This window comes from Pteropus medius, unplaced genomic scaffold (genome assembly GCF_902729225.1).
Source record: "Pteropus medius unplaced genomic scaffold, Ma_sr-lr_union100, whole genome shotgun sequence".
Lineage (NCBI taxonomy): Eukaryota > Metazoa > Chordata > Mammalia > Chiroptera > Pteropodidae > Pteropus > Pteropus medius.
Genome location: NW_024350924.1, coordinates 5,705,227 through 5,847,512, shown reverse-complemented (window position 1 = coordinate 5,847,512; position 142,286 = coordinate 5,705,227). Strand labels below are relative to the sequence as shown.

General features: G+C 50.8%; 1 protein-coding gene, 1 long non-coding RNA gene and 2 pseudogenes across 12 annotated transcripts; 3 read left to right on the top strand and 1 right to left on the bottom strand.

Annotated features, from left to right (window-relative positions):
- Positions 1-23,302: 23,302 nt before the first annotated feature.
- On the bottom strand, positions 23,303-23,418 carry LOC120585298 (uncharacterized; annotated as a pseudogene).
- Positions 23,419-51,028: 27,610 nt separating this feature from the next.
- Positions 51,029-51,147, top strand: LOC120585332 (uncharacterized; annotated as a pseudogene).
- A 12,814-nt stretch (positions 51,148-63,961) lies between these two features.
- Positions 63,962-66,805, top strand: LOC120585064 (uncharacterized). The gene is made up of 2 exons (XR_005648212.1): positions 63,962-64,132; positions 64,248-66,805. It is a non-coding gene; the product is annotated as an uncharacterized LOC120585064 (long non-coding RNA).
- A 5,717-nt stretch (positions 66,806-72,522) lies between these two features.
- On the top strand, positions 72,523-126,954 carry SYT6 (synaptotagmin 6). 11 transcript variants are annotated; one of them, XR_005648207.1, is made up of 8 exons: positions 72,523-72,897; positions 83,694-83,959; positions 85,691-86,249; positions 114,410-114,530; positions 118,914-119,085; positions 120,489-120,639; positions 123,752-123,819; positions 125,420-125,608. XR_005648207.1 is itself a non-coding variant. In XM_039841259.1 (7 exons), exons 2-7 carry the CDS (start codon positions 83,790-83,792, stop codon positions 126,743-126,745), a joined length of 1,239 nt encoding a protein of 412 aa, XP_039697193.1. In that variant the 5' UTR covers positions 73,612-73,715; positions 83,694-83,789; the 3' UTR covers positions 126,746-126,954. The 11 variants fall into 11 exon arrangements, 5 of the variants coding, with proteins under 5 accessions (XP_039697193.1, XP_039697192.1, XP_039697196.1 ...); XR_005648208.1 differs by lacking the exon at positions 72,523-72,897 and adding an exon at positions 73,565-73,715 and having other exon boundaries at positions 83,611-83,959; XR_005648211.1 differs by lacking the exon at positions 72,523-72,897 and adding an exon at positions 73,570-73,715 and having other exon boundaries at positions 83,611-83,959; positions 120,489-120,618.
- Positions 126,955-142,286: the final 15,332 nt, after the last annotated feature.

Sequence of the window (142,286 nt, the reverse complement as noted above, 5' to 3'; positions counted from 1 at the left end):
GTCCCCCGCTCTGGGCTCAGTGTGTGGCCCTTAGTCATTTCTGGGCCCAAGGAAAGCAGCAGATCAGGTTATCATATTGGCTGGCAAGTATCAGGAACTGGGCTGGGGACCACTGTGGCATTTGTAGGGTTCAGATCTTCGGTCCAAGGGTGTCATTTTTTTTGTGGCTTGAAGTGAGGTAGAGATTTGGAGAGAGGGAAAATGAATAGAGGCAAAAAGATAGGACACAGGAAAGATCGCAAGAGAGCCTCTCATTTATATCGAAGAAAAGAGGAGTGAGTCCCATCACTGGGCGGAAAGTCTTCACCTGTTCTCCTTCAAGGTTGAGCGGCCCTCCGCCTGTCGAGGAAGAAGAAGGACGACTGGGAGGAGCTAATAAGCTCCCTGTTATCGGCTGTAAACTAGAAATGCTGGATTCGCTTCTATAAATATTTGGTGCATGAGCGGAAAGCAGGGACTAATGATCGGGTCCGAATTACTCATTTGTTACTCTATAAGTGGCACATTTAGTGTCAGCTGACGCAGCCGGCTTTCTGGAATCAACTCCGATACAATCAGCGGGGACAAACCTTCCCCCATTTGAGGTGAGAAGAGTCCGCCTGAGGTTGCCCTCTCGCCCTTCAGCTGTCCTGGCTGTACTCAACCCTCAGGCCAGCGCCAGGTGCTGCCACCTGCAGCTCTTGAAGCCACTCCGTCCTCCTCCGTGGGACTTCACAGCTACTTGTCTTCGCACTGGCAGGGGCCACCGGCCGGGGTGTGCCAGAGCCTTTACCAGAGTAAAGGCTGGACGACCCCGCTTCCTTTTCCTCCAGTGTTCCGACCTGCCTTGTGAGTGCACTAACTAGTTCCATTCTCCAGACAAACCTGGATTTGTATTTGTTGGAAAAGTTGGAGAAGGCAACTAACGTCTTTGAGACTAGGCATCCTCACCTCAAAAATGTAGAATGACCAACTGTCCTGGGTTCGCCTGGGATGCAGGACCTTCAGTGTCCCAAGCAAACCAAGATGAGTTGGTCACCTCACCGAAACAGGAACGACAGCTCGTTTCTCGTGCAGATGAAAGGTAATGTTGTTTGCAGAGTATCTGATGGGGAGTAAATATTCAGTAAACACTAGCTCCATCCTTCTTAATGGCTTAAAAGTATTTTTGAAATAAGGATTCGTGCAACACCTGCCAGGTACCCCCTCTACGTGCTGGGGATCATGATCAAATGAAGTCTAAACACAAGTCCTATCTTCAAGGTGCTTCCAATCCATTTGGGGAGGTAACATGAATACATATTAAATGGATATTTACTTATACTTTTATACTCCACCCCCCAAAACAGATCGGAAGAAGCTCAGAATAAATGATACAAACACACAAAAATAAGAGTTGAAGGACAACAGCCACGTAATTAGGGAGACGGTGGTGGAATAATTATACTAGAAACCCAAAGCTAAGGAAAGCTATTCCAACTGAACACAAAACAGCCAAGAACAAAACAAGAATAACACAGGCAGACTCAAGGAACAGGAAATTATATAGTGTCAGTTTTAGAAGTTCAAGGTAGTGCTCTAGAAGTTCAAGGTGGAGTTCAGTGATGGTTTCCCTCAAACCAGCTGCATGATCATGGGCAAGCTACCCGCTGCATGCCTCGGTTCCTTTGTCTAGAGAACAGGGAGACTACTTCTTGTGCCAAGACATTAACTACTAATGCATGTGTGTTTCCAAACTCTCCCCTAGCCTGTCTATCAAGGAGGCTGGGCGGCCCAAGTCCCACCCGGGGTACAGGACGAAGAGCAAGGGCCTGCCCTGGAGGAGGCATCCAGCCTCCGATGAGAATTCTGTCCGTGCCATCTTCGCCTTGCCTTTCCCTCCTCCTAGAGGGGAAGGGCTTTTCTTGTCTTCCATGCTATGCCGAGTCTGGGCAAAGGGGCAAGAGAAAAACAGAAAGAAGTCAGAGTAGCTGAGTGGATCTGCATAATAAGGGCTGTACGGATGAGGAGAAGGAAGATGGAAGAGTTTGCCGGAGCCGCGGAGCCAGAGCCGGAGCTGGAGCTGGAGCCGGGCAGACAGAGCCTGGGCAGAGCCCAGGAGCCAGAGCCCGGGCTAATTGCTAGTTTCTATAGTACTGCAGGGAATTATAGGGGTGGGGTGAGGTGGAGGTTTAAAACTGTGAAAGCGCTCATTTTACAGTGGACTGGAACCAAGTGTATGTGTAGTATTGTGTGTTTTTTCAAGATATGGATTCTCCCAAGATCCTAAATTGGTTGCACATTCAGGTTTGAGAAGCACACAAAATTAACTAAAAAATGAATCGTATTAGGCATAAATGCTTGAAAATCCAAGACTACCAAGGAGAAAATATCTTACCTGAAGCCTTAGGTTAGAAAAGTTCTTGAATATCACACACACACACACACACACACACACACACACAGCACTACCCATAAATAAAAAAATAGATAAATTGGACTTCACTGATATTAAAAACATTTACACTTCAAAAAACATGATTAAGAAAATGAAAAGACAAGCCACAGATTGGGGAAAAATACTTGCAAATAACATATCTGCTAAAGGACTTGTATATAGAATATATAAAGAACTCTCAAAACTCAATAAGAAAAAGATAAACAATCCAATTTAAAATGGGCAAAAGATTTGAATGGAATATACATTTCATTAAGGAAGATTTGTAAATAGATAATAAGTATGTGAAAACATGTTTGACATCATTAGTCATCGGGAAAGGCAATGAGATATTTAAATTAAATTAAAGATAATTAAACCGCAGTAAGATACCACTACACACTGTCTACAATAGTTTTAACTAAAACAATATCAATATCAATATCAATATTGATATCAAGTTTGATACTGGTGAGAATATAAAATGGTATAGCCACTTCAGAAAGCATTTTGACAGTTTCTTAAAAAGTTAAACATAAAGTTATCATAGAACCCAGAAATTACACTCCTGGGATTCTACCCAAGAGACATAAAAACATATATCCACACAAAGATATGTATGTGATTGTTTATAGTGGCATTATTCGTAATAGCCAAAACATTGACAACAACTTAATTGTTTATCAAGGCAGAAATGAATAAGCAGCTATTACTCTAGGGGTCATCGTAGCTAGTGGGCAGTTAGGACAGGTGCACGGGTGCCCAGCAGGTTCCAGCACACCCTGTTCTCCGCCTCTCCACATCCAGCTCCTCTCCCCAGCTGCTAACCCCACCGACCAGTGGTGCCCTGGTTCACCAGCACACACTCAATGGTATCCGAGGCCAAGGCCAGAGTTTCCCACAGACACGTGCACTAGTCTCCCTTCCCGGGCGGCTGGACGCGTCTGCCTTCTCAGGTGGACTGAGCGGCTCCTCCCCTGGTCATCCAATGCCGCTTCCGGACATTTACTTTCCCAGCTCCTTCCACAACTGTGAAAGGTCTTATTCCCAAAATAAGTCCCTCAGCCCATAACGTCCATAGTAACCCTGCCCCCCTGACTGATACAGTTACTGATACCAAAAGCAGTTCCAGGAGAACAGAACCTTAAGAATGGGGATGTGGAATTTGTTCACTGATCCGACTAGATTTAAAGACTCTGTCACTCATAGTAAAGCAGACACTGGTAGTCCATGGCATTTAGGCAAAGTGGCAAACTTTACTTAAATGACCACCTTTAGTCACCTGCAAATTCCTAGAGAAAGCGAGGCACTGAGTACCGCATAAGATTTTAGTGCAAATAAAAACTGTAAAGAATTTGGTTGCTGGAGTGCTTGGGAAAAGAAAATGATGAGCTCGATGCTCTACATGTACCAAGCAAGGTCCGAGGGATAAACTAGAAGCTTCTGCGACTGCCCCGAACGAAACCCTTATCTCCGGTAGGTGCAGAGTCAAGACATCTGAAATCCAGACCCAAGGTCTAATCTCAAAGGTGGCTGAATTACAGTGCAAAAAGAAATCACATCTCAAGTGTACTAAAAGCCATCGAATTGTACCCTTTAAATGGATGAAGTGTACAGTATGTGAATTGTACCTTTAAGAAGCCATTCCTCCTCTCCTGCAAATCATAACCTTGAAGGGTTTTATGTTAAAGTCAGGGCATTGACTAGGAAGAAGAGGGAAACAGAAAATTGGGATGGAGATGTATGGGCAGCTCCTGATGAAGAGAAGGACTTCAAACGAACTTCCACTAAGCCTCCTTTGTGAGTAGAACTTCCTTCCTCCCGTTTCTGAGGTGAGTCTCCCCTTGTCTCAGAACCCGCAACGACCTCTCCTAAAGTGGGTGGCTTGCAAGAGACGGTTGATTTCTCTCGGGACCGACCCCTGCCAGAGACCCTTTTCCCGTCCCATCCACAGTCACCGATGATCTCATCCGAGCTCATGGCTTTAAATGCCATCTCGACGCCGATGACTCAAATTTATAGCTCCAGTTCAAACCTCTCTCCTGAACTCCAGACTCATCAATTCAATTACTTTCTTTAAATCTCTGCCTGGATGCCTAATAATCATCTCAAAATTAACTTGTCACAAATGAGTTCTCTTAGTTTCTCACCCCCGACGTGCTCCTCCATAGCCGAAATTCTTGGTGTCATGAATGTCTTCTCTTTCTCTTATACCCGCATCTAAAACATTAGTCAACCCTTCAAAAATACATCCGGAATTTACTGCTTCTTTCCGCAGCCACTGCCAGCATCCTGGTCTGAGACCGTATTGTCTCTTATCTGTGTCGTTGGCGTGGCCTCCTTTCTTGCTTCTAGCTTTGCCCCTCTAAAGTCCATTTTCAACACAGGAGCCACCTTAATCCTGTTTAAATGCAAGTCAGGTCACATTACTACTTTGGAGCCAATATAATGGCCTGTATGACCTTGGTGATTTGCACCCCCCTCCACCTCTCTGAGCTCATCTCCTTCTGCTCAGCCCCTCATCACTCCACCCGGCCACACTGGCTGTTTCAGCGTCCTTGGCTGTCTTGAGTTTACTCTGCCTCAGGCCTCTGCTCAGAATGCTCACTCCCCGGACAGCCACATGCCTCACTCCTCAGTGCTCCTCAGTCACTGTCCCTGTGAAGCCTTCCCTGGCCACCCTGTTTAAAATTGCAGACTCCCTCCACTCCTGCTATTCCTACTGGCTTTCCCTGCTTCACGTTTCCTCCCTGTTACTTATCACTCTCACATGTACTGTATCTAGGCAGGAAATTTTGTCTTTTTTTCTCCTCCTCACTGCTGTATTCCCAGTGTCTAAACTGTGCCTGGCACATAGTAGGCTCTTGATAAAAATTGTAGAATGAAACAATGGCTGTATTCCCAGTGTCTAAACTGTGCCTGGCACATAGTAGGCTCTTGATAAAAATTGTAGAATGAAACAATGGAAGTATGCAAAACACATCCTGGTAGGTATAGAGTAGGCACTCGATGAAGTCAGCTGTTACTATTTAGCTAATTGTTTCAGCCACGAAATTGGGAGGTATTCTAGACTTTTCCTTCTTTTTCTTCCTCCCACTCCTAGATCTAAACAGCCACAGAATTCTATAGCATCTCCCTGAACTTAACCCTTCATCATTCCTTACCTGGATTACTGTTCCAGGCCTCAGGATGAATCCCATCCTTTTTCCTTCCCTCTTTTTTTCTTTTTCTAAATGTCACTGCTAGAGTTTCAAAAACACCAATCTGATCATGTCAAATTCCTGTTTAAAATTCTACAGTGGCTCCCCGGACTTGTCAGGATAAAGTTGACACCCTTTCACTCAGTACACAAATCCTTTCCTGACCTGACCCTCTGACCCACTTCCTGGCTTCTCCTGAGGTTCTTCTTCACACCCTTTGCTCCAACCAATCCGAGCCCCCGGTTCCCCAGGGAATGATGCTCTTTGACAGCCCCTTGCCTCCATATATGCAGCCCCTGCTGCCTGCAATGACTTCTTTTTCCTTCTTCTTGTTTCCAAATCTAGCGAATCATACTCCTTTCACATCTCGTCTCAAGCATGACAGACTCCAGGAATTCTTCCTGGATCTCTCAGTCTGATTTAGATGGCGTTTTTCTGTGCCTGTCCCCATCAGTCCTGCAGTGGAAGTGGATGTGTGCTGGCCTGCCACCCCCACTAGTGAACAAAGACCTGGAGGTTACGAGTGGTGTCACACTGTTCTTACACCTCCATGCTTAGCACAGCAGTGGAGGGGCCAGAAGTGTCTGCTGAATTTGGGATGCTTATAAGATTAAGATTGTACTAGCGTCTCGAGGCTGCCTTGTCTAGAAGTAGACAGGCAGGCTGGAAGCCAGGAAGCAAGACATTGGTACAGGGGACATTTAGACTTCTCTTGGGGTTAGAGAGTAACCACTTCAGAGAGAACAGGGAATGGGCCAGGCTCTATAGAACAGCAACAATAGGATAAACAGGCTGCACGCTTGGTCTGAAAAATGTTTCTGATATTTTCTTTGTGCGTTTCCTTTTTGTTATCCCTTAGTATCAGACAAAGGCTAATGGAAAATTCCAGCCTGCTTTTGCTGTTCTAAAAAAACCCACGAGGAAGAGCTGGGATCCATGATGGAGCCACAGTAGTAAAGGGGTCCCCCTCCTCGTGATGGCGGTGAGAATCTTTTCCAAACAGAGAAGAATTTTAAGTGCTCTGTCATTTTGGAGGGCTTAAGATGTCCCTCTATGTTTTCACAAAAAAGAAGGTAAAGTTGACAATACGCAGTCCTCCCCACCAACAGATTCTCTTTCCTTAGCTGAAACCTTGAAGCTTCTGTGTTTTCTTTCAGGCGAGAAGATCCTAGGCCCCCAGCCACAGAGGCTTAATAAACGCTGGAATGAGGATGTTTTCTGATTGGCTGTCCAGACATAAAGAGGCATTCTGATTGGTCGGTTCCCAGGCGGATGGTGAAGCGAGGACGGGTGACAAAGCAAAAGGGATGGAAAGGCTTGGAAAGCTCTGCTGCTCAGAGCGTAACACAAAGGCACAACCCATGGCGGGCAAATGAACACGTGACTCGACTGTGAGAATTTCATTCTTTTGAAATAAACTGTTGCAGGAAAAGGGACAAATATTTAAGCAACAGTTGGAGTGTTTGCAATTCCAGCTCCCACTGATGAATTTAAGATGGTAAGCGGGTGACAGAGGCCATCGGCTCAGAACAGAGTGGTTATAGAAAGCGATCTGTTCAAGACGAGGTCTTGGAGGGCATGGAAAACAAAAATAAAACCAAACAAGTGAAATGGATAAATAATGGAGAGAGGCAATAACGATCATTTTATAGTCGCCGAGAAAGTACCAACATTAACGAACCTTGAAAGACAGCTACGGGATGCTGACGACAGATGAGGGGACAGGGACGATGGGAAAAGTGACGATGATAGAGGAGGAGTACAAGTAGCAAAAATAAACCGTGATAGAAAAACTAACAGCTACAAACCTGCTATTTCTTTTGTGTGGTTAGAGAGCACATCTATACAGTTCCCTTCTTTCGAGTACGTCAGTCATTCATATAAATATTCATCTTCATGTAGTTGGAGAGAGTGATTTTAAACTCGTAGGATTTTGGTGCTGGAGCTCAGAGGCCCATCTCCTCCAGCCCCCATCATGGTCCGCACCCCCACCACGGACCTGACTGCTCTGCCAGCGTGCCTTTCACAACGCCGGGAGTTTCCAGTTTTTTAAAGTAAAAAGATCCCCTTTTTAATGTCAGATATGTCGAACACGCTCGTATGATCAAAGCTGTGCTTTTAATAACTACCGGTAACAAAATTTATATGCAGTAATGGTAAAAGGTACCAGTGGATTCAGTGAAGCTTATGAAGTACCTTGTATTAATTGCAATAGCATCCACATACGTTTGAAAATGCATAGTAACTTGAGATAATCATGCTAAGCGAAATAAACCAGACAGAAAAAGTTGAAAATCACATGATATCACTTATATGTGGGATAACCTAAAAGCAACAAATGAGCAGGACAAAGAAACAGAGACTCATGGACATGGTCTACAGACTGTGTTTACCAGGGGGGGTGGGGGAGGAGAGGGTAGATGGGGTAAAAGGGGGTCAAATATAGGGGTTAAAGGAGGAGGGTGAAGTGGGTAAAGGGGACCAAATATATGGTAGCTGAAGGAAACTGGACTTTGGGTGGTGAACCCACAATAGAACATACAGATGTCAAATGATAATGTATACCTGAAAATTATATGATTGTATTAACCAATGTTACCCTGATAAACTTAATTTTAAAAAAAGGGGGGGAGGGGGAAGAAAATGCATAGTATATCTATAGTTCATTTCCAGGTTGCCTGGGGCTCATGCGGACCATCACCCCGAGGCCTCCCAGGGCTGGCAGCTCTCAAGCTGAGAACAGGACCCTGCACCAGGGTGAGCTGGCTCTTTCCAAACAATGAATAACAGGAAGCAAGTCCATTCCCTTGAGAACAAAGAAAGTATCAGGTGAAATTGAGAACCTTAATTTGAAAAGAATTTCTTAAGGACCTTGGGTACTTTCAGACCACAGTAGATCTTATTCTGTGAGCCTGGTCCAGGGCTTTGGGCTTGGCAGAGTATTGCCGGGGGCTCTGTCAGCCAGTGAGCTGTGACTAAGTCAGAGCAGAGGGCCAGGGGCTGCCCTTCGATCTTCACAGGTAGGGAGGAAATTCATTCTGAAGTGGGACAGACTCATAGTGTTTCAGTGGAGTCCTGGGAATCGGAGGAGGGCTGGACTGGGGGAAAGACAGGGCTGCAGTGGTCCCCACTGGACCAGGACACTGCCGAGTCTAGGGAACCTGGGGGTCACGTGGCTGGGGAGACTCCCAGGTGAGACCTGGGTCCGTTCCCATTACTGAACCCTTACTGTGTGCTGGGCACTCTGCTAGGTGTTTCCCATACACGATTTTGTTTAATAATAGCACTTTGAGGTGGAGGCTATTATCATCCTCATTTTAGAATTGAGGAAAGAAAGGCTTAGAGAGGCTTTGTAACTTTCCTAAGATCTCGGAGCTGGAATTAGAACCCACACAGCCTGATTCCAAAGTTCCTAGCCACAACCTTAGCAAGCAAGAATGCTGTAAGCTGTCATCAGGCTCGACCGAGATAATCCATGAAAAGGGCTTAGAAGAGGTGATGATGCTTATCAATATTTTCAACATTATTGTAGTGGAAGGTGCAAATCACATAGAAAGAATGAACATACTGGGGTATTGTAAGAAAATTACAGTGTGAAATCTCCCAAGATGGGGGTCTTTAAAAAAAAAAAAAACAAACAGTACTGTGCCCCTGGGTCAGAGAGAGAAACTCTGACACCTCAGTGTGGTGACTGTAAGCCCAGAAGCACAGCCAGGGCACGGAGGATGGATGTGAACATTGATACCTGCTAGGGGTGACCAGTCTCAGGCGGGCCCTGAGACTGGCAGGAGGCCCTGGGACACTGCTTGGAGAAAGGTGAGCCCTGGGGGAGGGGACCTTCTGAGATTTGGTTGGTGGAGTTCAGAGACAAGACCATTTTCCACCGTTTCTCTTATTTATTATTACCCATTTCCTTGTGTCCAGGTGGGTGTGAAGGGGACATTTACCAGCACATGACATCATAATGGAACTAGATATGGCCAGGATCCAGAAAAGTTGAGCTTCAAGGTAGAAAGAATTTGAATAAGCGTTAAATTTAGTTAATCTACTTACTAAATCAGGAGTGGCCTTTAGAATATTTATTCAAAATCTGTTTTGAAAAACATGGAGCTCTTCACAGAGAGTTCTCCCGTGGTGTGTAAGAAAGAGGCATGGTTTGATAGCTTGAATTTTTAAAAATTACAAGTTTCATTTTAGAGAATCAAAATTGTATCTATGTAGCAAAAATAACTTTCTTTAAAATTTCAAGCAGAGATTTAAAAACCTCGCGCCAGTTGAGTTTATTCATTCTCCGGGGAGAAAAGTTCTTTTTCAGAGAACGGTTTAATCCGTGAAACTGGCTGTTACAGTCTCAGTTAGAGGATGAGATTTTCTACTCAAGTTGCCCAAATGATTGAGCAAGTTTTGTGGAGTTTGACAAATTTCTCTGAAAGTTGTCATTTTTTTTTCTTTTTGTTAACTGAAAACAGGGAGGTAGGCATGACACTATCCACCAAAGAAAATGCATTGTTTGCAGTACTTGGTTAATCCGAGGAGGCTCAGACAGTATGTTCTCCCAGAAATTGCTCAAAATTAACTGGTCTCCTGAAAGCCTGAGGAGGAGGGGAGCACAGCATTTTGAAGATCTTTCACTGTGTCCCGGAGGAAATATGTTAACATGTCAGTATTTTCAGATGACATCGTTGTCCAGAGAATGACAATCAGCATATCATACAGAAAGGTTGGTCCAATGGCAAGACTCAAGAAATGTAAATCGGGACTGAGTGTTAATAATGTAAATAGTCTGGGACAGGCGCGCCACGATAAATAGGGTTATTACAAAGCCTGATCAGATGTCAGACCGACAGAAAATGTTTCTAATCCTTCGAAATCATACCGTGGAAGGGAAGCGGACCCAAGGAGGAGTTTGTGCATTTCTTCCATAAAACAGATTCTCAAATTTTGTCAGTTTGGGGTCTATTTTGCAGAATAATAACTTTCTGCCATGACTCAGCTTGTCCTTAGCCATGAAGCCACCGCAGGCTCCATGTTGCTTGGGAGGCCTGGTTGCAGAGCCAACCAAAGGTCACCCAAACTCAAAAATGCTTATCGCTTAGGTCACAGAGTTTGGGAGCAGTTTGTTATACAGCGACAACTAACAGATATGGATGGAAGTGTTTACATATCAGTACATTAAATGAATAAACACATATAAAGCACTTAGAACAGTGCCTGGACCGTAGTAAGCTTTAAAAAATGCAAGCTATAATTGTGACTACATACAAATAATGCCTACAGAGTATCGCATTGTACAGAGGACCGTTATTTACTGAACGAGTCTTCATTTGTTAAACATTTATACAGTTTGTAATGTATTTCTACTACGAAGCATGCTGTAGCCATCCTAGTATATATACGTTTTTGTCTATTAATGGGAAAGAATTTCTAACATTTTAATTGCTGGGTCAAAGTATCTGCACATTTTAAATGATGATGGATCATAAAAAATAGTCACTCAATTTATTTCCACTCACAGTATCTGAAGTGACTTTCTCCACACCATCACCAGACCCGATATTATTGCAATGACTATATAAAAGCCCATCATGATATCTGCCCTAATCTATTTAACGGTCTTCATCGTTGAACATTTACTTTATTTCCGTTTTCTCCCGATGATAAACAGGACTGTAAGGAACATTCCGACGAATAAATCTTTTCACACATTCATGATTACTTCCTAAGCCTAAATTCCTAGAAGTAGACTTTCTGAGTCACAGGATTTACACATTTTAAAGGATTTTGAATATTTAAAACCAAATTACTCCTCAGAAAACTTATACCAGATTATCCTCCAATGCGGCATTTACAAAAACCTTTATTATGGAAAATTTTAAAAATATACAAAAGAGCAGAGACTATTATCATGGTTCCCCCCATAGAGCCATCACTCAGATTCAATAATGATCAATTCACGACCAACCTGTTTCATCTACAGCTTCCTAATTTGGCTAGATTATTTGAATCAGATCCAAAGGGGGTTTTTTCAGTGTGCTTTCATTGGAGCAGTTGAGGGTTCAGAAGACAGAAAGGCTCCCTTTTCAGGGGGTGTCCTGCTGGGAATCTCATGCGATCACAGCCCAAGGCTGCGGGAAGCCTGCATGCACCGTGCTTGTTCCATGTCACGGAGGAGCCAATGATCCTGCAGGAAAGGACTAATCCAGCCCACTTCCAAGGGTTTCCAGGGCTTCTGCCAAGTCTCTGTATCCCCCAGCTGCATGCCATTCTTCATTCGAATAAAGCAGAGGTAGATAATGTAATCCATCCCTGACTCACAGAAATGCAAACATTGGGATTTGTGTTTACAATGACTGCTGCTGAGAAAGAGGCTGGCTCCTGTTTGGCCTCTGCTGAAATTTTCCAGGCTGATTGAATTTTTGTAACACTAGTTGGTCGTGCTGTATCAACAACAGGTCAGCACAATTTCGGGACAGGAAGACAAGCAATTTCCTTTAATAGGAAAGCACAGTAATAGCCTATTTTCCTCCCGGCTCTTGGGCATATTACACAGGACTGGACCATTGCCGAAGCATGGCTATGAGGGGAGAGGAAGAGGCGATTTGGAGATGGAAGTCAGTCAATTGTAGATAAAGAGCAGGACGAGACCTGTCTTCTAGACTGGAATAGTAAGTGGACGGATGATGAATACTCAAAGTTGATTTCCAAATGTCAGATTCAAAGCACCCTCAAGAGTTCACTGCAGTTATTCCCAAGATATCGTATTAACTTTAGAGGTCATCTAGGCTTGCTTTAAATAATCTGCATGATGACGCTTGTGTCATCAGAGTGCAAAGGAAAGGCCGTAGGCTTTGAGGCAAACAGGACAGGGTTTGAATCCCAACTCCACCGTCTACTTGCTGAGCAACTTTGGGCAAGTTACTGGTTCATTTCTTCATTCACTCACTCAACGAAAAATGTTTCGAGCACCTACTATGTGTCAGATGCTGTGCCTGGCACTCAGGACTCCTTGGTGAGCAAGAAAGACATCGTTCCCATTTTCAAGGGGTTTACGGTCCAGTGGGGGGACAACGCCATGTTGTGATGAGGGTAAGGACAGAGTGACAAGAGAGCACAGAAGAAAGGGCACAGAGAGGTCTTCCTAGAGGACGTGGCATCTCAGCTGGAGTCGGAGAACCAGGGGGAGTCAGCCGACCGGTGTGAAGGTGGGGAGATCAGGGGCTGAGAATAGTGGGTAAGCGGATTCCAGACAGAGGGAATGGCTTCTGAAGGTTTGGAGAAAGAATAAGAAACAAAGCCTGGGAACTGAAGTTGTCACGCGAGCTGGAGCACGGTGGGCCGGGGCTGGAGTGGGAGGGCGATACCGAAGCAGCAGCAGGAACCGGGTCTGGAAGGGACATCCCAGGCAGGTTCACGGCAATTCAGGAAACGCGTGGCCTTTCGAGCTAGCGGCAACGGTTAGATGGCTGAGAACCATCTCTGGCTGCGTTGCAGACGGGCTGGAGGGGGCGGGGGTGGCCGTCGGCGGTCTGAACCAGTGCCGTAGCAGGGGATGGTGAGCCATGGCTGGTGCCAAGAGCCATTCCACAGGAAAACAACTGGGTCTGGTGATTGCAGGATGTGGTCAGTAAAGGAAGGAGGGACCAGGTGACTCCCGGCTCCTGTCTCGGCCTCTGATGAGTGGTGGTGCCATTCGCAGAGATCGGGATGGTCACAGGGGGTGGTGCAGGGGAAGACGGGGAGTTCGTGCTGAGTGTGAGGCTGAAGAGGTTCCACGGGCGATCGTGTAAATGTACTAGGGATTCAGAAGGACGATGAAGCTTGATCGTGAGTCGCCAACACGTAGCGGATCATTAAAGCCACATGAGCAGAGGTAATCGCCGGGAAGGGCATTATTCAGTTATAGAAAAGAAAAATGTCCTTATCCATGAAATGGCTAAGGTCAGAGACACAGGAATAAACCAGCTCTCCTATGCAAGGTGCCTGGCACGAGGTGGGGGGTGGTCGAAGGCAGAGCCCTTCCCTTCATCTTCCTGTGGTGCGAGGGGGCAGCCTCGTCCCACCCCAGGGCCACGTTCTCGCTCTCCTTGGCTGCCTCTCTCTGATTTAATACCAGCTGCGACAATCCAGCTGCCCTCCTCTCTCTCCCTTTGTCCCAGAAAATGAAAATGGGCTGTTTAACACAGAAGCCCTGACCTAAATCCCATGGTATTCCGACTTTTCCCACCTGAGTGGCATTTGACTCAGAGACCGTGGCTGCCCGCCCCTCCAGAGATGAACCTTAAAGCCACGGTTTGTGTCATGATACAGAGGAGAAAAATCTGGTTAGGAAACTCCAGGAAATCATTTCTCGGCCATCTGTCTCCCTCTGAACAGCAGCCAGAGATTGCTCACCAAGTCGTGTATGGCAGCTCGGCAGCTCGGCAGGAAAGGAACTGAAGCCAAGGTGCCAGGGTGCTCAGGCTCCGCGTTTGGTGACGGCAGCTGGCTGGCAGGCTACTCCCAGGGTCAGCAGGACCAGATGATCCAAGGACTGGAAAATTAGCTCCCTGAGCCCTCCCGGATAGCTCGTCATTGAAAGGAATTCTCCATCTGACGGAATGTAGCTGTGCTGCATTGAGAGCTAAGGCCCGACTCCAGGTGATGGCAGACTCCGCTGATGCCATCTTTTCAACTTAGTCCTGGTCTGGGAGGAAGTGGTGAATTGAATAGACTCGCCCCACCCCCACCCCGCCCAGTGCTGGAGCAGCCTGGTGGGGGGGCGGGATTCTCATTTGCCCAGTTGCCCCGAGGGCTTCGAAGCAGGAGATCACTACTTTTCCTCGGAGCCCGAATCAATGAAATGTGCATTCAGATGAATAAAAAAGGAAGAAAAGGACAAACAGGTGGTACCCTCCAGGAGAGGCGAAATGTTTGTATTTGCGAGAGGAAAGCTTTCTGACTTCCTGCGGACCACTCTCCCCGCCCCCCAGGCTGAGGCTTCTTCGCTGACTCTTTCCTTCTTGGCCTCTTGATGGCTGCCATTTAGAACCACAGGGAGGAGGCGGGAATCCAAGGTTTATCCAATCGGATCGTTTTTCAGTACATGTATCAGGGAGCGATTTTAGCTGAGCTAGAACCCAGTTATTCCAAGTGTTCTATCCTCCTCCGTCTGTTCGTAGCCGTTCACACACATGGTGCTTCTATTTTGTACTTGGAGGAGGAAGAAGAAAGCAGGGTTTATGGACATGTCTTTCACCCGGCCCCTTAGTTTGGGTTTGATCTCTAGAGGGATAAAGATCTGAAAATGATGGGATTATTTTCATTTCTAACACATCTGCTCTGTGAGATTCTGGGTACAGGCTGGGATGCTTAGGATCAAGTGACAAACTGAGGCCTGGGAGTGGGAAGGAGGCTCCCTCTGCATGGAATTCGGTGCCCTGCGGAGAGCTGGTGGCCTTGGAAGACTTCTTCGAGTAGCGTGACTGGCGAGTAGAAGCCAGAGGAAGAGGCCAAGTAGGACAGGGCAGCGCCAAGTGGCTGCCGCAGCTGGAAGCCTGGCTTACAGCCCAACACAAAGCTCTTCTGGGGCACTTTCTAGAATTTACCAAGAGCCCCTGACTTGGGCAAGTGAAGGGCTTGCTCAGGATCAATGCATTTGGGGCCTAAGTACAAATGTGACCCTCTTTTATATTCCTAAGCTGGGAGGCTGCAGGTCACTGGAGAGAATTTATGCAGGCCCGGTGTTCGTTAGCATCAATCACTCTTTCTTGCCACCTGTCTGAACTTGGCAGCTGAACTTGGTGATGACCGTCCAGGACCTACTCGGGAAGAGCTGGAGGCGTTTCCTCAAACCCCTCAGAGGACGGATTTCTTCACCCAGGAGAGGACTCAGAGCCGCCACCTCTGTTGAAGGGCTCAGGATGTGAGGAGGGGCAGGAGCAGAGAGGCCGGTGCGGGGTGAGGTCAGTCTGGGGCGGGAGGAAAGGAAGTGGGAAGAAAAGTGGTCTCATGTGCTTATTTGAGGAAGAGCTGTCGCCACCAACAGAATCTTATTTTCTTTATAGCAGAGCCAATGGACGTGGACAGATCTCTGAGCTTCCCAGGAGAAATCCGCAAAGCCAGAGAATCCGCCACCAGGAAGAGCAGCCTTTATTCTGGAATTCCAATAGCATGAGAGTTAACATGGCAAGTTCTAGCTTAGGGGTCAAGATATTCTACATCAAAAAACGGCCTGTGATAGACAACATCAAGGTATCCCAACACCCATTTAATAGTAACTCTCTAAAAGGTCCAGATGCCAACCTGTACAAGAAGCTCTGGTCAACAACGAAAGTTTCTTGGCTGCACCAAACTCACTGAATCAGATTCCCTCGGGGACAGCCTGGGGATCTATTTTTACAACAAGCACCTGGATGATTGCTATGCACACTAGAATTTAAGAGCGCATTGTCTACACGTGCACCGTCCAATACAGTAGCTACTAACCACTGTGACTATTCAAATTAGATAAAATTGAAAATGTACTCATAGGTGGGTGGGGTGGGAGGGGTAACTGCAGGCACAGCACGGGCCACCTCAGGGACCTCAGAGGACCTCAGAGGACAGAAAGGAGGTAGTTGGTTCTCAGGGGGATCAGAAGTCAAGACCTTCCACTCACCCCCAGTTTCCTCTGTTTAGTTATCTTTCACAGGGCCCCCAAATGGCCACCTCAACCCCTGAGTCAGCCTGAGCTTCCAGCTCCAGGACACTCCATCCAACTGACCACACCCTCTGTGTCTCTCAGATCAAATTCCTGAAGGAGGTGAGCCAATGGGCAAGGAGCATCTGTGGATGGTCTCTGCTTCTAGGTCAAGCAACCACTCCCAGTCCCTCAGTCACAGGCAGTCATTACGGGATCATGTGGTATACAGGGCTGCATGCAGGCTGAGGGTAGAGCTGCTATGGTTTATTACAGAGTGTTCAAAGTGGAAAAAGAACTTCAGTTTCTTTGCACATGAGACCAAATCGGGAGGACAATCGGAGAGACAGGGCTCAAGGTCCATTTTGGGCACAGCAGTAAGGTGCTGGGGGCAGAAAGGGGTCTGGGCTTGCAGTTAGAGGACCTGGATTCCATTCCTGACTGGTCTCCCTGGTAGCTGGGCCTGGGACCAGGTATTACACAGTCTCAGTCTCTTATCTGGGAAAGGCAGGTCAAGGGTCGAGAATAAAATGATATATACACAAAAGTGAATTTTAAATTGCAAACCATAACCTCTGCTATAGAGTAGAGGTTAGTGCCTCTTAGTGGCTGTGATCTTTCTGGGCTCCCCAGAGAAGCAGAGTAAGACAGGTATGATTTGTTTTCGATCAAGGTGGTTGTCCAAATTCGGTGTCACTTGACACTTGTACACTCTTAAACATTGAAGACCCCAAAGAACGAATTTCTGTGGGTCATGGTTATTTACTATGTTCAGAGTTAAAACTAAGGATTAAAAAAAACATGTATACTTTAGTAATTCAGTGTAAGAAAACCATAAGCCCATTAAATGTTAATATAAATTCATATTTTTATTTAAAAATAGCTATATTTTCCAGAACAAAAAAGTATCAAACGAGAAGAATGGCAATGGTTAACATTTTTGCAGCTCTCTTCAATGTCTACATTCAGTCTGTTGGGGTATGTTTTTTTTTCTTTTTCTTTTAGTACATGAAGAAAATCTGATCTCCATACATGTATAGCTGGCAAAGAGAGAAGTATTGTAATAGACTTTCCAGATAATTGTGAATGTTCTTTGATACCACACCCACTCGGCAAGCAGTAGTTTCTTAAAGAGGAGTTGCGATGTGGAATCTGAAATCATATCAATGAGTTTTTCCTTCTCTTTTACATTAAAATCCCCTGCTCTGTCTTGCACTTTGAATGGATCTCATACCCATGCATGATTCACGCATTGGCCGTTTGGAAAATATTGGTCTGATGACCAAGCAGATCTTCTCTAAATGTTGACACAATTTCTTATACACTATTTTAAAAATCCCATTCATTAATTTTTACCACCAGCCTCATCATAAAAATCTTAGAGTATTGGGAAGCTTTCAAGCTTACAGTTTTCCAAAAATTAACAACTTTTTGTTTAAAAGCTCAAATTCTATCATTGGCAACAAATACTGTCAGTCGATTTTCTTGATGTGACAGGCTCACTTCGTTCATTTTAGAAAATTTCTGTCAAATACCCAAGTCTGAACAATCACATTTTGTCTATCAGTGATTCTTTTGGGTAAAAATAGTGTTCTATTAAAAAAAAAAAAAAAAAAAGAAAGAAAGAAAGAAAAGCTAATTCAGCTCACAACGCAGATCTATCCCATAGTGCTTCTCTTCGGCCGTACCTTGGCCTATGGCAGAACTGCTTCTTGCGTAATTCCCAGAGTGTCACACAGAATCCTGAAACGCACATACTCAAGACTGATAAAGTTAATAATGTTTACTGCTGCATCGAGAACATTCCTAAGTGATCCTTGACATCGTTTTCCTGTGTGCACGTGACGACAATGGCTGCTAGTGTAGTGAGGTGACTTGAATCACCGTAAAAGGCCAGCAGTTTCATTCTCTGTTGCTTTTTGCCATCAGTGAAACCGTGAGCAGATAAATGACATCTTATCAGGAAGATAGTTTTGACCTCGAGGGCCTCCTGAAAGGGTCTCAGGGACCTTCAGGGGCTCATAACTTACGTTTTAATAACCACCGTTCTAGGTCTTTGGGGTTGAAAAAAATGACACTTTTTTTTTATTTCCTAAATAAAGTTAACTCTGGCTCGAGGAAGCCCGGCGTACTTAATTTTCTGGGGTTCGTTCTTCCTCTCTTGGGGTGGGCTACAGCCCCAGCACAGAAAACAGGCGAGGGCCTTGGTCCCTCCTGGTTGATGCTGATGCTGCTCCTTGCCCGGGCTCTTTGGGTCTGTGCAGAGCAGGTGGCTCTGATGGCACCTCCACCGTCCCAGAGTCATGCCAGCAGCGGGATCCTCCCCCGATTTCTCCAGCTCTGGCATCTGGTACCCTGTCCTCATAGACCCTTGTCCCAAGATCCTGCCTCCTCAAGGTGCTGTGCTTTGTGCCGGCTCGGGTCCTTGTCACTCGGGGACCTATAACTCTCTCTTCTTAGTTCCTACTTTTCCAGACACCCCTGAATCAGGCCTCCCCCTTTTCAATCCTTGAAGTCCAAAGCCTTTGAAACCTTTCTCTTCTCAAACATTCTAGTTCAATTTCTGAATGGACCTAAACCAGAAGCTCACGACCCCCAGACCAAGCATGAGTTTGACGACAAACGGTTTTGTTTCTTTAAATTTTGAGTTAATTGCCAGTCTTTTAAAATCAGGATACGCACAGACAGTTGTCCTATCTGTCTTCTCTTGAGAGTCTCCCATCCTTAGGCCTGCATTTTCCCATGGCAGCAATTGGCCGGCGGTGAGAAGAACGCAAATTCCATTTCGTCAGAGACCCTCCCACTCCCCAGTCTGTCTCACAGGCTTCTCAGCTCACTCACTCGCCCGCCTGACTTCCTGAAGGTTTCAGTTTGTTGTCCCCATTCAGCCTTTTGAAGAATACAGGCTTTAAGATTATAAATAAATTAGTTTTTGATCACCTGCTATGGCCAAGAAGACAGAGATAAGCCTACCTGATAAAATTATATGGGAGGATCACTATATTGTCTTAAGTCCAGCAGAATATTGCTTTCTCGGGGGCTCTTGGGTGCCCCTCCAGGCATTCCATGGGGTTCCATAGAACACAGATCAAGCTTATGCAAAGCTCATAAGAGCAAAAGCAGAAGTCCTCAAATGAGCCCAGCCAAAGTGAAGACGGTTAGGTAGCTGACAATGCACCGTTGAGGAAGACCACAGCTTGAAGAATGTAGAACAAGCGTTGGAAATAATCGTTGACTTCCGGGCTCTGCCTCACCCATTGGATGCTCAGAGTCAATCGCTCCAATCTTGCTTGAGCGTGTCCTGTATCATTAACCCTTCTCAATACCAGTCACCACTCACAGGGCAAGTCATTCTTCTTATTCAGATGGGGGTGGAGGGAACGGTTTGGCCAGCTTCTCCCTGGGTGGAGACCTGCCCTGTTCGCAGAGTGTGCTGTGTTTAAGGTCTTGGTGGAACCACAGGGTGTCTCTGGCCACCAGCCCCTGCTGTGGTCTGTCCCTGACCCAAGGACACAGAGCACAGGCCTGACTTAAACCGTCAGATGAGGCGTTTTAGGGAAATGGGGAACGGGGAGGAGGGAGTAGTTCAAACTCTGTATCACTGTTGCTTTCCTCTCTTCTTTTGTATAGAAAGATCAATCTCATGTCTAATTCATTTGAAAATTCCCCACTTCTCTGTGTGTGTTTCTGGTAAAAATAGAAGTCTCTGAGGATTACAGGTTCCTGCTGAATTTTATGAGCAACTTTTCAAAGCTCGGTAACCAGGTTCTTCTAATCTTCCCTTGAGTGAATTAAGCACCAGTGGGAGGCTAGCTTTCCGGGTGACTGGTTTGAATAAAAGACTTTCAGGGTGGGAGGTAGGAGGCTTTTAAGGTCATTTAATCTATTTGCAGATCACAGAAAGTACGAAGGAGCGAATAAGTTGGGAAAAAGTTGGCCTCATGACCCCCTGCTCCCATCCCTCTTCCTGCATCCCTCCCTCCATCTCTTCCTTTCTCCCTCCCTCCCTCCCTTCCTCCCTCCTTTCCTCCTTCCCTCCTTCTCTGCCCCTTTTCTGGCCCCAGCCATCGCTGCGTCTGTGACAGACCCTCTTCTAAGCCAGGGGTTGCTTTCCTAAGGACAGATAGGATTGTCTTTCCTCCCCTCTTTAAACCTTCAGTGCTTCTCAGGTTCAAAAACTTCCTCAGTGTTAGAGATCGGGATCAACATTAGCTTTGGGGAGGAGGGCGGGGTTGGTGACAGAGGAGGGCATGAAAGATGCTTCCGAAGGGCGAGCTATGCTATGCTGCTTCCCTTGGGTGGTGTTTACGTGGAGAGTCATATTGCGTTAATTTTTTGAGCTGTGCCATTCTGACGTGTGCACGTTTCTGTACACGTGTTATACAACGATATTTTTAAAAAGTTGGTTCAGTGTTTAATATCACCCTCCTATGCCTTCCGAGATGGGAGTGAGGAATGTCTTTGAATGCTGGGCAAGGGGACTATCGGAATTCCTGAAGAGGGTCACTGGATCTTGTGTGGGTTCGAAGCTGGAGGGTCAGAATGATGAGCTAATTTCAATGACCGCTGGTGTGATGGACTTGTAGACTTGATGAACGGTGCCATGTCACTGCACAGTTCTGGGATAATGACGATTCAAAGGGGCCTCTAGAATCCTTTATGAAGGGTTATGGTTTTGGAGCTCATGGTTTGGAGTTTTCCCAGGCAGGAAAGAGTTGGTTTCAGATGAAGCCTGAGCAGGCACGGGCTTGGCGTAGCTCTCAGCAGGGCTTTGGGGGGTCCCTCCACGGGAAAGCTTTCCTGAAGTTGAGGGCTCCAAGGAAACAGGACACCACAGGACTTGGGAGCGATGCCAGGCTTTCCTCAGAGGCAGGCTGCACAACAGTCCCTAAGAGGTGGCCCTACACCTCTGGTTCCATCTCTAGCCACATGGCATCCTGAACTTTATGCATCAATTGTACCGAAATACACAGAGTCGCTTGCATATATCATGCTTCCTTAGTGGGCTCTTCTTTCTAGAAGAATACATTCCCATATCTATTGGGCTGGGTAATTATAAATAGATATAGAGAAATACTATGACACTCTTGACTGCCGGCAGCAGGCGGCAGAAAACCCACCCCCAGATGGTGTAAGCAACAGGAGGGTTTATCACCTCACACAGTAAGAGAGCCTGAGCGGGGTGGGGAGGCTGCCGGGCAGGGCGTCATGCTTCCCTCTGCTCTGCCCTCTCTGCACTGGCTTCATCCTCATGCTGGTGGGCAAGAGGGCTGGGGTGGCTCCATCCAGACACATCAACATCCTGCACAAGAGAAGATGGATCCTAAAAAGTCCCTCTCCCCCTTCTCTGTTATCGTCATTTGTGCAAACCCTTTGCACGGTCCTGGCCCAGCATAAGGGAGTTCATTACCCACCTGTCTACCTCTCTTTCTGCTGGTGTGGGTGCGCTGTTAAGCCAAACCCCTGTTTTTTTTCTGTATCTTTAGGTCCTCCGAAGACAGATCCATGCCTGTCAGGTAATAATAAACAAATCCCCATTGAATGAAGTTAAATCAATTCTTGTTTAGAACAGCAGAAAGCAAGATTCTCCAAAGGCGAACCTGGAACTTAATAAATACGATGACTCTTAAATATCTATTCGTCTCCTTTATTATGGCTCATAGATGGAGAAGGAATGAGAAAAGGGGGAAAGAGATAAAACTAGGCATCGATAAGGCCCCTCTCTTTCTCTAGATGGGCATAAGAGCAGGAACCATTTTATATCTACTGGACTGGCCCAGCGCCTGAAATACAGATGATCTGTAAATACTGGTTGATGAGTAAATGGAAGACGGGTCCAGCCGTGTTTCGGGGTGGATTCTGAGCACTCACTGGGGTAGGGCAGGAGGAACTGGAATCTCGGGTGAGGGGACGCCCCCAGGAGGGAAGAATTGGCTGTGCCTGTTTTGCTGGGGGCCCATTTATGCCTCAGACATGCGGTTGATGAACCACCCTTCTCTCTCTCTGCAGCCCCTTCCAGCCCTGCTCTCTACCCCCGGCTCTGGCAGCTGCACCGTCCCCTTTCAGCTCTGAACTGAGGCCTCGGGTCAGGGAGATGAGATTAGACGGCTTCTACTGGGTGCCAGACCCTCAGGCCAGAGGATAAGTGGAGGCCCAAGGGCCAGGTGTTTAAATAGCTTAAAGCTCTAAACCAGGTGGATAAACTGTTCAGAAAAGTATAGTCTTGCCTCCTACTTTGACAACTATATCTTCAAAACAATAAATAAAAAGTATGTATAAGGCTATAGTTTTTATACGACTGAAGTTTAGCCAAATATCAAAGATGACTGACTTGTTATTATGCATATCTTGGTTGATGGGCCAGTGACATTGGGGTGAGCAATAAAACGAAATGAGACATAATAAATAATTCCAAACTTATTCCATTAATTTTATTTTCCATGATTTTGTTTTAGCAAAATCACTAATTATGTTGTTAAAATACAATCGAGATATTCATGTGTGCTCCATTGATGGAAATGATCTGGATTTGAAAAACAAAATGTTATTGTATTCTAAGAGCCCAAAATCTCAGCATATTTTCATCGTAGAGCACAGATTAAACTAAATGTAGACTATTTAAACATATCTTTCATATATTTTTTCAAAAAAGTAATATTTCTTTTAATATATTGACATTAAGCGTAAAATACAAAGTATAATTAATGAATATAAAAGTGTTTCATGACAGTGATTTAAATCAAGCTAAATAAAACTACATCTAGATTTCTAGTATACAATATACATTTAGTTGCCAGTGTAAGAAAAAATAATATTGCTCTTTATGCATATTATGTCTACACCAGTGGCTCTCAACCAGGGGTGACTGTATCCCCCCTCCCCCGGGAGCACTTGGGAATGCGTGGAGACATCTTTGGGTGGTACAACTTGCTACCAGTATCTAGAGGTGGCCAGCGTTGAGAAACCCTGGTGATACATGTATCCACACACACGAGAGGAATGTGAACTATTTAATATTGCGGAATGTTTCTTTTTCTTTGTTGTTATTTATGCCTACAGCACCGGGTCTTCCTAGGTGGTCTCCCATCCAAGTACTAACCACGCCTGACCCTGCTTAGCTTCGGAGATCAGACATCAGGCTTGTTCAGGGTGGCATGGCCGTAGACCATGGACCATGGCTCCGCTGGGGCACGAACCCAGGACCTTCTGTGTGTAAAGCGGACGTGCTAACCACTACACTATAGAGCCACGTCCTGGAAAGTTTAACTGCTATGTGCAATTGGTTTGAATGATGCACCAATTATGGGGAACTCCAGAATTGTAAATTGGAACATGAAGAGAAAGAAGAAAACGGACCTGTGACACAGATTGCATTACGCAAGAATCTATCGCATTCTTGCTGTCAGAGGAAAGTTTGGCATTTTAATTAATTTGTCTTTTCTTTCATCGGCTTCGGCCGATTGATTCCCTGCCTTCCCCAGTTAACACACATTCTGAAATAATGTCCATCTCCAACATCAGAAGCAACAAAACCCACAGATCTTGACATTCGCATGCGGTCACCTTTAGCTTCAAGGACATGAGACAAGAGATGTGGAGAAGGGCCGTCCCGGGCCCAAATGGTGTCATTTCAAGAGGAGGTGTTCAAAGTATGTGTCGTGCTGTGCCAGAGAGTAGGGCAGCAGGTCCCGAGGGACAGGGGCACCCATGTTTTCCTCCGGAAGTATGGTTTCTGCGTGTTTGGGGGTGGGGCTCTAAATCACGAGGCCCGGGGCAGGGCCAAGGAGATGCCACGTCCTGTCGTCAGCCTTGGGTTCTGAGCAGGAGCCCGAGAGAGCTGAGAGGCTGCTGATATCGGATCATTAACAGTTTCTCAACTCTTTTACGGAGCAGCATGCTGCTTGGCTGCCAAAATATTAGGACTGAAAGCAGCTGGCAAAAATGTTCAGCGAGGAAGTGAGTCTGCTTGGAGAAGCCAGAGGAAAAATTCCTCTTAGGCTGTGACTAGAGAAGGAGCCTGGCTCTTGGACCTTCCTCTGGACACCTTCCTTCAGTCGGGGTGGGGGGGGGAGTGGCTTCCAATCCAGGCCCCCAGGGGTCCTTTGCAGCAGGTGTGTTGAGGGACCAGTGCTCACTGCAGGTCCTGTCAGAGGCACAGGACTGTGGAGACTCTGTCACTGCCCTAAAGAAATTCACAGCCTAAGAGTAAATTTATTCTCAGCATATGTTTAATGAAGTTGAAAAATAAAGAGTAGACAGAAAAAGACAGCTCTATATAACCTCAGCTAGTATTTCTAAAGAGACAGGTCCCAGGGGGACTCAGGTGACAGCCACCTGCGTGGAAGGATGGTGAGAGGAGAGTAGGCACATGGATTTACGAATACTTCATCCTGCGTCCATTTACAAGACCCTTTGCAAACAGTCTATCAGTTGATTCTCATTGCACCTGAGCACAGGTAGCCAGGCAGATTTCCTACACCCATTTCACAGGTTGAGGATGTTGACTCCAAAAGGTAGAGTAACTTGCCCAGGACAGCACAGCCAGTAGCTGCAGAACCAAAAGTGAAGCCTGGTCTTTTGCCTCAGAGAACGATGCTTTTTCCGATGACCTCAGTGTTTCAGTCTGTGGACCCAGATGGTCTCAGTTATCATAAAGGGGTCACGAATCTAAATGCACAGTGTCATCTGTACGTCAACCAATGGACATAGAACCACTAATACGTAAAGAGGGCCTAGAATTTTTTGACACTGAAGCAGAGTTCTACGGAAAAGTCTGGGAAGCACTACATCACCCCTGTGCTGTATTAAGACCTCCTGGCAGAGGTGACATCCTTACCACTAGACACACTGAGCACAAAAATTCTTAGGAGTGGAAATAACTAAGATTGTGGCACAGATGTTTGGTTTTTGTTTTGTTTTGTTTTGTTTTGTGGTGCGCGATGGACACAATTCAGATAGAGAACTAGAGAATCATACAGGTAGTACATAGTAAGTGCTCAAAAAGCTTTGTCACCTGACCAAATGACTGGCTGAATCTGAGAAGGGAGAAGCAAACGCTAAAGGGAAACCCAGCCTGTTGACGGTGTGTACAGTGGAGAAAGCAGCAAGCAAATCCCCTCACCCACTGGAGAGAAAGCAACGAAAACGAACAGCAAGAGCACTTAGCACATTGGTAAACACTGGAAAGCTGTTGCTTTTGGAATAACACAACCGTGCAGTCTCATTAGAGGTTCTGACAGGAACAGAAAAGGAATACTCATGGCCAATTTCCTTTCCGTTCCTGTAATTAGCAGTACATTTTTAAAGCGCTGACTAGGGTGTAAAGTCTTTTTCAATCACTTTGAGTTCATTCGTTCATTCATTCATTCATTCAACAAAAACACCGAGCGCCTCTAATATGCCAGGCATTGATCTAGGTGTTGGGAATGTAACAGTGAACAAAGCAGACGAAAGAGTCTGCCCTCCTGGAGCTTACATTCTAGATAACAAAGAAATTCAAAGGTGAACCACAGAGCAAATGCTGTGGGTGGAGACAATGAGACGGGGAATGGGCACGTGGAGGGGGCGACTGCAATTTTAAACAGGATGATCGGGGAAAGGCTCATTGAGAAAAGTGATATCTGAGCGGAAGCCTGAGGTAAGAGGAAGCAAGCCAGGCAGGTGTGTTCTGGAAAGGGCCTGGTGCGCCCTGGGAGCAGCCAGGACACCGCTGGGGAGGGAGCGGAGTGCGTGGCAGGGAGCGAGCGGCCCTGGAGCAGGAGAGCGCAGACGCCTGGGAGTCGGGAGGAGAAGCTGCTTCCAGAAGCGTCGACTATTTCAGCTGCGTCAAAGCCACAGAGAGTGAACAAGACGAGGACAGGGAACTGGCCAGTATTTAGTAACAAGGAAATCAGTGGTGAGCGCGATGAGAATTCCAATGGAACGGGGTGGGGTGACAACTCGACTTTCAAGGTTTCAGGGAAAACGGGAGGAAATGTAACCAGCGAATAGGGACATCTGTTTTGAGGGGCTGGATGCAAACGGGGGTGGAGAAAGGGCAGAATGTAACTGAAAGGGCGGTTGGTCAAGGGTGGTTGATTTTGTTTGTTTTTTGGTTTTTGTTGTTTTAATGTGGGAGATGTTACAGGTTGTTTACGTCCAACACAGAGGGGAAAAGGCCGATGCGAGATTGGTGTGAATCGCTAGAGAAAAGCCCCTGGGCAGGTGGAGGGAGACTGAGCCGGAGCACAGGTGTGGGGCAGCCTCCCACAGCACCCGCCAGGCCTTCCTAAGGCTGAGCAGAGCAGACGCGTGGGCAGGTGCAGGCAGCAGGCGATGCCGTGGGGGGATCGTGGACGTTCTCTTCCTGTTTCCTCAGCTTCCTGGGTGAAATGGAAGGTAAGGTCATGGGCTAAGAGCGAGGGGAGGGGAGGGGTGTTGGAGGTATGAGAAGGGACACCCCTCCCAAGTCTGCTGCGAGGGTTAATGGAGAGGGCACAAGCACGCAGGAGACCATTATAATCATTATTAGCGCCTTTCCTTTGACCTGAAAGGAATTTTTTTACTGTCTTTGTGAGTGTTGTTCATAGCAATTTAATTTTTTAATTACACACATTATTATTATACTTCAGGTTTAATATGCAAATCATGGAAAATGCAGAAAAATATAAAGAAAAAACATAATCTTTCCCCAAAGAAAACAGCTATTAATAGTTTGATATACATCAAACTATTTTTCTATGAAATATATATTATATACATATGTTTGCACGCAGCTTCTTTCACTTCACATTGTATTTCGTTATTTTCCCATGTCATTTGGTAGTGTCCAAAAACATGGTTGCTCCATCATTTATCTTAAAACTTCTCTATTTTAAACATTAAAGTTAATACCATTTTTTCACATGTGTAACCAATACTGCAATGGACATCTTTGCAGAGAAATCTTTATGCTCTGGTGAGTTTTTTAGAATAAATTCTTAGCAATTGGGTCAAAGGACAGGAACTTTTTAAGGCTCTTGGTACGTATTGCCATCAGCCTTCCAAAAAGATTACGCTAATTTACATTTTTACCCTCTGGTAACCACTAGTCTATTGTCCATGTCCATGAATCTCTGTTTGTTGGTCCTGTTTGTTGGTTGCTTTTAGGTTTATATCCCACATATAAGTGATATCATGTGACTTTCAACTTATTCTGTCTGGCTTATTTTGCTTAGCATGATTATCTCGAGGCCCATCCATGTTGTTGCAAATGGCAATATTTCATCTCTTCTTATGGCTGAGTAATACTCCATTGTGTATATGTACCACAGCTTCTTTAGCCAATCATCTATCCTAGGACACTTCGGTTGCTTCCATGTCCTGGCCACTGTGAATAATGCTGCTATGAACATCGGTGTGCAAATATCTTTTCAGATATATGTTTTCAAGTCTTTGGGATAAATACCCAGTAGAGAGATTGCTGTATCATATGGTAGATCAATTCTTCGTTTTTTTGAGGAACCTCCATACTGTTTTCCATAGTGGCTGTACCAATTTGCAGTCCCACCAGCAGTGTATGAGGGCTCCTTTTTCTCCACATCCTCTCCAACACTTGTTATTACTTGTCCTGTTGATTATAGGTGTGAGATAGTATCTCATCGTGGTTTTGATTTGCATTTTCCTAATAGCTAGCGATGTTAGCATCCTTACATGTTTGTTGGCCATTAGTATGTCTTCTTGGGAGAAGTGTCTGTTCAGGTCCTCTGCTCAATTTTTAATTGGATTGCTTGGGGTTTTTTTTGTTGTTGTTATTGAGTCATATGAGTTCTCTGTATATTTTGCATATTAGACCCTTATCGGAGGCGTCGCTTGCAACTATATTTTCCCATTTGGATGGTTGTCTCTTTACCTTGTCGATAATTTCTTTTGCTGAGCAGCAGCTTTTTAGTTTGATGTAGTCCCATTCATTTATTTTTGGTTTTCTTTCTCTTGCCTTTGAGTTGACATCATTTTAAAAACTTTCGCCAAGTCTTTATTGGTCGATTGTTTTAAGTTGCATTTTCTCGATGACTTGTGAAGTTAAAGTTCTTTTTATGTGTTTACATCATTTCCATTTCTCTGGAATAACCTCTGTACAGGGGAGTTTGGTTTGAGGAAAAGCCTGTCAGTGGAAATACTTATTTTTAAAATTAAATTTATTGGGGTAACATTTGTTAATAGCAATGTGTAAGTTTCAGGTGTATGACTTTACAATACATCTACATGCTCCATGGTGTGCTCATCATCCAGAGTCTAGTCTCCTTCCAGAACCATGCATTTGACCCCCTTTACCGTCCTCTGCAGCTGCTGGTGTTGTTTGGCTGGTCCCTTTCTATGACACTTCCCTGGACAAGGACCCCAGCTCCAGGAAGCCTGTGTGGCATGACACAATCCTTCAGCCCCTTCCTGCCCCTAGTTGGCACCTCCAAATCAGGGTGACTTTAGTGGTTTCTGCAGGAGACCCAAAGGAGACCTAAAGTCCTTTTTAATATTCCACAAAAAGAGAATTTCACTCCATCTGTGACGTGGCAAACAGGAGCCACCTGAGGAGCTGGGATGAGTCTACAAAGAAGGCGGTGAGAACTTGCTTCACTTCCTGCCTTGTCTCCCGTAGTGCCTGAGACTCAACTTGTTTTAAATTAAATTTTCCTTCGCACTCAGTGAAAGGACACAGAAACCACTGCATTGGTAGCACTATTTTTTTTTTAATGCTTCTCCCAAAATATCTTTAGTACTCACCTTATTTGGTTGGGATCAACATCCTTTTTTTTTTTTTTTTTTAAATCCAGAGCATCTGAGAGCCTCTGAACAGAAGCTTTTGTCAGAAAGGAAGTTATTCTGGCAAATTTCTAGGGAATAGAAAAACTCCTTTTTTAAACAGCTTGTTTTGTTAGAGACATCTTCACGCTCCCTCTGTCTCTTGTTACACACACATTATACACACGCGTACCACCATCACTACCACCACACTTGTACCCCCGTTCATGCTGCAGTACACACACCACAGCGCCCGTGCAAGCACACACACACACACACACACCATCACACTTGATCTATACAACATGCATGACATCCTACTACACACTGCACCGCTGCATTAGGCACACACACACACCCCACCATCCCCTACCACCAGCAGCCCCACACATATATACACACAGCTCCTTCACGATTCCCCCATTCCAGCCCTCCGCGCTCAAGCTTTTAAAAACATACGTGGTTCTGTGACTTCCCCGAGGATGAAAGGGCCGTGCGCCACCCTGCTTACACTTCCTGTCACGGCAGGCACCAGTCATCTTGCTTCCTGCTGGCCCAGGCCGGGGAAGGGGCAGAATATGCCCAAGCCAGGGCTCTGGGATGAACCAGAGGATTAATTAGAAATCAGTGAGTCGCGTGCAAGGCGATAGCTTTAGGCCAGAGCAAGCCTGGCACTGAGGCCCTCTCCCCGCTCGCTCATTCATAGGGAGCTTGCAATCTGGAATAAATGGAGGCTAGGGCCAAAGGTCAGGCCGGGACAGTAAGATAAAGATAAAGAACTTCTTCAAAATAAAGTCTCAAGTATAAAGGAGCTACAACCACATAGCTCTGCTCATTAGAAAGAGCAGATTTAATCAACTTTATGGATTTCCTGTGGTAAAATTTTCATGCCGCAGCGGTGCCTCCCCTCCTCGGGCCTGGCCTCTCCTCCTTAGCCAGAGCTGTCTTAGAGTCTTAGCGACCAGGGGCTGTTTTTTAATACCTGCCTTGGAGAAGCATCATTCAGAAAGCAGATCTGCCGTGGGCTATCCCAGCGAGGCCGTTCTGAGCCAAATCTAAACCGCATCCGCATGTCCACGCGTTGGGATTATCTGTGCCGCTGCCGTCCTTTCCGTCGGTTTGGGTGACTGAAAACGATTCCCTCTTGACCAGAGCTGTCAAGGTCCGGTCACTTATGCTGAGCGAACTGCTCACCCCACTGAGGATTCTCCAGATGGCGGCTGGGGCGTTAGAGCACAGTGGTTGAGATCTTGGGCTCTGGATTCAAACGTGGCTACTTGAGTCCTAACTACACTGAGCCCTCGACTCTGAGCGTCAGCTGTCACTCATGGCACCTGAGCCACGTGGGTAATGACAGGATTGACTCCGTAGAGTAGGCGCAGAGGGTTACATGAGGTGACACACGGTGCTGGGCGCACAGCGAGGCTGCAACCAACGGTCGCTACTCTTATTAGGAATCTGCTCAAGTTTCTGCAGCCAAAATATCTGATGGGTGGGCCCATCTGATAACACCTTGCAACAGGTAGTAAGAAGGGGGGATTTTAGCTGCACATTTCCAAAAAGGTGTACTGTCATTTCTTCGTTCTGGTGAGAGGTGCCAGTGTTTAACTCTACCTGTTCCCGGCGCCAGTGGCCCAGTCATCATGGTCAGTGACCATGTGGTGATCATGTCCCTGCCCTTCCCATAGTTCTCTTAATGAGACCCTGTTTGTCTCTTTCCGCTCGTGCTTGTTCACCCGTTTGGAAAGAGGTCTCCCTTCTTTTTTTGAACTAAATTGGCAAGTCATTTTTGTAAGAATAATACCTGTTATGACCGGTCGATCTCCCTTTCAGGAGTAAATTATTATTATGCACTTGGCTAAAAAGACCTGTGCTGTTGTGATTTGTTAATGCCGGATTCAGCTGAACAATAAAACCGGAAGTAATAATAATGACATCTGCATTTCCATGGTGCATTTATTTCTCAAGTACACAGTATGTCAGCAGACCGCTCTCTGGCCTCCCTTAGCCAAGAAATCCTGGCATCGTGCCTTTATTTTGTTTAGAACCCTAAGTTTTCGAGTCATGTGCCCCTTTGAAATCTTCTGCACTGCACTGCAGGCTCCTGTGACAGGCGCACCAGGCGGAGCCAGCCTGGCGGGGGGTGGGGGACTGCTATTCTGCAAACATATGCCCCTGACCCCAGAGAGACAGCTTCTTTATTATGACCATTTATTATTTACAAAGCACTGCAGGTGTACATGGCACTTTATGAGACACAAAGACAAGGTCCCTGCCCCATGCACGGAGACGCTTTATCCAGCGTCTCATCTGTCAGAGCTGAGCTGTGGGGAGGCAAGGCGAGCAGAGCTGAAGAGCCGAGAGCAGTGTCTAAAGCATCAGGGTGGACGGACAGATTCCTGATGAGGAATTTTAAATGGGGAAAGTCAGGTACGTGAAACTTGGAGCATCACTCCAGGATCCAGGAAAGTTTAGCAAGGTCCTGTGTTCCAGCCCGGGGAACAGAAATTCTGCCCATGTCTTGGAACAGCTGGGGAGAAATAAGTCGAAATACTCTCTGTTAGTCCGAAGAGCTAATGCCAGCCCTTACCTCCGTGTCCCCTCCCTACTCGCCTACAAATTGTCTTGTTTTCTCATGTTCGTTTGGGGGAATGATTGTGGCAAGAAGGAGCAGTAATACTAGTTGTTGTTGTTGTTGTTTAATGTATTATTATTAATTCATTGTGTAGCTTTAAGCAGATTCATTTTCCTCCTAAAGGAGGGTACTTTTCTGGGTATCTGGACCCCTAATCTTCAGCCACTCTCTACCACAGGTCACTTACTCCTGTCTGGATCTGTCTCAGGCAGGCCGGTCCTAATGGTACCTCCTAGACTGTGTGTGGTCATCTCCCGCCCACATCATCCACCCACCCACCTACTCACTGAGTCACACTCATGGAATAGTCTCTGGCCTGAAAAGATGAACAACCCAGAAGCTATAGACTAACAAGGACGAGGACATGGAAAAACAATGGAGTTGGGGCCAAAGCTGCCCTGTCCTGTGGGGAGACAGAGGGTTTGGTGATGTGTGACGTTTCTGGGTCCCCACCCTCTGTAACAAGGGCTCGAATTCTAAGAAGGCTCAGAGATGTGGACTTGCCCTGCGCTCCGGAGAAACCGATCACGTCCTTGGCATGAGGTTCTTCCTGCTCAGAGCTCAGGGCTTAGTCCAACACCGGGCAAGTTTTGCAGCCAGGAACAGATATAAATTTGGCTGAGGCGCACTAGCAAGAGCAAAATAGATTCTGTAATGTGCCGAATATGCACCAGATGGCTCTGCTTCCTACCAGGCCCGTGTGGCTGGTTAACAAAGCCTACTGCCCTCTACCACCAAACCCATTACCATCATCACCATCATCGTCGTCGTCATCAGATCTCATTAAAAGCCCTGTGGTTCATGTCGTGCAGAGCACTCCGAGTCTGAATGTTTAGTCGAGGACGTTTCCTGCTCCCTCCCCGCGTTCCTTCCCTGGGCCTCTGCACCCAGTGGGGGCTGCTCGTGGTCTGGGTTACGGTTTCCTCCACTACCCGCCTCTGGCCCCATTTCCCAGCAACACTCTCGCCCTGCTCCTTCGTCGTATTCCCTTCTACCCTCAAAGCCAGAGTCTCTCAACGTGCGGGCCTCACACCTCCTGCCTCAGAATCATCTGGGGGAGTGTGTTAATGGTACAGATTTCTGGGATCCCCTTTGCCCCCCACCCCATGCAAATTCAGAGGGTCTGACGGTGGTCCCTGCTCATTTGCATTTTCGCAGTTAGTTCCCTTGGTGGTTCTCACGTGCCGCAGAGTTTGAGAAATGCTAACCTACAAATTCTCTTTCCAAGGAGAGCCACATACTTAGTTTTTCAGCCCCCCAATTTCACAAGGCACAGAAGCGATGCTGCCACTTCCAGGACTGGCCCATGAGCCTCCTCCGCTCGCTCCTCCAAGCTCTTGTCCTTCTTGTTGGCTGGAAGGGTGACCGGCAGAGCAGAGCAGAAGCCACGTGCATAACTTTCATAACTCCCAGCTGGAGTTTCTGAGCTGCACATGATGCATATGTTACTTACCTGGGAAATCCGGGTCCTGCAACCTTGTTCAAGGAGCTCCGAGCTGCTTCTTGGAGGGATGCTGAACAATCCATAAAATTACTTTAATTTTTATGTAGAATCCCTTTTGTGCTTGACCCTTCCCTAAAGCGCCTAGTCTTGGAATTTGATTTCTTCTGTTCTTTTTGTTTCTTCCTCATACTGATTAACGGAAGGAGTAAATGCATTTCACTGCTCAAAATGAGAAACCATTTTTCAGACACAGTGCAGGCCGCCTGTGAGCCATCTTCTTCCAAGGCCCCGGAGGTGATTTCTTTGGTGACAGAGTTCCTAGGCCACTAGCAGAGCAGAATGCTGGAGACCTTCGATTTCACAAGGCATTTGTTGGTAGAGTGTCACTTTATTTCCTTGAGAACAAGATAGAAAATGTGGGCTGATGATAATGTATTGGGTGCATGGCCGAGGTGGCTCCTGCTGGCTGTGCCCCATTCCCCTCTCTCCCTCTGCAGAGGAACAGGAATGGAGGTGGCTCCCAGCTGCCCAGCTCCACTGCGTCGTCCACCTTCTGAACAGTAAGGTGCATCTTGTGTCTAAGTTCCCTCCACTGGTATGTGAGCAGAGGTGACGCCCGCCACTTCCAAGCATGGCCCTTAAGCCTGTCCCACTCACTCCTCCAAGCTTTTGCCCTTTCTGCTGGCTGGAAGAGTGACCCACAGAGTAACAGAGGTCACGTGCTGAAGACAGACGAACACCCCCAGCCTGGGTCCTTGGCCACCGGCCTCCTGCTGAGGCGGGGCCTCTCCAGGCTGCTTTGTGAGAGAGAAATAAACTTATATGTCTTTTAAGCCTCTGGGCTGTTGTGGGGTCTCAAAACGGCACTCACTTCTCTCCAGTGCACTAGGTGAGCTGGCTTAACATTCGCTTCCGGAGAAGAGTGACCAATGCATCAGTGTCACCGCGGAAGGAAAACACCAGTGACGTGCCGCAGGGCTCTGCCTCGGAGGCTGACGCAGGTTGTTTTAGGCAATGATTCAGACAAAGCTGCGGAAGCCATACTTTTGAGATGCAAAGATGACACCAGCACCGAGCGCGATAGCTGGTCGAATTCAAAGAGATCTCAAGAAGCTAAAAATAACAGGTGATATTTTCTAAGCACTTGGTGTAAGTCAGGCTCTGGGTTAAATGCTTGCCACACACGATCTCATTGAAAGCTTATGATAATCCTTTGATGTAGGCACATTCTCTACCTTTCCAGGACGGGAAGACAGAAACTTTGAGAGCCGGGAGATGATACTGGGTTTAAACTTGGACCTTGACCGTTATGCTGAGGGTGGCCTGGTGTCCAGGTTTGTCTAGGACAGTCTTGGTTATGTCTGTTGTCTGAATGGGATTATTCGTAGCAATAACAGCACCTGTTTCACTCTCAAAAGTATTCTGATCTGGATGATAAATGACATGGTCGCCTCAGTGGTTCTGCCCAGTCTAAATCTCACAAGATAAGGTTTAGGGGAGATCATTGTAGAACCTCACACATAAAACGTTCAACTATGGAACATGCAATGGATTTTTTCCTTGATCACATTACACTGAGCCCGTGGTATGATGAGGCTGTAAAAATGACATTGGAACCTTACGTGCCACCATTAGCAGGTGTGGTGAGTCCAGAACAAGGTTCAGGGTGATTCTGCTGTGCTTGGTCCTGGACAGGCCATATCTAGACTGTTGAGATCTCTTCAAGGAACCAGATTTTCAGAGGGACAACCGCAAATCGGTGTCCACCAGAGGATGATGTGCTGGTGCCGTATCAGGACTAAGTCACATTAAGGACTGAGCAAGGGCACAAGGGATGTGTGCCTGAAGCCAAGCAGACTTTAGGGACGTATGAGCTGTCCTCATATATCCCAATAGCTGCCATGTGGGGGAAGGATCAGGCTGATGCCAGGGACTCCAGATGGCAGACCCAAGACTAGGTGAAATGACAAGGAGGCAGATTCCAGCTCGGTTTCAGGAAGAACTTTCTAACGATCTGAGCTGTCTGACAATATGCCTGCTTCGCAAAGGATGGAGCCGCCAGTCCCTGGTCGTATTCAAGCCAAGGCAGGCTAGACTGCAGCCAGAGACAGTGGTAACACCTCCCCTGGGAGTGGGGTTCACTCAGATGACCTCTGTGTTTCTTTCTCAACTTCTGTGATTCCAACGACAGGAATAGAAATAGATTGTGGACACGAGACAAGGCACAGAATTTACTCAGAGCGTGAGTAGAAGACACGATCGCAGCCTGGATTTTTTTTTTTTGTTTTTTTAAGGCACGTGGACAGTGCTGTAACTATGTGCTTTGGGTGGCCGCAGGGTCTCTACCCAGCTCTGAGTTACTAGACCTACCGAGGCAGTTTGAGGGCTTGAATGAAGCTGGTCTGGAAGTGGGACCAGGAGCTGGGGCTTGTGTCTCAGAAGAGTTCTTGGGTTGCTGAGGGAGGGGACTCTGACCAGCCCTTGAGTAGAAACAAGAGAAAAATGTAGAACCAGCCTTCCTGGATACCATACTTGAGACGGCCGAGTGCCTCCAGCGCCTGCCCTGTGCCAGCCCTCAGAGTTTCCAGTCCCCACACTTCTTACCCAGAACAGAGAAACTTCTTCATTCGCCCTCACGGAGTGTAAGGCGCTGTGCTGAGGGCTGAGGAGACGGTGGCGATAAGGCAGAATTTGAAATTAGGATATTTCTTAGTTGCGAATGACAAGAACAATAACCAATAAACTCTCAAACTTGTTGAAGTGTAAAGGGAATTTATCGGTCCGTGTAGCTGCCCAGTCTGGAAGTATCTCTAGTTTCAGCAATGCTCGAACCAGGGGCTCAAATCATGTGCTCAGGACTCGGCTCCTTTCTCTCCATTTCTTAGCTCTGCTGGGCTCTGTAGCTGGCCATCCTGTCCCACCCTAAGCCTCACCCCATCGGTCCTGGGTGGTGGCCAGTGTCCTAAGAGGGTACCTGTCCAGTGGGGAGAAAGGCCAGGGCGCACGGTTTCCAGGCAGAGTCCTGAGGTTAGCTCTGATCGGACTGGCCTTCGTCACATGTCAACCCTGAGTCAGTTGCTGACCAGGAGACTGGACATAGGAGTGCCGGTTAGCTTAGGCCCCACAGCTGAGCTGGACATTGGTGTCATCGCCAAACAACTCACCTTGTCGAAATGGGGAGGGAGGAGTCTTCCCAAAGGGAACTTGTTAAACTGTTTCTCAAAGGAGGGGAAATAAATGGCTGGGCTGCAAACAACAGGTGCCCAGCAGGCGTGGTCCCTGACCTCGGGGAACCTCTACATAGGGACCGGGTAACTGTGAATTCAAGGTGGCATTCCCTGATTGTAGAGGAAATCCTGGGTGCCAATGAAGTGGTTAGGGAAGTCTTCCTGGAGGAAGTGGCATTTACACTGAGACCGGAAGCACGAATAGGCTTTCATCAGATGATAAGAGGGAAAATTTGTTCTAAATAGAGGCACAAGCATGACCTAAACCAGTAGGTGAGAGGGCATGAGAAGTTCAGGGACTGAAGGAAATTCAGCGTGGCAGGAGCAAGGCATGCTGGGAGGCGGGGGCTCCACGGGGCGGTGCTGTCGCTGTCCTGTGCCGAGAAAGGGGTGAGGATAAACTGGGGCGGGGGAGCCTTGTTTTTTCACAAGGCTGTAGCCAGTGGCAGCAGAGGAGGTTGAGCACTGTCCGTATGGGGGAGGGGAGCAGTCCTGGCTTGTCCTCTCACTGTCCCCGAGGGAGGAGGCCACAGCGTTGGTAAATGTGGGATAGGAGGGCAGAGACCAGGGCTGCCCGAGTCTCTGCTGGCTCCCTGGCTAGCCCCAAGCAAAATGTCAGTTTTGCCTAGAGCTGGCTTGAGATTAAATAAATGTTCTGTTAAATTATAGACTGAGGTAGGCACTACATTAATATTTTCACTGGATCTTGAAGTGAGATGGGATTCTTTAGCGTAAAGGTTCTTATCCCAGGCTGTGCATCAGGAGTTCCCAGGGGGCGGTTGGCTGTCATCCTCTGGTGGCAGGGTCCACACTGGACAGGTGCTCTGTGCGCGGTCTGTTGCTTTGTTGCTGGGGACACGCCGTACCTCATTGGTGACAGCGTACACAGTCCTGCCTTTAGATCTCAGCTCTTCCTTTTACTGTGTGTGGCCTCTGGTCAGTTTCCTGGTCTTGCCAATCATGATGGTCCCTGCTTCATCGGTCTTCGTAAGATTTGAATAAAATTATGTTTGTAAATTGCCTAGGATATAATAACCACCCTCAATGGAAAATATTATTATTACTGTGTTAGAGATGATTTCCTCTTTACATACATTCGAATACCATTCATTCATTCATTCATTTATTCTGGCAACATTTTCTGAGAATCTCCTAAATCCCAGGCACTGGGAATAGAGCCGTGAACAAAATAGACAAAAATACCTGTCCTCATGGATCTTACCTTCTAGTCGGGAAGATGGATGATAGACAAATACAAAATATACAATTTTTGTTAATGATGAGTTGTTGGAAGAAAATAGGAGGAGAGGGGGAAGTTTGGATGGATGTTTTAGTCGGGGATGGTCAGAAAAAGCCCCACTGAGGAGGTGACAGCTGAGCAGAGGCCTGAGTGATGGGAAGGAAGAGGACCACGTGGGAAGCGTTTAAGGCTGGAGGGACAGCCAGTGCAGGGGGCCGGAGCGGGGAGGCATATCGGAGCAGGAGCACCATGGCTGCTGTGTGCAGGGTGGCATGAGTCCTGGGTGGCGGGATGAGGGGAGGGTGAGCACGGTTGAGGCAGGACACGACATGCAAGCGCAGCTCCGAGAGGTGATGGAGGGTTTGTCGAGGTTAGCAACGTGCTCTCGTCTACATCTTATAAGGACCACTCTGGCTGCTGCAGGGAGAACCGACAGGTGTAGCCCAGGTGCACACCTTGGTTCTGTTCTTGGAGAGGCAGATGCTAAGATGCTCTCGGTGATCTCTGCCCCCTGGTATGCACGCACTTCTGTAATACCGCACCCCCCCGAATGTGGGCTGCACCAAATGACTCGCTTCCATCAAATATAACATGGCACAGATGATGGGATGTCACTTCTAAGATTAGGTTATAAAAGGACCGTGACTTCTGTCTTGCTGATGCTCTTGCTGGCTTGCTTAGCTGTGAGCTCCAAGTGGAAGGAGCTGGTATCTCCAGCTAACAGCCAGTGAGAATCTAACATCTGCTACCAGCCACCTGAGTCATCTTGGAAGGAGGTCCTCTTCCCACTAAGCCTAGGGATGATTGCAATCCTGGCCAACACCTTCTCTGCAGCCTCGTGAGGGACCCTGAGCCAGAGGGACCCAGCTAAGCCATACTTAGAAACTGTGAGATGATACAAAACCAGTTGTTTTAAGTCACTAAGTTTTGTGGTGATTTGTCACATGGCAACCGATAACTAATACACTTAGCCTCTTAATCTTTGGTCTCTTGACTGACCATTCATTGTTGGCTTCCATTTGGGGGATGATCATGCTGACTTTCCTCCATTCACCATTCTGGTAAACTTTTCTTTGGGCTCCTTAAAGCCCAATTTCCCCTTCCCACATCATCTGTCTCAGGGAAGGCTGTCGCCAGCCTGTACAGTGTGTAAATTTTAAAAGGATTGCCCTTCTGCAAGGACACACTACATCAGCACATGTCTTGGTGGGAAGCTGTTGCTTATGTGTAAAAAAAAAATAAATAAAAGACATTCCTTCCTGCAGGACTGGAACTCAATCCTACTTGCCATCTTGGCTGGGCACCTTTGCCCTCATCTGAAAATGCGAAACATTTAAAGAGTCAAACCCTAAACCATCTGAAGCCCAAGGAGATGTTGAATGGGGTTGTTCAAGACATGTCCCAGAATCTCTATTTCTTTCCAAAAAGAGAAGGTCAGATTCAGCCTGGAAGTAAATCTCACTGCCAAAAGGAGCCAGTTCCCAACCCAGCCCACCGGAGAGACAGCCGAGCAGAGGCAAGCAATCCCGACGATGGAGCAGAGGAACATGCCACAGGTCGAGAAAGGAACCATTTATGGGTTATAAATAACGGACACAGGCATTTTGCAGAACACCCTGGAAAAGGCACCCTCCCTAGATATTATTGATATGGCCCTTGTTCTTTCAAATCCGAACTTTGAGCAATTACAGATATAAAAACTGAGCATTCTGTGCAATTGGTAATAAGAGCCTTGATATAAAAAACAATCACCTGAACCCAGACCAGGATGAACCAAGAACTGGGTGGAAGAGAAGAAGCAGATCAGCTGGCCCTGGAAAGCATGACACCAACGGACACACCCGTTCTTTACCTCGGACAGAGCTGAGGTCGACCTCAGAACCCACCCGTGGGTTCCCAGCTTCACAGTGCAGGAAACGTTAGGTAGTTCTCATTCCGTAATGTGAAGCTCAGCCATTCTCAATTAGCTTTGGTCTCATCTCTATTGAGGTCTAAATTAAAGAACGTGTCCAGTATTTTCATATGCGGAATCTGAGCCCCACCCGTCCAGGCTGACAGGATCCTGATGTCCAGCGTGGACAGGGCAAGTCCCACAGCCTTCCTCAGGGAATTCTGCCTAGCCAGCCTTCTCCCAGTCCAGAAGCGCTGCACATTAAAATGACATGACATGTGGCTGCTGGCCAGCCTGGCTTTCTTATAGCCACCTGTGTGACAGAGTTGCCACTAAGCTGCCTTCGTGTACCTCACCTGTGGCCTCGATGACCCCGCACGATCCTGCCTGTGCCTCGTGTCCGGCCTCGGCAAACCCCGGGAGTGCCAGCTCCCCGCGGCAGGTCATCTTTGCCTTGGCTCAACCCTTCAGTGTCCCTGAGGTTCGGGGTGGGAAGAGGGCCGGTACTCGTAAAACCTAAGCAAACGCTATTTCGCTTCTAGAAAGGGAGAAGGCAGAATCGACTTCCAGCAAAATGTTTTTCCCTACTGATAACATTTGTGGCTGTGTCTTCTCCCCTCCCTTTCAATGCCTGGCCCCTGCCTCCCTCCGCCTGCCGATACGTCTCCCGTTAGTTCTTCACGAACCAGTCTTGACTCCCCAGAAGCCTTGGCTTTGGCCCGTTTGTCTTCACAGGGTTCCATGCCTTCAGGTTACCCTTGTCGCCATGCCATGTTCTTACACTAGATGTGGAGAAAGCCATCTGGTCAAACTCCCAAACCCTCATGGTTATGACTGCTGAGATTTTATTTTGATTAGTCATAAGCACTCCTTCTTCGCCAGAAGCGTGAAGAGCTTTTATAACTGCTGTGGCAAGGACACTTTTATACTTTGTACAATGGCTGGGTATGACATTGCTGCATTATTGTGTGTGTGTGTGTGTGTGTGTGTGTGTGTGTGTGTGTGTATCACTGAAAATAATTATTTCCTTAGACGACAACGTCTTATAGTCTTGCTTCTCACTCCTCCTCCGCCTCCTCTCCCCTCTCCTTCCTTCTTCTGAGTGTCCCTTTTTTGCAATAAATTAATCCATGTAGATGATTCTTTTGACATTCGTTCTATCAGAGAGGAAATCTATCACTTTCGGATTTCCAAAGGTTCTTAGAATTAGGTTCAGAGGCCAGTTAGTGCCTGCCCCTCCCCCGCCTTTGTTTTTTTCCTCAAATAGCTCATAACCAGTTTTGGGGCTCTTTCTTTTTTTTCTTTCACATTTAAAAAATGTTGTGTAAAAGATACAGCATCAACTGACCATCTTGACCATTTTTAAACGCACAGTTCAGCCCTGTCAACTATATTCACGTGGTCATGCAACAGACCCCTGGAGGTTTTCATCTTGCACATCTGGAACTCTGAGCCCATTCAACAGCTGCCCCCCGCCCCCGACTTCCAGCCCCCGCCAGCTACCGGTCTGCTTCTGTTTCCACGAGTATGACTACTTCTCGTGTAAGTAGAATCACACAGTATTTGTCTTTCTGTGACTGGCTGATTTCACTTAGTATAATTACTATCTGCAAGGTTCATCTGTGTTTATAGCATGTGACAGGATTTCCTTCCTTTTTAAGGCTGAATAATATTCCATTGTATGTGTATATTACGTTTTGTTTATCTGTCACCTGTCAATGGATGCTCGAGTTGCCCCCATCTCTTGGTGACTCTGAATAATGCTGCGATGAACACGGGTATACAGTCTGGCTCTCTCTTATGCTACGAGTACATTAAAAACATCCAGAAAGCGAAAAGAACCAAAAGAAAAAAAACTCTTCTTTGCCACGATGGAGAAAAAAAATCTGCTGCCTACTTTGTCACTCACTCAGGAAGCTACTTGCTAGTATGAACTTTATTTTGCATACAATTATCTATTAACTCGAAGTTTTCAACTCTATTTAAAGCTCCACTTTAAAGTTTGACTTTTTTTTAGTCCTTCAGAAGTTTTTATTACCTGAAAATACTCAGAAATGTCTCCATTCATCTGGAATCTCTAGAAGACTTGACTCTTGAAAGAGAGTACCCTATAATTCACACTAACATGCAAGTGACTGTTGAACACTCCCTATCCAGCTTTAGCTTTTATAACTAACATATCTCCACTGGGTGGAATTGAAAGTAGGTATTAAGAAGGTATTTGTGGGCAGAAGTCCTCCCTTAAATCAGTAATCCCTAACTGATTCTCCAGTAGGGCACACAAGCAGGAAAACCTCCCATGGGCCATGCCCGGGTGCTAACAAAGTCATGCGCTTTACCTTCACCTCCCTCCCACTTAAGAAAGCGTAAAATACAAGCGAATGCAGTGGATGTCGTTATAGGGATAACCTTGAATTTTCTCTGCTTTTTTTTTTTTAAAGGTAAATCCTTTGCGAACTTCAGTCTTTTAACTATTCATAAAACAAATGAATTGCAAGACAATTTAAAATGATTCACTACACCGGTGTGCACACGCAGCGATGGAGAACTTTTGCCTTAAATGGTGATGCTCAGCCTATTCCACGTATTGTGTATTCAGCCTTGGGAGTGGGAAAAAGAGGTGTCTTTGAGGTGCCCAGCTCCTGCCTTCCGCCTGGGGAAAGGCAGGGAAAAAGGAACGGAGAGAGTAGAAATTTCCTTGAGGATCCAGAGGTCTCGAACTTATTGTCAGGCTCCCTGCAACTTCAGTTATTTGGGGGAGCCCTGAAGGCCAAGCCCCGGTATTTGGAGTTGGGATAAGGGAGCGCCTGGTGATGCTGGGACGGTGGAGCTAATAGAGTTTAGTGGTTAAAACATGCACTTGGGAGGCAGACAAGTGCGGCTTCAAGTCCAAGCTCATGACTTCCTAGTTTTGTGAGCTTGGGTGAGTCATTTAACCAATCTGATCCTCTGTTTTCTCGTCTGTAAAGTGGACTTTAAAACAATCTATTTGAGGAAATCTGCTGTTTTTATCTGTCTAGAATTCCTTCTTCCCCTTCTTTCCTGTAGGTAATCCATTCCACAGGGTTCAAGTGGGGCTGACCGCCCCCCCGCAACACACACACACTGACTTCATCCTCACAGTCACGGGGGAGGCATGGGACCCAGAGAATGCATCCCCCTGGCTGCAGAGTTAGATTTAGGGAAGAGCATGTGACCCAGACTGTCCACTCAGTTCTTTCTGGTGGGGCTATTGAGAAAGAGATTTTTTTTTTTCTGATGGACCTGTGACCTCGGATAGGAGTGTGGGGATGCTGTAGCCATCTATCCTGGAGCCAAGGAGAAACAGGCAGAGGTTAAAGGAGAGCGAGCCCGAACGCGATCACTTGATTCCTGGTGCCAGCTGTGGCTGAAAGCAGATGGACCCCTGGAATCCCCAGTCATGCGAACCAATACAGTCTCTTTTTTAATTTAAACTAGGCCGAATTGGGTTTCTGACGTTCATAACCAGAAGTCTAGGCTAGTGTACTACCTCGAGGTCATAGGAGCAATGCTTGTGAAAGGATTTAAGGCTGGGTCATGGAGTCACATCTTCCTGTCCCAGAACCAGGCTGGGGCAGGACCATGAGCCTTAAAGCCAGCAGAAGCCGGAGACCCCTCCTCCTTCTGCGTGTGTGTGTGTGTGTGGGGGCGGTGCACAGACCTGTCCCTCCTTGCTTCTCCCCCTGCTCCATCCCTGTGTGTGCAACCCCAGAAACACTTGTACCAGAGGGAAAGCGACCACTAAGTCTAGCTCTTTGAATGAACTGCTGACTATTCATGCAGCTCAGTCACAGCAATGGGCATCCCGTATCCGTTCTGGGTTGATTTGGTTGTAAGTTTTACTTGATTTTCACTTTCAACTCCATTCGTGGAACTTACACTGTTAGAGCTGGGAATACCCTACGAGAGGAAATGTCTGGATGGAACCCCTCATCCTGCCCTCTGTGAATGGAAGGAGCATTGGGTCCATGACCGGGTCCCACAGCCAACTGGCCGAGGCGGGTCTAGATCGAGTCTCCCCATTCCCAGTTTGCTTCACCATTCAGAATCAAAGTTTGCGTCTTTACTCATTCATCTGTCTTGACCTAAGCAAAAACAGTGCATTTGGACAAAATCCTCTATCCCTTTCCATCCTAAGCATCTCGATCCCATCGCCTAGGCGATGTATGTGAAAATTCCACAGAGAGGTTTCCTTTGCTCCTTCTCTGCATTCTGAGACTCCTGGGAGAGAGAACAGATTAAGATTCTTGGCCAAGATGGGTTTATTAGACCTCTTCTCTGAAGGTGCCTACGGTGGAGGTGGGGGCAGCGGTTCTGAAGCAGGGGAGGGAGAGGGCTGCTCAGAAGGTCATTGTCAGCTTTGCCCTTGGGACAAACAGAGACGCCTGACACGGCCTTTTAGCTCCTGAGGACTCATCCCTTCCCTCCCCTGTCCTCTAGCCTCTCCCCTCCCCTCTTCTCCACCCCTTTCTCCCCCTTGTTCCCCAGCTCAATCCCTCCTACCTGCCCCCGTCCTTTGCTCCCTCCCTCTTCCCTTTTCTTTCTCCCTCCCCCGCTCTCCCCTCCTTCTCTCTACCCCGCTCCTCCTTCCTGCCTGGTGGTTGGCCCGTTATTCATGGCAGGTGAAGTCCTCGATGTGGTGGCTCATGTTCTAAGGTCAGAATTTCCCAAAATCTGATGCAATGACCAACAGTTCTAACAGTCGTTAATGCACGTTTTGTGTGTTTAAAAAGATTTCTGTGGACAAATGAAAAGTTATCATTTAGTGGATAAGAATTTAAATTCTAACTTGGATGTGCAAGAATTGTGGACTTACCTGATTTTCTTAAAATCAAATTGACTCTGAGCCTGAGCCTCCAACCCATCAGACTCATAGAAAATTTACCCTGTGATCACAGAGTTACTCCCGATACGGCTCTCCTCCGTCAGGGTTATGATTATGTCCTGAAGTGTGACACAGGGCAGGACCCTCGGGGCTCAGGATGGAGCAGCATCCACAAAGGGCTCTTGGTGCAGGTGCCCATGGCCCTGTGACAGGCTGTCAGAGGTTCTGCTGTGCCTGTGCCAGGCTTGGGCACAGGGAGCTTAGCTGAGGCCAGAGCCTCAATGCCTGGAGCTGGCTTCCCCACAGGCCCCACAGGTCCTGATAGCTCCCGGTCAGGTCCTGGTTTAGCATGTCTGCCTCCCTTACAGTTAGCACAGAGTTTGGCCCTCCCATAGCCCTAAGTAAGGGGTGCTATGAGAACAGGAAGACCCCCTTGCTTTTTTATGACTCTTGCCCCAAGGGCTGCAGGGGTGACAGATGGGGCTCAGCCAGGACAAGACAGGACATGAGCACCCGACACAGCGCAGCTCCCACTGCTCCCTTCACCCTCTGCATAGCTGGCTGAGGGGTCTGGTTGGGGCGAGACACCGAATCGGGGCGAGAGGGCTGCTCTGCCCCTTTGCCAGCCTCGCTCTCTCCCGCCCTATCTCAGACCCTTCCATGTCTCTGCAGACCAGACTAATGGCCTATGAAAGGGATGTTGCTTCCAACGCGAAGCCATTTCACAGGCACAGCTGGCGCTGTGTTTCGTCCCCTCCTGATGTGGCTTCAGGAGCAAAGTGATTTCGGCGGCGATGTTAGGAACGGGCTGTAGGGTAGTAACGGCACATTGATTTTGAGTGTGCGCAGAAGTACGGTGACAATTCTGAGCTCAGATGTTTTATTCGTAGAGAATCGAGGCTGTGACAGCTTCCGCCCTCCCAGTCTTCATTCACCTTTGGTTTGTGGAGCAGCGCGGGCTGTCACCGACAGCTCGGCGCCTGAGACGGGATCTATGAGAGACAGGCTTCTCTGCAGGGTGGGGATGACGCTGCCTCAGAATCGTGAAATCATAGAAGGGGCTGCAGATAGTGGTCTAATCTCAGAGCCTCGCTTCAGGGCGTGGCTGGCCCTAAAACCCAGAGATCAGGGAAGAACACGGGGTCAGTGCCAGCGAGGAGAACCCGGCCGCTGCTCCCGCCAAGCGCTACCACGCCATAGAATTGATGCCTTTCGAGGACTTGAACGATCCGGAATCTCTTACCTGAACTCTGTCCGCAGAAGCGACGGGCCCCAGTGAGCCGGGTTCTCCGTGGGCTGGGTTGGCGCCCAGCTTCCAGAATCCAGATGCGGTGACTCAGCTGCTCTGCAGCATGTCGGCGCAGCCCTGTGCAGGGGACCGTGCTCACTGGGTGGCAGGACCACGTCTGTCCATTCGTCCTCCTCCCCCGGCAGCTGCGTCTCCAGCTCCCTTTCCTCCTCTCCGCCTTTTAAAAGCCACAGCTCCACCCCCGACGTACTGGGGCCCAGCCTCAGAGGCCTCCACGCTTAGAGCTGGAGGGAGCTTCAGACCCTATCCTGTCCAGCGCATGGGAGAGAGACCCCCCGATAGCCACACAGCTGGGGAGCAGCTGAGTGAGATTAGAACCCAGGACTGTGGACCCAGCATATTCTGGTGTGTGTGGGGGGCGGGGGAGGAGGATGAGTGGGGCTTGTGGACCAGCTGGCTTCAGAATCGCCTGGGAAATGTTTACCATGCAGGAGTCTCAGGCCCACCCCAGACCGACTCGATCAGAATTGGGGGTGGGGGAGCAGGAGTCTGCTTCTGATGCAGACTTTCCTTTGAGAACTGCTGAGGCATGTGTCAATCAGTTGTGAGAGGTGCTATAAATAACTTGCTGCTGCTAATTTGGGGAATTATATACTTTTTGGATAGAACAGCTACGATAGCGTGGTTCTCACACACTCGCATAATGATTAGCTTCCTTGACCAGCAGAGAAAGTTACAGAGCTCCAGCTTAGCTGCAGGGAAGGCGTGCGCCTCGAGCAGCGGGCCCCCAACCTTTCTGGCATCAGGGCCCAGTGCTGCTGTCAGCATCTAATGCCTGCGGATCTGAGGCGGAGCTGAGGCGGTGATGCCAGCGCTGGGGAGCGACTGCAGATACAGATGAAGCATTGCTGCTCACCACCGCTCACCTCTGGCTGTGCGGCCTGGTTCCTAACAGGCCACTGACCCGTACTGGTCCGTGGCCGGAGGGCTGGGGACCCCTGCCTTAGAGTCTGCGTTTTCCCTGCACCCCAGTGACCAGAGCCTGCATTTGGGCCTCCCCTGAGTGGACCTCAGGCGGAGAGGCTTCTCCAGCTGTGGAGCCAGGCGGAGCTCTGCCTTTACCTGACTGCTCGAATTCATCGAGTCCCGGACTGTCCGTCTCAGTTTCCTCACGTGTTCATCGGGAATAATAATAACCCCTGCCCCCAAGGGTTGCCGCGGAGGTTAAGTTAAAGCATCCCAACGTGCGTGCATCAGAACAAGATGAATGCCTAGGGGCCCGCAGCCCCCGTAGCCCGAAGTGGGACGTCTGGGCATCGCTGCTTGGTCCCCTTCCCCACTCTGTGGAGGAAGGACCCTCACGGCTGAAATTTTTGAAGAATTGCGTTCCCCAAGGGGCTGTGCTTAACAGAGGACCTACCTCCCCCAGCCCCCTGACCCCCAGTCAGGGCTCAATAAACAGAAGTGACATACTCCCCGCCACGGCCATTTACCACTCTCGCCTTCCCTCCGCGGCCTTCGGGGGCCTTGGCCGAAGCTGGGGTCCTCTCCCCTCTCTTTCTCTGCTGTCACAGAAGTTGCTGTGCCCAGCCCTGAATCCACCTCAGTGAGAACAGAGGTTGGGCGGGGCCTCAGGCGGGAAGGCAGCTTCGGAGTAAATAAAAGCACACCCTTGGCACTTGAGAACCTTCCAGAGCAGGAGAGAAGGGGTGCTAAGCCCAATCGCTTTTTGCATCATCGCTTTAATGCAGTCCCACCCCGCGCTCTGGTGCGATGCCCGCTCCTCTCCCAGGCGGGCGGACCGTGAGGAGACTGGCGAGGAGCTGCACGTTTGGGGGGTTCCCATGGCCGGCAACTTCGATTCCCACGCGAGGTCTCCCCAGCCTGCACCCCACACCCTGTCGTAAGCCACTTCGCGGGCTGCTCTGTCACAGTGGCAGTGTACCAACGGGCCAGCGTCGAGAGACTAATTTTCTTATTCACTGCACGTCAGCCTCATTAAGGCCAGTAGTACAGGTGACGTCAGGAGGAAACCACCTCCAGGCTGGGAGGCCTTTCTCGATGGGTCACATCCTGGTAAATAATGGGTGGGGGTCCAAAGGGGGCCACTCTTCCCGCCAACCTGCTTCCTGATTTCTCTGGCTGTGTGACCGAGAGACAAATTCTAAACAAGCCAAGAAATGGAAATAGAGACCTCAGTGGCAGATCAGTATTCCTTGGGGCACTTAGGAAGAGAGAGGTAGCAATGGCTCTGCGCGGACCCAGAGATTCAGGCGTGTCTTGGTCATATGTCAGCGCTCACCCAACCTCACTTTTGTTTCTGACAGAGAGAAGCCTTTTAAGGAGCGGCCGCCACCACCCCTCCGCCCTTCTCACAGACAATGCCTCCGGATCCCTGTGTCCGTGGCCCTCTCCCCACCTGTCCGCGGAGGTGTTCATTAAGGCTTGTGAGGCTCACATCAAAGGTGCTTCTGGTTGCAATTAGTAGGAATCAGGCTGCCTGTAATAATCCATGACCTCGGGTGTTTGGGACGTGGTCAATTTTTTAAGCTGTAGTTTATCTAAAAATGACAAAAGGCCTGTGAGATGATTAAAAACAATTCTGGCGGTGGGAGGTGGCGGTGGTTGGGATAGGGTTAAAGAAGGGTTGGCTTTCTAATCAACCTTCGCTCGTTCAATTGTTTTAATCCCTTGGATGTACACAGACCATAGGTAGAGGCGACTCAGATAAGAACTTGGTAACGAGTAGTCGGACTTGGATGAACATCTCGCACTTGACTTGTGCATTAACAAGAGAAAGGCCCGTCCCACTTCCCGGCAGCAGGAGGCTCGGAGCGGGCTGTGCGTTTTCTGTCGACCTTTCCCCTCCCAGGAACAGACAGCGGCTGGGCATCCCCCGCTGTGTCTAGAGGAAGAGGGGGGACACGTTCAAGAAGAGCCAAGCCCCCATCCCATCGCCCCTACGCCCCCTCTAATGACACACCGCAAGGGCCTGCCTGGCCCTTCGTCTCAGCAGCTTCCGTCACATTATGACTGGGGACTCCAGGAAGCATCCCCTTCAGCTTCTAAGTCCTGGTCAGGTGTCTCTGTGTTTTCTTAGCGCCCTGGGTTCACTTTTAATAGCTTTATTTAACAAACACAGAATGCTTGCTAGCACTTTTAGGAGTATTTAGTCACTGAATCCTCATAACAAGAATAAGGTCATTCCTAATATTATGCATGTTTTATGGATGAGAAAGAGGCACAGAAAGACTAGGCGACTGGCTCAGCGCGGCACAGCTTGAGCGTGGTGGGGCCAGGATGCAGACGCAAGCTGGTCACTGGTTCTGGGCTCACGGCCGTTCCGTGAAGTTGCATTTCCCACGCTACCAGCGGCCTCGTAGAAGACTTCGTTTCCTCTCCCACGCGCCTGTGAGTGACGACTGGCATTCACTGCCAGGCGCACAGCTAATGTTCCAGAAGCTTCTGGGGATAACACGCCCTGTGTACAGTCCTGCTTTAAATCAAGGAGGAGCATACGTCAGCTAGTAATTTTCTTCTGGCACCAAGAAGGGGGCTGTTATGGGTTGAATTGTGTCCCCCCGCCCAAATTCATATGTTGAGATCCTAACCTCTAGGACCTCAGAATGTGACCTTGTTTGAAAATAAGGTCTTTATAGAGGTAATTAAGTTAAAATGAGGCCATCAGGGTGGGACCTAATCCAATAGGACTGCTGTCCTCATAAAAAGATGGAATTGGGCCACAGAAGCACTCAGAGGGGAGACGAGGTGAAGAGATGCGGGACAAGTGGCCACATATAAGCCGAGAGGAGAGGCCGGCACAGATGGACCCTTCCCTCACAGCCCATAGAAGGAACCAACCCCACCGACACCTTGACCTTGGACTTCCAGCCTCCAGAACTGTGAGACAATCCACTTCCGTTGCGTAAGCCTCACGGTCTGGGGCGCTTTGTTACGGAGCCCGAGCAAACTAATACAGGTGCTTAAACCTGCGGTAGGAGGGCAGCAGCCCCCAGGATCGGCAAGGCCACCTGGCGGTGACGACTGTCTTCCCGTCCTGTGCTGACAGGCCGGCCCCTCCCTGCTGCTACCCCTCGTCCCCATGTGTAACCTCAGCCTGGATTCTGCCCTGGTAGGACCCAGGGACTCCTGCGTTACCCCCATCGTTGGCTCTGCTGTGGGTCTTGCCCTGTCCACAGGCCTCGGCTCCAGACGCGAGGTCCCCACCAGACAACGTGCTGTCCTGCAGAGTGCTGGCTTCTGCACGAGACCACCCCGGGTCCCAAGATCAGGGCCAGCACCTGCCATCTGCGCAAACACGGGCCACGCGGGCTAACCAACCTCAGCTTCGATGTCTTATCTGAAAAATGGAGGCGACACTCCCTGCGCATAACGGACACGTGCTGGTTCTGGCTGCTCATTCCCATCAGCACTTTGATTTCCTTTGGGGGAACTACCCGCTGGGTACAGTTTTGACAGGATTATAAATGGAGGTGACCTGTCCTCCCCGAGCCAAGGAGGGCACGGACCCCAAGTTTGGCCAGTCGAACTCTCTTTTCCTGGACTTCGAATGTGGACTAAGTAGCACGGAAGGGAAGCCAGTGGGCGGCGGCCCGCGAGCCTGCGCGTTCCCTCTGGCCTGTCTGAGCCCCGCCGGGAAGGCGGATTCTGCGTCTGCCTTCCCCCCACTGCTTAGTTGTCACCTCTGTACCTCGGCCTTAGCTTACTTTGCACTGGACCTCCTTGGCCTGTTAAGACTGACACCTCGGACTCCAGTGAACTTGAACTGCTTTTTATCTGTACAATTACCCCCTCAGAAGGGACATTTGCTGTGGGCGACACTTGCTCTGGTCCCCAGCATCCTGTTTAGACCCTCCCCGGCCTCTGCTCTTAGCCAGAGTGTCCTGCTGCTGTGCTCTGTGAGTTCCAGGTACCACCTGTGGAAGGGCCCCAGCAGCCAGGGGAGAAGCTGAGCTGGCGAAAACTGTTGGTGCCACTTTTATGTCTCACATACTCAAGTTCTACATAAGACTTCAAATTATTATTTTTTTTAAAAAAGCTGCTCTGCTTAAAAAAAATTTGAAAACCATCATCTTAGATCTTTCTGAAACCACCAGTTTATTTCTGTATCGCTTTAGGGTTCAAGCTTTCTGTTTGTTTGGAACTCAGTTATCCATCCACATAACAGTGCCTGCTCTGTGACAGGCACCACGCTGGGTTCTGGGGACGCCAGGTGAGAAAGGCAGCCCAATCCGGTCCTGGAAACACTCAGGAGCTAAAGTCACACCCCTCATATTCAATATTCACACAAGTCATCTGGGAATCTTGTTAAAATACAGATTTTTATTCTGTAGCTATGAGGTAGGGCCTGAAATTCTGCATTTCTAATACGCTCTCAAATAAAGGATGCCCTCTGGGATGCTTATAAAAATCCTAATGTGTCAGCCATGATGACGTCAGCATCTATAACTTATAAATATCATGAGCGGTCTACAGCCATGCCACCCCGAACAAGCCCGATCTCATTTGATCTCGGAAGCTAAGCAGGGTCGGGCCTGGTTAATACTTGGATGGGAGACTACCTTGGAATACCAGGTGCTGTAGGCATTTAAAATAAATAAATAGATGATAGATAGATAGATGGATAGAGGGATAGATAGAGGGATAGAGGGATAGATAGATGGATAGATAGATAGATGGATAGATAGATATTGTGAGCGATTCTGGTGCAGTGCGGATACAGAACTATTGGTCTACAGGAAGAGACAAAGTGTATTAATTTTCTATGGCTGCCGTGACAAATTCTCACAAACTTAAAGTTATTTAAACCAACACACATTTGTTATCTTATGATTCTGGAGGTCAGAAGTTCAAAATGGATCTCACTACAATCAAGGCGTTGCAGGGCTGCGTTCCCTCTGGACGCTCTGAGGCAGGACCCACTTTCTTGCCTTTTCCAGCTTCTGGGAGCCTCTGCATTCCCCAGCTCATGGCCCCTTCCATCGAAACTTAGTCTTTTTCATCCAAGTCTGCTCTTGCCAAGTTCAGGGTGAGCTCTCACTAGACAAGTCCCAGATTTCAAAGCTTCTAGAGCAGGGCTTCTCCAACTTTAATATGCATGTGAAGTACTTTGGGATCTCGTTAAAAGCAGATCTGACTTTGGAAGTCTGCGGAGGGGCCGTAGATCCTGCTTTTTCTAACGAACTCCTGGGAGATGCCCGTGACGCCGTCCAAAACACACACTTTGAGCAGCAAGTCTCCAGAGCAGTGGTCTCTAAAAGCAATCATGATACAACCCATTTGTATTGTGATCTAGAAGATGATTCTAGAATTTCTATTTACCACATTTTATAGTTACTGAAAATGCCACCGATTACCATTATTTTATGTACATTTGAGAAAACATCAAAAAGCTACCAATTAAGCTATGATGTGCTGTGGATTTTAAGATGCATTCTAATTTCAGAGATGTTGAATTGTGACAAAAAGGCGCGTCTTTGAATCGATAAAACACAATATTTTTATTTTATCATTTAAAAAATAAGAAAGAAATTAAATTTGGCATTATTTAATTCTTTAATGACACCGGAGTCCTTACTGTGTCCCAGTATTGGATGGTTCTGAACAGCGCGTGGTCCAGAGAGACTCAGAGGCAGAAGTAGAGGTCCCACACCCCGAGGGCTTGATGCAACGTCCTCACTTGTCGATGTACTTTTTTTGGCTTCCAGAAAGCTTTAGTTTTTATTAAGTTAGAGAGTATGTTCTCCGGTGTGAACTAAAACAGCCCTCATAAAATAGACAAATGGTTTAAAAGGATTCCTGTGGTTTGAAGTTAACACCAGTAATATAAGCCTGAGCGAGCAATCAGAAAGAGGCAGAAGTGACATTTCTCCTCCCGACGTGCATTCGGCATCTGCCACATTATGCAGTAAAACAATGATGATCTAATTCTCTCTGACAAGACATTGGGGGAAAAAGAAAGAAAGAAAGAAAGAAATGATCAGAAACACTTTATGAAACGTGGATTTACATTCGTTTTATTAGGGAAGTACATCCCTCTTGGGACCTCAAGATATGAGTTAATTTTGGTGGTGCATGGATGTAAGTCATGGAGCAGGGGACAGTCTGCTCACTGTAGGTGTCCAGGAACCCTTGTTGGTGGAGCGTCCATGAGCTGAAACTCCCTGCAGGCTCTGGAAGCAGCAATTAAATGCTCCCGTCTGAAGGTGGCACATTTTTTGTTGTTGTTGTTTACAACTCATTGGCCCGAACCAATCATGGGCCCAAACACAAGGAGACCTGGAAGTGACACCTGTCAAAGAGAACTAATGACCGCTGTGACTCCTGACTGCTTTCTCTTTACCAGTCGTGCTGTCTCCTGCCCATATGGGGTCATGATCATTGCAAATTACAGACAGCTCTTGATGTTTCCTGCCAGAGGAAGCTGCCCTGATAAGCCTGTTTTGCTCAGAAAAATCCTGTCTGCGCTTTGAAATGCATTTGAAGATGAAGACTCTAATATTTGGAGAAATCGCGAAGCTTCTGAACAGATGATAAAGTCAAACCATGAAGAAATAACCTACGAGGCCTCGAAAATGTGCTTAACTCCGCTGAGACAGCCCTACCCTGTGCGGGAAATGACACGATCGCAGCCCCTCTCGGCTTTATCTCGGCTTTCCTCACCCTTTCCTCCCTGGCTGCAGCGGCATAAGGAGCCAGTGAAGCTGGTCATTATCGCATTGAAGAATGGACGTAATCAGTGGAGAGGATCATGCTAGGAAGAATCTGGGAGCGAGGCTCGTTTCGAAAAACATTTCACAAGGCAGATCAACCGTCTGAAGAGAATCCAGAATTACAGGGACGTTTTCCACCTGCAAATGTTATATATACATCATGATTTTTAAAAAGAGCACCAGTGGTATAATAAGCACCCGGGGAGAAATAATGTCTTGGTGACTCCATAGGAATGTGTCAGAGCTGAGTCTTGCATGAAGCAAACTTCATTCACATTTAATATTGAATAAATGAGTGGGAAACAAAAGGCAGTGTTTAATGAGGATGTAATTATTCATGCGTAGTGGGCTCCCAGCACCGTGTCCTATTTTCATTAGAGGGACATCATCTCCGCGTTAGCAGCTGGAGTTGTACCCTAATTGTTCCTGCCTGGGGGCCAGTGATGTTTGGAAGAAACAGCAGCTGTGAGAAGTCACCACTTTGTGCCCCAGGGAGGAGACAGCACAATGGGCAAGGAGAAGTGGTTCTGGGAGGAAAATTCACTGAGAGGCGAGAGGGTGGCCACCTCCCGAGCAGAGGAGCAAGGAGTCCGCTGTGAGGAGTTGTGCTGAGCGAGGCCAGTTTGGCCTTTCGAATCGGTACCGAAGCTGGAATTTTAAAAACACGGCTAAAGAGGAAACTTTTTCAGGACCCAGCCATCTCTTCTGAAGAGTCTTCCTGGAAACACCCAGGCTTAGGTGCGTCCTGTGTGTGTGCCGCGTCTCATCCCCGTTACAGTGCTATCGTTATAAAGGCATCATCGTGTAAGCGCCATTGCTTTCTGCCCTCTGGGTGCCAGCTCCCAGAGAACGGAGAATGCGTCTTGTTCAGTGTCTCCCCCTGGTGGGTGACACATAACACATACTTGGTACATTTTATTGAGAGGATGGGGTGAATGTGGTGACTCATTTCAAGCCCTCAGTTAAAAACCCTTTTTAAATCCACAGAGAACCAAGTGCTGGGCCGTGTAGGTTTTGCTTATAGCCGAATCTATGCGCGTAACTTGGTGTCTAGGCACCCCATGGGAGGGGTGCAGTCCACGCATGCGATTCAGGGTGTGGGGGGCGGGGCAAGTCTGATGAAAATGAATGCAATCTGTTATGTGTACATTCATTTTATCGGCTTTTCAAAATGATTTATGGCTCCCCGAAAGCACAAGAAATCCACGTGCTTGTATAACATTTAGCCTTAGCCCTAGTGGAGGAGAAGGGATGGAAGTAAATTCTGGTTTTACAGGGCGGCACTGGCCATCTGCTGGAGACACTGAGCAGGGGACAGTCACTTCCAGGCCCTTCGCCTCTGCAGATGGCACTGCTCTGCCTGATGTTTCCCAAACACAAGGAGATGAACACATGTCTGAACTTGAGTTGTAATCTTTGAATTTTGACATTTTGGATTTTACAAGGCCACGGGCGGCAGACTGACAATCCCAAAGAGAAGGGATCGGAGATGTTTGTCCCAAGGGAGATGGGAAGGTTGCCTGGTGATTCGTGAAGACCCACTGCGTGCAAGAAGCTCTGGAAGGTGGAGCTGGGACCAACAGGTGAATGTTGCAGACAGCTCACTTCTGCTCTCATAGAGAAAGAACATTATCGAATTAAAACTGCTTAAAAATGGAACAGCCTGTCTTTGGAGGTAGTGAGTTCCCTGTCACTAGAGAAATTCAAGCAAAGGCTGCATAAGCAAGTATCAGGGATACAGCAAGGTAATAATTCTAAGGTTAGGAGTTTTCAGTCTCTGCTTCTCAAGTAATTCCGTTCACTTTGAAAGGCATTTCACTTTTCTTAATTTGGTTTCTGTAAGAGCTTCTGTTTCATCAACCCCATCCATAGTTTCTGAGCTTTTGTCTTCAAGTTGCAGTCAAGGGCTTGTGCAGGCAAGCTGATTCTAAATAAACGGAAGAAATTCTGAGCAAAATCTCCGGATAACGTACTGAAAGATATTCTAAAATACGAAACGGATAAACAAAATAGCTTTTATTCCGATGCGCTCTGTTTTCTAGAACATCCTGGAAGCAACTGCTCTTGAAAATCGAGCCGTTGGAGCCAAAGGCTCTGAAATTAATGGAATGCAATTTTATGACATTTTGTCATAAATTTCTGGCCTTTTTATGCCTGTGAAAGTCTTAGGGCTGAGCAGAAGCAAAACTACTAACCAAGAGGTTATTTGGATGGGCTTCCTCCAGCCATTCCTCTATTGTTTTCTGTTGTTTTTTCTGATCACAGATTTTGGTTTTACATGGAATAACTATAACATAAAAAAATGAGAACAAGTGAGAACGAAACAACGTAGCAATGTTCAGCCAGCAATGCAAACAATAAAAAATGTTCTTTGATTTTAGACAAAGCAAGAAGATTTTGGTTATGGGCAAAATAAAACGTGGAACTTTATAAAAACTGGGTATTGGGAATACTATAACTTTTCTGAGCCGCACAGAGATCCATCCAGAATGTTATTTTCGGGTCTAACATATCCTTAGGCGCTATAGACAAACAATTTCAGTTCAGAACACTGTTTCCTGGCGGCTGGGTTCAGCTAAGTTCCTTTTTCAGACTTGGAGCCCAGTGCCCTAAGTCTGGAGGGATCCCGATCTTTCCTGATCTTGCTTCGAGCATCCCACGCTTTCGAACGTGTCTTTGCACTGATTTTCCCGCTGCCCGGGACGTCTGACCCCGCGGCCCAGCCCCCGAGGCCACCCGCACCGAAACGGCGTCACGTCCGCTCTCACGCCTGACGCGTCGACAGCGTCGCTTCTCCCGTTTCCATCGTAACACCTCCGTTGACTGTGATCTTGCATGTTTGTTCATTTACTTGTATGTAATCTGGCTTCCTCAAATCAAACATAATCGCCCTGACATCAGAGTCCTCGTCGTGCGCCAGGACTCCCAAACCGTGTCCCCCTCCCGGGCCCGGGACCTGGGGTCAGGGTCCTCACTCCTCTTTGCCATTTTCAGGTGCCTTCCTCTCCTTCCTCTCCGGAATTCCTCAGCTGCTTTGAAGCGAGGGCTGTCAGATTATACCACCCAGCACCCTTTTTTTTTTTGCAATTGTCTATTTTCCTCCTGAAGACTCCCCCGTTCACTGACTACTGCGACGCCTGGTTTACTGTTTCTCTCTCTCCCTGTCACGATTCTTGGTGACTTCCACAACCGTATAAATGTCCCTGGCTCTTCAGTTCCTTGACTCGCTCACCGCCCCCAGCTGATGCTCTTACTCCTTAGCCACCAGCTCCCATCATTCGTCTTTACCTGTAATGTCATTTCACGCACAGCAGGACCTCGGAACCGTTGACTCAATTACCCCTCTCTCTCTGCTCCCCTGAACGTGCCCCGCCTCCCTCCTGAGCCACCTCAGAGTCCCACATCCGTCCACGGCATCGTTATAGCAAACTATCTCGCCCTTGCCTCATTCTTGGTATTTGCCTGGCAAAATTCCAATCCCGACCAAATCCAACTCTGCCTACTCTTCACGTGCGATCATGGCTGAAAGGAAAATTACACGCTTATTTTTCTCATCGTAAATTCATGACTGCAAACCTCCAGTGAGCCCTCGGCGCTGCCGGCCGGTGCTCCTACGTTCGACGAGTTAATTCACTCACCTCCTCTCCAGGAGGGCTATGTCACACCTTCTCCTCTCTCTTCAAACCCCTCCATGCCCATGACCCCTCCTCGCTCTCAGCTGATGACCTAGCATGTTATTTCACTGAGAAAATAGACATTCCCACTGCCGTATCCATCCACCGCCTGCACACCGAATCCATAGAGACTGCCTCCCTCCTGTTACAACGCCGGACCCTCCACCCCAGCGCTGGGTCTCCCCCGCCCCCACTCAAGGTCATTGCTCCCGCATTAGCTCCTCTTTCTTCAGTGTCCTCACTTTTCCTCCCTGCTAGATCGTCCTTATCAGCACACAGACACGCTGCAATGCCTCTCATCGTAAAAATTAAAGTGTCCCTTGACACCACAATCTTTTCCAGAAACTGCCTCAGGGGTCTCAGGTCAAAAACCTGGAGCGTCGTTGATGATTCTTTCTCACACACCCCCCTCATTTAATCAATCAGCAAATTCTTTTGATTCTGCTGTTAAAATGTATCCAAAATCCAACGAGGCCTCACCACCTCCACCACTGCCTTCCTGGTCCAAACCGCCATCAGCCCCCCTGGATCACTGCGGTAACCTCCCAAGTAGTTTCACTCCTTCCTCCCACCCGCCCCCTTGACCCCGCCCGACCGCCCCCCATCCTCCACACAGTTTGAATGCTCTTCTAAAAGGCAAATCAGATCGTGAATACTCTTGCCCCAAACTTCCCAGAGCTCCCATCACTCTAACAATAAACTCCTAGATCTTGACTAAGAGCCACAAGGCTCTCCGTCAGTTCTGGCCAACAGAACTTTCTGCAATGATGGAAATGCAGCAAAGGCTGCATAAGCAAGTATCAGGGATACAGCAAGGTAATAATTCTAAGGTTAGGAGTTTTCAGTCTCTGCTTCTCAAGTAATTCCGTTCATTTTGAAAGGCATTTCACTTTTCTTAATTTGGTTTCTGTAAGAGCTTCTGTTTCATCAACCCCATCCATAGTTTCTGAGCTTTTGTCTTCAAGTTGCAGTCAAGGGCTTGTGCAGGCAAGCTGATTCTAAATAAACGGAAGAAATGCCACACGTGTGCCATTCACTACGGTAGCCAAAAGCCACTCGTGGCTGTTGAGCAGCGTGGCTGCAGCAGCTGAGAAACCGAATTTTAAAGTTTACTCCATTTTAATTAATTGAAAAGTTAAAACCACGTGTAGCTAGTGCCTGCACAGCCTCTCCGACTTTGCCTCCCACTTCTGCCCCCTGTCTCTCTTGGTTCCTGCCAGGTGGGCCTTCCTGATGCTCCTCGAACATTTTAAGCACGTTCTCACCTCACGGCCTTTGCACCTGCCCCTCCGTCTCTCTGAAATTTACTTTCCCTGCATGTTCAAATGTCTGACTTCCTTACTTTATTCCGGTCAATTACCATCTCCTCAGACAAGTTTTTTTTCTGAACACCCTACCAATAAAGGCATCACCTATCACTTTCTACCTTCTTTCCCTCACTTAATTTTTTTTCTTGGCACGTCTTGCTACCTGGCACAATACTATAGACTTGTTTATTTTTCTTTATCCATCTCTTATGTTAGGTTATAAGCTTCGTAGAGGAGAAAGTTTGTTTTTGCTCACTATTGTATCTCTGTACTTAGATGGTGGTTTGATCATTAGTTGAATGAATGAATTAATGAAAGAGGCTCTGGCTAGAGTAAGCACCTACGCTAAGTATTGTGCAGATACAAAAGAAACCCAAGGCCAGGATCTACATCTGGAAGTTCACAGGAGATGACTTAACATTCATCGGTAGCAAGTGTTTGTATAACGTGGAAGAGCCTCTGGAGAGTGCTGGGGCCTCCACTACAGCCTTTGAGTGGCCGGGCAGGTCTGCAGAAATTGACATGGACAGCAAAAAGTGATAAAAGGGAAGATTTCCTGAAGTCAAGCGTGCGAGGGACATGGATGGCTGAAAGGGTTCGGGCAGGGTCCCTGGGCCAAGAGAGCACCTTGAGCAAGGAGATGGAGGCCACAGACTGGAAGGAGGCCTTCCTCATCATGCGTGAGGCCTCCCTGGCCTGATCCACAGCCGCTCCTGGCTCCTGCTAAGACAAACTTCTCAACGTCGCCCTCCTGGATCCACTCCAGTGAATCTCGGACCCGTTTGCAATAGCATTACAGACAGTCTGGTGTTTTTTTAGCGTTGCGTTTAGTTGTCCGCATCCTCTATGCTTCTCCCATTGCGTTTAACTTAAAATCACTCAGGACGAGGAGCAGGGAGCCACTCGGGGCCTTGAGGCTAAGCGGTTTTCTCCAAGTCAGCTTCACCTGTAATAAAGCAGATGATCTCTCTCTCTCTCTCTCTCTCTCTCTCTGATTTCCACGTCTGTTTCTGGTTTTAAAATCTGTAGATTTGATTCAAAGGCCCCCCTCAGAAACCCCCACACCTCCAGAATCAGTTCCAAATGTGGCCTTTACTGGAAGCTTTCCTGATGCCCAGCAGGCTCTGTCGCTCCCTCCTCTGGCTTCTGCTGTTCTTTGCACACACTTGACAAAGGGCTTCAGACATTGTCTTCAGGCAAGCTCCACAGCACCCGGCCTGTGTCTGCTCCTTGTCTGTTGCCCCAGCTCTCATCTCAGCACAGACGCCCAATAATCATTCCTTAAATCCATGAACGGGAGAGAGAGCCTCGACTTCTGAGGCAGGAGCAGCACAAAGGCCCTGGTCAAGCCCCAAGCCCAGTTTTGCAGTGACCGTGCAAGACCTACCTCAGAGGATGGTTTTTACGCTACATCAAAGGGACATCTCTTTTCCCAAGGCTCCAAGGCACAGTCTCCAAAAGCCCGAGCCTAAAATGATCCTCCGGGGCTCAGTCCTTGTCCTTGGTAAGCATTGGTTTGTCCCCACCGCACTCTACTCTACTGTTGCCCATGTCTGGCTGTTCTCCAGGTCATTCCGCTGGGTCACCAACTTGGATAGAGAAAGCCAGAAGCTACTATTAAAAACCAACCACCATGGATCTGAAATGAAACAAACCAACGAGAGAAACACAGTTTTCGGACAAGTTAGTGATTTGACTATGAACTAGGAAACATTAGAGAATTATTATTTTGTTACTTTTTATTAAGGGTGATAAATACTTATGTATACGGTTACATACACGTATATTTAAGGTTTTTATCAGAAGTGCATGCAGAAAAATGGACAGGTGAAATGATACAATACCTGGAGTTTGCTTTAAAAAACTTTAGGAAAATAAAGAGATGGGGAAGAGAGGAAACTAGATTGGGAAGATGTTGGTAATTTTTGAAGCTAAGTGATAAGTACCTGCAACTTCATTTTATTCTCTCTATTTTCATGTATGTTTAAAGTTTCCTATTAATTAAAAAGTTAGCTTCTTGGTTCCTCCTTTTCAAGGCTACAAACTAAAAAAAAAATAAAATCCCCTTAAGACCCCCGGGAACCACCCTTCGTGGAGTGCCCTGTGCACTTTTTGTCTTAATGTGTATGTTTCTATGTATCAGCTCAAGAACCCACAGTTCTATTAGTATGACAGTTTTATTAATGACCCTCAGTTTCAGTTTAAAAAAAAAAATAAGCTGGCAATGATATCAAGCTTAAAAGAAGAGTAAGGTGATTCAGCAAAGGTCAGAGGGATTAGGAGCGCCCAAAGGGGGCCAGCCCCGGTCTAGGGCGTGCCCTTCATCACAGTAAGAGAAGTTTCCTGCCACAGAAATAGCCACGCAAACCAGGGTGGATGAAAGCACTAGCTCTGGGGCCCTGGGCTGTGCTGACTGTGAGCAGAATTTGCCCCCCAGGGCCTAGTGCCAGAGCCCAGACCACCCAGCGGTGGGAGTAATTAAGCTAGAAAAGGTCACCGATTCATAATTTATGTCTAAATGGCCAGATTTAACTAGCAAGCCCTTCCTCCACGAGTGCCCACCTCAGCATTGAGGGAAAGGGGCCATCTGGACGTTTCCAGGCCAGCAAAGACACCTGCCTACTTTCCCTGGGGGCAGATTGCTCCTGTGGCAGCTGAGGACAGTCTGCTGTGGGGCCACCAATGTTCTCACGTGGTTGAGGGGTTCCACTGGGGGCCTGTACGAGAGGATTTTATCAAGGCCATCTCCTCGTATTTGACGGCACTCGGCACTCACGTCCCAAGTCTACATGCTAATCTCAGGGCGACCATTTATTAAATGCTTATTGTTCGCTAGGCCTATTCCAGGTATTACTACATTTGATCCTCCTGACAGCTGTAACGGGTGGCCATGTTATCCCCTTTTACAGATGAAGAAAAGGATGTTGGGGTGGGGGGTTGTTATACACATTGAATTAATCAGATCCTTAGGATTCATACCTATGTCTGACCAACTCCGAAGCCCATCTCTTAACTTCCGCTGGGTCTTGCCCATTGACATTTGTCTTGGGCTGAAAAATGAGGGTCATCCAAATCTCTGGGTGACAGTTTACCGTGGTTTTATTTCACGTTTTCATCAGCAAGGTCGGTGTGGCTTGCCTAGCTCATCTGAAGACTGGCAGAAGCAGAAGGAAAGGAAACTTTCCGTTATGTCCCACATTCTTTAATCTTGCTCAGGTTATGCCAATGGCCCGTAAAACAAGTTGTGAGGCTTCACGAGAGTTCGTGGCACTTGCCCTGCTTTGTGGTGACCTCATCCCTGCTGGCCTCCGATATTCTGGTTGGCAGCTGGGACCTCTGCTCCCGCTTCCGGTCCTGGGGGACCACCTGGCGGCAGCTACAGAGCTTATGGTGAATGTCAGGACCCCTCATTCCTGCCATTTAGTTGGTGACTCCTGAGAAACCCAGCTGCAGCCCCACCCTAATGGCTCAACCTCAGCAGGCTAGGACGCAGTGCCTGTGACATGCACCTGCTCTTTCTGGCTTGAGCATGGTGACTCTCTGATCGGGGGCTGTGCTTCGAGAATCTAACCATCGAAAACCTTGTTATATGATCTATAATTCCTCCTTTAGTAGTTCTTAAGCTTCTTTTTTAAATTGTTGCTCTGTCATTGCACACTGAAGAGAACCACATCTTCCCTCGGATGAAAGAAAGTACTAAGGGATGGAGCAGCTCCCCCCGGAAGCAGAACATGGCGGTGGCAGCAAGGATCAGCCATTGCTTCCGGGTGAAACTGAGGGGAAGAAATGAGGTGCCTGGTTCAAGACGGAGGATTTCCAGGGTATGGAGCCAATCGGGCAGTACCTGCCCGAAGCATCTCTCATGGAAGCACCTAGTGTCAGTGCCAGGTGGAGGAGAGAAGGGAGACTGAGGCCTGCCAGAAGTGCTACCCTTGGCCTTGGTCCAGGCGACCGAGCCTCTAGGAAGATCTCCAAGCTTTACCTGGTAGATCTTCAAAGGAGCTGTCCTCACCGTGCGGGCGATTTTAGGAATTTCAAGTTGAGGACTTGGCCCTCTCCCATTCTGTGGCCTGTAAAGCTCCCCTGTGCCTTTAGACAGTCCCTGGCAAGGAGGAATTGATCAAGTTAAAAACAACTCCCCGCCACCGCCAGTTCTGAAATTCCTATCTCAAGTTAATTCATTCGATTAAAAGGGATCGAACACCTACTAGGCAAGGACTGGAAATAGCGAAGTGAAAAACCAGATACACACCTTGCCCTCACACTGCCTGTGGTCTACTTCCTACCTGTCCTAGGAGCCAGATCATTGAATAAGTCATTACTGTAAAGTCTGAGGGCAGGTGAGACAGAGAACGAAAGGGCTCTTGGGGTTCTAATCCTGATTGGGAAGATGGGACCTTCCTCCCAGAGAAGATGCTGGAAAGGAGAAAATGCTCAGTGTTTGTGTCTCTGAGCCTTTGCGGGGAACGAGAGGGCCGAGTTGAGGGGAGAGCATGGGAGAAACCATCTGAGCAGGCTTTGTGGGTGGCCAGCGGAGCCGGGGAGAGCACTGCCTGCAGCGCCAAGCCCCCCACCCCCATGAGCCTCCAGGACGAGCTCCCCGGTTCAGCTGACAATCAGAATGGCTTTCAGAGAAAGCAAGGAGTCCCCTTGGTTGAGCCGTTTGGCTCTAACAATCTAATCCAACGAATAATGAAAAGCTCTCGCCACCCTCTCCCTCCCCCTCCCCACCCCAGGTGAGCACAGCTGTGAGGTTTTTAGTAATTTTCACAAGCAAGAATCATAAAGAATTGGATTTGAGGCAAGCGAGGCTCCCAGTCTGCCTCCTGCTGGAGCCGGAGGCCCTCGCACTGGCTGTGAGCAGCCTGCCCCAGCTGCGGAGCTGGGCCCGGCTGCCCCCCACCCGCCTGGTCTATCTGGAAGTTTCCTCTGTGTCCAGGCCCTATCTCGGCAGCCCCCTGCCCCTGACTCCTCCTCCTTAAGGAATAGGCTTCACCATTTTACCCCTCCTTCTTGTTCTCCTCTCTGCCCCGTCTGCCCACCCTCTTCCCCCCGAAACGGTGGGGCTGGGCTCCATCAGCCACGGTAGATTCCGCTGGCCAGGTCAGTGGACGAGTCTCCAGCCCATCATGAGGAAGATCTCTGGGACAGGGGCCCCCTGGGCTGCAGGCCTCCCCGCCACGTTTTTCTCGGCAGTTTCAAAACTTGCCCCTCTCCATTCTACAAAGATCGCTGAGGTTTCCTAAAAACTCGATAGACTCCCAGAGGAAAAGCATGTCAGAGAATCTGTCAGGTGCCTTCAGGAGCATGTCTGAAAACTCCCCCTGGGGACGTGTGTGTCTGAATTTGGCCTATGCGTTTATGTCTGTGTGGCTGAGTGTGTGTTTGTGCAAGTGTGTGTGTCTGTGTGTGTAAGGTCACTAATTACTCAGAATGAAACAAAGCATGTTCCCATCAAACACAGCTGCTCTTCCAGCAGCCTAAACAAACACCGTGTCACCCCCACACAGCCGGTGACACCGGGGTTGTCTCATTACTGGTGAGCCGAGTTCCCCCATTACCAGGGCATTAGACAGGGTCGCTAGGATGGCAGATAGCCGCTCCACACTCTGAAGGGCAAGCTCCCCTCCCCCACCCCCGCCCCGTCCCGCACCCCGCCCCTCAGGCTACTGGCACCTCCCTTTTCAACTTCCGGATGTTCGACCTCTCCCAGCCCTTCGCCCACCCTTTGTTCTCTGCTTCCTCCCAGCTCCGCATGCATTTTGTTAATTTGGGAGGCCTGAGCATGGAAATCCAAACTCTGATCGCCCACCCTGGGCCCTCTCGGCTCCCACAGCCAGGTCAGAGGGAGAGACTAAAGAAGAATGTGCAAGCAGGGGTGAGAAAGAGCGGGGAGAGGCAGGAAGGGAGGGTGAGGGAGGGAGTGGGAAGGGAGCTGTACATTCCCCGTTAGCAGCGCTAATTGCACAGTAATGACTCTGTGTTATTATCAGAAATTTATCCTGGAAAACAGTCAGCTGTCCCAGCAGACACATACTTGCTTCACGGCGATGGCTTGGCACTTGAGACAAATGAGCAATTTCTTCTCATAAAGAAACTTGTCGTGACCCAGACTCCGGGGCGTTCACAGAGGAGTTTGGAACCTGTTCCTCCCAGCTTCCTGCAGCTTCATCACAATCTCCTTGAGGGCAGGGCCTGGCTCTTCCTCCACATGCCTTCTGACCCGCTGGAACGACCCGGGCTCTCCGTGGAAACCCAGCTGAGTGAGACTGAGCGTCGGAGAGGTAAATGGGGGTGTGCCGACAGCCCTCTCCCCCCTTGCCTGTCATCTGTGCTCCAGCCAAGAAAATCCGCTCTCTCCTCTTTCACATGAAGTGCTTATTTGTGCTGAAAACCTCGCCACAGGCTGTTCCCGCAGCCCTGGGATGACTGTGTTCCCCATCCCTTCCACTCTTGCCTACCTAAAATCTCAGAAGTCTACTTCTCCAGGAAGCTTCCTTGATTTGGCCCATTGTACTTTTTTCTGGGCTTCTTCCAGCACTCACACACTCGCTTTGCACCATATTCCATTCACACATCCACCTCTCTTTAAAGAGACGCACGCTCACTGAATGAGAGCACAGGTGAGGCACCGAGGATATAAAGGTGCATAAGACACAGTCTCCGGCTCAAGGTGCTGACAGCTTAGTAGCCACCAACAGTGCGCTGTTGCTAAACTCTATGACAAATGCGAGCACTGGGCGCAACGGGCTGACAAGAAAGGGGACATGTTGACACAGATTCGGAAGTCAGGGAAGGGGCCGTTCTGTGTGCTTCGTGTCTGTCAACTCATTTAAAACTCTCGGCAAACTGACGAGTGAGGTGCTGCTATTATCATCTCCATTCCATGGACAAGAAAACCGAAGGCACGGAGAGGTTTAGTAACTTGCCGAAGGCCACGCAGCAACTACATGACAAATTTAAGATTCGAACCCAGGCAGCCCGGCTCCAAAGCCCCATTCTTAACCTCTGTGCCCCAATATACCCTGTAGGAACCACCTGGAAAGGCATTCAGGGCAGAGAAGCAATTGCAAAGTTCGGGAATCTAGACAGGGCACAGGGGGAAAAGAGAGGCTGAAGAATCAAAGAGCAGAAGCACAGAAGTCTGGGTGGGTGTGAAGAGGAGAGACAGAAGTTATCACTCTGTGACCATGGCACGGGCCGCCTACACGGACGCCGGCGGTGTCTGGAGAGGAGGCCAGGTAGATGGATGTGGGCCAGGTCTGGCAAGGCCTCGTATGCCATGCTGTAGATTGTCAACCTCATCTGAAGATCCCAGGAAGTCTGACAAAATCATATTATCCCGTTAGGCGACTGCCATGCCCCAGAAGAGAGGCGTTGAGTGCCTCAGCTCAGGCAGTGACAGCGGTGAGGAGGACAGGGGATCAAACTTTAGAGATGAAAACGAGAGGATCCCGTGGCAGACGGAGTGGGGGTGGATAAGGCAGAGGGAAGGATCACGGAGGGTTCCCAGGCTTTCGGTTTGGTTTAGTTTAATGTCCTTCTTTAAGGGGATGGAGCAGGTTTGTGAAGGGAGATATGGATTCTGTTGTGGACATGTCGGATTAGGGGGTCTGGGGTAAAGCTGTTAGAAACAGGAATGTAGAAACACACGTGCAGATCCTGGGGGGCGGACAGATGAGTCACAGAAACAGAATTGGGAGTCCCTAGATGCTGGGCTTCGAGGAGAGACTGCCTGGACTCAGTTTCTGCCTCTGTCACTCGATACCTGCAAACCGCAGAGAGCAACAGGGTCGCTGAGAGAAGTAAATGATCCGATCTGCATGAAGCAAGCACAGTAGGTGCTCAGTCGATGTTTGGTAGCATCGCTATTAATATTAGCGTTATTTAGTGTCTGAAACCCCAGGAGTGGATGACATCACTCAGAGAGAAGGTACAGAGACAGAAGAACGAAGGGATGAGAGCTGAACCCCACAGAAAATAGAGGGATTGGGAGGAGGCAGAGGAGAGAATCCAGAAAGGAGGGAATCATGTCATAGGAGAGAATTTCACAGTCCACGGGGGTGAGGGCAACTCTGCAGGCAAAGAGGTCGAAGAACTCATCTGGAACCAATTTCACGTGTGGCCTCTCTCCACAACCGATTGTGTGCACACCCCCAGGACCGAGCCCATGTGCTTAGGGCTCTGCACACTGTGTGTGATCGTAGGCCGGCGTGCAGGGGGAAAATAACACAGGACTGTGTCTTACGGGCCGGCTACAGAACTGGGCCTCAGTGGGGCCTCATAAATGCTGAATGAATGAATGAATGAATGAATGACGGGAAAAGGCGGGCTCAGGTTCTGGCTCTGCCACTTGCCAGCTGTAAGCCCATCGGTTATTTTTAGGCACTCTGAGACCTCACCAGTGAAATGAGGATAATAATATCCACTTCTCAGGGTTGTTGTGAGGATGAAATGAGATGCCATATGTGAGAGTGTTGTGTAAACTGTACCACACTTTACAAATACGTGGGCGTATTATTAATAAATGGTGGGGGCTGACTCACTAAAACCATTTACTGTACCTCCAGCAAATAGCAGAAATGTAGATTAGGCTTGCAGGCCGGGGCAGAAAGGACTTTTATTCCACTGAATGGATGGAGGTCAAAACCTGGGGAACAGATCTGTTCTCTCCAGGGTCTCCAGCCCCTCAATTCCACAGGGGAGCTGCAGGCCCCTCACCCATAACATGCTCTGTGGATTCTTCCTGCCTGGGTTCTGTTGAAATCAAGGATTAAGACTTTCTAGTTTTGACGGGGCCTTTTCGGATTTGTCACTTTAATTAGTTTTGGCATTTTATCTGGTTTCTTTTCATTAGCGAAACAGCCAGAGTCCTGAGATTGCAAACTCTCTCCAGGCTCCCTGGGGAGAATCCCGGCCTTTGGAGTTCTGGTCTTACAAGAATCTTGGCTTGGCCCTTTCCTGGAAGCGGGGCTCAAAGCTCAGGACACAACCCATATGCAACAGAGACTCCCCAAGCTGCCCTCGGAGGAGACGTGGCCAAGCATGTCCCGAGCCGTGACGCTCTCTGGCCCCAGCCCTGTGTTTCATCAGCGACACCATCTTTTCTCTAGACCAGCAACTGAGTCCGAGAGGCAACTGGAATGGCTCAGGTCAGAGGGCCAAGAGCTTTGCAAAGAGACCCAGGAGTAAATCTTTCACCAATAATTTATTTCCAAATATTTTTTATTTATTAGACTATAACTTTTTTTTTTTTTTTGTAAAAGAAGTAAAATTATTTACACCCTCACTACCCTCCCCAGTAGAAGGAAAGGGTGCTAACCAGGAATCAGAAAGCCTGGATTCCAGTTCTCTGCCACCTCCTAGTTTATGTGGCCGGGGACAAGTCACTTAATTTCCTCATTAACTAAACGGACAATCACATCCACCTATTCTGTCTCTTGGGCTTTTTATGGGATTAAATGAGATCAGTTCCCGCGTGGCAATCTTCGGGGACTTGCCTGATGGAAGACTAAGGGTTAACCTTTGGACAGCGTGCCTGCTGAATGTCCCTCTATGGTCTGAGAGACAAAAGAAGGAGAATAGAAACTGTCATTTAACACCCGCCACGAATCGGTCCCAGTACACTAGGCATTTAACTTAACATATAATTCTTGTACACTCTGATGCAGGCCTTCTATGTCCCGTTTTACAGATGAGGAAACTGAGGTTCAGAAAACTTAAGTACAGCACCTGAAGTGATACAGTTTCTAAGTGATAGAGCCAGATCTGAACACAGGTCTGTCTGACTGACATAGGTCTGTCTGACTCCAGAACTTGCGCTCCTTCTTCTACACAAGGTCAATGTAAAGAGAAATGCACTTGGCTTTCCACCTAGCCTCTCCCTTCCGATATCATTCTCACTTCTTAAATAATACAGAGAGAGCCCTGGACTCACCATGGCCAGGTCCAACTCCAAAACTGTTTCAGGGATGATGTTGCCTTTTGACCTTGCACCTGTCCCTTGCACCTGCTTCCCCAGTCCCCAGACTGCGGGAAGCAGCAAAGCCTGTCCAGTCTTCCCAAATCTGATCTAGAACACTGTATGCTTGAGCAGAGAGCACAGAACAAGAGATGAGGCCTCTGAAACGGGGAAGGAATGAGAAAGAGACAAATATACTCCTGGCTCAGGAGGTTTGAATTGCCGAGGATCTTTTGTAGAATAAAAGCAAGACTAGACTCTCAAAAATACCTGGGCATTGACTCAGGGCTCTGCAATGTCTTCTGCATCTTTTCAGGCGAAAAGGAATTCCTGAAAACTCTGATGATGGCTTGGAATGGCATGGTTTGCATTAGTCACCCAGCTTTGGCTAGAGTTGCTATGTTGGTGTGGGGGATGGGGGAGCAGAGGGTGACATCTGCTGGAAATACTGATAAAGCTCTTCTGGCAGAAACCTCACAGAGATTCCATAGCAGCTTGTTCCAAATAATAGTGTAAAGTTACTCCCACTCCCCAATATAGGACATCAACTTAATTCTCCATCAGCAGTAGAACAGGTTCGACTGATGTCTGTTTTCTTAGAGTACATGCAAAACCTTTGCAGAAAGTGGCCACATGACTCAGTGAGCAGATGGGGGAGGTGGGAAAGGAAGATCAGAGGTCCTCGAGGTTGGGTGAGAGCCTCTTGGCTCCAACCCTCTTGGTAAAGCAACGGGTCCGCTCATGTCTATTTCTTGGTGTCTCTCCCTGTACGGCAGACAATCCAGCTATGAACGTCAGACTGTTCCCTTTACATCCCTGCTGGGGGCTTGGAGGGGAGGAGGGAATGGGGAAAGGGCTCCTTATTTAGAAATTGCATTGAGATAGAAAGACAATATGACACATCTGCTCATGTCAAAAGGAGCTCATTCTTCCCGCCTACAGCATTAGCAATTTCCTACCGAGGTTTAACTTTTTTTTAGAATTATTATTTTGTTTTCATTTATTTTATTTGTAGTGTAACTCAACAGGACACTGCTGCTCAGAGCAGGGTGGGAACCTGTCCAAGGACAGTCAGGCTGCTGCTAAGGGACTTGGAGTGGGGGTAGGGGTAAGGAGGGTGCGTTTTGGCTATTTCTGAGGAGAGGGGGGCAAAGGAGTGGGAGGCTGCTGGTTTCTGTCTCAAACCTCTCATTCTGCCTCACGCCCCACCTCCAAGTCCCCTCTCTGCTTCTCGGCACTCTGGCCTGGGGGAGGGGGCTCCAGACTCAGGAAGCTCCAGCCATGGCTGCAGATAAGATGAGAGCAATGGGGAAGGAGAAGCCTAAAGCGAGCCTGGACGTCTGTAACACCACCCTCCTCTTCACAGCCAGGAAAAACTGCTCTTCAGTCGTCTGCCTCCATCCCCGCCCCCCACCAGCCTCCTCCTTTCCCCTCATATAAAATTCTAGTATTGCTGCTGGAAGGAGCCTCAAAGAGCTCCTCATTGAACCTCATCATCTTGCAGAGAATGAAATCCATGTCCTGACATGGGATCTGACTGCCCCACGGCTGGTTTGGGGCACCAGTCCTGGAATCCAGCCTGCTGGTGCCCTGCCCAGCGCCCTCGTTTGCCACTATGCCATGCTGACTGTCTCTGCCCCTCCTTCTCTCCTCCCACTCCTGAACCGAAACTCAGAATGGCTTTTCTCTGAGAGACAGTGCTAAGGGGCAACAATCTCACTTCTGTTCTCTCCTTCCCTCCCTGGGCCTGGGTAGGACCCCGAGAGTCTGAATTTGGTCTCTTCACATAGGAAGAAGCATAGATGTGTTTTAAGAGTGGGCCTGCGAGAGAAAGGGCTTGTAGAAAGGAAAAGTTCCCATCTTTACACGAGGATTATTTTTTTCTGCTTTGTGGCTGGTTATGTGACTATGAGTATCAGCAATCGACCTGGGGGGCGGGGAGGGCATGAAGAGGACAACTAGGGTGAAGCTTTTTCTTCATGTAAGAAAAAAATACATTTCTCTTTCGTCTCTCTTTCTTAATAAGAGTCCCTTTATATGCCCCTTTATATATGTGTCAGTCCCTCTGTCTCTCTCTCTGTTCCGTCTCCCTGTGTCTCTCATCTTCTGTCTCTGTCTCTGTCTTTCGCTGTCTTTCTCTTGTCTCTATCTTTGCTTCTGTTTCTTTCTCTGTCCCTCTCTCTCACGCACCACACACTCCAGATTCAATAGTTATTGACTAACCCCGGAGCCCCAGCCCTTTCCACAGCCCTATCAGAGCAAGAACCTCCTTCGCCCTATTCGGTTGAGAAATGCCAGGTCCAGAGCTGCTGCTGGGCGCCAGAGACGCTGCAGAACCGCCTGCCGGGTGTGGAGGCTGAATCCGGGAACAATGAGAAATTATCTGTTAATTCTCGGCTCCTGCCACCTGCTCTGCTCCGAACAGGCTCCTTTGCCTTGGGTTTAGATGTAAATTCTCCCACTCGTTGTAAGCAAAATATTGATTTCCCTGCATCGCAGGCCTGGGCCCTTGGACCGGTCCTGTGTTTTTTTCATTCTCTGCAAAGGCAAAACAAGGCGCTTTGTTCTGCGAATTTCCCCGGGAACTCGAGAGGGGGAGGGTGAAATCGCCGCGGAGTGACAGAGTTGCCATAAATACGGGCAGAGAACAGCTCTTTTCCGTTTGTATTTTACATAAACACAAGCCTGCCTCCTCAGAAACTGCTAATGAGCGTGTAACAAGGGGCCTCGAGCTCCTGTCTCTCACAGGTGCTGAGCTTTGCATTGGGGGGAGGGGGGGTGGCGGGGAAGATGACAGGACCTCTGAGCTCCTCAGGTGGGTTCTAGAAGCACTGGGAGGTGAACGGGGATTCCACAGCCTCACCTGTTCTTGGAGTGGCCACGGAGCACCTCTCTCAGGAAGGTGGCCTGGATTGCATAGTGTCGCCGGGATCAAGCCTTCTCAGTCCCCCCGGCCCCCCACCCTCCCTGGCTGCGTTCCTAGCCGTCTATTACTGCAGGCTCCAGAGGTCCAGGGTGAACGCTGCGAACCCGTCCCAATGCCCACCCCACCCCGTTCCCACGCGAAGGTTACACTAACTGGGCTTTCAGCACCTTGGACAGCGCCAGGGAGCGCGCCCTGACGAGAAAAACCGCTTGGTTAGGCCAGGGTCCCCTCAGGCCTCGCTTGGCCCAATGTTCCTGGGGCACTAGCTGCCCGCGGCTCTCAAGTCCAAGGGCGGACTTGCGCGGCTGGCGCAGATGGTGCCTGGTGGCGACCGCCAGGAGCTGGGGCTCCGAATCGCCTCCCTCCGGAACGTGAGTCACCGCCCGAGCCACTTCCCATTAGCGTGTTAATTAGGAGGAAAGACCCTTCTCCCCCATCTGCCACCCGGGTACACACCAGCCCTGCGGCTTCTGGATGCTGCAGCTAAAGTTTCCTTCCCAGCAAAGGGACCAGAGCCTGGAGCTTCCGGTGAGCCCCACACAGAAAGGGGCCCATCCCCCGATAAGCCGAGGACGTAGAACTTTTGTGACAGGGTACCCGCAGGGCCGCGTCCGGTGGCGGCCCATAGATTTCAAAGACTGAGTGAGGCTCCTTGGAGCCCCTCAGCCAACCTGCTCCTGGACCTCACGCCACGGTTCCTGGAGGCGAGTTCTGCCTTAGGTCTAGCCTCAATCCTCCCGTTTAGTGTTGGTCTTCCTGGTCCTTACGAGATACATTATCTCCGTGGGGTCGCACGGATGCGGGGAGGTGAGTCTGGCGGGAACCGAGCGCCCTCTTGAAATGTCCCCCATTCCTATTCGCCAGAAACTTTCCTCTCCGGTTGCCATGGAGAGAGACGGCCGCTGCCTCCCGTCGCCATAGCAACGTGCGGGTACCGCGGACCGCAGGATTGCGGGGCTTGGAAAGTCTTTCTGCAGTTTGCATTGCCCCGCGGTCTTAGGGTCTTCTGCCTCCGCAGCTGGGACTAGGGTGAAGTCTGATTAACTTTTCCGGTCAGGAGCCTTCGCCAAGGTCCTGCCACCCCCCGCCGGGTCGTCCATCTCTCTGCCACGGGCTTATCTATTTCATTGCCACTTGTGTGGCATGTGGCAATTTACCCAATGTTTTCACAGACACTATCCTTATGCCCCTGGGCAGCCCGTGAAGCACTCGCAATCAAACTCCTTTGACAGGGAAAGCAACTGAGGCTCAGAGAGGCCCAAGGTCACACCAGGCAGTGCATGCGGAGCCGGATCCCAGGCTCTTTCCCAGGCCTTCCGCCCTCCCGGAGGCAGGACGACCGCCATCTCTTCGAACTCGCTGGGACTCAGACCGGTCCCCGAGTGTAGAGGGGGCGGCCGTGAGGCGCCAGACTTGCCAGCTGCCGCGGGATGCCACGTGAGGGGCGGAGACCCTGCGGGGAAGTGATTAAAAGCCGAACGAAGCCGCGGGGGGCCGCTGCGGGGAGGGTCTTCTTGGGGCATCTTTGCCCCTCCCCAGTCCGGCCACGGCGCGGGTTCTGGCGGCTGCTCGCAGTGCCGGGGCGTCCGGGGTATGAGCGGGCTGTGGGGGTCCGGGGGGCCTCGGTGCCAGGCGGCGCTCGCGGTCCTGGCCTCCCTGTGCCGGGCCCGGCCACCTCCTCTCGGGCTGGACGTGGAGACTTGTCGGAGCTTCGAGCTACAGCCCCCCGAGCGGAGCCCGAGCGCGGCCGACGCAGGTAACGCGGAACGCGAGGCCCCCTCCCCGACTGCGTGCTCGCCCTGGCGCCCCCTCCCTCACGAGCTCCGGCCCAGGCAGCCGGAACCTAGAGAGAGAACTTCGGCTCAGGATTCCCGATTCGCAGCAGCCTCGGCCGGTGCCCTGGCCCAGGGCCCGCGGGGCGAGCGGAGAGACGCGAGGGGGACCGGGGAAGAGAGAAACCCCTGCGCCCCCCTCCCCCGCGACCCCGAGCGGACCTCGCGGAAACCAGGATCCTGGAAGGCGGCGCCCCTCGGGGCCTCAGTTTCCCTCGCGTCTCTCCGCTCGCCCCGCGGGCGATCTGCCAGGGGAGGGGTCGGCGGAGCGAGTCGGAGACCAGGGACATCCCGGCTGCGGACATAAGTCGTCGCTCGCGGGGTGTCGAAGTCCCAGGGCCCGCCCGTCCGTCCGTCCGTCCGTCCGTTTGTCTGTGTTCTCAGGCTACGCGGCCTGAGCCCCCTGGGGCTCGCAGGGAGAAACTTGGGTCCGCCGCTGGCACGAGGTCTCGGTGCCCTGTGTCCCTCGGCTGCGAGCGGCTCGCCGCGTCTCCGCGGGGCGGGGGCGGGAGGGAGCCGGCGTCCCTCCCCCTCCCCACCCCCCGCCCCTAGAACTCGCTCTCTCGGTCTCTCTCTGACTCACTGGGACTCGGGGCCGGTGCGCGACTGAGCCGGTGCCTCTCGCGGACTTCGCCAGGCGGGCGCCTCCTGCCCGAACCGCGCGGACCCTGCGCCCGACGCAGCCCCGGGCGGCCGCCGAGCCCAGGCGGGAGCCCGAACCGAGTCGAGCTCGCCGGAGCCGGTGAGTCTGGAGCCCGAGCCCGCGGGGCCCGGGCCCGGCGCGCGGCTGCTGCGTCTCCCGGGAGTCGCGACAGGGGGAATGGCGTGTCGCGCCCTGGCGGCGGTCGCCAGGGAGGGTGGGTAGTGTGACGGCCGGCAGGTCCCGGCATTTATTTACCTGCCGCCCCGGCGCCGCGCGGCCACGCTCGCCCGCTGCAGCTGGGCTTCTTTGTCCGGATCCCGACGCCTGGAGGGTCCTGGGCGAGAGGGGGTACCGGGTCGCCTTCCCTCCGGGGAGTGGGGCCGGGGCCCGCACGAGGCCTCGAGGGAATGCGGGGTGGGGGTGGGGGTGGGGAGATCCTGCAGGGACCAGGCGCCGGGGTTCCTTGGCTCTGCAGACTCCACCCGCCTTGTCCCCCGACTCTGACTCCCAGTGGTGCCGGGCCTAAGGGGTACCAGGGGGTCGCGTCGGGACTTCGCTGCACCAGCGCGGGAAAGGGAGGAAGGGGCCGCGAGAGGCGGGAATTTCGTCCCTACGAGCTTCTCTTGGGTCCAGAAGCTGGGGACTGGAGCGGCGGTTCCAAGAGCGGGCACGGGTGGGGTAAGCTCCCCAGAGGCCGCAGGTTCCAGGCTCTGTTTCCACTTGAGGTTAAAGGTCGGGGATATAGGTAGGTCCTGGGTTAGAAACAGGGCCCTTGGGGAAAGAGGAGAGGGAGCAGGGTAGTTGGCCGCGGGGAGGCTTGCGTGTATGACGGGGCTGTGTCCAGCCTTGGAGGAACTGGAGCCCACCTCCGGCCCTGTGGGGATTGTAGGGGGCGCTCAGCGCTGAAGCTAGAGCTCTCTCTCTCTCTCTCTCTCTCTCTCTCTCTCTCTCTCTCTCTCTTCTCTCTCTCGACTTCGCAATGTTTAATCAATGGGTTGACTACTTCAGCAGAAGGGACTGAGGTTAGACATAAAGAAGAACTTTTAGAGGGTGGTGCAGATGGAGGTTGGAGAGGTTGATTCTCTCCCTTGAAGAATCTCAGAATAGATTTGGCCCAGCAAGTATTATCAGACTTTCATTTTCTGGTGCCATCCCCTCCTACACCACCCCACTCTCCATACCCACCAGACAGATGATTCCCCCCAAATCACAAAGTCTCCTGCTCGCCTCTCCAGCTCCTTTCCCATCCTTCCCTTAATGCTGATCCTGACCCCTCAAATCCTGAAGGGAATAATTCAAGCTAAGTACACACCTGTCGAGTCCCACCTGGGATGAAGCCCCTCCTGTCTGTCTAGAGCAGAAATGCTGGGGTGGTGGGAGGGAGCATGGTGGGGGATGTATGTGTGTAGCACGTCCTGATACCTGGAGGCACTGGTGTTCTGACTTCAGAGGGACATCCCGTAGTCTAGAATGACAGGTACCTGGACACCAGGCTGAGGGTGAGAGAAGGCTGAGGAGTAAAAGCCAGCAGGCCCAGATGAATCAGTATGCCTTCCCTGCAGGCCTCTTCAGAAAGCGAGTTTGAGTTGTCAGCCCTGGGGAACTTTAACTTTGGCTGCTGAGTCACAAGCCTCAGGAAGCCCAGGGCCAGGCTGGGGGGCTGAAAAGGATGGGGGAGGCAGAGGAGGCCCTTGTCATAGGGAAAGAAAGACAGAGGTTGAGAATGGCTTTGGGATCTCGGGATTTAGGTGAGCACAGGGTCTGGGGAGATGCCGTGGCATTCAGGACCAAGCCCCCAAGTATCCCGCCTCCCAGCCTACTCCCTGTATCCCAGAGCCACTGCCTGGGCCTGGATTCTCTAATCAGAGAGTGCTGGGTCTTTTTATTTGCAGTTTAATGAAAAATGCAAGTGTCTAGAACATGCCCAGTTCCCTTCACCATTGTATGTCCCCACCCACTTCCCACCTCCTTTTTCTCCTGCTCTAAGTCTCTAGCTCATGGGATTTCTAGTAACACGGAGACTCAACAATTGAGATGTAGACTCTACTATCGTTTACTGGGACCCTCCTATATGCCAGTGTCTGTGCTAAGAATTGCACAGGAAATCTCAATCGGACCCCGACCTGGAAACACCTCTACACAAACTGTCCCAGCTAAAAAGCAAGTCTCCCTTTTTCTTTAAAGACTCTAAAGATGAAAGGTCTGATTCCCTCCTTAATAGACTCTCCCCGCCCCCCACTCCTGCAAGGGGACACTGATGGGCAGTTCTCCACCTTTCTTCCTTTCAACTTTTTCTAGAGGCCAAGTTGCAGTTTAGGGTGTGGGTAGCGTGGGCTCCGGATCTGAGGTAGTAAGCGGAGATTCAGAGGTATTCCAGAAAATGCAGACGCCTGATGGGAGACCCTGGGCTGCCCTGCCCCTCTTAGGCTGGCAGCCGGGAATGGTTATTCTCCTGCTTACACATGGCCGTGAGATGTATGTGATAGATGTGATGTTTGTTCACTTCTCTAATGACTCTGGAGATGTTCTGTGATTCAGCCACCTGGCTTTGAAGTTGGCCTTCTGCACCACAGATAATATTTTTCCTGCTTGTGATGGCAAATTAAATGCACAGCATCTCATCAGAACAAAAAAGTCTTTTTGTTTTTTTTTTTTGTAACCGAACAGTCACTCTCTCCCTCTTGGCTGGAAGGTAGGAATTCTGCAGATTCTGCCTTCCTCTGAGGATCCTCGCCTGATCCGCTAGAACCCATGCTGGTGATATGCTGACTGTCGTGTGTCTGAGCTTCAGGATTCAGGATCTGGTAACTAGGAGTTGCAGAGCCCTGGGATTTATAGTTCTAGAAACATTCTCCTCCCTTCGACTGTGGGAACTTCAAGAGTAGGGATGGCAGGTCCAGAATGCTCCCTCCCTGCAAGCTCTGTAAAGGTGTGTTCTCGTCACCACCCTAACCTTACTCTGTCGTCCCTGCCCACGGAGGTGGGAGTATAACACGTGGCTGCAAATAAGTAAGGCTAAGATCGAGGCGTCTGGATCAGGCCGGGTTTCTTTAGGGTCTGTGTCAGGCTGTCTGGAATGGGGGAAAGCGGGGTAAAAGAAAGTCCTGACCGAGCTGGGTGACACCCCCACTGGTCCTGCTTAGAAAAAGAGGCCTCTAAGGCCTGAAGGACCGGGCCCCACTTAGGAACTAAAAGCAGAGGGGCCTTTGAAAGTAGAAGGGAACAGGGCATCCAGCTCTGGACACTCCAGGTGTGTGCTACTACCTCTTCCCTCCCTTCCCTCTACTGCCGATCTGTTTTTCTTGTTCCACGTGGACCCAGGCAGACCTTTCCTCTGACTACTTAGTTGCAAGTACAAACAGGAAGAGGCAGGTAGAGAATAAAGAATCTTTCTGCTTCTCCATCTGCCCCTCCCCCCACCACTGCGGCCTTCATCTCCACATTCAGAGGGGCCACATGCCCTGACAAATCAGGCAGAAAGGGCTAGTCACCATCTGCCAAAATAATAATATTAATATTTGCTAAATTGATGCCAATGCTCTGTTAGCTATAACGCTTCACATTAGCCTCCGATTTATCTCTGAGTCCCTTAATGAAGGTGGAAGCAGCGCCCAGTTGTAAAGCCTGGTGCGGCCGTAATTAGCTGGGCATTGTCTCTCCCCATCCCAGCTTCTCCAGGAGCATTAATTCCTTCTCTGTTTGGACTCTGCTAATTATCCCCATCGGTAGTTTGGCCTGGATCTCTGAAAGAAGGAAAGAAAGCACGGGCTCTCTGCTCCCCCTCCCGCTAACCTGGAATTTTAATTACACCAGTTCTCCTAATAAATTTACAAGACATGACAGAGCTCATTGTTAATGGACCACGTCTGTAAGCCTCAGACCAGAAGAGCCCCTGTCCCACCCCCAACACATACACTTGCCGTACTGCATCAGGTATTTCTCAGGTACATCTCTGCAGACTTTCCAGGGGCCGTTGGTTATTTGCCTGGTGGCTGGTGGGGAATCTGCAGCGTCTGCACTTTCCAGGGGAGAAGAAAGGATGGGGGATGAGAGGTTGGTCATAATCCTTGTCTCCGTGGTTCTGCCTAAGTTCCGAGGGTCAGGCCAAAGGCCAAAGAGAATGCCCGCCCCCACCGCCCCTGCGCTGCCCATAACAAAGAATGGCTTCCCCAGCTACTCTGCCCAAGCCCTCAACTGACAGTTCCTCAGCTCAGCCTCTAGCCTCCTCAGAGGCCTGGCTCAAGAGCCTGGACTTTGGCATCAGAAAGTCCCAGGTTCGAATCCCAGCTCTTCCACTTAATGTGCCGTACCCTTAAACAGGTTACTTAGTTAACATCTCTAAACTCAATTTATCTTTGAGAGGCGAATACCAATTTCTTAGGGAGGCTTTCAAGATTAAGTGAGATAATGTAAGGCGTACAATGTAAGGGGTACAATAAGTGACAAATAATGTTACCAGTATTAATATTGTAATGATAACACCCAGAGTTATCCTCCTTCCTGCTCGGGGCACTGTTCCTTCCACGCTCTTGGGCCTCTCTGTGTGTCTTGCCATCTGGTCTCCGGGTTGTGCTTGCCCGTGTCTCTGTCTGTGTCTGAATGTGAGCCCTTCAGCCAAGCAGCTCCTTCTCTGCACAGCCCAGCACTTACCACTTCCGAGGGGCCACCAGCAAGCCCAGGCCCACAGCCAGCCTGCTCCAGCTCGGAGGGGAGCAGTAAAAATGGCCCTTTCTTTTCACTTCCTCTCCTCAGTTGATCTTTTCAATTACGATCGTTAGGGAAAATGCCTGTTACCATTACAAAATAGATTTTCCTGACATGGAAGCCCATTAGAAAAACGGGAACAATAGCAAGTGATAAGAACTGCTGATAAATCCTAACACTAGGGGTGAAGAGAAGAGGAGGGGGAACCAGGGCTCTGTCTTTGGAGAAAGAAGTGTCAGTCGAGGAGATAAGAAAGCCCTGGTTGCTAATTAATAACCTAGCATTTTCCAGGGAGAGAGGGAGGCAATGAGCCATCACCCCTGCCAGACGGTCTCACTTAAGGTGACAAGCGGGTCCTGCCCTGCTGGTCCTCAGGAAGATCTTAACTTCCCAGGACAAGAAGGATCTGAGGTCCCCCAGATGCTCTGCCTCTAGTCTGCTGTGCCCTTCCCCTGCCTCAGGGGGGCCAGCTTTGGGTCCATTCTGTACACAGTAAACTATTATCCTCCACCAAATAAGCGAAGCATGAAGAATAATATCAGAGTACATTTCAGGAGCATCCACCATGTCCCAGGCGCTGTGCTCAGAGCCTTAGTTTATTTAACACTCGTAGTGATTTTGTGAAGTAGGATTCATTAGAATCCCCATTAAGTAAAAGAAGCAATCAAGGTTTGGGGAAGTTTAGTAATTTGCTCAAGGTCACACAGTTAGGAACGTGGACGGACGTGCTCCGTGGTCATTCTGGTGCTAGTGCTCACCAGAGACGTCCGCCGGGTGTCTGAGCCCCAGTGAGGTCCGCTTCCCCCGCCGGGGGTTAGGAGCCATGCGCCCCTGCACAATGCCAGGCCACTGGATGTGTTTCCGACGCCTGGTTCTGTAGCTTGTTGCTCTCCCTGAGGCTGCTGGGTAATTGGCCAACATGGTTTCTCAAAGCGGGTGCCCATGGAACCCTGGACTCCTTTGACACCTGAACGAAGATGTTTCCTCCCTAATATTGAGATGGTCACACCCAATAATAGATTTCTTTCCCCCAATTTCCAAGAAAACTTGGCAAAAGCATAGCACGTTCTCAGTCATTGATTTCTCTTCCATCGTTGTCCTTTGGAGCTCACTCCTGTCCACCAGCGGGCCGGTGACACTAACAATAAAACAACGGGACAAGTAGCAAGCCGATGAGAATTGACAGAAAAGCTGACAGAAATATGAGATCTTTAACATAGTACACACTATGTCTTGAGATAGAGAGAGATCTAATCACATATATGATACATTATTTCTGCTAGTAATTTGTTCCTGGTTTGTAATGGTTACGTTAAAGCTATGTCTATTTATTAGTATTCATGGCTTCCAGGTATTGTACCAACAAAACAAATTGCAAAACCCGGGGATATTTAAAACTAGACTTGAGTGGAGCTAGGTACTTTTAATAAAAATAGCTAATATTTATTATGTTGCCTACCACATTCCAGGCACTGTCTTCAGCACTTCTGATACACTTTTGATCTCACCGAAACCTCGCAATGACTCTATGAGGTAGATACTATTTTCACACCCATTTTACAGATGAGGAAACGGAGGCTGAGAGATTGAGTAGCTTGCCAAAGTCGCAGGTTAGAGCCAGTGCGGACGGACATTGATTGAGCCTGACTGCCGGGCTGTGCTTCTTTCTCTCCAAGCTGAATGGGAGATAAAGAAGGAAGAAGAGAGGAAGAATAAAAATATTTGGGAAGTCCTTGGTCTTCTCCAGTGCTGCGGTTAAGGGCTTTTGTCTTTCCTGGACGGTTGGTTATCTCTCTCTCGCTATGAAGCTAGTCCCTTGTATAAATATGAAGACACTAGATCAGGGTTCAAAAGGCGGCTGAGGTCAAAATTCGATCTGCCTTATAAGATTGAAGTTCAAACAAGAGATGGGGGCGGGGGGAAAGGCTTTGAAGGCTACCTGTGTATCTGTGATTTACCAGAGGGCACCATGTCCTGGTGGGTTGGCCCCAGCGCACCCAGGGCAGGAAGGCACACATCTCCGGTGATCTGGGCCTTGGCATAGCCTGTAGGCCATCCAGGAGCATGCCGTTCTCGGCCTTCATGCACCTTTGACCAGGCTCTGCGGGTTGGCTGAGTTCAAGGCCACACATAGTGCTTTTAAAGGGGCTAACTTCTGTACCATCAACCCTGGCCCTGGTCTCATTCTACTCTTACCAGTCCTGCCTTGTACCCCCTGTGGGGGGGAACCCACTCAGCATCACTGCCTGCCTGTGAAGTATCCTGGAAGAAGGTTCTCCAGGCAGAGGAAGGGCCTCCTCATCCTTACATAGCCAGTGTTGAGCACTAGGTGCTGATTCCCAATAATCCATACCTCTGTCTCCCCTCATCTCAGCTCCGAGGGAGCAACAGCAGGGGTCACGTGGAAAGGCATTGAAAATAGCAACCACACCGAGGGAAAATTGGTTCCCTCGGCCCACCCCCTTCCCCCACCTCTCTTTTCATTTACGAATTCGTTTTGTTAGGCTGAACATTTAAATGCACTCTATGCTCTCCGGATTCCCCCATTTCTCCCCCTTCCTCATTAAAATTCTAATTATTACCAGAGCAAGTAAGATGTATGATCAAAGGAAAGCAAAGCCCTAGAAATACCTTTTGTTTTAAGGTGACTCACTGCCGAGAAGGCATCCAGAACAGTTGTAACAGAGAGCAGATGTGAAGGGTGTCGAGAGGGCCGGTTACTTAGAATAAGGGCCCATCTGCCTGTGCTTGCTTTCCTCATGAACCCCAGGGGTATAAGGGCCCAAAGAAGCAATCTCCAAACCATTTAGACCATGGACGCTTAGCAGCGAAAACCATTTTGATTTAATACCTCCAGTGTATGTTTATTTGTCCCCACGTCATACACTACACATTGACAGAGGGGGTATTGAAGAGCTGACGTGCCCGACGCAGCTCCGTCCCACCACTTACCAGTCGTGTGACCCTGGGCAATCTATTCAATTCTCTGTGCCTGGGCTCCCTCATCTGCGGAATGAGGATGATGGCCAGACCTCTTCCCTGGGCACTATTTATTACGTGAGTGGAACCCACGAAAAGCACTCTGTACCTTGGAAACAGTAGGGTTCAATACCTGACTAAATTTGATAATAAAATGCTATCGTTTCTGTGACTCTCAACCTGTACGTATATTAAAACTTCGATTTCTTATTTTAAAGATAATAAATAAACATTAAAACAATCCGATACTTTTCTCTGGTGCCCCCGAGATGCACACACACCACATGGGAGACCTTTAGTCTAGAAGTTAATTTAGAATCTGCTTTCCGGGTCCCTGGCTATCTCTGGGTGAAGGGCTAACCCCAGCTCCTTCAGGGGAGGGAGGGGGAAGGCTCCCAGGTCTCTGGGCAGGGGTCTGGGGATTGGGGCAGGGAGCTAAGGACTTGAGGATTCTCCTTATTCATGAAGGTGGTAGCTGATCAGGGTCAATACCCTACAGCCAGGGAGTCAAAGGAAGTGCTTGCTCCTCAGGGACGGTGGCTAATGTTTTCGCCTCCTTCTCAGATCCCTCTGGAGGAGGGGTACAGCCGTCCTTGGGGACTGTGTGCTGTGAGAGTACTGTGGACCCCTCCAGGAGGGACCTAGCATCCCTATACTCCAAGCAGAACTTACTACCTGGCACATGGCAAATGCTCAGTAAATGTTGGTCGAGAGATGATTACAGCTCTTTTATGTGCCATTTGTTCATTCACTCATTCATTCTCATGGGCCAGTTTCTGTGCTGGGCCCGGAGTCAGATAAATATAAAAAACAGGGTTACAATAGCCACGATTTAATCGGGGACCAACAGGCTGGGACGGTGGAAAAAGCCCCGGGCTGGGTGGCAGGTATCTCGACCCTGGTCCAGGCTCTGTGTACGAACTGCAGTCCCTTCTCTGGACCATTGAGCCCATCTGCAAAAGCACCGCCTGGACTCAGTACTTGTAGGGTCGTTTCCTAAGTCTTAAATCCTAAGACTCTTAAGGCACTGGGGCAGGACAATCCAGAGACTGCAAACTCACAGACCCGTAGGGGCCAGGCTGGCAACAGGGAGTAGAGCTGATGAGGACACACCCTTTCAGGGGGTCACCAGTGCCCAGCAGCAGGAGTACAAGTCCAGCGACCAAGTCATCTGGCCTTTTCCAGAGTAACCCACATCTGGTGTGATGATGATGGTGGTGGAATTTCTCAATTTTCCAATCATCATGCAGACCATATAAGATTCCACGGCTGGCTTTGGCCACATGTGACCTTCGTGCACACCTGCCAGGTGTGCCATTGGTTCTGACCTCTCTACTCAGAGTAAGAAGAGCCCTTGGGCTCAGAGTCATTCCTAAAGGTGGGGTGGGAGGACTGCGTAATCGTTTCTCCCAAAGGGAGCCATCCTCACAGCTCTCCTGGGAAATGGGCATCCTACCAGGGGCAGGGGGCTGGGCTGGGCTGGGACCAGAGCAGTGAGCGCCCACCTGTGAATGTTGAGCCAACCACAACATTCAACAAATCGATCTCACAGCAAAGCTCTCAAAGAGCCACAGGAATGGGGAAAAGATGGCTAGCGGAATCATTTGTATCTAGCTTCGAAATGAACTGCATGGATTGGATTCCAACTTAATACTACTTTTATTGAGCCTACTACGTGCAGAGTTCTGAGTATGCACGAAGCATTAGACATAATCTTGGCCCTCAAGGAGCTGGTGCTCCATCTCATTCACTTCCAGTCAGCTCAACTATTGGGCAGGATTTGGATTCGGTGGGGGTGGGGTAAGGGAAGAGGATTAGTTAGCGGAGCCTTTGGTCCCCAAGGCCTCACAGCCTCTTGAGGAAGAGAGCTGTACCCAAAAGCGACTCTGCTATAAGTCCGGCCATAGTAACAGCTCTAATAGAAATTTAAACAGCATCCAAATGCGAATGCTTCGCGAATTTGCACATTTGCTTAGGCTGCCATTTAAATAACTTTCCCTTCCCTGTGCATATGCCAATAGGCAGGAAGGGAGGCAGCCCAGGTGCTCCCAGGCTGGCAGTGGGGAGGAGGGGGCGGCGCTGGAGAAGTCAGCCGGAGGGGAAGACAAGGCTACCGATGTTTTACTGTAGTGGACTGTGGAGCGTCACCTTAAAACCACCTCCCCTCTGCCTGGGCAGCTTTCTCATGACCGTTCTTTTCTCTTCTTCCGTCTTCGTCCCTTCTGTGTGCTCCCTCTTCCAACACCCTTCCCTGCTTCTCCCCACCTCTGTCTGTCTCCGTCCCTCCCTGCCTGGCTCCCGCCGAGGGCAGGCACCTCTGTCAGCCTCCTCGCCGTGGTAGTTATTGTGTGTGGCGTGGCCCTGGTGGCAGTTTTTCTCTTTCTCTTTTGGAAGCTGTGCTGGACGCCCTGGAGGAACAAGGAGGCCTCTAGTCCCTCCTCTGCTAACGCCCTCCCCGAGGCCCTTCGGAGCCCCCGCTCCAGAGGCAACATGGCTGACAAGCTGAAGGACCCTAACACCCTGGGCTTCCTAGAGGCGGCTGTGAAGATCAGCCACACGTCCCCAGACATTCCGGCTGAGGTGCAGATGTCGGTCAAAGAACACATCATGCGTCACACGCGGCTGCAGCGACAGACCACAGAGCCAGCGTCATCCACCAGGTAAAGGGTGGTCCCCTCCCTTCCCTAAGCCCACACCTCCATGTTTCCTTATTCACTAACAAGATTCCCGCCTGTGCGGATCAGAGACCAGAAATAATAACATGTGAACCTTGGTAGGAGAACAGATCTAATGATGTGGTCCGTGGTGGATGACCAACGAGGAGGTGGGCATCAGGAAGAACTCTAGGGAAGGGGAATCCTTGAGGAGGGGTGCTGTGCATGTGGCGTGCGGTGGGACGCTTGTGGCTGGGAGGCGTTAGTTGTGTGGAGGGAAGGAAGGATTTCAGGCAGAGGGAAGGGAGTATGCAAAGACTCAGATGCATAAAAGTCACAGGGTGTCTAGTGATATGTCAGCAAAGCCTAGATAGAGTCTGCGGTGCACGAGCGGTAAGGCAAGACATTCCTCACATTTCGAGAATGAGGATTTCTTTACAACTGGCAGAGTCCCCTGCATGGCAGCAGGTATATCCATGGCATTCTTTAACTGAAACAAACAAAAATAACAACCGCCGCATCAGGACAAAAAGCTACTCTGAATTCAGAAACATTTTTAAAAGAAATGATGCATGCACGCGTGAGGCATTGTGTTTATTCAAAAGTTAGGGCTCTTGTGGGTTCCTGGGTCCCTGCAGCATCTCCCTGGGCTCCCGGGGGACGAGCCGTGGGGAAGGGGTCCTGGTCCTGAGCTGGAAGCCAGGAATGAAAGTGCCAGGATCACATTTGCAGCATTTATGGTACGAGCTCAGACAAGCTGCTCATAGTTTCTAAGCCTCGCTTTTCCCAACTGTAAAATAGGGCTAATGATGCATAAGGTTGCTGTGAGGAGCCTACGAAAGAATCCATGTGATAATGAGAGCTAATAATACGTCGCTTATAACAGCCGTCCCCAACCATTTTGGCATCAGGGACCGGTGCTCCTATGAGAATCTGATGCCTGATGATCTGAGGCGGAGCTGAGGCGGTGATGCTAGCGCTGGGGAGCGGCTGTAAATACAGATGAAGCTTCGCTCGCTCACCCGGTGCTCACCTCCTGCTGTGCAGCCCAGTTCCTAACAGGCCACTGACCGGTACTCGTCTGTGGCCTGGGGGTTGGGGACCCATGGCTTATAATACACCTGAGCCTACTCTAAGTACTTTATTTATATGGATTCATTTCATCCTCACAGCAATCCTATGCAATTGCTACGTTCATTATTCTCATTTTATAGCAGAGAGGTTAAGTAACTTGCCCAAGGTCACATAGCCGGACAGTGGCAGAGCCAAAATTAACCTATGCAGTCCGGGCTGCAAAGTCCAGTGACCAGTAACTATGGGACGGTGGTCCTGGTGGTAGATGATGAGGAGGGGGAGCCATATCTGGGTAAGAAGGTATGGTCCATCTCCTAAGGAATCTCATGGCTTAATGGGGAAAGCAGGGCCGTGTCTACTGGGAAGGAAACCTAGAAAGCAGGTGGAAAGGCAGGGGAAGTGATAACAACAGCTATGGCTAACATTTATTGAGCTTACTATGTACCAGGCCCTACCCCAACCGACCACTTCGCACATATTAAGACATGAAATGCGCATGACGAGCTGCCCACAAAGTGTGTGCAGAGAGAAAGGGGGTAACAAATGGGAGGAAAAGGGGGCCCCGCAAGGGGTAGGATGGGCCAGGGCGGCCGAGGGGTATCCGCCTGCATCCTCCTCGCCCCCCGGCCTGACGTCGCCCTCTGCCCCTCCGCCCTCCGCCAGGCACACGTCCTTCAAGCGCCACCTGCCCCGGCAGATGCACGTCTCCAGCGTGGACTACGGCAACGAGCTGCCGCCCGCGGCCGAGCAGCCCACCAGCATCGGCCGCATCAAGCCCGAGCTCTACAAGCAGAAGTCGGTGGATGGGGACGACGCCAAATCCGAGGCCGCCAAGAGCTGCGGGAAGATCAACTTCAGCCTGCGCTACGACTACGAGAGCGAGACCCTGATCGTGCGCATCCTGAAGGCCTTCGACCTCCCCGCCAAGGACTTCTGCGGCAGCTCCGACCCATACGTCAAGATCTACCTCCTGCCGGACCGCAAGTGCAAGCTGCAGACCCGGGTGCACCGCAAGACCCTGAACCCCACCTTCGACGAGAACTTCCACTTCCCCGTGCCGTACGAGGAGCTGGCCGACCGCAAGCTGCACCTCAGCGTCTTCGACTTCGACCGCTTCTCCCGCCACGACATGATCGGCGAGGTCATCCTGGACAACCTGTTCGAGGCCTCCGACCTGTCCCGGGAAACCTCCATCTGGAAGGACATCCAGTACGCCACGAGCGTGAGTACAGCCTCGCCCCCTGGGCCTTGCAGGCTCGTAGTTCTGGGTCGGGCGGGGCGTGTCCTCATCCCCCTCACCCCAGATACGAATGGGCCTTTGCCCTTCAGGATGTGAAGGGAGGACTTGGAAACTGACCAGCGGCCCAGCCCACCCTGGGGCAGTCCTTGCATTCCGCCCCAGGTTGGGGTGGAGGGCAGCAGACCCCACATGCGTGAGAACGGAAGGGAATTTTTATCTGTTGCTCCCTATCGTTTGTTCTGAGTGGTTCTCTCTACTTGCGAGGTTCACCACCTATAAAATAATGTTACTTGTCTCTTTGATCACGGGTAAGGACGGAGCCAGGCTCATAGGCTGACTCAGACAGCAGCATCTGCCAAGGGCACCGATGTGTGCTGGGGGCCTGGAAAGGGTAATCGGGCCAGGCTGCATTAATCAGAATGAGCCAGGATATGCTGCAGCAACAAACAGTCTTAGGATCTGGTGGCTGGGAGCAACCCAGCTTTAGTTCTCCTTCACGTTCGGTGTGCTCTTTAGCCTGGCTGGGGCTCCACTCTGCCTCGTTACTGCGAGATCCAAGCTGACAGAGGTTCCAGATCAGCATGGACCCCCAGTTACCACATCGGGAGTTAGGGGATGTGACAAATCCTGCACTGTTTCTTAAAGGTTCCACACAGAAGTGACACATGTCACTTCCACTCACATTTCATTAGCAAAGCAGGACACGTAGCAGGGCAAAACAATCCTACCTTGTGTCCAGGAGAACTGGGAGGACTTGATGACCAACACGAGTGACCACCACACAGCAGAGCCCTTCTCTTAGGCACCACCTGCCCCGGCCAATCTGAGAAATGGGGGAGGCAGGCCTTAAAAAAAGATGTGGCTGACCCGCACATGAGAGAGGGGGCCAGGAATTCACGCTCAACTGGAATTAACCCGGAAATTCAAGCAGCTGAGGCTCAGGTGGCTTTTAAGAGGAGTGGGGACAGCTCTGGCCCCGAGAACTGAAGAGGCCACGCGCAGAGCGCTTCGGTTTGGTGCGCAGGTTCTTCGGCTGGGCGTTGAGGAAGCGGTGCAGTTGCGTCCTGCAGGCGAAGGCGGAGCGACTCCCTCGCCGCCCTGGCCGCCCTCGCTGCCCTCGCCGCCCTCGCCGCCCTCGCCGCCCTCGAAGCCCTCGAAGCCCTCGAAGCCCTCCCAGGCAGCCGAGAGCACGCAGGGGCGTTTCCGTAAAGCACCGATGGGTGACCCCGCCCAGTCTGCAGCCCCTCCCTTCCGACAGTCAATACACAATATCTCTGCACTGAATTTGTAAGGAGAGAGGCTGGGAAAATCAGCCGTGCTCTGATGAGAAAAGGATAAGAATCTTGATTCTTCAAAGAAAGCAAGCTTGTTTCTGCCCCAGGAAGGGTCTCCGGGACACCCTATTCTCATAGGTGGGGCTGATTTTGACCAGTCCAGTCCGATGTCCCAGCACCTCTGCCACCTTAACGTTCCTGAACTGTCATCCTCAAGAACAGCCCCAACAGCAGGGCCAGCAGACGGGGTGGGCAGACGGGGCGGGCTGCAACAGCAGCTCTGCTCCATAAATCACTCTGAAGTTTACATCTGGCGCAGCCCTTCCCGTGTGGCCTCATAAGGCAGCAGCTTCAATACACTGACTGTGCAGGTAGAGAAAAGCAGCTCCGTCCTCCTCACTGAGGCAAAGACCCAGGGGCTCAGAGCGAAGCAGAAGCGAAGGCCAAGGGCTGTGGGAAGTAGAGCTCACCTCAGACCTCCGAGGAGCCTCCCTTGTTATCAGAGTGCTCCCCTTCCTGGGACTTTAGCTCCGGCCCCGAGTGAAAGCCCCCGAAGTAGGCAGTCCACCCGAGCGTGCCCCTCACCTGGATGTTAAGATCCTGGATCCTAGAATTCCGTGGCTGCCCTCGCTCTCGTCCCGTCCCCTTTCCCCAGCCCAGCTTTAGAAAAAGCAGATCATCCAAAGGGCGCTGGACAAATTATCATTGTCCTTGTCATCCTCAGTCAGGACCATTATAGTCCTCCTCCACCTCCTCCTGAGCAGAACACTGTGCCAGGCACTGGGGGGTGACAGGGGTTGGGATAGAAGGCAGACACCTCACGCCACAGAAATGTAGGCTCTAATTACAGAGGCAGGAGATTCCATGCAGTAGCTAACGATGCAAAACAGCAAATACTGTATACACCGCGTGAGGCTGCAAGACCTGAGATGACAGCAGGAAAGGGTTCCCGGAGGAGGAGGACTGAGCTGGTGGGGAGCGACTGGCATTCATAACTTGACAGGCAAAGAGGAAGAGGAAGCCGTCTAGCCAGGAAGAGAGCGCGTCCAGGAGTTTCCAAAGCTGAGGATCCAGCGACTGGGCTCACGCACCCCGCTTGCTTGCTGGACGTACGTCTGAGCCGGACGTCCTGCCTGCATGAGGCTCCTGCAGGCCTCTCCAGCAGGCAAGGAATCAGGCGGAGGAGGGAAAGCGAAATAAGAAGGCTGGTGCTTTCACCTGTGTTTTGGCTCTAAGATTGTAATTCTCTCGGGGCCAGAGAGGCCCAAATCACCAGGAATGATGGGGCACGCGGTGCACATGAAATCCTGCAGCCAGCGAGGTGGGGAACAGCACGGACGAGTGCAGCCGGCCCCCGTTTCTCCTGCCTTTTCCCTTCCTAGAGCTACATTTTGGCCCCAAATTTGGAACTCTGGCAGGTCCTCTGCCTGCTGGCCAGTCTCTGAACACGCCTGAACGTCCTGCCTCTTGCCTTTGCTCACAGGGTTCCCCATGTCAGGCGGGCCGTCGACCCACCCCTCTGCCTCGCCCAGACCGATCCAGCTTCCATAGCTTCCCCGAAGGCCTGTGCTCACAGCAATCGCTCCTCTGGATTTATTCCCTGTGCCCCTCAGTTATATCCCGAGTCACATATTCTGTCTCGCAAAGTCCTCCCAGCGGCTCAGGAATGGCTCGTGTCCCACATTTGGCTTTCTCTTTTACTTTCCCTCAGGGCTGAGCATGTTATTTTATGCACATGTAAGAAATCAGCACATTCTTGTTGAAAGACCAATGGCTTAGTTAATTCAATTACAATTATGTACAGATGCTTCTTGATTTACAATGAGGTTACATCCTGACAAACCCATTGTAAGTTGAAAATATCGTTAAATAGAAAATGCATTTAATACGCCTCACCTACTGAACATCGTAGCTTAGCCCGGCCCACCCTAAACGTGCTCAGAACTCATTAGCCTACGGTTGGGCACAACCATCTAACACAATGAATACACTGTAAAGCGTCAGTTGTGTACCCTTGTGATCGAGTGCCTGACTGGGAGCTGTGCCTCGCCGCCCCTGCCCAGCTTCACGAGAGAGTATCATACCGTGCGTGTATCACTAGCCCGGGAAAAGGTCAAAAATCAAAATTCAAAGTCTGATTTCTGCTGAATGCATATAGCATTTTGAAAAATCGTAAGTTAAACCGTCATAGGTCGGGGGCCGTCTGTATTAGTGCACGAGGGAAGGAATGGCGTCGGGGGCGGGTAAGCTGGGGAGGCTTCCTGGAGAAGGTCGTGCAGCATTCTGTAAACGGGTAGAGCCAGGCTTGGTGGGGACAGACCCAGCCTGTGCATCCTGCAGGCGTGTGGCTCAGGTGGATGGCTTGTGTCCAGAGTGGCAGAGATTAACCAGTCGGATCAGGTAATCTGGATGACGGTGGCCCGCAGGCTGGGTAGGGGAGGCCCTGAGAGGACGGGGCTCAGGAGGCTGCTCTGAGGTCACAGGAGTCCACCAAAGCCATCTTCTTCTTGCTCTTGGCGCTGGTATCAAAGAACCGGATTCAGCCCTGGTGGGCGGGACCAGGCGTGGGGTGTTGGTTTGAATGGCAAAGCTTGAGCATTCGCAAGGCCAGTGAAGGGGAATCTCCCGCTTGGTTAATTAACTGCAAATCTCAAGGCACAAGTGACACTGGCCTCCACCTCCAGACTGTTCTGGAGTGAAACCTCAGCGAAAACGAGCTCCTACCCGCCCTCTCCGCCTCCGGCCTGCATAGTGAGAAGTGGGCACTTGGAGACCTCTCCTGCTCCACTTCAAAAGGAAGCCCAGGCATGGGAAGAAATCACGGGACCCCATTACATCCACTCCACCTGGGGCGGGGCTGCTCTGCCCCCGTCCTGCCTGGCTTGGCTTAGCGTCCCTGGTGGCCGCGAGGCTTTCCCAGAGGCTTGCCATTGCCTCTCCAGCCTGAGCTTCGATTGGCTGAAGTCACCCTGCTCTTCCCTTCCCCCCTTTTCTGCCCCCCAGTCTCATTATTTCTACATAAAGCTGCAGATTTATCATTATAATAGAGCCGCGTCACCGGGGTTTGCTAACATGTCTGTAATCTTGTAGTTATTGCTGGAGAAGCCTCAGACCCCCCTGCATACACTATTCCCGTCGCTATTCCGGCTCCTTCGTGGAGGCAGGAGGTGAAAGCCGTAATTGGGGCCATAAATACGTGTTGTGCTCGGTGGTGTTAATGGACTCGCCAGGTCCCCGCCGGGTCAGAGTGTGCATGTGTGCGTTGCTTTGAGGGTGGTGGAGTGCTCTGCACACTTCCAGGGAGCCTGGACCCAGAGTCCGCAGGGAGGAAGGGAGGCTTCGCGTGATGCTAACTGCCTGAGTGTCTCCTTCGAGTCTCCAGCTGGGACTGAGCAGAGCTGTGTACAAAGAGCTCAGGCTTTGGTGCCAAACAAACCCGTGTTGCATTCTCACTTCCGCATTTTCTAGCTTTTGAGATTCTGGAGACATTAGCTAAACCGTGCCTCAGTTTCCACATTAGCAAAATGGGAATGGTAATCATGGTTTATGGCTCATAGTAGCATTATATGCAGTAAATTAAATAAAATGCACAGGATGCCTAGGACGGTGCTGTCACAGCACAGCCTCCTGACTCCCATTCTCTCAGTGCCCTTCCTTCAAGTTCAGCCTGGGGGTCGCGGTTTGTACCACCCCCAGTCTGACCTCTACTGTGATCCTGGCCACCTGTTCTGACCAGTCGTTGGTTGTTATTATTACTAATTTATTTCTTGTCCTAGCGATGCCATGTGTTCTCTGGGTGACCTTGGAAAAGTGACTTCCCCTCTCTGGGCTGCATTTTCTCAGTATTAGACCCGCTGCAAAGTCCTGAGATTCTGAGCTTCTCGGCCTCTGCAGAGAAGGGCCTGGCTCTGTCACTTTCACGGAGCGGAGTGTGGTCTAACCCCAGGAAAACAGGCCGCTGGGCAGAATTTCCAGACACAGCCCCTCCCTTAAAATGTCAGTAGGAATCAGCTCTCTCTTCAAGCCCCTGAGAAAAGTCCTCTAGGAGGTTCCTACCTCGGGGAAGGCCCCGCCAACAAGCTGCCTTCCTCCTCCTCCCCAGAGGCACATCGAGGGCTCGGCTCCCTCCCCACTCGGCTCCTTTCAGCCGGTGGTTACTTGAGCTCCTGCCGGGAGCCAAGCGCATCACCACTTTATCACGTTTCGTCCTCCCCACACACTTATTACCTTCCCCGTGTGTAAATAAATAGAGGTTCCAGGTTAAGCGCCTCCTGGGAAAAGTGGTGGAGAGACAAGGTCCCGATCCAGGTCTTCGACAGGGTCCAGGTCTTTGCGACATCCGCGTGGAGATGTCGACTAGGAAGTTGGATATAGAGGCTGGAGTCCAGGAGAGAGGCCTTGGCTAAAACAAATACATTCAGGAGATATCAGTGCATAAATGGTGTTACAAGCCATGAGACGAGTTGAGATCCCAAGTTTTGAGAAGAGAAGAGGACCCAAGACCGAGGCTTGGGACACTCTACTGTTTAGATGTGGGGACCATGAGAAAAATTCATCAAAGGAGACTAACAACCAGCAGCCATCGACATAGGAGAAAAACCAGGGAAGTGCAGGGTCCTGGGAAACGAAAGTGTTTCCAGGTCAAGAGAGGCTTCGAATAAGATGCAGGCTGAGACCTGACCATTTTGTCCAGCATCCGCCTTGACAAGAGCCATTTTGGTGGAGCCCAACTGGGGACAAGATCATTTGTGGGAGATTGGGACATGGGCTTACATTTTAGAGAAACTTGCTTGAGCTGGTTGTCCTTGGAATGAGAAGGCTGGTTTTGCAGGGCAATACCTTGGGGAAAAGGTGGGCCGGGGGTGGCGGAGGAGGTGAGAGCCCCAGCCCGCTCACAGCAACGCAGACCACGTTCCATCTGGAACTTGCAGCCAGGGCTCAGTATCCCTAGTATTCTGCCTTAAATTCTCGAGGGTCTGGACTCTCGCAGGCAGGACCAAGCCAGGATAGAAGCAGACAGGGAGAACTTTCCAGCAGAAGCTTGCAGGGCAGATCAGCATCACACAGACGCCCCAGGAGGTGTGAAGGGAGCGAGGCTGGGCCTGGGCTGCCTGCCTAGACCCATGAAGACCGCCACCCAAGCCCTTCAGCCAGAGCCTCTCTGAACGATTACGAAGCCCTGCCTTAAGCGGCCTGGCCCGAGTGAGCCCTGGCTGTGCCCTCCCCACCGCCTGACCCTCCGCCTGAGTCAGAAGCCACCTGGGTCCAGGCCCCTGCCCTAGCAGGGCAGCTGGGTGGGTGGGATCCATCCTCTGCCCTCCTCCCAGAAGAGGGGATGCGGGGAGGGGCCTGGCTGCCTATCTAGAAGGACATCTTGGTCATATGGAAAGTCAGAGTGGGAGCAGCTTTTCCTGCTTCCGGATAAGAACTGCAGCCCTGGCCTTGGCCCTGCCCTCAGCCCACATCCCATAATGACTGGGAGGAGCCAGGAAGGGGGGTGCCCCAAGGGGTCCCTCCATGCTCAAAGCGCAGGTCCTAGGATATGGCTCACCCTGCCATGTCCCAGGCTCTTAAGCCAAAAGGACCTTTCCTTTTCTGAGGCCACCCAAAGGGCCAAGGCTCCTCCAGGAAAGGATGACTAAAAATCCATCAGGAATACAGAAGTGGGAGAGGCAGGCTGTGGGTCTGAGCTCCATCCCACAGGCGGCATGCCAGCTCGGGGACCCATTCCTGGGGTAGCAGCAGGGCCCCTGCGCCACAGGTGAGCCCACCAAGTCTGCGGAGGTCAGGGACGTGCACCAACCCTCCCATGCCCTCACTCGGCCGCCAGCGGGGACCGGTCTCGGGTACATAGGGTTAAGGGTTTCCTGCGTGGTGCTGGAAAACAAAGCTAATTGGTCCAGACAGGGCTCTGACCTGGCTGGAAGCAGAGTTGCTCAGTAACTGCTCGCCTGGCCTTGGGTGTTCTCCTTGATGTCATTTCTAAACTCAGCCTTTCGCAATAGGTCCTTCCCTGCAGCCTCACAGGAAATGGTCTTAAGAGGCTGCCAGAGGCTCCGAACAGTGGCCGCAGTTCCTGTCTCACCAGGCTAAATTCCTAGCATCCAGACAACCCCACTGCCCACCCAGCTGTCTTCCTGCAGAGCCAGGCTCCCGGCGGCAGCCAGACCGCGGGCCCTGTCCTGCCTCCCTCCGCTCGCAGCTTGGGCTGCTGGCTGTGCCAGCCGACTCTGCCTGCCTGGCCCCACGTGCCCCTTACTAGTATGCGGTGCACCTCAATGGTGTAAATATCTAATCTTTCCCTCACATGAGATTGAATGGGAAAGCGTCGACAAGCGCATGCATCCGCAGACCCATTCATCCATTCCTCCGTCACTGGTACACTTTACGCGCTTCCCTGCCTTGCTGTGCAGGGCGTATGCACTTGTCTCGTTGTTTCTGTCACCTGATAACCCACAGTGACATTTTCTCCCAGAGAGAGAGAGAGAGAGCAAGGGAAGCAACAGCCAAACCTCCCCCCTGGACACTGTCAAGGACGTTTGAACTCCAGGATGCATTCAGGAGGAAGGGATCGCGCTGCGTCCCGGGTCAGCAGCAGTGCAGACAGACGGGGGTCCCAGGGCGATTGTACCTGTGACCAGAACAGCAACGGCCTTGGGAGAACAGGGGCGGCCCCTGAGGGGTTTCTCATTTCCTGCGGGCCACAGCGTTACGACTGCATGCTGCCGTGGACTTGAGGAAGGTTGGAGCTAGAAAGGACTTTGGAAATGATCTGGCCCAAAGTCCTCTTGCCACAAATGAGCAAGTGAAGATGAGAGAAGTCACACCCATCTGGGGCGGCTCGGAGAGTCCATGTAAATCTGAACCCCAAGCCCAGGTCTCGTGAGACCCAGTCCGATGCTCTGCCCACTGCCTTCCTTGTCTCTAGGTTTTTGTAGGGAATCTTCTGGGGTTTTTTGTTTGTTTGTTTGTTTGTTTTACCTCCTTTCCTAGGCTGCTGCCCACTTGCTGTCTTCATGCTGGGCCCGTGAGCCTCTCTATCCTGTAGGGAAGAGGGCCAAGGGAAGACCCGAAGTCCAAGAACCAAGTGTCAAAAGGCACAGAGCAAAGATGACATTTTCTCTTTGCCAGTGGTCTGTCTCTTCCATGCAGGAGACTTCCTGTCTCTACTGAAACTCAAAATAAGCAAACCAACAAGCAACAGGAAACAGAAAACCAAGGAGGAAAGAGAGACATTTGTCAAAGTGCCTCAGACCCTAAGCCACTAACCTCCGACCTCAAAGCCTCCCCATCACACGTAAATATTTATACCTTGGGGAGGAAGGAGACGGACTAACCGCAGGGTCTAGGTCAGCCTGTCTAGTTACCAGCATATTTTTATGGTGTTTCAGTGTCAGCGGCAATATAGAAAAATGTGGCTTCTCCAGCGGTCAGCCTCTGTCCACCCCACTCCCCGCCAGCGCTGTGCCCCTCTGGCCCTCATTCATCCTCATCAGCACCCCCTGTACCTGCATTTTCCTCTAATGTCCGAACTGACACCCACTCATTCTCCATGAATATTTAATGCCTTCCTTTCTGGACAAAGAGAGACCTTGAGGGTCTCTCTAGAGCAGCAGCAAAACTCAGGACGGAGGGTTTTCCGTGGAGTCCACTTTCCACGTGGCCGTGGGATGAGGGGATTAGAGTGGGCTGGGCGGGGCTGGGCAAGAGGTTTAGATGTTCACTCCTCTCTGGCCAACGCAGGCCGGCATTGCCCTCAGTCGTGATGGCCTGAGAGATAGCAGCGATCGCTTCGGAAGACGTCCATGTCGGTCGTGGTAGATAGAGCGCTACCCTGCTCATGATGTGGCCTCGGCACAGCTTGGAGTACAAGGAGGGCACCCAAATCCTTGCCTCTGAGACTGGTTCCTCCAGGAGCTATTTTATATTGTGATCAGAAATCGCAGCCTGAGTCTGTGTGGGGTGCGAAGGAGTCGAGGTGAGATGGGGAATGGATGAGAGAACCAGACCCAGATCACTGTCTGTGCGCAGAATTCCAACTGCAAGTGGAAGGGGCGGGGTGTCGGCTGGGGCTTCTCTGCCCCCTGTGTGCCAGGCTTACATCGAACCCTCGTCACCACCCGGCTGGGTGCTAGTATTATCCCCAGTTTCCATGAGGAAACTCAGGCAACCTGCTCCAGGTCACGGAGCCAGTGAAAGGCAGAGCCAGGAGTCAAACCCGGGTGAGCTGGCTCCACTGTGTAAGCTTCTAACTCTCCTCCCTGCTGCCTCTCAGGAGCTGGCTAAGAGGGCTGTCCCCAAAGTCCCACCACTCCTGGGATGAGGAAAGCAGACATTCTCCCGGTCCCCTGGCTCTTTTCTGAAATGTCTTGGCCTCCGGTGACTCTTCCTTCGCTGACCCTTCACTGGACACAAGCCCTGCTCCGCCCCACCCCAGGCAGCGCGAGTCAGTAGCAGGGCTTCCGTTGGAAGTTTGTTGTCATGGGAATTGGGAGTTTACCCTCCCACTGCCCTAGGGTCGCTCCACAGTGTGGAGGCTGCTGGGGGGCACCTGCCCCTGGGGGCTCCTCACCATGCCCCCCAGAGAATGCCAGCTCCCATCATCCCACTGACTCCTCTCCACCTTCGCCCAGGTTCCAAGCCTCCATCGCAAACGAGGAACCAGTGCCACCCTTCAGATGGCCCTGGGCAGTTTAGTTCGCTCCAGCCCCATCTTTGAACATTGGGAACCGGACAGGGGGTTCAGTGGGGTGACAGAGCCGTCTTCTTCAGGAGCAACGAACCCTGCGTTTGGCACGTTGCCTTTGCCCGGCTCCATCCCGGGAGAAGACGATCGTGATCTTAAATGGCATTGGTCTTCTCTTGTTACCTAAGAACTTGTATGACCACTGGCATTCTGTGAGCCCATGAAGGGGCACGTGGGGACATCCCTGCATATGCGGAAGAAGCCCTGCCCTAGAGGGACAGGTGGAGTTGCCACCTGAGATAGGTGCGGGGCATTTCCCGTCTCCACACTCCCGGTTGGGCTGAGACTGAAGCAGCCCCTCCCAAGACTCCCAAGGCCTCCTACCCGGCATTGCCCTTGGCATCGTCTGTGGTGATTTCCTTTAAAAGGAGCGCAGGGGCAGAACAGGATGGGGAAACTCAGGAGCTACTGTCTCCGCCCCCTCCCCTCCTGGCAAACCCTCACCAGAGCTCCTTGCAGCTACTTTGAATAGAGAGCCATGTCTTTGTGGGGAGAGATGGGGCGAGGTCATCCCCAGCCCGGAACAGACTGGCGCGGGGCTCTTTCCCTAGGGGGCTGAGTGAGCCCACATTTTCCATGAGCCTTTCGGTTGATTCACTGTGGTGACATCCTGAACCATGTGCTGGGAACAGTCCAATCTCCAGAAAGAAAAACAGCTCTGGGGATGTGTCGGGAAACCATGATAAACATTTCCCCTCTTGAGAACTTGGGGACAGGCTGGCTTTTGTGACTTGAGGCACCTGCTCAAAAATGCCTCCCCCACATTGTCAGAAACCACCTCCAGCTGAGTCATTCCCCCAGGGACATCCCAGAGTGACACCCCAAGGAGCCCTCCTTACCATCTCCCCAAAATCGATAAATCAGATTACTGAGTCAGCTGGAAGTGGGGAAAGCAGGGAGGCAGGTCCCCAGAGCAGCTCGGTTTCGAGAGCCCGGGGGACGGTGGGGACAGGGGACTGTAATTCGGGAGAATTCAGGAGCTGGCAAGGTGTCCTGGGAAGGCAGACCCTGGGTGGGCATTTTGAAGGTGGAGGTTAGGGCTCTGACATGGCTTTTAGTGGGAGGAGACATGGGGACCAAACTTCCTTCTTGCTTTTGGGCCTTTTTGGTTGGTCTGGAGGGAAAAGAAAGAGGCCAGGGAGAAAGGCAGCGAGTGCCTCCGTGACCCCGCTTCCTGCTGACGGGGCATTTTTTGTTAGACGTGAATCCTAGTCGAGGGCTGGCAGCCCGGCTCTCTTCAGGGAGTGAGTGTCCCTGGGGAAAGTGATTTACCCGAGCATCTCTGGTCAAGCAATTCTTTCCCCTTACATGAGACAGGAGGGGAGAGTCTTGGCAGAGTCCCCTGCCCACCCGAGTCTGGCCAGCGGGACGCGGCCTGGGCCTCCCTAGGCCAGACCCCAGGCAGCCTTGTGCGCGCACGCACACACACACACACACACGCACACGCACCGGGTCCCCGACACAAGCTTGTCTGATCGGCTTTTTGTCACTTCTCCTTCCCTAGAGGACTCCAGGCCCCGAGTGAGCGTGGGACACTCTGATCGCTCTAAGAAACTGCGTTTGGAAAAGAAGAATTTCAGGAAGATCTTGTGTCCCGAAGATTACGCCGCTTGTTTAGATATCGTAGGAGCGGCTCGAATAAGCCCGCGCGTACTCCCACTTCAGGTGGTGACTTCCACGCGTTGAGAAAGGAGGAGAAAGATTCTCTCTTCGTTTCACTCATGGGGAAACCGAGGCACTGATACGGTTATAAAACTGGTCAGCTCTGGCCTGTCCGTCAGGACCCACGAGGCCAGACAAGGTGCCAGCCCTCAAGAACCTGCACGTAAGCAGGACGTGGGGTCAGGAGACCAGGGCTTGAGTCCTGCCTCTGCCGTGTGGCCTCAGACAAATCCCGGCACCTCTCCGTTTCCTCATTAGTGAAATGTGGGAAATAACCTGTATTTCACAAGGTCGGGGTGCGGATATGATGAAACGGCAGTGAGGAAGGCCTTCGGGGGTTCTTGCCACAGCCTATTCCCCCGATTCTAACAACGATCACATTCACAGGTTTATAAAGCTCTTCCCAAGTGCATTATCTCACTGAACCCTCTCAACACAGTAAGAAACCAGAATTTTGATTTTATAGATGAGGCAAACTGAGAAAATTCCCCAGAGTCACTCAGTTTTAAAGCGCTAGAACAGAACCAAAACTGAGATCATTTTCTTTAAAAGCTGTATGGCTGTAGTATATTTACCCTTCTTTGCCTCAAGGCAAAATATTACATTCTTGTTTTAGATATTTTAGAAAATACAGAAAACCACGCACAAAAAGGAAATATTATTCACAGTAAGCCAGTTACCTTGAGGTGACCACCATTCACATTCTGACAAAGTCCAGAGTGCCCCCAGTGCTTAGAAAACCACGTGATGCAGCGGGGGCAGGAATGTTCTGGAGCCAGGGAGGGCAGGTTTCTGAGATGAAGTGGTTCGGGATAATGCAGGAAAAAAGGGAAGGCATGGGAACAGGAGGAAGGAGACGCGGGTGTGCAGGAGGAAGGAGACTCAGGTGTGCAGGAGGAAGGAGACTTGGGTGTGCAGGGCCAAGGCTTGGAGGGAGTCCTCGAGACAGACCACGGGTCTGGTGCACCCAGGCCCACCTGCTCACCACACACCACGCCCACTGCGTGTCTGTTAGCAGGGAGTCCCCGAGTCCCCTGAGGCGTGAGGAGCGAGGGGGCTGCTGGTCCCCTCTTCCCAGGTGATAAGGTTGAGACACCCCGAAGACTCTCTGGGGAGCCCTACAACCTCACGCTGAACCTCTGACCTTCTGCTGGGGGCCCGGTGGCCCTGGGGACATCACCTGCCCTTCTTCAGCCAGTTGGCTCCTGGGTAGACAGAGCGGCAGGGGTGGCCTCAGCTAAGGCCCTGCCTCCGGGCCTGGGAAGCGTGAGGTCTGGCACTGCTCCGTCCCCAGGACAGATCGGGCCATCTGAGCAGCCCACCAGCAGCTCTGGGTGACTTCTTAATATGCAGGGCTGGGTGCCAGCCCGCCAGGCCCTCCTCACCAGTCCCTGGGTCCAGACCGCCCGGGGTGAGGACCCCATCTAGTTATTAATAAACGTATTACCAACAGGTCCACCTTGCCTTTATAGGGCACTGTTGAATTTACAGAGCCTTTTACACATTGTCTCATTCCATCCTCGGCAAGTCTTTGTAGGGGTGTCATGGCGATTCTCCAGAGAGAGAAAGCTAAACTAAGAGAGATTAAGCAACTGTCTGAAGGTCGCACGGCAAGTCGTAAAAACTTTCACGTATTTTTGTCTGTCGCTTTGTGTTGCTCCAAAAAGGATTCGACTAGCTCACAAGACCTGTGATTAAAAAATAAGTTTACGGCATCATACAAATGCAGCAAAAGGACACATGACAGAAAGTCAAACGCATTCAGAGAGACCATGCGACACACGTGCCCGGCCGGCCAGACACAGCCGAGTAGGGCGTGTTTGACCGGAAGCATCTAGCAGCTAACGTGAGGCGGGAGCCGTGGCCGCAGAATCGAACGCCACTCGGCCTCAGTTTCTTTGTCTGCAAAGGCGGGGGGCGGGGAGGGATAATTATAAAGCCTAGTTCATAAATTCGTTGTGACAAAGGAGATGCTTCTAAAAAGATTTACAAAAGCGAGTAACTGAGATAACATTCGTAAAGCACTGTCACACGCTACCTAATCAGGGGAACGTTGGGTGACACGTGTCACGAACATGATTTTTGCCTCTGACAACCATTCAGAAAACTGAGCTGGTTTGGCATGTGGGTAAGAGAGCGGCCCTGGGGTCTGGCTGTGTGGGTTCGAGCCGTATCCCCCTCCTCGTCAGCCAGGTGGGCTGGCTGCTAGCTCCATGATCATCCCTGGGCTTCCTCCCCTGTAAAGTGTGGGTACGAATCACCCGTTCTCCGTAAACAGCACAGTGAGTGCTCCATGATGGGCCCTCCTTGTCTACGAGTAGCTTCTTGGAGTTCTTCCTTGTAACCGTCCTTTCTGCGGTGGAGGCAGGCAGCCCTTGGGATCCAGGGCTCTTGACTTCCCGCTGCCACCCATGGGTCTTGTCTGTTTGTATGTGCTCGGTCGCCTTAACCCTGGCCTTCAACTAGTAATTACTCAATTTATACATGTGGAATTGAGGCTGGAAAGAGAGAGAGAGGAATCCCAAAATGGTCTGGGAGCTGGAGAACTCCATTTCGCATCAAAGCCTGGGTTTTCAAAGCTGGGTTTTCTGATCTGTAAAACAAGAAGGCTCTTTGTAATACCTAAGATATCTTTGTAACATCGGTGAACTCTTACACGGAGTATCACAGAGCGGTCTTTACTCCCAAACTGCCAACTGCAGAAGGTGCTCAGTTAGAAATTCTTTAGAGAGATCTTGTTCTCACCCTAGCTCTAAGAAGGAGGTGGGCTAGAACAGAGTTGCTGGGTGTAGATGGCAGTGAATTTGGGTGTACGGGAGTCACCCCACGTCCTGATCTATGACTCTATCGCCCCACCCAGTGGGGAGCGGCCTGGGTCTGTCTGGGAATGAGCTGTTTCCACTCCTGTTTGGGGCCCACCCCCTTGGGTAAGGCGGGTCCCTGCTGACACAGATAGGAGATGGATCTGTCTGGTGTGACAGGAGAGGCAGATGGGGTGGGGAGAGGGAGAGGTGAGACAGGAAACCCGAGCTGCTGTGTGAGGCAAGGACAAGATGGGCAGCAACCCTGGGGATGGATGGCGGCCTCCGGGGCTGAGGCCGAGCTGGGCCGGGGCCGTGGCCGTGGGGTATGGCCTTGCCACGATGCCAAACTGAGCTCTTCCTGGGTTCTCTTCCAGGCTCATTTAGTGCCAAGAGGCAGTGACTCTGAGGGAGGTAAGGAAGGACCTGGAGGCACTTCACTGTGGCGCTCGGGCACCCACCAGCTGTGACTCTGGTGCGGGGCAGGCGGGAGCCCCGGCTCCGGCTCCGTGGGCCCCTCTCCGCCCTACCCCCAAGGCCGCCTCCCGGCCCCAGTCTGGCTTTGTTTTCGCCACAGTGCACTTGGTGCCTGGAAGAGAGGAAATAACCATTAGTGTCATCTGCTCACCAATGGGAGACATTAGCTGACTCTGGCAGAACATGCGGCCTATAATTTTTGGAAGAGTTACAATAATGGAGCTAATTTGGTGCTTCGTCTTCGTGCTCCTGGGTGAGCAGAGCAGGAAGGGAGGCCCGGGGCCTGGTTCAGCACAGCCTCCAGCGCAGAGCTCTGCACTGCTCCGGCCACCTCCGGGGATGGTGGGGCCATGCTCCCTCCTCCCTTGTCCTCCCTTCCCACCGCCTGCCTCTCCTTCCAGTGGTGCGCTGCCACGACGCAGCACGGCGATGGCCGAAGCCAACCCCAGCCAGCCGCCAGACACGGCTCCATGGCAGGACAGCGCAGGAAGGGGCCTGGGCCATTTGGGGACATGTCTGAAGGGTCTGTCTGCACCAGACAGCGAACAAGGGGTTTAAGTGCACGCGTTTGTTCACGGTCATGACTAACCTCGTTTTATTGATGAGAAGGTGAGGGCAGCTGGCACGGTGCTTCCACTTGACAGCTGAGGAAGCCTCAGCGCAGGGAGGCAAAATGACTTGCCTTAGATTATCCCACTGGTTAGCAGCAGAGCGGGGATTTGAACCTAGGCCTCCCGGCTCTAAGGTCAGTGTTAGCCCTAAGTTTATCCTGTTACTGGGGACACCTGAGCTGGAGCCTGGAGCCTGACAGAGCACACAGGATGCCATCCCTAATCCCACCTACTGATGGAGCTGATGGGTGGGGAAGCCCAGGGCTGGGAGAGAAGAGAGAGGCAACCCACAAACCAGCACGGCTTCCTGGGGCCTGAGAAACACAGGCTGGAAGATGTCCTACCGCAGGGACACACCCAAGGCCGCTGCCCCTCCTCCTCTTGCTGACTCAGACATCTGTGGGTGGCACCCTGGACAGCACACCCACTAGGTGCAGGGCCGCCGCCTCCGCAAGGTGTCTGGAGACAAACAGATCGCATGCTTGCTGCATGTGAATCTAGATTTTTCTGCTAGCTATGGGCAAAGCCTTCCTCATATGCTTGCAAATCAGGGACTTAGAGCCACCGCCTGAGAGGGGACCGCCTCAAGGGCGGCTGACGCTCCATGTCAGAGATGTTTGATGACTTTCACAGTCACACAGCTGGAGCAAAGGGGCAGGATCTGAACCCCAAACCCCAAGCATCCCCTGCTGGGGCTGTTTGAACCATTCCCTTGTAGCAGATTTGTGACCCTGCTCCTCTGCTTCGATAAAGAGCCCCGACCCCAGTTTCCCACCTGACCCCCAACCTTTGTCGATGAAGCCAAAATGCCAAGGAAATAGTTTCTCGGCTCTGAGAAGGGAAGATGGAGTAAAAGCTGATACAGTCTTCAAGACTCTGAAGGCACAGCGTCTGCGTCGCCATGAAGCAGTAGGTGGGAACCAGGAGGGGAGGGCTTAAGTGCCATGGGAGGCAGCAGGCTGGACACCAAGGAGAACTTCCTGGGGAATGTGTGAGTGACATGTTTCAAAAAGAGGCCTCAGTTGTGGGGTGTAGTGCGGTCCTGCATGGCAGCCAGGACTGGATGAGGTGACCAGTCGTCAATCGGTTGTTTGCTGCCCAGTGATGTGTGATGGGAGTTGCTTTGCCCCGACCCACACAGACCCACAGCAAGGAGCTGAATCCTGAGAGAGGACACCTTTGGCTCTCCCAAGGAGTCCACAGAGATTGCAGACTGTCCCCTCTGCCCACCTCAGGGCATCAGGAAGCAAGGAAAGTAGAAGTAAGGAAAACAACACCAACTCTGCTGGAGATAGAGGACACTCTTCGCCTGCCCCAAACTTCTTCTCATCCGGTTTCCTCCTCCCCGTCTGGGTGGTGGCATCCGGAGCTCAGGCAAGATGGTCTGTGAGGGGAGGGCCCGGGTCCTTCCGCTGAGCTGCCGCGTGGGGACAAGAGCTTCTGGCCCGAGGTCCTGCCACCGCTGGCCCAGCTTCCTTCTCTCCCAACTTCTCCTATAATAAAGTGTCCACTGGAGCAACTTAGCACTTCGTGAGACGATGACACACAGGGGCTTTTATGAACGAAAGGCTGAAGCCACATGCCGGCACTGGCTGGTTCGAGTTAGCAGGGCATGGCTTACCCTTGCGGTCTGCAATGCAGGCTGTAAAAACCACCTGTCTGTCTCTTTTCCAGAGGAAGCAGGCTGCATCGGACAGAGGGAGGTAAACTAAGTCTCGGAGGTTTCCTTTCTAGTGCTTCTTGCTTCCAGAACATCAAGAAATTTCACCTTCAAAACCCACATGGGTCCTTAGCCCGCCTGATCCTCAGTAACCAGAGGCAGAGCGTGAGGGGGGAGGGATGGAGCACGCACAGTTCCAGAGGGGGCTGGAGGCATGGAGAGCGAGGCCCGAGAGTCAACAGACGAGGCCAAATGCAGACTCGACCACCCTGAGACCTCAGCAACTTACTTAATCTCTATGAATCTCAATACGGCTATAATTATGGGTTCTTCGAGGAGTGTTGCATGAATGAAATGAATATGTTAAGTACCCATCATGGTCTCTACAAACTAGTAGGGGCATCGATCACCAAAGTAAGAAGCCTAAAGGGAGTGGAAGAAGCTTCACAATCCTGGCCAGAGTGGCCATGCTCAACAGGTTCCTCTACCTCGGTAAGGCCACGGTTCTCCGTCCTAAGCTGTCCCAAGGGGACTTGTTAAAACATGCTTGCTGAGCCCCAGCCCCCGGTGAGGGTGAGGTCCAATAATCTGCATTTCCGGCAAGTTCCAAGTGATGCTGATGCTGCTGGTCAGGGCACCAAACCTGGTGCTACTGCAATAAGGAATATTTACAGAACGATGTCGGACGTCTTTAAAACTCTATCCATTTTCCTAAACCCTCTAAATTTGGGTGAGGCAATTCTTACTAAAATGGAGCTCTCTGGGGCCCCCAGGGTGAGCAGGGAAAGGGCGAAGGGTAACAGTGAGCGAGGCCCTCCTCGAGGATCCTGTATGGCTTTGAGCCCCCCGGAGCCCTTGTTGACACCTAACAAAGGCGAGGAGGCTCTTTCCCAGTCATACCTTGTGCTCGGCAGCACTGATGTTGGGTGGCTTTGGCCGTGCTCCATGAGGACATGTGCCATGTCACAGAGATTCTCTTCATTCGCCTTAAGTTGCAAACTGAGGATACGTAAGAATCACCCGGATGCACGCGTCAGGCCCCGCCTCCAGAGAGTCGGACCCGGCAGACCTGGGGCGCTGCTCGGGAACCGAGTCCCTGCCCTCCCAAGCGGGTCCGATGTAGGAGCCTTCAGAGCACACCCGGAGGAAGACCTTAAGATGCTCCGACCCGAAGCCACCTCGTTACCCACAGGGACACTTCTGTCACCTTCTTAATCAGGTAAGCCTCACCCAGCTGAGTTGCCCATTAATGCAACGAATATTTGTTGAGCATCTGCTATTTACCAGGCACGGTGCTCAAGCCTGGAAATACATGGTGAGTGAAACATCGGGCTGGAACCAAGAAAAGCAAGGCACTGAGGGGGCAGAATTGAAGGAGGCGCCGCTCTGGGAGACGTGCACGAGCCTGCGCGTGAGGGCCTCCTTCGCCTTTGCACCCTGGGCACCCGGTCTGCCTTACACTGGCCTGGCCCTGGTAAAACAGATCCAGTCCCTGTCTTTCGGGGACACACCATCTAGAGTGGGGGTGCAGCTTTGTTTGGAGGAAGTGGCCTGAGGGCTGAGCAGACACCTGCCAGTGAAGAGCTGGGACAGATTGCTCAAACAGAGGGAGCAGGGTTTGCAAAGTGCTGGGGGCAGGAAGAACCCGCAACACTTAGGGAGCTGGAAGAAAGCCTGAGAGGCCGAAGTGTCGTGAGGCGGGGGGTGCTGCGCTGGACCCTAATCGTGTAGGAACCTGTAGGTTTCGGCAACGGTTTGGGTTTTTATTCCTAGAGCAAAGGGAAGCATGGGAGGGCTTCACACTGAGTGGCGTCATTTGTCTTACGACTTCGAAAGAGCACTCGGGCTGCCGTGTGGAAGATGAGGAAGGCATCAGCCATGGTGTCTCGTTTCGGACTTGAGCAACTGAGTGGCTGGAGAGGCCCGTTTCCCAAGCTGGGAAAAACAAGAGGAGAGTGTAAGTGGAAGGCAGGTGCACCCCTGAGCGTCTGAGAAGTGTGAGGTCTCTGTGAGGTGTCCACGATGAGATGTGTTGGATACATGGGTCCGGAGTCTAGAACGCAGGTCTGTGAGGAAACCATGGCGATGAGCATCACCTGTGTGGACGAAGGAAGAGAGGAGACGGCCCAGGGCCGAGTCCTGACGAACTGCACTGTTTACGGGCTGGGACAGGTGGAGGATCCAGCAGAGACCGGGGAGGGGCAGCCGGAGAGCTGGGGAGAGAGCGGAAGTGGCCGTTTCAAGAGCAGATGGCCAACTCCGTGAAAGGCTGGGAAGAGGCTCTTCACAGAGCAGCCTCACCACAGCAAGACCGAGAGATTCCGGAGCGTCTGGAACAGGAGGTGGGTGAAGACCTGAACCTTCAGGTCAGCAAAGAAACGATGAAGCTAAAGCCACTGTCACTGGCAGGTCAAGTGTGTGCCCTTGGCTGAGACCAAAGCCCTGCCTGAGGAGACCGCCTTACGAGACCAGGCCCTCTCCCCTCCTGCTGAGAGCCACTGCTGCCAAGCCCGGTGTGGGGCGTAGATCGGATGCTCCCTGCTGAGATGCCCACCCTACCCCAAGGGAAACTGACAGTTGTTTGACAGCCACGTGGCAGGACGACTGAGCACGAAATGCTGACAGATTCTCAAAGTTCGCTTCATTATGTGCCATCTACTCCTCTCTGTCATTATGAACGTGCTGGTGGACGGAAGGTCCTCGCCACTAGCCTCTCATGGATGAGCACCCATATGGAGACTTCCCAGCTGTCCCAGGCATTGCCTCCATCGCTTCCAGAATGTCTCTGAGCTCAGCTCTCCTCGAGCTCCTCTCACCGCTTGCAGCCCCTCTCGCTCTCCGCCCACCTTTTTAAGAGTCTTTGGGAAGAGATCTGCTCCTCCCAGTGCGATTCTGACTCACGGGTATTTGCCCCAAAGTAATGGTGCGTGTGCAACACTAAACCTCTTTTCAAGGACAGGTTCACGAATGAGAGGCTGACAAGTTTCCTAAATAGAGCCATCTGCTTCTCTGAAGATGCTCAGATGCAGAAACATTTGCCTCCTGCTGTTCAGCTTTCGTCTCTCTCGTCGTCCCGGGACCAAACCCAGCCTGAGGGTCTCACCCACCCCTCCCGCACCTCCCGGCTCCAAGCGAGCTAGAGGGTCTCCCTCTTCTCCACAGCGTGGGGAGCTCTCAGTGTGCACACCACAGGCTGCAGCGGGAGCACATGGATTTCGTTTAAGTTGCCTCTCTTCTCCTCAATCACTTATTCATAACGCTACAAAGCCCCTCGGGAAGAAAGCACTTGAGAAGAAAAGCAGGCGTGGAACTCGGAACAAACAGAACCCAGCAGGGAGCCGGAGCATCACAGCAGACACATCCCGCCCTTCCACCCCGGCCACCCCCAGCATTCTCCCCAGAGCCCCGGGAGCCCAGGCCTGAGAGGAGCAGGGAGCCAACCCACATCAGCCAGGCCGGGTGCTCACAGCAGGAGCCATCTCAGCACCCCAGGAAGGAGCGCCCACGACCCTAACTCCCCTCTCCCAGCAGAGAGCTGAGCCAGCATGGGGGCGCGGGGCGGGTGGGGTGTCAGTCTCCACTCCGCTCCACTACAGCCCCCTCATCCAGCAGGTCACCAGATCCTGAAGGTTTTGTTCCAGACATGCCTTCCCTTCGCTCCAAGACACTGTAACGCTTGTCCCTAGGCCTTTCGACCCAGGGGAATTGGACCACGTGCCCAGACCGGACCAGGGGAGTGACAGGAGGAAACCGGACAGCTGGCTTGGAAAGATGAGCGTTGTCCAGGAGAGTCAGAGGTAGGGAGAGGTTAGTTCAGGCCGTGGAAAGAACAGTGTGTGGCAGGGAGAAGCAAAAGGCCCTGCAGGGTTTGAAGAGGGGCCTTTGCAGAGAGGCAGGAGGGTGCAGTGGCTCAAACTGTGGGCTCTCCAGCCTGGCTGCCCCGGTTCTTACCCCAGCTCCGCCATTTAGTAGTTGTGCGTCCTTGAGCCAGTGGCATAAAACCTCTCTGCACTTCAGTGTCTCCGTGTGCGAAATGCGGATAATCATAGTGCCCATCTCACGAGGCTTTTGTGAAGATTATAAGGCTCGATATGTACTAGCACTTAGGACAGGATGGCACAGAGCAAACACTCAATAAATGTTATCCGTTAATGGCTGGCAAGAAAGGCAAGGACCAAATCCTGAGGAAACCCGGATGCCACTCGATTCTGTGGATAAGTGATTTTCAAGCTGAGTCCGTAAGCTCCACGGAGGCGGGCTGAGGGGTGGAAGGGTCTCTGGAGCCCTATGTCAGAGCCGTTTTTCATCAGGTGTACATACTTGGTCACCTGGATAATATTTCACTTGAAGAAGAGGTTTTCCTGCTACAAAACAGATGTGGACTGGGAGCCACTGAAGGATTTCGAGCAGGACAACCCGCGGGTTACGACAGGGAGAACAGCGGGGAGGGCGGAGGGGCGTCAGAAAGCTCGGAGGTCCAGGCAGGTACGGGCCACAGCGAAGGTAGTGCAGAGGGGAGGGGAAGAGAGCACCTCAGAGTCTGGGGACACAGACGCAGAACAGCACGGCTGGGCCACTGACCAGGTGTGGCAGCTCCGGGGGGAGAGGGATCCGGGATCCTTCTGGCTCCTACCCTTCGCCCCGCCATCCTGTCTCTCCAAACTGCTCTGCTTTTCACAGTCAACAAAATCCAAACCTCTGAGGCCTGGCCCTGCCTCCCTTGACCCGCCTCTCCCCTTCCCCGTCCTCGGTTCCCTGCACGCTAGCGCTGCCACCACCCCTCGCTTCCCAGACCCACGGTCACCTGCCTCTATGAGTCGCTTGCCACGCTCGATTCTCTGTTGCTTATTTTGGTCTCCCTCCCCTGGAAAACAAGCTTCTGGAGGGCGGGGACTTTGTCTTATCACCGCTGTCTCCCTGTATTCGTGAACGTTTAGTAGGCGGGTGATGAACGAATGCCACACTCCTAGGGATGGGCCATGACGCAGGTGAGCCTGGGCCATGCTCTGACCCTAGCATCATCTGGGCTGCTCTGGGGCAGGGCGATCTCACCCTCCAGCCGCCAGGGGACCTCGCACTTCTCGCCCTGTGTCTTTATGCACCCACTGAGCCCCTGCTTATTGTTCTCAGCTAGCAGACTCCTTCCACTCACCTTGCCAGATCCTATCAAACATCACCCCCTCTGGGAAGCCTTCCCTGAATCCCTGGCCGAGTTTTTATTCCCTCCTGTGCTCCTCCACATCTCGTCCACACCTCTTACAGCACTGATCAAACCAACCAATATTACTTACATATACGCCCCTCTCTCCCCTGCCCCTACCCCGGGACCATGAGTTCTTTATAATAGTACTAAGTATAGTAGAAATAATTATAATAGCAGCTAATCCGTACTGAGCACTTACTCTGTGCTGGGCACTATGCTCAGTGCTTTGCACAGATTATTAATCTTGGTCGGTACCGATAGGAGCCCCGCTTTTCAGATCAGGAAACCGAGACTACGAGAGGCTCAGTATGTCACACACGTAAACGTCAGGGTCGGAGCTTGACCCAGAGGGCCTGACCCCAAATTCGTATTCTCGACTATTCATTCATCAGCCGATGTTTGCTGAGCCCTGACTACGAGCCAGGCACTGAATTAGATATGAGGTGTATAACCATGAGTGAAACCAGACCCCATTCCCGCCTCGAGAGAGCCCAGGGCATTCACCATGTAATCCCCACAGGCAACGTCAAAGTTATGGTCGTGGCCCGGGCTGTGGGGAGGAGGGCGTGGTGCCACACAGGCCCATACCGGGGCAGTCGGCCCAGCCCCGAGTGTCCTGTCTCCACATTTGATGGCTACGCTCAGTTCCAAGCCCCAGCCTACACAGAGGTTGCTCACTGGGTGTTTCTTCACCCGTGGGAGCCATACCGGCTCCTGCCCTAGCTCTCTTCCAGGCCCTCCGCCCCAGGCTAACTTAGCAGCGCTTCCTGTCCAGGGCTTCAGAGCTCCCTACAGGTCTCCTGTGGCTTTCCTGAAAGTATAGCGGATGTTTCTCTGCTGATGATGAGAGATTCAGACAAGCCACTTAGTGATTAAGAGCCTCGAAGTGTTCTCTCAGAGGGGGAAGCATTGTTCTCGCCTCGCTCGGCCTGGACGCCCGAGACAGATGCAGAGGCACTGACGCCGCACACGGCCTGTTTAGGGGGAAGAAAACTCGCCCGGGAGGAGATCAAAACACTCCGGGGCAGTGGAGACTGAAAAGATGAGAGAGCATTTGGGTTTCAAATCCAAGTCGCTAGATTCCTTGAGGCGGGCAAGAGACATCGGCCAGGCATCCTCGGGTCATCTCGATGGATGATGGCTGATGACAGCTTTTCTAGTGCGAATCTTTGGTTTTATGGCTTGGCAAGGACCTTAAGGACAGAATAGCTAGGGCAGCGCCTTCATGTTAGACCGAAGCCCAGAGCTATGAAATGACACGCCCAAGACCTCGAAGCTAGTGAGTGGCAGAGGGATGGAAGCCTCTGGGGCTCTCTGCTCCTTCCTGGGCAGCCCACCAAAAGGAACTCGTTTTCTCTGCCCAGGGCCGAGCGCACCAGGGAGAGAGAAGTGCTTTGATAAGCTGTTGTGGAAGGACTGCTGGGGAGCCAGCGAGAGCGATGCTGTGCGATGGACGGGCCTTTAAGAATCCGACTGCCCGGACGCCTGGACACTGCGGCAGGGGGCAGCGCTGCTATAATGGGCAGCGATGGCAGGTGGACGGGCTGCTCTTTACGCACAGACTTCTTTAGGAGCCAGCATCCTGGCCGTCCTAACCCTGGCAGCAGGCCCGCCCCCTCCGAGCCCTTTTAGCTTGCTCCTAACCTAGGGAGTCGAAAGGGCCATGTGGGTTTCTGCCCCTTTCTGGACAGCAGTGACCCCTCCAGCACTGGGAGCTCATTACCAGTCAAGGCCCCTAAGGCGGCCCCCCTGATAGCGGGTGAAGATGAAAGCAATAACGTGCTGGCTGCTCTGCAGCCCCTGGTCACACTCCTGGTTTTATTAAAGCCCAAGTCTCCAACATCCCGAATGAGGATAAAAGGCTAGGAAGGCACAGAGATCTGGGGCCGAAACCTCCTGAGAGGTGAGGACAGGGCAGAGAGGACCTCGCAAGGGCAACTGGGGGCCTGAGCTGGGGGCCAGGCTTTCCAGAGGGAGGGGGGTTGCCAAGAGATGCTGACACTCTATTTCCTTAGTCCTCATCTCTCTATTTACTCAAAATCAACCTATTCATCTTCCTTTATCAAATAACCCAGTCCTCGGCTGCCTGCATATGGAGGGGACCAATAGCCCCCATGATCCATTGAGCCAAGAGCAGCCAACTTGCCATCAGGCCTAGTGAGGCCCAGTCAGCCACAGCAGAAGGTTCTGGGGCCAGGCTGTGGGCCCCCTGGCCCCTGAGGCCTCTCTGCCTCCAGGTCCACGGTGAGACCTGGGCCACTCCCTCTCCCTGTCTGGGCCCAGTGACAGAGGCTGGAGTTCGCTGTTGGGTGTAGGGACCAGAGCGGGGTGGGGGGTTCCACACCACGATCCAGACTCAGCACGGCATGCACACACCTTCCTAGTTCTATGGAGAAAGGGAACCCCTGCGGAAAAGAGGGGGCCTCCCGGGTCGGTGCTGTCTCTGGAGAGAGCCACCCTGAGGGCAGTTCCTAGAGCCTCTGGTGATCCTGTTTACACCGAGGTCTCCCTCATCTCCCCAGGCAGGTTCCCCAAGTCCCAAAACATCGGCTTGGATGCTCCTCAAGCAAGACAGCCTGTGAGCGCTCCACTCTGCCTCCGGAGGGTGGCAATGGTGGGAAAACCGAGACAGCAGCCTGTGTTCGCTCCCCCGGGGAGCTTCCAGATTCCGTCCTGGGCTCTGCCCCGATCACACCCCTGACACCGAGAACCACTCCTGCAGGGTTCTCCTGGCCGAAACGTAACCGGCCGTTCCTGCGGGCATTCCTGTAGCTTCTCTCATGCTACTGGGCACCTCAGAAGGGCAGGTAGGTGGGAAGCAAAGCCCCGGCCCCACAGGGGCCTCCAGCCTCTGGACTCCAGCGGGAGGAGCCGCAGCAGAGGGCGGGCCTGGTCGCGCCTGGGAGCGGCTCAGAGGCAGAAAGTGCCGTGGATATGGGGGAGAGATGCTCTCTCGTGGGCTGGGCCCTGGGCGGAGATGCCTGCAAGGGCCATGGCCTTGGGCCTTGCGAGATGCACAGCATCTCCGAGCAAAGATAAGAGGAAGAGGCATCTGGCAAAAAAGAGCCAAAGATACACCCGCCATGTAGGGTGTAGGGTCGGAGCAGAGGAGTAGAGAGAAATAATCAGTGCGGCGGGGAGGCAAGGCAGGACCCAACTGTTTAGGGTGCTGAATGCGGGCTGAGAAGATTTGGCTTTTGATTCCAGAAGCCAAACAGGGGGAGCCACCAAGGGTGGCATCGAGCTATGAAAGTCTGGCACCAGGGTGCTCACAGTCATGTGACCTTGGGCAAGTACTTAAGGTCACAAAACAGTCATTTCCTCCTGTTTGCAGCAGGGGTAATAAGAGCACCTACCTCTTAGGACTGTGGTTAAAATTCCCGGAGATAACGTGGCAAAAGACTCGGCCTGCGGAAGGAAGCATGCTACGATGGAAGTCCTTATTGCTACGATGGAAGTCCTTATTGCTACGGTGGAAGTCCTTATTGCTTTAATGAGCCTGGAAGGGTTTCTCTAACTTTGGGCAGGATGGAACCCTGAGGGAAATAAAGGGAGCTGGGGGCCCCTGTCAGAGATGGAGCTTTCACCCAGGTGCGCCGCTGACCCAATCCCTGTCGACAGGGACGTTCAGGCTCCCACAGCCCCATGTCACAGAGCCACTTCCTGTGTGTCCCCCTCACTGGTCCTAGGGGACCACGGAGACGGAAGATGCACCCGAGGGCAACGGTGGCTTCCTTTAACTGGTGTACCCCACTAGACGGTGTGTGTGCTGAGGGGGTGCTGTATACTCCCCACAAAGCATGGTGCCTCTAGCAGGTTCTTCATAAATCTGAACAGATGGACAAATGAAGAAATGGATAATAGTGGTCTAAGGTCCGGAGGAGCCAGGGTCGCCTTGAGGTGCTCCCTGGGTGAGCAGGAAGATGCTCAGAGTTCAAGGAGGCCCCTCGTAAGAGTGGAGGTCCAGCCATGTCTCCTAGCGGCTGCTCAGCCCGGGCAGAGCTCTTAGACCCGAGTTTAAACACTGAGGTGTTCGTCTGTGACGTGGAGGGCGTGATGGAAGTACTCCCTGCCTCGCAAAGTGTCTGTGAGCCTCCAAACGCTGCCGGAGGAAGAGCCTGGCCGAGCAGAGCCCCTGGGTGTTGGGCTCGGCTGGCTCTGTGGGGCCGCGGGGTTCTGTGTGCAAGAGGGAGTGTTGCCTCTACCCCAGCCAGACCCCTCCAGGGGAGCTGGAAGGATTCTCCTCCTGCTACCCCTGGGATTTGATTGGGGGGCGGGCTAAAAGAAATGACAAATCTCGGGCAGGGGAAGGGCGGGTATCAGTGCCCCCATAAGAGGACCGTGGACCCCATGCTCTGGAGAGCAGAGGGGTCTTGGATTAGTCTCTGGATGGGACCAAATATCAGGTGTCTCTAGGAGTCCCCAGTCTAGGACTGTTCTTTGTGTGGAGAAGGGACAAAAACCTTGCTGTCACCCTGGACTCCTCTCTCCCTGGAGTTGGCCTGTCTAAAATGCCAACAACTGTGGCCTCCCCCATGAATAGTTCTTTGCCTGCCTTACGTTTTTCTCCTTCATACTTTGTACCATCTTAACTTATTCACCTATTTTCTCGTCCATCGCTCTAATACAGTGTAAGCCCCCTGAGGGCAGGGATGTTTGTCTATTTTGTTCTCTCCTGTATCTTTAGCACCCGGAAAAACACCTAGCACATATCAGGTACATGATTAATATTCGCTGACTGACTGAATGAATGAATGAATGAATGGACGGCCCTGTCTGAAATCAGAGCCGCTGGAACCCTGACCTCCTCCTCCTCCACCACTCTGGGTCTGGGAGCCTGTAGGGAGGAAACACCTCTGTGTCTCAGACCCCAGAGCCTGAGGCGGGGGCAGGTGTCACAGTGACAGCACCCTCCTCCATCAAGTGGGGGGCAGGAAGAGGAAGCAGCTTAACTGCTACGTAACTCGATGGACGGACGTGCTCACTTTCCAGTTTTCCTACTTTCCATTGCTCAGAAGCGTCCTAGGATTGGGGGTCCTGGCCATGACGCTTCGGGGGGCTGGAGAGGCCGCAGAGGGTGTGCTCTGTGCCGGTCGTTCCTGAAGGAGAACCAGGTTTACGGACAAAGGGCAAAGCAGATCCAAGACCTGGCACGAACAGGGGACGGGGCATGTATGTCTCCTCGATCGGCCACACGTCCCCAGCAGGGTCCCCGTTCCTTTGCTCCCACGCTGAGGCCTAGGAGTCGAAGTGCTAGGTGCGTCCTGGGAAGAGGCAAGGAAGGGGCCAAAACGGAGGGACTGCCCTGCGGGCCAGAAGCAGACCTGACGGCCGGCTTGTTTCTCGTGGACACTGACGTGATCGCAGGCCAGGCATGGTGGCGGGGAGATTCTGGGGACCAGTGCCTGAGGAGAGTGAGCAGGAGGAGAACAGAGCTGGGCCACAAAGGGGCTGGTGGTCCAGAGACTGCAGCCAAGGGGCTCAGGCAGGGCCGGTCAGGCCAGATCAGGAGGGCGAGGACCAGGACCAGAGTCTGGGGACTACTGAGGGGACAAAGCCTACTGAACAGGCGCCATTGTTATGATTGCCTTTTATGCTCAGTTACTCCCAGCATGGAGGCCAGACCCTCGCTCAGCCCGGAGTGGCCCAGCAGCAGCTCAGGGGGAGCAGCGTGCCCCTCATCTGCCGTCTTGTCTTCTTCTTTGCAGGAAAGCGTGGATCTGGGAGAGATCATGTTCTCCCTCTGCTATCTGCCCACTGCGGGCAGGCTCACCCTCACGGTGATCAAATGTCGGAACCTCAAGGCGATGGACATCACGGGCTATTCAGGTACCTCTCCTGCCCAAGCGGCCGGCAGCCCAGCCATTAGGATTTGGCAAGAGAAGGGGGAAGGATTATCGGCATTCTTAGAATAGGAGCATCAGCTCTGGACGCAAACCACCTGGATTTAAATTCCTGCTCTGCTACTTCCTCGCAGTGTAATACTTTGGTTTCCTAATCTGAAAATATAAATACTTAGGTTGCTTGAAGGATAAGTCAGTTAGTTCATATAAATGCTTAGAAGTCTGCCAGACACATAATAAGCACTCAGTAGATATTAGCTATTACCATCATTCTTTCTCTTAGAGGGAGAGAATAGAAATAAATATATAGGAGAAAAGATTGAGGAAAATCTCCCCAACTTATACGAGGCCCCGGGACTTCCGGGGGTTATGCCAAGTTTGAGCGTGTGAATGTTTGTGGGTCCACGCAGCGGACCGCAGCCCTGCAGACCAAGTCACAGGAGCAAAGCCGCTGAAAAGCAAGGTGTATTTGTGTTTGAGTTTTTCCCGCGGGGCTCCCAGCCTGAGCCCCAGGACAGTTGCTGGGAACCGCAGGAAAAGTAAGTCCTCTCCCAGCCACTGAGGAAAGGGCTGTTTGGCGGCAGCTGTAGAAACCTCAGGCTGGACGTGGCGTCAGAGGCCGGCTCTTTTCCCACAGTGCTGCGGGCTGTTGTCGGAGAAGGCATCTGAGTTTGGGTATCACAGAGCTGTAGCTTGAGTCCGGGAGCCTCCCTGCCCCATGGGCTCGAATTAGCCGGAGACAGTGAGATGGGGCAAAGCCTCCTGAAGAGGAGACACACAGAGCGGTCCCGGCCACGTGCGAGCGGCACGTGTAGGAAAAAGCTGGGCTGGTCTCCCCGGACCCCCACCCAGGGGGCTCTTCCGATGAGATGACTCCCATTACCACCGTAGAGGCGCTCCCAGGGTGCCTCTGAACTTGATGGAAGTATCTGGAAGATTTTTCCTCTTATCCATCAATTATTCATTTCCTGGAAAACTCCTTAGTGTCATCACAGGTGCCATAAAAACAGCCTATCCAGCTGAAAACATCTGGGCCCAGGTGCAACCTGGTGCAGCTGGAAGAGGAGGAGGTATAGGTCTTGACAGACGAGGCTTCAGGGAGCTGCGGAAGTACCGTGTCTCTGTTGCAGCTTTGAACCCCTTGGAGCCTCTGCTTCCAGCTCCAGTCCCTCTGCAGCTCTGGCCTCCAGGCCAAGAGCTCCCCTAGAGAGCACCGCCCACTGTCTCCCGCACCCCCCTCTATCTGGCCACCTGTGTGAAGCTCTTACACTGCTTCTTACACTGTAAGTCAGCTTCTTCCAAAAATACAGCCAATGTAGATTTCATTTTAATATCGAAATAACTGTGTGCCAGGGGAAGGATTTCACCAAGGACTCCCAATCCTGCTGAGAGAAATAGGATTTTGCTGCCCAAGTCCCCATGCTGTCTTCTCTGGCGTAATGAACTTGATGTGCTGGGGAGCGAGCGTGTGGCACAGCCACCGAGGAGCTCAGCAAGGCGGTTCCACATCAGAGGGTCGGGGGCCAGAGGTTTTTCTCACGCTCAGCTCTTGTCTCCCTCTCACGATCACCCCGCTTTCCTCTCTGGGTTTGGAATCTGGTGCTGAATCTCAGCTTGACTCTGAAAATTCAGGGGCCGTCTTTTTGTCAGGGATTTCTGTCCACTTGGTTCGCTGAAATAATCGAGTGTCTGGAACAGTGCACAGAATACGTTAAGTATGGAATAAATGTGTATCGAATGAAGAATGAATGAAGGAGCGAGTGAAGGAATGAATTCCCAGCATAAGCAACCTCGTCAGGGTGATGCGTTGTGCGCGTACAGGCCAAGGGCCTCTCAGACTACATCTCCTGTGTTTGAGGGTGGGTTCGAGGATGCCTTTAGCCTAGATTGCTCTGATGTTGGACGAAACTAGAGAGGGCATAGAGCTTATTCATTGTCTGTTCTTGACTGATACAGAATTGACTTCTAAAACCAAGGATCTCCCTATTCTCCCTGATCTAAACTGGCCGTGAATCAATTCTCTGAGCCTACTTACTGGAACCATGACAATGGAAGTCATGCAAAATAATAATAAGGATCAGTATGCCACGATGGGGCGGTAAGCAAGTAGACCCCCCCACCTCTGCCACGTGTGGTCTGTACCGCTTTGAGTTTCATGGTTAAAATGTGAGCTTTAAAGTCAGACGAGGGTGCAAATCTTGGGCGAATGTCTCTCTCTCTCTAAACCTCGATTTCCGCATCTAGAAAATGGGGATGATGATGATAAACATTTTATAAAGTTGGTGTGAAGGAACTCTCTTAGCACAGTGCCTGGCACATACTAAATGCTGAATCACTCTCAGGACAATGCGACCGAAATACGCTGCCCCCACCCTTAGCTGCACAGATGGCATAGGCTATTAGAGAGGACAGGACCTCGGAGGCTGTCTGGAGCCAGCATTGCACCAGAAGCCGCACAGTTGTGGCTCGGAGAACCCCAGGGGACAGCATCTCTCTCCGCTTAGCCTCTTAGGTGCTGGCAAGATCACTGGTTCCTGCAAGGGAAGCACACTCACTGGATTTTATAAGTTGGATGTGCCTCACAGGGGTAAACAGAGTCGGGGAAGGAGGCTGAGAATACCCGAGTCGGTAATAAGGCATTTGCTCAGTGGGCCACGGGACAGGTGGCTCTGCCGTATTTTTCCAAGCGCAGTGACATGGCCACGTGGTCTGCTGTGGGAGTGTATGGAAACAGACGTGCAGGGGACGAGGCTGGACAAAGGCAGCCTCAGTCTGAAGACACTTTCCAAAGCAGTGTATGCCCTTTAGGAACTTCGACGTTGCTAGGCTGAAGACACAGGCCTGGGAACTCTTTCCCGCTGCTCTGCTTGGCCTGAACTCTGTCCCGGGTGTATCCCCAGGAAATGGAGCCTGCAGAAGCAGAAAGCTGTCCCACAGCGGTTCTGACTGCTTCCTTCCCTTTTACTGAAAGTCCTCCTGAGGGACGGCCCTTTCGAATGGGTCGTCAGGGACAGCTGGTTGATTAAACACCTCCCAAACGGTCTCCCAAACCCATAAACCCAGTGTCCCCATGGTTAAGGCACAGATGTCACTGTCACACTGGTTAGTCAGTGGCTCATTTGGGTGTCTACGAAATCCCTTTAAGGCTTGGAGTTTCTGATAGGTGTCACAGTTCTCTCTAGCTCCCCTGCAGCTGTGTGCCTCGGCTGACACCCGAACAATGCCCAGGAAGCAGGAGGGCCTGCTGGGTGCTGGGGTGCCCGGGCGACGCACCACACGCCCGTGCATCGAGGAGCCCGGGAGGGGCTGCTTGGCCCCCACCTCTTGACAGAGTCACATGAGCCCTGGCTTCTGGGCAAGAAGGTGTCTCAGCACATCAGCGTCTCAAAAGCTGTTATTACCTGTGACTCGCCCTCCCACTTCTTGAGCTGTGCGGCATAAATAACAATTACGATGGTGACCGAGACACCTGTGCTATGAGATACAATAGATGTCACTTCACTTGGATGAGTAGAAAATTCCAGGGTAGAAAGATGACCATGAAAAATACCCATTCAGAGAACTAAAGAAGAAACGAAAGTGGGAGGCCTGAGGTGTCCGGTAAAAAGCTGTCTTCTCGCGGGATGGAGAGAATCCAAGACCCCACTGAGAAATGAAGAATCAACTGGCTGCCCTGTGTGAGGAGCCGCCTGGCTCACTGCCCCAGGCCCTAGCGCCTTCCTCCGCCACTGCCCGGAAGTGGGCAGGAAATGGCTCCCAGGGAGTCAGAGGGCAGGGCCACTGCTCCCCTTTGGGAAGCCAGATGCAAATTAGCTTGTTGGGACAACGGGACCCATAATCCTTTTGTCCGGTGGGGAGGACACGAACAGCATTGTGATTGTCACTGTGACTGTCACCGTTCATTTACTCTGACATGTTGCTACTCCTTGGGTGTCATTGAATTCTATTTTTACCCCACATCCTTTGGTTAATAATGCTGACAAACCCCCCGGAGAAAAAGACACCAAGGAGGTGGAAGGAATAGAGTGCCTCTGCTCAGCTTCACCGCCCTTTGAAGCCAGCCGGCCATCGTGGAGCTGAGATTTAGGGCATGGACGGCGTCCTGTCTAATTTGGGGCCAGCTTCCCTACTGGTGCAAGTCCATTAAGCGCTCTCCCAAGGACCCTGAGGTTGCTAAAGACTCTGTTATTAAGCACAGGGTGTCCTCAGAGACAGGTGTGCTGCATAAATACAAGGTGGTTTAATTATTTTAACAACCCACCGGTACCATCTGATGAGCAACAGTAGTTCTAGGGCTTCTGTCCCTCTGTTGCTAATGACGTTCGAGGACATCTGTTTAATACACTCTTTTCCCTTGCCATCGGCACAGATCCATACGTCAAAGTGTCGCTGCTTTGTGACGGGCGCAGGCTGAAGAAGAAGAAAACCACCATAAAGAAGAACACGCTCAATCCCGTCTACAATGAGGCCATCATCTTTGACATTCCCCCGGAGAACATGGATCAAGTCAGCCTGCTCATCTCCGTTATGGATTATGACCGGTGGGTACACGATTTCCTGCCCCCAACCGCCCCCCCACCCCAATGCAGCACAGGGCTCCCTGACCTCCGACCTTGTGGTTCATGGCTCAGGTGCCCCGTGGCCTCAAATCTGACTCCACCCGAGAAGCGTGCAGGAGTTGGAGAGCACAGGTTCCCTCAGGCAGAAGTTCAAGCTTCGCTTCTCAGTGCCGATTCCATCAGGCAGCTCCGCCCTTCAGTTCCCCTGAGTTCACCCCTGACTGTTCCCATTCCTCCATATGGCACCAAGTCCTATCATCTGTCCTTTAACATTGCTCCCCAACCTTTCTGGCACCAGGGACCGGTGCACCTATGGGAATCTAGTGCTTGATGATCTGAGGTAGAGTCGAGGCGGTGATGCTGGCGCTGGGGAGAGGCTGCAAATGCAGACGAAGCTTCGCTCCTAGTCAGCTACTCACCTTCTGCTGTGCGGCCCGGTTCCTAACAGGCCACTGACCAGTACCGGTCCACAGCCCGGGGGTTGGGGACCCCTACTTTAAAATGCCTCCCTGTCCTCCCCATTCTGCTGCTGCTACCACTCCTGCTCGGGGTTGGCTGTGCAGGCTCCCGCCGACTCCTGCCTCCGTCACTCCCTGCCTCAACCCAGCCAGCAGGTTAAAGGCACGCCTTCCTAATCAAAGACCACTTTCCTCCTGGATCTGCCCTTCTCAAGAACCATCGATGTCTCTTGTTGTCCAGGATCTTCCCCTGGACTCAAAAGGCTCTCCGTAATCTGGAACCAGCATGCCCATCGTTGATTTCTCCTTTTGGAGACATCTTTCTTGTCTTCCACTTATCCAAATCCTGCTCTTCTTTCAAGTCTGGCTCAAAAATATTTTCTGACTGCTCTAGCCACTACGGCTCCTCTCTGCACTTGTCACTTTGGCCGAAGGAGAAAGAAACCATGCAGTAAAGTCTCAATCCAGGAATTGTAGCACAAGTTCTCGGGCATAGTAGGTGCTCGGTGAACATATCTGAGGGATGATTGATGTTCTTGCTGCGTGAGTAAATCACATCCCAGTGGCCGGGGGTGTGGAGAAATGGCGCTCAGAGCAGGCTGCTTTATTTCCAAATGCTGTGTCTATAGCGCAGGTGTGGCATGCGAGCCGAGTCAGACAAGGGAAGGGACCGAAACCCTCCAACTCCCCAAAGTCAGGCCATCTACCCACCATTTCCTGAGACTTCAAATGCGTTTACCACCTCACGCTCATCTGCCCGTGTCCACTGTCCACCCGAGGAGGCTGGGCAAAGCGTCACTGCCGCTGGCACCCCGCGGCCCTTCAGAGCTCGGCATTCTGCAGGGCAGAGTCCCAGACTCCGGGGCCCCCCTTTCTGAGAGCATGTCTGGTCCCCAACGCCGGGCGGGCCCTTTGTCTCTCCCTCAGAGTGGGCCACAACGAGATCATAGGAGTCTGCCGCGTGGGGATCAGCGCCGACGGCCTGGGCAGGGACCACTGGAACGAGATGCTGGCGTACCCGCGGAAGCCCATTGCGCACTGGCACTCCTTGGTGGAGGTAAAGAAATCCTTCAAAGAGGTGGGTGAGGGCGCGCCTGGCCCCAGCATGTCTGCTGCATGGCCACGCACTGGAGAATGGCAGGCGGCTGCTGCGAGGCCTCGCCTTTGTGGGCCCCTCCTGCGGGGCGTGGGGGCTGGGCGCTTCTCCCCCAGTGTAACAGGCAGAGAGGAAAGGAAGGAAAATGGTGGGGAGCTGCCTGGCAAAAGGCCTCTGATGCTGAGCATCTCGAAAGCAACACTGAGTTCTAAATGGAAAAGAAACACCTGGAGGCCTTCCCAGCAGCCCATGGGACCAGGCCTGGAGCTTTCGCCAGGTTCGGGGCCAAGTCAGTCCTGGGGGAGAAAGGCCCAACTCGGCAAGAAATTCTACCTGTCAGAGCAGAAAGTTCCCGGAGGCTCCGGTCAGACAGTGGAGGGCAGTTTGCACTGCCTGGAGGGAGCTGGCCCGAGAACAGAGCCCGCTTTCCTGAGTGCTGGTTCTCACCATTGTCGGAGGGGAGAGCTGGGCCTCACGGTGTCACACTTTCTGGCTGGGTTCTAACAGAGAGAGAACGGACAGTGCACTGTCTGGGGAGTCCCGAGGGTCTTGCTCCAACCTCAGCCCCTCCCAACTTGCCGTATAACCTTGAGCCAGTCATTTCTCAGCCATAAGGAAAATGTCCCCTCCAGAGACATTTCCAGTCTGCTCCACCTCTACCGGACTCCACCAGTCTAAGATCCTGTCTTGGCACCGGGGTGGCCCCCAGGCCTGCTTTTTCTCACACGTGTCGGGACGTGGGGGTGGGTGGGTGGCCATGCATGCTTTAAGCCTCAATTTGAATATCTCATACCCCAATCCATATCCTAGAAAGCCAGGTGATCATCTTAACAGGCTTCAAGAGTAGCAGTCTAGAGAGGTGTATAAAATTGGAAAATCTAATAAAAAATAAAGCTTAATCCCTTTCACCACCTGGCCCCTGAGCTTAAAAGCAGAATCACCTTAAAAACAGAGTAATCCCGTCCCCATACTCGGTGATACAAAAAAGGTGTGGGCAGCAAACCAGAGGACCTGCCGGCTCCCTTTCTTTCTCGGGGTGGACAGGCCCGTTTTCACCTGTCTGCAGCAGCGTGAGGTGTCTCAAGGGAGACTGGGAGCTGAGGGAACTGGACACGTGGAATCATGCGGGAGGGGGAGGCCTCGGGGGAGCCGGGCTATGTGATTTACGTCCCCAGGTAGGTGCGTGCTCTGCACAGCTCCTGCCTGCAGCCCTTGAGGCCAGTGAGGGCAGCAAGGCAGAGACCACTCACCGTCCTACTCTGGTATTCATTTTCCCGGTTGGTGAAATGAGGGTGTAGGCGCCTCTCATGTCTGCTTTTCCAGGCAACTCTGATCCTAAATGATGACTGAGTCGGGGAGCCGGCATCTTGTACCCCCTTTCTGATCTTGAGTCTGCGACAACCCATCACAGTTACCAGGCTGGGCTGTCCACGCAAACTGGAAGGAAGCGATCGGCAGCAGCTGGGGTTGGGGGCGGGTGCAGGTAGCCCGGAGATGTTAGGACTTGGCCCCAGAATCACTCTCTTTCGTGATGAATACAAGCTAATTAAGCCAAATAATTGATTCCAAAATCCTATTTCTTTAGTGAGTCCAACTCACTAGTCCAGACTACAAAAGAAAGATAAAGTAGAATCAAGCCTTTGAAAATGAATATTTGATGAGGCAGTAAAGGGAAAGTAACAGTATATGGAAAACGAAAAGAGAAATAAATTGATTTACATCCTTCGGGTTTACTTTTTCCTTGACTGGGAACACCAGTCTCCCAGGACTGCCCCTCCCCCACTCACGATCCGACCACTTTCTGCTCAGCTGATCATCTCTGTACAAAGAAGCCAAAAATGACGTCCGTCTTGGCAATTCAGGATCTCATCGGTTCAAACCCATGTAAAATTTGTATCCACACCCTGAGCACCCGCAGTTTAAGCACCTTTATAAGCCCGCATCAAAAACCCGCCGGGCTGATATTAAGGGAACGTTCTTTGCGTTCATGAGACGCATTGTGTTTGCGCGTCCCTCTCGGTCATCCTCGGAGCTCAAGCCCTGCCTTATTTTGGGTCCTGCTCTGGACCTCGAGCGAGAGTCCTGCTCCCGTGGTTTGTTTCTCCTCTTTGTGGAACATGGGGAGAAATCTCGCTCTCCAGCTCCCGGGAGGGTAAACGCCGTCCGTCATATTTGCACACACTCCGCATTTGGATCGCATTTTTCTTAGAAGAGTTTCGAGCGCTGTGATCGTTTCTTTTTCATTAATGAGAACAGAGGGCACCATACTTGCTCGCTTGTTTGGGGGTTTTAAATAAGGTCGAGGGGAACGAATTAACTGAAAGGTATTTTTCCCTGCTGGGATTTTTTTTCCCATGAATACACATTGATTAAGCCACAGCGAGCCTCCTTCTCTGGCAGCGGCTGCGTTCAGTGCTGCTACCCAATGCCGCGGGGTCATCACTGTCACCACACACAAAGCCCAGGCTGGCCAGCAACCTTCTCCGGCTCGGCCAAATTCGGATCATCTGCCAGAGATTTCAGATCTCTGTTGGCATGGGACCCATTTCAGAACAATAAAAGGTCTTACTGGAACGCAGCCACCCCTGAACGATCACCTTCCTGTGTGCCAGGGCCGGTTCTCTGCTGTGTCAGAGCCACGTAATAAGCCTCGCGGGATCATTCCCCTTCCCGCTGTCCATGGACCCCTTCTCCTCCCTGTGTTTAGCTTCAGAGGAAAAATCCGGGTTGGCAGAGGAGCCTGTGTGCCTTCTTCATTTGTCCTGGATCAACAATTATGCTCCATGTGCCTTCTCTTTGGGCTGTTATATAAGAAAGACAGGTACCCTGGGTAGCTATTTCGTTTTTTCTCCCCTGAACGGACCTATCAATCAGGTTGTTTAAGTGGCAGGCTAACCCAGGGGAGAAGCCAGTAATTATAACGTACCTTTTACCAACGTTAAAGGTTGTAACAGAAAAAGTAGGACTTCTAAAACGAAGGTCTGGTAAATGAAAGCAAATCGTGGTATGTCACCTTCTGGTTAAGAAACGCTTGAGTCAGAAGTCAAAATGGGCTCAACAACCAGGCATTTATCTGTGTAAACTATTTCACCAGGGAAACCCTCGGTTGTGATTGCATTCACGCGGATGCCGCAAGCAGAGAGACTACCACCGGAGTTAGGAGTAAGTACCTGGTGTGGACCCGAAGAGGTTAGGTTTCTTATTACACTCATGTCCCGTTCTTCCCCTGGTGTGGCCAGATGCCAAGATGGCAGCAGGCGGCTCAGAAGGAGCACTGAGTAGGGAGTGAGGAGACCTGGTTTTGGATCCTGGCCCCGCCCCCAGCCAGCTGCGTCTTGACGTCTCGTGTCTCCGTTTGCTCATCTGCAATAGCAAGAGACTTCGACTAGATGGTCCCCCAGGCCCGCCTCCAGGTCTGCCACGCTAAGATTGCTCAGGCTTAGGTCATGTGATCGCGGTTGTCAGTACCCGATTGTCCAGCCTCTGGTTAGTTGTGAAGATCTGCGGGTTGGCCAGGACAGGGAACACTAAGGGGCCCTGAACTAAGCCTGGGGGAGGATGATACACACTTTCTTCAGAGCCGGGAGCATGAGGCGTTCGGCAGGTCTGGGTCTGTCCTCGGCGTCATGATTTTCCCATCGCTCCACAGGAGACGTTGGATGGCACGTGGGCTGTTCCTTAGCTGGCTTGGCTTTGTCTAGAAATAGCTGTGCTGGGAGGACAACTGTGTCCTTCCCCATCCCGCCCCGATACATACACAAACGCGAGGTGCAGCGTCTGCTCTGCCCCATCGCTCCACGAGGAGACCCCCGAAGCTCACGAGAAGCAGGGAGGGGACTGAACTTCAGGTTCAGAAAGGCTATCTTGACCCCTCCCTAACCTCTCTCTCTATCTCTGGAGCCTTATTTTTGGGGAACCTAGGAGAATATTGGGTCTCCTCAGCTCACAGAAAGGATGGAGTGAGCAGTGGACGCTGACTCGCTTTGAAGTCACAAGCCCCAGAGAAGTCAAGCATATTCACAGGGTCAGCTCCTTGCCCAGAAAACACTGCTCTGTCCATGACTGACCAGCTTAAAGAAGGACCGAACGGTTCGAGCCTGGGTCTGTCCGTCCTCAGCCCTCCCCTTCGCTCCATCCCGACTCATTACATCACCCACTTTCGAGGAAGGGTTAGGGTCAGACTGTGAGAGGCAACCTGAGACGAGAACTGAGGAGGAGGGTGGGGGCGCCCAAGGGGGGCTGCTATCACCCGCACCAGGCGCACGCCCCCCGGAGCATTCAGACTGAAGAGCTGAAGAAGAGAACCTAGAGCTAACGCAGTGTCAGGTTTTCAGCTATACTAACGGCTCCCAGACAAAGTGCTAATAATTCATGATTGTGGGCTCTTGGCAGTAAGGGCATACTCTGCAGACTGCCTCTTTCGCTGCTAACGTAATCCGATTTTCAGTGTGAAAAATGGCTGAAGCACTCAGAAATGGCCCAGTCACTGCACACACACACACACACACACACACACACACACACACACACACCGAAGAAAGCTTCAGTTTTCTGTGCAATAGGTCTTCTTTAAAAGTCAGATATTCCCAGCTAAGAGCCCTAAAGCTATTTTCCTTATGTTTTTGCATGGCTGACAGCAAAATTCAAGAAAGCTTACAAGAAGCCGGGCAAGGGAAATTCAGTGCATGGGCCAGATAAGTTTTGGAAGCTGAACTGTCGATTCCCTTGGCAATCAATAACCAGCTTCTTCTCCTCCCGCCAGTGGCAGGGCCGAGCTGCCAGCTTTGACAGCGAGAGCTCGAGTCCCTCTCCGAAGCCACCTCCGACACCATGAGCTGCGCGGCCGAGCGACACGGACGGGACTCAGCCCCGTTCTTTCCGCACTTGTCCAGCTGTCTAGACACAGTGCTGAGCGGCGGCGGCGGCGGAGCAACAATCGCTCGCCGTGGTCTTCCCTGCTCCCACGTAGGCCGAGGCCGAGACGCTTGTCGTGTGGTCCGATCTTTTTCGTCTTCTCTGTCTCCCAAGGTGATGTTTTTTGTGGTTTTCGCTTTTTATGGATCCGCTGTCAAGAAAAGAAGAAGAAAGTCGGGGAAAAAAACGAGAGTGGAGAGCCCAGAAGCCGGTTCCGCAAAATCAATGTAAAATAGTTGTCTTATGGGGGAAGATGGTTTGAATTTCTGAAATCAATCCACCGAGCTCCACTCCCCTGGAGGAGAAGGAAGTGGTGGATCTGTGCTGCTTTCTCAGCGGCCTGCAGGAATGATGCGGACCAGTCAGCGCCTCGACAAGGCTGAGGACGACTCTTCGAAGCTCTTCGCGGATGTGACATAAGCCGAGATGGGGGCTTCTGGCCCCACGCTGAACTCGTGCGTGTCCTGCGGTGTCTGGACACTCAGCTGCTCATGCGGGGCTCCTTGCTCCCCTCCCCCACCGCCTTCCTTCATGGTGTGGAAATGTCTTGGTTCCTCGTGAGAACGTGGTCACTTTCCGTAGGGATGGTTCTGCTGAAACCAAATGTGCCGTGTGTCCTTGCGCCCCACAGGTAATGACCACATTTGTTTGAAAACAGGACCTTTGTTCTCGAAAGTAACCTTCATTGTAAAGAAAAGGAGGTACACGTGTTCCAGAACGATTTCTGCATTATACGTGGCTTTATAATTCTATGAAATATCAAGCAGCCGTTTATGCAGATCAAAGAAAAATCTAGGTAAAATGTTCTTTTCTGAATGAGGAGTTTTGTGATAGGTAGAGTCCATCGTTATATGAAGAGCATCTTCTGGATTGAAACCAAGTCATCGTAAACCTATTTCGGCCCCTTGACTCTGGGACAGTATTCACCTTAAACTTTAGTTCTATAAATGACTAAGTACTTCAGTGTTTGTTTGTTTGTTTGTTTCAGTGGTAATGAAGGTTTTTTTTTCCCCCTTTAGATTTCTACCTTAGGCCAAATTTAGTTTAGGAAAAAAAAAAAGTTTAAACTATTCCGTAATGTAAGAGTACTTTTCTGTTGCGTTAACAGTGGCCTTCCCACCAACCCCCTGTAGCTAGGTCGACTTGCTCAATGCCATCTGCACAGCCCTGGTAACTGCATGGAGGTGAGATTCCACTTCAAGTTGTGTCTAGACAACACCAATTTCCAGAGCCGTGTGTGTGACTTGCAAGAGGCAAGTGTGCTGAAGACCCAATTCCTGCAATGGAAGGTCAAGGACGTCAATGCTCTTCACACAGCCCATGTCTTCTTCTTTATATGTGTCACATGCTTTAGGAGCCGCAACTCAATAAAGTGACCCTCATTTTAAGCCAAGTTCTCAAGTTTCTCTTTTGTTATAACTTTGGGTAGCACCTTCTGGTCTTAAAAAATGACTGGATTAGGCATGAGGGAACAGGAGATTGTGGCAAAAGAAAATTTTAGCATAGAAAATGTAAATGTAGATAAACCCAAACTTCACCCTGTACTGAGTCCTAGGCTAGGGGCGGCTGTATAAAGGTAAGTTTTCTCCCCAAACGTCTTGTGATCAATAGCCTTCCTAGTCAGGCAGTCCTGTGGTTGGAAAGTCGCTTGAGAGTAAGAAAAACCCCGAGGTCACGACAAGTCTCCCAGCAGGCCATCCACTTCTTGACTGACCCCATCAAGATGGCCATCTCGATCACGGATGCTATGGGTCCTGCACCCATGAAGGGGCAGTTGAGTTTGCTGGGTTATAAGGAGCCCAGAAACTAGTGTGAAGAGGTCCTTCCAGAAGCGAGCTCAGGATGCATAGCCAGCTGTCATCTTCAAACTCCCAGGCAGGCGGAATGACCATTCTCACTGTGGTCGGCGTGAGTCGTGGCCCAGCCACTGCTCTCTGCGGCCCCTTTTCTGTCCAGGCACGTTCACACAAGTGAGCCTCGCAGAGGTTTCGGAAAGTCACCTGCTGAGCAGATTCCGGTCAGCTCCCACAGCACTCCTGCTCCAGCAGTCTTGGTCAGCAGGTGAATTTCCACAGGCTGGGAGCCCACCCAAGGAGGCTTTTGGAGTCCTTAGGGGAGACCAGTCCTCACCCGAGATGGGAGTGAAAGCTGAACGTCTGCCAAGTTCATTATCTAGCCCAATAGCTCTCCCCCACACATGAGAATAAAATGAATTACAAGCTCCCGAATAAAATGAAACACAGGTTGATTCATTTGTCAGCTTCCTCTGCCACGAGAAACCTCTTGGGTTGATCTTGTGAGCTTTGCTGAAGTCTTGATAATCAGTTTTGCATGGGATTTTAATGCCGAGTTCCCTTCTCCTTTATTTAGCAGTGTTTCTGGGCTGAAAGACGCCCACCCTCCCCCACTCCCCGCTACCTGCCACTGCCACCCCCTACATACTCAGGATGTTAATTAATTACATCATCATTTTAAAAATTATGTTGTTAATTACTGCTTTGTGTCTTCCCACCCCGTCACAGCCTGGAGTTTTCATTCAATGACATCTCTGTCCTCACCCATTTCTCTCGTGTGTCCCTGAGGTTTATCGGTCATCACGTACAGGAAGGACACTGCAGAGCGTTCCTCTTTCACCTGTTTCGCATAGATAACCACTTCCCTTCGATCAGGGTATAGCAGACAACTCTCTCCTCTGCTTTTCATTCCGCCCAAGGAATACCTGCATGCCCCATATGGCTGGAAGCCACCTGTGTTTTGTCAGGCTCGTGGCTCGCAGGGCGTTTGGTGCACGGGGCTCAGCTGTTTCCTCAGCTGTCCGGCTCAGTGAGCAGCCCCTCTAGATGCCGAAGCTTCTCTAGGCAAATGGGTCGCACACTCATATCTGGAAAGCGCGATGCTTTGCCCACCAGGGAAGGACTCCTGTTAATTCTCATAAAATACAACTTGGCCAAGTGATAAGAAAATCCTATTGAAGACTTGAAAATTTAAAAAGAACATTCTAACTTAATAGAATATCTCTCCGTTCACCCCCAGCTTTTAATTAATTCAGAAGGCGGCCCGTAGAGAAGAGAGCAGAGGGTACCGCCTGTTCTTGCACATCTGCATCTAAGTCACTGGCACTCCACAGTGAGATGCCACCAAGGGGGCTGAAACCTGAAAGAAGCACTCTGCCACCTACAGATGCAGCTTCCGCCTGCTTCCGCACTCCCATCTGGTCACCCATCAGCCGGCAGGGTTTGGTGATGTGCTAGTCATCGGATCTAGTGCTGATTGACCAACGGGGTAAATGTGTCTGGCTAGCTGGGCTGCGTCATCCAGCAATAACAGCCTTCGGATTTCAGTGGCTGAAAATGACAAAGGCTTATTTGTCATTCATGCTACGTGTCCATCACAGGTCAGCAAGGGGTCTCTGCTCAGGGATTTATTCAGGGGGACTCAGGATGACAGAGCAGCCAACATCCCAAACGTTGCTAGTCACCGCGCCCTAGGGAAAAGAGCTCAGAAAGGTCTTATACTGGCCTCAATGCTCTGGCCGGAAAGAGCACATGTCACTTTCCTTCACAGTTCATTGCCCAGAACTACTCCTGTGGCCTCTCAAAACATAAGAGGTTCCAGCACCCAGGGGAAGAAGAACCGGAAATGTTTGGTTAGCTGCACTTGGGAAAATCACAGTGAACTTAGCAGACCCATGGAGGGTGACCGCTGCTGAACGGCCGATTCAGAGAAACTAATAAAGGGAAATTGCACTGTTCACTGCTGGACAGTGTTTGGATGAAATCAAAGGCTGTCGATTGGGCCACACAAAAAGCTTTAAGTCTTGTAAGTTGGCAACATAAGTAACTATAGCCCAAGGTATCAAGGGAGGTGAAATAAAAGGCCACAGAAATCTGAGGAAGAATATCGCAGCTGGGCAGAATGAGTGACAGCTTGGAGCAGGAAAAGGCCTCTGATCTAGAGCTTTGTGTAGGGGGCGCTATACAGGATGTGGGGATCACAGCCAGAAAATGCAACAGGGCTGACAGCTGAGCAGATCTGGAAGACAGGGAGAGGGAAGGGGGATTCAAAAGCACTGTATGTTTTTATGCTTGAGACACCAGGAAAATGACGGGTTTTTTCCGTAGAAACCTGAAACCCAGCAGAACAAGGGGGATAGAGATGAGTCCGTTTTGGGCCACACTGAGTTTGCGATGCTGGAGGGATGTCTAGCAGACAGCTACAGTTCGAGATGTAGCCTAGCAGAGAGATCAGGCATGAGATGTTAATTTATAGAAAGCCCACACACCAAAATGAGATGTGAAGATGGGAGGCTGACAAATGCCACATGGAGACAAGTCAACAAGGAGAGTCTCAAAGAGAGGTTCTCTGGGAACCATCAACATCTAGAGGTCAAGGACCATGAGCGTGATAGGAATAATAATGGAGGGGTGCCCAAGCAAAGCCGATGATGCAAACGCTGATGAGCCACGACTGAGCAAGGGCTTCGTAAAATGATTGTTTATAAAATGATTCTTCACAATTTTAACTGTAACTTGACTCCTGAGTTTATTCTCACCCACATTTGCAGAAGCCCACCTCTTTTTCTCCCCCCCACCCCGCCCCCCGGCTATGTTCTTGTCTTTCAAAATAACTGTGGTAAAATATACATATCATACAATTTACCATTTTAATTATTCTTAATGTACCGTTCAGTGGCTTTGAACCTATTCACACTGTTGTGCAACCATCGCCACCATCCAGTCATGGAACTTTTTCGTCTTGTAAAAGTAAAACTCTCTGCCCATCAAACAGCAGCTCTCCCTTCCCTCCTCCTGCCAGCCCCTGGCAACCATCACTCTGCTTTCCGTCGCTATGAATTTGACTACTCTATGTATCTCACATCAGCGAAATCATAGGAAATTTGTCCTTTTGTGTTTGGAATATTTCACTTAGCATAATGTACTCAAGGTTCGTCTGTGTTATAACATATGTCAGAATTTCCTTCCTTTTTAAGGCTTAGTAATATTCCATTGTGTGTATATACTGCATTTTGTTTTCCAGTCACCCATCAATGGACATTTGAGTGGGACATTTAGCTATTGTGAATAATGCTACCATGAACATGGACGTACAAATAACTCTTTGTGTCCCTGCTCTCAATTCTGGGCGTATAACCCAGAAGGAGAATTGCTGGGTCACATGGCAATTCTATTTCTAATATTTTAAGGAGCCATCATACTGTTTTCCATAGTAGCTGCAACGTTTGACGTTCTCATTTACAAGCAGCGCACAAAGGCTCCAGTTTTTCCACATCTTTATCAATACTTGCTCTTTTCTGGTGTTTCGTTTTGTTTTGTTTTTGATGGTAGGCATCCTAGTGGGTGTGAGGGGATATCTCATGGTGAGTTTGATTTGCATTTTCCTACTGATTAGCGATGTTGCGTATCTTTTCGTGAATTTATTGGCCATTCGTATATATTTTTTGGAAAACATCTATTCAAGTCTTGTGCTCATTTTCGAATTGGGATTTTTTGTTGTCGAATTTTAGGAGGTCTCTGTATATTCTAGATATTAATCCCTTGTCATATTTATGATTTGCAAGTAATATTTCCCATTCTGTGTTGGTCTTTTACTCTGTTAATCATGTCATTTGATGAACGAATGTTTTTAATTTTCATGAAACCCAGTTTGTCTATTTTTTCATTATCTGTGGTTTTGGTGACATATACAAGAAATTACTGCCTAATCCAAGCCATGATGTTTCCCCCTATGTTTTATTCTAAGCGTTTTATAGTTTTAGCTCTTACACTTAGGTCTTTGATCTATTTTGAGCCAATTTCTTATATATGGTATAAGGTAAGGATCCAATTTCACTCTTTTATATGTGGATATCCATTTTCTTCTACATAATTTGTTGCAAAGACTGTTTTATCCCCATTGGATGTTCTTGGCACTCTGTAGAAAATTGTTTGACCATATACGAGAGAATTTATTTCTGGGCTTTGTATTCTGTTCCATTGGTCTATATGTCTGTCTTTATGCCAGTAACTCACTGTTTTGATTACTGTAGCTTTGTAGTAACTTTTGAAATCAGGAAATGTAAATCTTTCAACTCTTGTTCTTTTTCATAATTGTTTTTGGCTATTTGGGGTTCCTTGAGATTCCATATGAATTTTAGGATGAATCTACTACTGCAAAAAAATTATTGAGATGATTATAAGGATTGCATTGAGTTTGCAGATTGCTTTGGGTAGTATTTACAAGGGCCAACTCTTAAGGAAACTATAATGTGTCATTTGCTAACATTCTATCCGCAAACCCATCCTCGCCTCTGGGGTTCCTACTGATAAATATGTGTTGTGATCCTTGGTGCCAGATGAAGCACGTCATGGAGGTCAAACCAGACCTTTTACACTAAATTCAACTCTTGCCAGGTCCCTATGGAAGTCATCTCCCACAATGGCGAATGTCCTGGCCCTATTCCCAACCTGCCGACTAAACTCAGCTCTGCAACCCAACTTCCCTCTCCTGCACTACTCAGTCACTGACCACTCAAGAACTTCTTGGCGGGGAGGGGGGATTAAAGAGGGAGAAAAAAATAATTAATTAATTAATTAATTAATTAATTAAAAACCCAGGGGGAAAAAAAGAACTTCAGCTGAACTTTGAACTTACTCCCATGAATGCAGGCTCATCTCTCTCTCTCTCTCTCTCTCTCTCTCTCTCTCTCTCTCTCTTCTTTTTTTGCATGCACATAGGTATTCACTCAACAAACAGGTTGAGCACCTAGTGTTTCTCAGGTAACATGGTACGGCCGAGGACATACAAATTAATAACTAATAATAAATAACATACACTAAGCACTCCATATATGTCAGGCATTGTTCTAAGTACTTTACACCCATTATCTCATTTAATTCTCCCTCTAATCCTAAGAGGTTAAGAAACCTGCCCAAGTTTACAGAACTAAACCCAGATAATTAAATTCCAGAACTCGCACACTTAAGCATGATGCTAAGCTGCCTTCGAACAAAACACAGCTCTTCAAGGAGCTCAGAATTCAGAGGAGATAGACGCATAAATTAAAAATTACTCTATAATGCGGTAAGGGCAATGCTAGAGATATACCAGAGATTTAAGGCATCCTAGAGAAGGATTGCCTAACCCAGCCATCTATGCATATGCCCCTAAATTTATGCACCCCTAAATGTGCCCTTTGAGATCACTGCCTCGCCCCTTGCTGGAGAAAACCCTGCAATGACTTCTTTGTGAACCATCAGTCATGTGTGCTAACTTGATCCCCTACACCAATTACTCCTCCAGGAACAGCTGAAGAGTTGTGGAGTCTTCCCAACACACCTAACCAGCCAGGCATCCTGTAAATGTGCTCTGTGTTGCACAATGCAGGGAAGTCTGGCTGTAACTGAGCAGCTCAACTGGAAGGCGGTGTTGAGCTCGGTCGGGGCAGGAGGACTCATCGCTCTACAGAACGCTGCTCCAAACAAAGCCTGTGCCATTGGCCTCGATGCAAAGGGAAACCTGACGATGAGCCGCCACGGGAGAGGGCAGATGGGAGACCTCCGAGGCTTCAGAGGAACGCTGCAAATTCGGACGCTCACCCAGGCCAGCTCAGCCCTCCTGGCTTCTCGCCTCTCTTTCCTTTCGGTACTGGAGCAGTGGCTCTCCTCCTGCAGGCATCTCAGCTGAGGACAACTAACTTACAGTGAATTAGTACTGGGGGTTGGAGTGGGGAGATATGTGACTCTTTTCCCTGAGGTGACTCTTCTGCACAGATTGGGAAAGTTTGGTGACACATCAAGGATTATCCAGAGCACCGATGTGGGCAGGTGCCTCAGGCATCCTGAGACATATAACATTTCTTTTCTCTGCAGCTTCACCTTGCAGTCTGTGCCTGAGCCAGGTTGGCGGGGATGCTTCAGGCTGGGGCAATTAGGAATGAAAACCCCTGGCTAGAAATTCTAAGCATTTGGGGGAAATATGAGTTCCTGAGATAACAGGCGACCAACTAATCACAGTTGAAAGGGCTACGGCCCTTTGTACCATGGTCTTTCATCTCCCTGGAGAAATTACTGACAATGATGCACCACAGTGAAAATAGATTGTGCAATCAGAGTACCAGACAAGCTTCAGACACTGTCTTCCTTAAATTACCAGTAACTTTCTTTCCCAAATGGTTCAAAAATTGCATGACTTACTATGCAGAATTATTCTTCTGCCTCCTGGTCTCAAACCTGTGGCTGCCCTGATGCTCCCGGCTCACTCTCTCCCGGGCAGTGAAGATGTGGGTAGAACTGTACTCTCTAGTCGTTTCATCCCAGTGGCTACCTGACGTGGCATGCTGTTTCCTGCCAGATTCGCCACATGAGGATGGATTCATCCCTTGGACAACCATGCATTTGGAAAACTCGAGAGCCTAGGTCCTGGCTCCCCCAGCTTCCCCAGTCCACCCTGGGCAGATCCCATAACCTCTCCGAGCCTCATTCTGCACATCTGCGAAGTAGGAGTGTAGTCGCTTTCATGGCATTGGTCAGGTTCGGCTTCCAGTCTGCACCCTAAGAGCACATTACAGCGCAGCTGCCTGGACAAAGTCCTCTTTCCTCGAAGGCCTGTTCCCCTTTCACCAGGTAACTTGAGAACAAAGCCACGATGCTGCTCTTAAGCCTGGAGAGGGTGGGAGAGAACAGGGAGGGGAATGTGAGGAATAAATCAAGTGGCTGTGTAATTAATTTAGAATAACTCAAGCACTGAGCATTGACGAGAAACAAAGTGGTGACATTTAATGAATGTGTCAGTCGATATCGCGCTCGTTCCAGCTGTCTTTCTAAATGTCAAATATCTCACAATTCTTTTTCCTTGTAGCTGGAAGGTCTGTGCTAACAACCACCAATTCTGGTTTCTGCCCACTAGGTTAGCACGGGCGCATATTTCAGAAGCAGGAGGTCCTGGAGGCTGCAGGAACAGGAGACAATGAGCATCACCCCCAGAGGGCTGGGTGCTGCCACTGCTCCGTGGGGACCCCCCACTGATCCATTCTCCTTGCCCTTCACCCACCTTCTTGCCCTCAACTATAAGGAACACGTGAGGTGTCCAGGCCAGGAGAAAGACAGTCATGGTTTCATGCAGATGCCCCACTTGTGCCTCTGCAAACTCCTCAGAGCTCGAAAGTTTTCAAGAGAAAACCTTAGCTGAACTCCAGGGAGAGAGAAAGCCAAGAGCCAGTTGCTCCAGAGAATTCCAGGCTCAGGAACTTCCATTCTGAGCTATTGGCCCTTGGTTCGTCCTCTATAAATACCAGAGACTGCTTCAGAAAGAAACTGGGGAAGCAAACCAGCTGGATTTTCACTTTGGGGGAAAAAAATGTGCAGTCAAATGGCCTTGAACGTTTTTCATCCCAGACCCCCAAATGAGCTCCACCACCTAAGCGCACCCTCATTTGGAGCAGAGCCGACCGCACAGATACTCACCTCCTCTCTTCCCACCCGGAGGCAGAGCCAGCGGCTTAGTAGAGCAGTCCCAGCCCCTGTCTTCGTGGCTCCCCCGGCACCTCCTGCACGATCAGCGCCCCCCACCCCGAGGTTCTCTCCTTGCTTGACTCTGATCTCCTTCATGAGACCCAGTTTTCCAGGCACCCCGACTCTTACAAACACACCCTAGAGTGAGAAGTCCTCCAGGCCCAGTCCCTTGGCCTCCCGCCAAGTCCCCATCCTCTCCCTGGACAATTTCACCCACCCCCACCCTCACGTCACCTACCAGCTGCCACGACTCTCCCAAGCACCAGGCCCAAACTGCCACCTGCCACAGGCAAGGCCTTGGGCATCTTGACACAGCCTCAACCCAAAATCGAGTATTTCCAAAATCGAGTATTTCCAAAATCGAGCTTCTTTCCCAGCTGCTCCCTCAGCCGTCCGTGAGCTTCGGAAGCTTCGTCTCGTTGGTTTAGACCGTGACACCCTTCTCTCCCTCCATCAGCCAAGACGCCATATTTATTCACTCTCCTTCTGTGTCATCTCACTGCCTCATTCTTGCTCTAGACCCTCATCATTTGCTTCCTGGATTACCCTCCAGGAACCGAAAGCTCTGAGACCTCAGGGCTAAGCGGGTGGCATAAGTGTGCGAGCCTAGGAATCTGTATTTCAACAAGCTGGCAGATGATTCTGATGCCAGTTGAGTCCAGGCCCATGCACTGAGGAACATTTGGTCCTTGACCCCGATCCAGAGCCAGCTCGTGGAGCGGCTGTTCTGAATTGCACAGGTGGGCCCAGCCCTCCCTCCCAGAGGGCTGTGTTCATGGACAGTCTCGGGTGAGATTATTCTCCCCTGGCTGTCCACTTGTCTGATGGCCCCGTGGGCAGCACACTGTCGATCTGAACAGGAAGGAAGCATTAGCAGCGAAGGCACCCACGCTAGAAGCTCTGCCCAGGGCCCTGAAGGTCACCCTCCACCGAGGATCCTGCAGTTCCATCTCTAGGACGGCAGGGCGGGCCATCTGCTTCCCATTCCCAGAGTCTTGCTTCTGTCCCCACAGAGCAAAAGCAGAGGCAGACGGGTTGATCACGACTGTGAAGGGGTCCAGAACAGGCGTCCCCAAGATGTGCCACTTTGGCATGTGGATTATTTTGAGCCGAAGGCAATTGAGACCCTGTGGGCTCAAGTGAAACTTTCCTCTCTCTCTCTAGAAGAATCTAAATCGGGGGCCTTGCCCATAAAAAGTTATTACCAGAGATAATCTGTCAGCACCCGTCTATAGGGCAGGGCTAACTGATTACTGAACATCTGCTTTACTTATCATCCTGCAAATTGCCCTCATCCCCCCTAACCCCCCGGGTGTCTTACCGCGCCCCTTGGCTCCGAATGCCATATATACCTCATTTTCCCTTTCTATCTAGGAACCTCTCATGTATGAGGGGTTCCCTCTAAACCAGGCTGACCACAGGCAGGGGCAAGAGGCAGTGACAGAGTGCTGACCCAGCCTGGCTGCCTCTTCCAGAGCCCTTCCACTCCAGTCCTCCTGACAGCAACAAGCGTTGCCCAGGCTCCAAGGGACAGATACGGGAGGATCTCAGGAAGCAGGCTCCATGTGATGACGGACTGTTGAAGCAGAAGGTAAGAGAGCCGGTGGAGGCCTGGGAGGGCACTAGTCCCACCCACTGGGCCTGTGCCCTGAGTCTCAGGATGAGAGGTCAACATGAACCTCAGTTTTTCTGCCCATGAGACAATGTCTTGAGATACCTTCCCAGCTCCCAACGTCCTGCTGGAAAACTCCATGCGGATGAATGTAGGGACCTCGAACTCAGGGCATCCCCCTCTCCCCTGACCCCACTCCTGGCCACCAGTCCTCCTACGCCCCGCTCTTCACTATGGCTTCGCTGATATTCTCGCCCCAGGCCCAGGGCCTCCGAACCATCTTCTTTCTACTCGTCCCTCTCCTCGCCCCAATCACTCACAAGTTCTGTCTATTCGACCCACAGGCCGTGTCTTACCTGTCTCCTCCTTTCAGAAACCACACTCCTGCCTTCGTCCCCACCCCCTCCTGCTTGGCCCAGGCGACTGCGGGTGTTCACAAAGGAGTCTGCAGACCTCTGCCCTTTGATCTCTTTACCCCATTGGTTCCCAACCTGGCACTTTCAGATTATCTAGGGACCTTCAATATTTAAAAAGAACTACTAGAATCTGTACGTTTACCCCAATACAGCCTCATGGATCATCAGTAAACATAATTCGTTACATGGCTAAAATCGAAAAGTGAGATCTGTGGGGGTAAATAGCATCCTGGTCATGAAAGTCTGAGACCCACTCTATCTTCTCACAGTCCCAGGAGGCTGTCCCTCCGAAACAAAGGTCTCATGTCACTTCTCCTTGGCCCCCAGCTCCATCCCTCTAGATTCCTTGCCGTGGCACTCCAGGCCGGCGCCGCTCGGCTCTGTGCGCTCGACCCTCTCGAGCCAGCTGCACTTCCCAAACGCCCAGGCAGTTCCAGTTCCCTACGACCTTGCCGACACCATTCCCTCGTCCTGGAGCGTCTTCAACCCTCCATTACCTGCGTTACCTGATTAGTTCTGCCATCAGCTCCGAGGGGTAAGTACTGTTAGTATGGTCTCATGTAGATGATGCGACAAGTAAGAGAAGTAGAGTCATTTGCCTGAGGCCAAGGGATGAAGCCTGGATCCAAATCCGGGTGAGTCTAACTCTAACTCTCTATCCTGTCTCTGGAGGGCTTGGGTGCCATCGCAGCCGGCACCCCGCTGGCTCTCCCTGAGCCATCAGCACGACAACAGTTGTATCCCTTGTAAGGGAGACTGTGAGCCCCAAAGGCCGCTGGGCCCAGGCCACGGAGGATGAACCACTGATGTCCCGTGCCCAAAGTGCGGGTTCCTCCACAGGCCTCCAACGAGCCCAGCAAATATCTTCCTTTCTGCCCTAGAAACCTGGGCCCATGCGGCCCGTGCCGCTGTCAGCAGACTGAGGGCGCTGCTCCTACCCGGTGCCAGCTCTCCTCCCTGTGTAAGGCGGGACCTGGGATCAGTGCCTCCGATGATGGATGCTTTCAATATTGTGGCCACTAAGAAGGCTTGAAAATAAACTGGGCCAGCAGGACAAGGTAACTAGGCCAAGCTTTCCTGATGAGGTGGGCGGATCAGCAGGTGTAGGATCAGAGACCTGAGTCCTGCTGCGCATTTCATTAAATATCACTGTTCTGTTCACACAATGAATGGCAACACTTGTCAGGATCCTAACCAACTTCTTCCCTCACGACTCTGGGTAGCGGAGGTGGGGGAGGGTGGGGAGGGGGAAAAGAAGGAGGTCAAGGGTGCCAAAAAAAATCAACACAACAAAACTAAAACACAACACAGGGCAGGCGGAAGCCCAAGCCTTCTTCTTCTACAAGCTCGGCCCTTGATTACGAAAATACAGTAACCAAAAGGGACCAGAGGGAGTCCAGGGGAGACAGAGCTCTAGATAACCCTGTGGCACAAAAGGGCTGGAAGAAAGAGAAGGCACGCTTAAAAATCAGTTAGCCGGTAACTGTGTGTCGCCCCATTTAAATTCTAACGAGGCCCTGTATCAGAGATGACAAAGGCCACCGTGTTTAATTAAGGGGACAAATGGTAAAAATATGAGACAGGAGCTGTTATGAGCTGTTAATGAGGTGGATGGGAAATCTCTAAAAATAACCATGGCAAGTTGAAAGGGTAATTAGGGGTGCAAAAATAAACAGAGGATGTCAATTTAAAAGAAGTTTGCTGCAAAGCCTTCTCCAACATGTCCTCAGTAGGCGAGGCAGGCCACGCAGTGCTCTCAAGGGGTCAGAGCCTGCCATAGGGGCACAGGTGTCCTCCTAACTTGCCTTTTCCCTTTCCTAGACTTTGCAGAATGATAATGAGCTCCCCAGCCCGGCCCGGCATCCCCCCAACCAACCTGAGCCCTGCGAGGCAGGCTGTGCCTTATTCAACAGGGAGTCCCCATAGAGACCCGGGCAAACATTAGGAGCTGAGAGGCCTGAAGGGCTAAGTGATAAAAATCAACTTGATTCCTGCCTTTGAGCTGATCGCCAGGAATTGTGCCTACGTGCATGGGTGCACGGACACACACATCCCTGCTCACCACGCGCACACACACGTCAGTCAAGAGTCCCAGCCAAGGCCAGTTGCTTGCACATAGAGTAGGTGGTGCTAACTGTTGAGGCGCATCTGAGATGTGCTAGGAAACCTCCGGCCCTCCACCTCCGCAGTATCTTCCTCCCCTTCCCCATTCCTGCTTTCGACCCAACTACATTCAGAAGTTGTTCTGTGGTCCGATAAGTTTGGGAAATTCTTCCCTAATGTGCCCCTCCGGAAGATGCATATTAACACATTGAACAGGCTGTGAACTGTGGTAAAGAAATCTCTTTGTGTTTATTTAAGTCAGCTTTTCCCAAATGTTCTGATCGTGGAAGCTTTTTTCCACAAAATACCATTTACCTTCCCCTCCCCACTATCGGCTCTAACTAGCAAAATTTGGGGACATAAACACAGCCCTGAGGGACTGGGAATTGACGTTTGGAGGGCAACTATGGAGCACAGGCCCCTCCCTGCTCCTATGACAATGACAGGGCACCGGTAGTCTCCCCCAGAGGCACTGTGGAGTGGCAGGCTGTCACGGGCGGGGTAGGGGAGGAGGAAACCCACAAAATGAAAAGGGGAGCTCAGGGATAAACCTTCCTCATTTCAGGTCTCGCTTGCCAATTTTGCAAATATCCATTCGACCCAGACTGCGGAAGTCACGGGACTGGCTGCCCTGGGTTAGGTGTCCATCACAGGTCTGAGCTGCGGCACTGCAGAGAGGGGACCGTGTGGGGTACAGAGCCGTCCTTTCCAGCAACACCGTCGATTTCATTCTTCCGCTGGCCTGCCTGGCACACAAACTTTTCCCTATTCAGACATTTCCAAAGATGCTCTATCTAACTCAATCCCATTTACGGCCATGAATCATGCAGCCCCCTACCAGATGCAATGTGAAGTCACATTCTGCCCCTCATTCAGAGTCAGTGGCTTGAGTCGTGCAGCCGTCTTGAGGTTGCTTGCTTGCCTCAGAATCCACAATATGCAGGTTCTGTCCATTCCTCTTCTAGTTCCTGTCCACATGTGACTGCTCACTTTCTTACAATTTATGAACTAAATGGTAAATTTAACCTCTGCCAGCCCCCCAATATCCAACAATGGAGTAAAACCAGGATGACAGCAGGGGGGGAAATCATTTACTTAGAAAAAGAAAGGAAAGAAAGAGATCTCTAGGCCAATGTCCTTGGAAGGCTGTCTATCTTAATGGCCCAAATGAATCCCAAGGACCAGGCCCACAACTCTTAACACCTGACACCACATGATACAGAGGGATGTTGCTGTAAAGTGCTAGGGATGACTTTCCTTATTCGTATTCCCACCCTAGTGATGAGACTTGCCTCCCAGTGGGAGGTTCTCATTCTGTGGGGAAGGCAGAGTGAGAAATGCCTGGGAAGAGCTTGTGGGGATGTCACGTTCCCCAGCAGCTCTTTCTTCACCCAAATAATTCTTTTCCCATGGCCTGAACATCCATCTTTGTCAATCGGAGCTTTAACTTGGTCACTGGACACTCAATGAGACAGAAAATTAGGACCAGACTATGGTTCGGCAAGGCTCACTGTGGTTGCTGGACTTGGTGCGAAGTCATCAGAGAGCTCCAGCTCCAGGCAAAATGAGCTTCCTGCACCCAAGTCTCATACTCACCCTGCTTTTCTTGTTTGCTCATACACAAGCTTTCTGGACAGCAGCGTGTCTCTCTGCTGCTGCGCTTTATCTAAGGCTGTAAGCAATTAATAATCTGCTTAGCTATCCTTACGTTCAGGCATCAAGCCTCCCAGAGCCTCGTCTTTGGTGTGCACATGGTCTGGGTCTCAAGGGATAGCAGGTGACAACTTAATTAGTTGTTTTTCCACCAAAAATCACACTGCAAACTTTCCTATCCTGTAATGAAATCTCTAAATTATATCTCATCCCAATGATACCATAGCTAGTCTCATGTTTTAAGTCTCTATCTCTTGAAATCCCGCTCCTAGTACCAATTCTATTCTAATTATACCTTTTATGGTTACGCACTTTAAAAAACTAAAGAAAATTAAATAGAAGTTTATTTAACATATATAAATGTTATATATACATATATATTTAAAGAGAGAGAGAGAGAGAGAAAGAGAGAGACCAACCACGAGCGAGCACAAACAAGGGCAGAAGGCTCAAGGTAACTAGAACTGAAATTTATAAAATGAACCAGGCGTCTTCTCTTTCTCTGTCTCCGTTTGTCTTTCTCTCTCAGGAGCGGTGACATGGTCACCTGGTTCTTCATCAATCTGTGTCTGTTCCATCCTCCTCTCTTTTCAGGAAGACAATGGGGGACTGATTCCCTGCCCTCTCAGCAACTTGCGTGTGGCCCTCACAGCTGCTGTCACAGCTCCTGACTCTACCAGACCTTCCAGCACCAACGTCCGTTAATGACCGGCAGTACGCAGTGGCTTGGCTGAAACCCTCCAGAGACAAATTCCGGTTGGCTTCGAGCCAGACCGCACATGAAAAGTTCCTGGCCGGCCAGTGTATTCACTGCCTTCGTGTCTGGCATCTGTTCCACGTCCAGCCGGCATCGGCGGTCATGTGAGAACCACGCAGTCGGTAATTCTGTTCCTTTCTGGAGTTGGGAGCAGCCAAGCACCATGAAACAAATGGCAAAATATCCAAATGCTACGCACATCTCCACGTGGAATCCACAGGCCCTGAAAGCGAGTCAGAGCCCCAACCGAAGTGATCGTTTTCATATACAGCAACCCTTCTCCTCCCAGGACCCCGATCTCAACGACACTAACACCCATATCGTTCTCCAAGCCGGAAACAGGCTGTGCCCCTTGCCCCGTCTCTTCTTCTCCAATCCCCGTACCTAATCAAACATCAAGTTTTATTGATTTTACCTCTCAAATATCTCTTGAATCCATCTACTTCTCTTCAACCAACCAGCATTATCTTAGATCGCTCTATTAAAATCTCTTAACTGTCTTATCCCAGCAGCCTTCTAACTGAGCTTCTTCATTCAGTCTTCCCTCCTTCCAAAATGTTCCCCATCTGGCTTTCAGACAAATCCAATCATGTCGCTCTTAAAACCTTTCAATAGTGCCCCAATGATCCGGACCCTCCGTAACCTAGCTTCTGTTCCCCAGTCCA

Bases quoted from the DNA above. Each gene is read 5' to 3' on its own strand.
- SYT6 (XM_039841258.1), top strand. From the start codon at position 83,790: ATGGCTGACAAGCTGAAGGACCCTAACACCCTGGGCTTCCTAGAGGCG. The intron at 86,250-114,409 runs GTGAGTACAGCC...TCTTCTTTGCAG, and splicing joins ACATCCAGTACGCCACGAGC to GAAAGCGTGGATCTGGGAGA. The intron at 120,619-122,423 runs GTAAAGAAATCC...CCAGTCTCCCAG, and splicing joins ACTGGCACTCCTTGGTGGAG to GACTGCCCCTCCCCCACTCA.